Source organism: Zosterops lateralis (assembly GCF_965231275.1).
Source record: "Zosterops lateralis genome assembly, chromosome: 29".
NCBI classification, from domain to species: domain Eukaryota; kingdom Metazoa; phylum Chordata; class Aves; order Passeriformes; family Zosteropidae; genus Zosterops; species Zosterops lateralis.
Window position 1 is genome coordinate 2,016,843 of NC_139789.1, and position 110,125 is coordinate 2,126,967.

A 110,125-nucleotide genomic window follows, 5' to 3' on the forward strand; every position below is an offset into this window, starting at 1 on the left:
CTCTGTGCAGGAGTGTCTTTGCCACAGGATCACAGGACCAGCTGGGCTGGAAAAGCCCTCTGAGGTCACTGAGGCCAAGCTGAGACCCACCCCCACCTTGTCCCCAGCCCAGAGTGGCCCATCCAGGCCTTCCTTGGGCACCTCCAGGGATGGGGACTCCAAACCTTCCTGGGCAGCCCCTGCCAAGGCCTGACCACCCTTTCCATGGAGAAATTCCTGCTGATGTCCTCCAAACGCCTCCTGGAGCAGCTGGAGGCCATTTCCTCCATCCTGTCTCTGCTTCCTGGAAGCAGAGCCCCAATCCCCCCTGGCTGCCCCTCCTGTCAGAGCCGTTGTCATCCTGGGCTGGGCCCCTTGGAAGTCACAGAAAAAACTGAATTTCTTTGTATTTTCCACATCCAAACCAGGAGCTACTGAGAAAGGCCCTCTGTTGAGGGTTGTTTGGGAGCTGTGGTTTGTGACAGGCCCGAGCAGCTCAGGAGCCCAAGAGGCCTCCCGTGGCCTGGTTCTCCTCCCTGGTTCTGATCAGTCATCAGCTCTTTGTGGTGCCAGAGTGGCCAGAATGAGCTGGGGACATTCCATCTCCAGTGCCACCATTGTCAGCTGAGCTGGGGACATTCAATCTCCAGTGACACCATTGTCATCTTAACTGGGGACCTTCCATCTCCAGTGCCACCACTATCTGCTGGGCTGGGCACCATCCAGCTCCAGCCCCATCCAAAGGGTGTTTATGTTTTGCAGGATTTCCAGCTGCTCCTCAGGGCCAGGTCTCCCTTTCCAGGAGGAAAAATCTCCAGGTTTCATCCCCAGCTCTCTGCCACCAACTCTGGAATTGCTGGGTACAGGGACAAGGGCCAGCCTTGGAGAAAAGCTGTGGCACCACAGAATCATGGAATGCTTTGGGTTGGAGAGGAACCTGAAAGCCCATCCTGTTCCAGGCCCCTGCCATGGGCAGGGACTCCTCCCTCTGGATCAGGATGCTCCAAGCCTCATCCATGACTGATTCCTGCTGACTGCAAAGAGCTGTCCCAAGGAGATGGACGAGAAATCCCAAAGTTTCTCACTTTTGCTGGCAGAAAATTGTGCTGCAGAAGTCAAGAGTAAGGCCCTGATTAAGCATGATGAGCTTAATGATGTTCAGGACTGATTGGAATTAAAAAATTTGGGAATAGGTTGGATTGGCAGAGTACAAGGTATCCCTGAGCATCCCTCAGCCCCATGGAATGTGGAATTCCCCCCGGAGCCCTTTGTTCATGTTTTCACGTGGAGCTCTTCATGATGTTTACCCAGAAATCCACGACAAAGCTTTTTCCATGGACAAAGGGAGACCCTGAGGTGAAAATGCAGCACCCCAACAGCCCACCCTGCACTGCCCTCAGTAAAATCCACCTGAATATTTGTGCTTTGCCCCAAAATCTCCACAAAATTTCAATAATCACTTTCTTGATGGCTCTGCTCTCAAAGCCTGTGGCTCCTTCACGCAGGAGTTACACTTTTGGGAAACACCAAGCCTATTTTATTTAACACCTGGGACTAATTAAGCCCAGCTTTACTGTTGGGCAATTAGTTTACAAGTCTGTGCCCCGGTGGATAAACAAACCCGTTTGTTTCCAGCTTGTTTCACTCACAGGTTCTCAACCTGCAGCCTCTGGGCTCCAAACAAAGCCGAGCACTTTGTTTATTGCTGCAGTAGCTGAAGGGCTGAATGGAGCTTTGTTGTGTTGGGTGCTGAACAGCCATAAAAAGGGTGAGTCTGTGGCCAAGGAGCTTGTCCCAACATGGACTTGGGGCCAGGCTGTGATGTAGAGCCAGAGCTGGGAACTCTGCCCAGGCCCTGCAGTTCAGACATAGCAAGGCAGGGAGAATATTTCATTTTATGTACAAAATGCTTACACAAAATTACCCCGTCAGGCCTCAGCAGCGTTCCCTGTGTGTCCTAATGGCAGCCAGGACAGAGCCTACAGCCTTTTCGAGCCTTCAAATGAACCCTGGCCTTGGTGTGGTGCAGGTTGGACACGTTGGGCATCATCCAGCACCACCAGGAAGCACCAAATTGGCCTGGAAGTGTTGGTCCTTGTTCTTCCCTGGGGTTCAATGTTTCCAGCATCCCAGGGGCTTCCATCATCACAAGGGGGTTCAGTCCATCATCCCAAAGGGTTCCCATTATCCTGGCAGAGTTTGCAGCATCTCAGGGGTTTTCCAGCATCCTGGTGGAGTTTCCATCATCCCAAGGGAGTTTAGTCCATCATCCCAGTGGGGTTTCCATCATCCCAACAGTGTTTCCATCATCCCAAAGGGGGCTCAGTCCATCGTCCCGAGGGGTTTCCATCACCCGAGGGGTTTCCACGCTCCCATGGTGGTTCCCAGCGTCCCGGCAGGCCCCGGCAGCCACAGGAGGGTGCAGTGTCACCGAGCTGCTCCGGGAGCGCTCCTCTCCATCCCCCGGACAGCGAGGATTTCAAATATCTGCTGGAAATTCAGCCTTGTCTCCTCACCCTGGGGAGGGGAAGCAGTGGGTGATTTTTGGAGATGACATGTGGGGGTTGTTGGTTGCCCGTGGAACCATTTTTTCAGGCAGATTTTCAGGCTGTTTCTGATACCAAACTAATCTGGAAAATGAACTTTCCAGCAACTTCGTGGACTGTGAATTTCTATCCTTTATGCTATTTATCACCTCCTCCTCCTCTTTGCTGTGAGCCTCTGGTTGTTTTATCATCCCCTGTTCTCCAGGATTTGTGCAGGTGATGGAGGCCTTGGCTTGTGAGTGTTGTGCTGCTCCATCCCCTCCTCAGACACAGGCCAGGACTGAGTAAAGCCCATTTTTGGAGCTGGTCTGGTATAAATCTGAGGGTCCTCAGAGCAGTGCTGGGCTGGGGGAATTTCCTTTGTAAGTCAGGAGTCTCTGACTCTGTATTTACTGCCCAGGAGGGACTGGAAACCCTGCAAGTCAGGGGAAAAAACAAGTTTTCCAAAGGGTCTGGCAGAACAGAGCCACTCTCTGGGGAAGGAAATCTGCCCCTCTGTTTCTGCTCATTCCACACAGAGTGTGTGAGACAAGCCCCAGCAGACAGAACACCCCTGCAATGGCACCAGGCCACGCTTGCAGCAATTAGTTTTTCCTTGGCCACCAGCAGCACCATTCAATTAAACCCCAAATATTTTGTTCAGTTGCTCTTTTCTGGGTGTGCTCTGGGGGCTCAGACAATGGCCAGCGTGGCCTGGGGAGGAAGGAAACCACTCTGTCCACCCAGCCAGGGAACCGGCCCAAAATCCAGCCCAGCAATCAATCCCAGTCCCTTTGAACTCAGTTTTCCAGCACGGAGCCAGCCCTTTCCAGTCTGGACACAGAGAGTGGCTGGAGTGGAGCTGGGGGCTGTGATCTCCCACCCTCAGCCAGCTCCTCCTGGGAGCAGAGGATGTTTTCCCTGTTTTTTTCTGGGTTATTCAGATGAGCAAATCTTCCAGTCAGCACAAAATGCTGGGGGACTCAGGAGGTCCCTCCTGGGCATCTCCTGCTGCTGCTCCATCCCAGGAGGGGAGTTTTGGGTGCTCCAAAAAGGGTTTAAACAAATTAATGGCAGAATATAAATTACAGCTGGTACAGCTCCAGGTCAGGTCCATCCTGCTTTGCTGAGAGCAGAGGATTTAGAGGGATCCACCACAAAAGGCACCACAGCTTCTTGCTTTTCCTGTCCCCCCTTTCTTTTTTAGGCCAGGATCCATCAGGACACGGGGCCAGCCAGGCCTTTGAGGGTTTTTTTCCTCCCTCCATCCCTATGTCACGGTCTGGTGGCCGCGGGCTGGGGCCGGGGCAGCCTGGGTGGCACCGGGGAGCGGGGCCAGGAGCTGCGGGGCTTTGGCAGCGGCTGTGCCTGCAGGGGTCAGGGCAGGACACGGCTGTGCTCAGCCCTTGGCACCCACAGCAGCAGCCCAGGGACACAGATCTGTCCTGGTGTCCCTCCTGTAATCCCCTCCTGGTGTCCCAGGGTTGGGGACTTTGCTTTAATACATGTGTGTATATATATATATATATATAAAAATACATATAAATACATATAAATACATATATATAAAAATACATACATATATGAAATACATATACCTATATATGAATATATATATTTATACATATCTGTGTTAAATATATACATATCTATAATATATATATGAAATACATATATATACATATATATATGAAATACCTATACACATATATATGAATATATATAGACATCTATGTGAAATATATACATTAATATAATATATATACACATATGTATACATATATATATACATATGTATGAAATATATGTGTGAAACATATATTTTATATATGTTCTTTAAGAAACATATGTAACATATATAAATATTACATCCATATAACATTTATATAAATGCATATAAATGTTATATCCCTATGTTAAATCCATATGTATATGAAATATGTATGTGTGTGAAAGATATATTTTTATATGCTATATATGAAACATATTTTAAAATGTTTCATACATATGTTCATATATACAAAACATATGAATATGTATATATGAATATATGGAATATATTTATTATAATATATAAAATATATATGAAACATATATTTTTATATGTTACGTCTCCCCCTGGCAACTTTTCACCCCATAACTCTTCATTCAAACCCTCCTGGAAGAAAAGGCGCCTCCAGGGTGGTTTTGGGGGCTGCTCTGTCCCCACAGAGGGCTCAGGCTGGGGCTCCATCCTCCCCCTGCTGCTTCCACCCTTTCCCTGTGTCCTTCCCCAGGGCCCCTCTCTGTTCCCAGGGAAAAGCAGGGCAGCTGGGAAAGGCTCATTTTTCCAGCGTTTGCAGCCCTGCCAGGTAATTCTCTCTCCACAAATTCAGCTTTGAAATCCCAGAGCTGCCTTCAGCAGGACGGAGGAAATGAGCTCCTGCATTTTATTGTTGCTGATGGCTTGAGGTGTCCTGTGAGGGGGCTGTTTGGAAACAAGCAGCATTTGATTATTTCCAGTGTTTATTCTTTCCTTTGGAGGTGGATTGCCCTCGGTGGACACTCCACGGTGGCAGCAGGGCCGGAGAATGCCGGAATCACCGGAGCCAGCGGGGCTGAATGATGTAACTGCAGAGGGAAGGGACTTCTGAAAACACTGCTCAATTCTTGAGGGCTTTTTTCCGATCCACAGCCAGTCCCTGCCATTGCTGTGGAGCCTTTCAGGCCATTTCCTCACACACTCCCTGCGTTTTTAAAAGCATTTGGAAATCTCCGGTTAAAATGAAGGATGGGGGTGTTGTTTGTTATTGGGGGGGAGAAAACCCAAACCCAAACCAAAGCAGGCTTGTTTTATCTGCTTTGTGTGCCACTATCAGCAAGGCCTCTTTCCTTTCTGGCCTTTCCTGGGATGTTTTATCCACAGGGGAGCCCCGAGCTCCGTCCCTGCTCCTCCACAGAAAGGCTGATTAGTTTTATACTGTTTCAGCCAAGACCTGCCTTCTGCACTGATGTCAGCAGTCAGGGTGGGACTTTTCCAGCCTTGTGGGTTTGGAGATTTCTTTTTTTTTTTTTTTTTTTTTTTTTTTTTTTTTTTTTTTTTTTTCTTCTGGATAATCCTGGCAAAATTCCTGAGCAAAGTTGTTGGGCTTTTTTTTTTTTTTTCTCCTTCTTGCTTTTTTTTTTTTTTTTTTCTTCTTGAGCAGCCCCTATCCATGTGCTGCCTCCGAGCCGCTCTCTTATTACTGCTCACTTCCTGAAAGGAGACTTTTTAGCAAAGCCTCCAGCTCCAGCTCTGCCTGGGTCTGACAGAAGAAGGTTCTTAAGGAAGGCGACACAAACCCTCAGCCTGGAAACTTTCTGACACGCGCAGGGCTGAGGGGGAGAGAGGAGCTTTTGGCTGCTGCTGGGAAAAAGAAGAGGAAAAAAAAAAAAAAAAAAAGAGAAAAGCTGAAGGAATTAAAAGAAAAAAAAAAAAAAAAAAAGAAGAAAGAAGGGAAAGCACTCGAAAAGGTAAAACGCTCTTTAAAATAATTTTTCCAGAGCCGACTCTTTGAGGTTGGAGTGGGGTGGTCTGGGGTGGAGGGAACGCGAATGTTCTTTGAAATCAGAACCGTCTCCCTGGAGAAGGAATGAGCCCGGAGAGCTTTGAATGCTGGAAAAACATTTATGAGAATGAAAACCATGTTCACCCTTCTCCAACATTCAGAGTTTCCATAAAAACGCAGGCTTGTATTTCAAAGTGGCTGCAGGCAGCGGGAGCCGGGATCTCCTGCTCTGCCTCCCCCAGCCCCTCTCGGCCGCACTTTTTTAATTGTATTAACCCGGGGATCGAATGTTGGCCGCTCTAAAGCCCAAATCTCCTCTGCTGAGCCGCCCGGGGCGAAGCTCTCGATTACAGAGAGCCCTGCTGCAGAATGAACCGCTCCTCGCTGCCTTCATTCCTGAGAATAAACACAGCCCGCGCTCCCTCTCCCTCTTCCCCTGTCTCTCTCTCCATCTTCAGGAGCTGCCAATGCCTCTCTCCCTCCTGATGTGCTCAGAGGATTATACAGAGTCTGCCTTGAAAAAGTTGCAGTGTCACTGACTCCGTGTGCACCCCCAGGGGCTCGGCCCCACTGCTCTGCTCCTTCCTTTCTTTGCTTTGATTATGCTTTAAAGGTGGTTTGGGGTTTGGTTTTTTTTTTTTTTTTTTCAATTTAATTTTTAAAAATCAATCCCTCAGAAGATGTTATTTTAAACATCAAAGTAAATATTAGTGATGGTGAGGTGCCAGAAGATTATCTCATTAGAGCTGAAGGAGCTGGCCTATAAATAGAAAGCAGTTTATAAAATAACCTTGGCAAACACAGGGCAAGAACCAAGCAGGAGGGAAGTGTGGAGCTGTGCTGGGGGCAGGTACCCTCTGCAGCAAAACGTAAAATTTCACACTGAGGCCCATTTTTGGGGACTTGTTTGTGGTCAAGATGCGAATCTGAGGGGGCGTTTGTGTTCCTGCTGCAGTCCCGGTGCTGGAGGCGGCCCGGGCCCGGCACAGCTCTGGTTCCCATCCTGCTCCGTCTCATTCGCACCAGAGCTGCCAGGCCGGGATCCGGGCAGGGCTGGGCACGGCAGGGAGGGTTTGGGAGCCTTTGTTCCCCCCTGCTCTCCCCCGCCCTGCCCGGGGGATGCTCCCAGGGACACCCGGGGGATGCTCCCAGGGACAGGGGACGCTCACAGGGACACCCAGGGGATGCTCAGAGGGACAGGGGATGCTCACAGGGACAGGGGATGCTCCCAGGGACACCCAGGGGATGCTCACAGGGACAGGGGATGCTCCCAGGGACACCCAGGGGATGCTCAGAGGGACAGGGCATGCTCACAGGGACACCCAGGGGATGCTCACAGGGACAGGGGATGCTCCCAGGGACACCCAGGGGATGCTCACAGGGACAGGGCATGCTCACAGGGACACCCAGGGGATGCTCACAGGGACACCCAGGGGATTCCCTGAGCTGGGAACAGCCTGGCCCGGGCTGCTCCCAAATCCCTCCATCAGTGAGGCTTCCCGCACTCCTCGGGAGGTTGTTCCCAAAGTTTCTCCATATATGGAACGTGCTGAGTGCTCCGGTTGCTCCATCCTCAGCCTCCCGCTGCTCCTGCATCGCCCCAGGGCAGCACCCTGGGCTCCCCCTCCTCCTGCCGAGGTCCCAAAAACCTCCCGGCGCCTCTCGGGGCGGCTCCAGGCGCATTCCCCACGCGGCCGCTTCTGGGCTGGAAGGGGAAAGGTGCTGTCATCTCCTGCAAATCAGCCCGGCCCGGATAAGGCTGGGGGGGCCGAGCTGTTGCCTTTGGCACCGGGAGGCCCCGATAAGCCGGGCCTGAGAGGCTGAAGAGGAGCCCTGAGGGGAGGAAGGTGGTGCTGCTCAACATAAACAGTGTCTGTTCCTCCAACCTGAAACATGAGAGGCTCTCTTATCAAGCCATGGCTCCAGGCCACCCAGGGACTGCTGGGGAGGAGCCGCTGTTCTCACCATTCCATGAAATCCTGGTCCAGGGGCAGCCTGGGCTCGGCTTCCCAAGGAGCAGCTCCATGGAGGACACTCAGTGCAGGATGCACCCGGGGATGGGTCCATGCAGACCCTTATCTCCAGTTTATCTGCAACCCCCGGCTCCAAACCCCATTTTTCTTGCCAAGTTTCCAGCAATTAATTCCTTCTGAGCTGGGAGCACCGCAGGATGTGTTTGTCACGTCCTGTCCTGCCTTGGTCTTGGGTTAACACAGAATGAGCTTAAAACAAATAGAATTGGGACCAAACCCGTCACGTTTGCAGAAACACTGGCTGGGGGATGTCAGCTCAGATGTGCTAAAGACACACAAGGCAGAGAAGTCTTCTGAGCTTGATCCCACCAGTGTAGGAAATGTTTGCAGGGTGAGGAGTTACAAACATTTCCCGAGGATCTGTGAGCAGGTCAGATCTCTTGTGGTGAATGGAGAGAAAGACATGGAGAGCCACCAGCCTGGAGACAGCCTTGTTTTCCAGCACTGGGGGAGGTTCAAAGGGACACCATCCAAGGCAATTTTCCCATCTTGGTTACTGTGAGGGCCTTCAACAAAGCCTGCAGCCACCTGAAGAGTCTCCACTGGAAAACTGCTGGAGTATTTTAGCTCCATCTAACTCCAGTGGAGCAACATCCATGCATGTGTGAAGTGCAGGGTCTCCATCCAGGTGCTGCTCCTCTCTCACCTTCTGCATCCTCCCAGGCTGGGAAATGCTTGGAATATTCCATGTCCGACTACTCAGCATCTTTCATGGAATCATGGAATGGTTTGGGTGGGAAGGGACCTTAAAGCTCAGCCAGTCCAAGGGCACGGACACCTTCCACTAATTCAGGTTGCTCCAAGCCCCATCCAGCCTGGCCTTGGACACTTCCAGGGATGAGACATCCACAGCTTTACACTTCTGTTTATCACCAATGATCAATATTGTGTTTCCTACTCTCACATCGTAGCTTAATTTAAAAGGAAAAATGACTTTAAATGAATCTATTCCTGTGCAGTCCTGAAAATCTTTTTGAACTCAAACACTCCTAAATGTTGGTCCTGAATGAGCTAAACTAGCAGGTGAAGTTCTGGTCTCCTCCTGTAGGATTTGTGACCTCGGTGGGAAGTGGCTTTGACCAAAATGAAAGTGCAAAGGATGAGTTCAGTCCTGTCAGGGTTAGGGACTCTTCATTCCCTGGCTGTGGAGGAAGGAGCTGCATCTGGGCCACATTTCCCTGAGTAAAGAACCTACTTAGGGAAAAGGACCCAAAAACTCTGCCCAGCAGATCTCCCAGAGCTCCCAAGGAGCCAGAGCCTGGACAGGATCTGCAGGTCTGTAAGGGCTGGAGGGATTCCACAGCTGAACTGTTTTGCAAGGCCCCATCCCACAGGAGGCTGCCCTGTCCCTGCAAGGCTCCCCTGCCATGGGGTGACCTGTCCTGGGGGCTGTGGGTGCCTCTGCCATGGGCCCTGCACCAAAGGGACCCTGGGGATGATCCCATGGCCCTGCACCCCCTGTCACCTTGGCTGTCACCAAATCCCTGCCTGCTTTGTCCTGCTGTGGAAGGTACTGGAATGGTCTGCCTGGGCAGGTAGTGGACTCACCATCCCTGGAAATGTTTAAAAAAAGACTGGATGTAGTACTCAGTGCCAGGGTTTAGTTGAGGTGCTGTTACGGCTGGGTTGGACTCAGTGATCTTGAAGGTCTCCTCCAAGCTGATGATTCTGTGACATCTGTGAACACTTTCTCTGTGTCACCACGATGTCACTTCTCTGACTGGTTCTGGTTTCCTGGAGGACAGGGAGGTCCAAACTGGCTTTGCTGCTTTAGGGTCCCACTCCAGAGCTCCCTGCATTTCCTCTGAGCCACTCCTGTGACCCTTGGGGACAGGCTGGGCTGTGTGCTCCTGATCTAACATCAAAGGTAACCCAGTTCTGGTGTGGGATGGGGCCAGAGACCCCCTCGTGTCCCTTCCAACCTCACTTACCCTTTAATTCAGCCTGGCAGGAGCAGCTCAGCCCAGCTGAGCTGGAGCTGGGCCGTGCTGTGGATCCATCCCCCTGGCCAGGACTGGCCCATTGCTGTGGGATGGGGCTGTGCTGTGACAGTGACAGAAGGAGCTGCTGAGCCCTGGGCTCACTGCAGGTCTCTCAGTGTTTCTCACAGCTCTGCTGGGTAGCAGGAGTCACCTCAGAGGCTTTTCTTGGGCAGCTCAGTGGAGTTCTCCTGTCTCTGCAACCACAGCCTGAGACTGTGGGAGCACAGGGTGTGGCACCTGGTGACAGGGGCTGTAGGGGGACTGTGCCCTTGTCCCTATAGCACATCCAGCCTGATAACCACACACGTCTTTGTCGACTGTGAGGGTGGGCAGGCCCTGGCACAGGGTGCCCAGAGCAGCTGTCCCTGGATCCCTGGCAGTGTCCTAGGCCAGGCTGGACAGGGCTTGGAGCAGCCTGGGACAGTGGAAGGTGTCCCTGCCTGTGGCAGGGGAATGGAACTAAATGAGCTTTAAGGTCCCTTCTCACCCAAACCATTCTGTGACTGGGGTATGGCCCTGTCCTACAGCCTGGCTGACGAAAAGCCAAATTTTGGGTGCAACACTTGGTTGTGTGAGAGCTGTGACAGCTGCTTGTGAGCTGGAACGGCACAAACCACATAAACCACACTCCTGCCTCAGCTGGGACTCCCAGCACGGGGCAGCTCCCTCCTGGAGAGGGCCGGGGTGGTTACACAGGTGAGCTCAGCTCGGTGTTGGCACACGGAGCTGTTTGTCTTTATGCAAGCCCAGGGCTCGGTGCCCTGCGAGGCTGGGTTGTGTAAGCACCGGGACTGCTGGAGGGGAGCTGAGGGAGCCAGCCCTGCCGGGATGGAGAGAGGAGCCAGCCCTGCCGGGATGGAGATGTCTCGGTCTGAGTCTCTTGCTCCGAGGTGTGAGCCCTCCCGGCCTTTCCCAGAGCCCGGGGCGCTTTCCTGGCAGGGCCCTGGTGCTGCTCTGTGCTGGGAGGAGCAGCAGGCACACAGGGAGAGCTGCCCGTGCACAGGCCCGGGATTCTCTCCTGGCTGTGCTGACCCCCACAGAGGGAGCATTTCATGGAGGCCACGGAGAGGCTGGGTATAAAAATGGCATTTGTGCCTGGAATGTCTGTAGGGTGGCAGCACACAGGGGGTGTGGGCATCAGACCTGTCTGCAGGTAGTGTGTGCAGATAACGTGTTATCACCGTGCGGATAATGAGTTATCCGTGTGCAGATACCATCCATCCCCATGCAGATAACGTCTATCTCCATGTGGACAATGGGTATTCCCATTCTGATATCGTGTGTTCCCATTCTGATAATGTGTGTTCCCATTCTGATACTGGGTATTCCCATGCAGTTAAGGTGTATCCATGTGCAAATATCGTTTAATCCACATACAAACCCCCTGTATCCCCATCCCCAGGCACACAAGCAGCTGCAGCTGTGCCCTGGGTGCCTGTGGGTGACACGAGTGTCCCTTTGCTCATGGGACAGGTGTGTCACTGGCAGGGCCCTGTGTGGTGGGGGATGGACTCTGGTAATGACCGGCACCCCGTTAATGACCGGCGCTCCGTTAATGACTGATACTCCGTTAATGACCGGCACCCCGTTAATGACCGGCCGCTCTAATCCCGCTCTCCGTGCCTGGCTGGAGCCAGCGAGGAGAGCGATGGCAGAGCGCCAGCAAGTCTGGGTCACATGGAGAGGCTCCAAACTATTGCATAAGGCCCGTCTGAGAGTGGACCTGCTCGGTGGAGCCTCTCCCGAAGGCAGGAGGAGTGCGGGGATGGGAATCTCAGTGCCCACCTTGCTGCAATTGTGGCGCTGCCCTGGCAGCTCCAGGCGGGCTCAGCCCTGCCCCGGGCCCACCTCCCCATCCCGAGGAGGATCCCAGCTGGCACCTCCCTGCTGCTTTCCTGCTGAGGACCTCCGAGCATTTTACCACACTTGGAGAAGTGCAGTGACCCCGGCGTTCCAGATAGGGCTGGATCCTTATGTAACACCGGGATAGTATTTCCAGAGAGCCGAGCGGGCGGTGTCAGAGCGAGGTCGCTGCTCCCAGCTCTCCCCTGGCTGCCCTGGCTTTGGCACGGGCCTCTCTTGCCCCTCTGCTGGCAAAACGAAAGATTTTGGAGAGGAGCAAGCGGGGCGGGTTCAGCCCTCTCCTCACCAAGATTGCACTGAATAGATTTGACTGTAAAATAATTCTCGTGTTTTTGAAGAAAAAAAAAAAAAAAAAACCAGAAAAAAACCCCTCCTCCCTCCCACACAGTGCTGGAGGGAGCCCAAAGGCCCGTGAAGCTGCTGTACAAAGGGATGCAGGGTGTGCCCGGCCAGAGCTCAGCAGGGCCGGCTGTGGAGCACCGCCGAGAGCCTGCAGGGGGGAGCTGCTGCTCCAAAGGCAGGGAGGGTGTCCCCTGGCCCCCAGGCTGGCACCGGGGTGTGGGCAGGGGACAGAGACCCCGGATCAGACCCCTCAGCTCTCAGGGTCAGGCTGGCAGTGTCGCTCTGTGTTTCCCACATTGTCTTTGGATGGGGTTGGATCTGATTTTAACGGTGTGAAAACGGCATCTCCCCTCCCGGGAAGCTGAAATCGGTCACTGGGGTGTGCAAGGAACAGCTCTTGGGGGGAAGGTGAATCAGCAAGAGGGGCTGCACTGAGCATCCCGGGCCCCCTCCCAGCCCCGAGGGTGTCAGCAGGGAAGGGACAGGCAGAGCTGGCGTTCACCAGGAGGGATTGGTGGCAGGACGAGCAGAAGCGCTGCAGGGCAGCCGAAGGGTGGCTGTGCAGGCAGGAGCCACCCCAGGCTGGAGGCTGCAGTGTTTGGGAACAGGGATAACTCCATGTTTCTCATTCCTCACTCGCCGTGGCCCCAGAGAGGCCACGCTTGGAGCAGCAAAGCAGATTATGGCTCAAGTTCTTATTTTGTGTTCTGCAGACCTGTGACTTTAACCCCTTTCTCGCACTTTGCAGATGCTCCTGGCAGCAAAAAAAAAAAAAAAAAAAAAAAAAAAAAAAAAGCCGATTTCTGTGGGTTTAACCTCCAGCGCTGCCCTAGAGCTGAGAAATGACTTCCCAGTGGAAGTCCTGTCGTGCTGGCAGGATGACTGCGGGGAGACTTGTGCCATCTGCAGCTCAGCGTGTTTTCCACTTGGCAGCCCAGCCGAATATTTTGTGTCGGGGATATCAGGACGTTCTCCCGCTGGAAGCCGGGGAGGTCTCTCGGACAGCTCAGCATCCCCCGCGTGCTCAGCCCGTGCGGCGGGAGGAGCGGCCGGGAGGGGCAGCGGGGCTGTTTATTCCATCCCCGGGAACGTGCAGGGACCTGCCAGGAGCCGGGAGCGGGTGGTGGCTGAGCACGCACGGAACACCCACGGCCCCGGGGAGTGCAGCGGGCGAGACCCCCCCGAAAATACAGAAATGCAGCAGCAGCTGCGAGGGAGCTGCCCCTGCCAGGCCCTGGGGGTGCAGAGACAGGGGCGAGGAGGAGGAGGGATGGAGAGATGATGAGGAGGGTTTGAACATCACCGGCCGGGCCAGGGAGGGATTGTCCCTCTCTGCTCTGCCCTGGGGCAGCCTCACCTCCAGTGCTGGGGGCACTTGGGGCACCACAAGATCAGAAGGATCCAAAGCTGTTGGAGAGTGTCCAAAGGAGGGACACGGAGCTGGGGAAGGCTCTGAGGAGAGGCTGAGGGCACTTGGCTCGTTCAGCTGGAGCAGAGGAGACTGAGGGGAGGCTCCTCGGGGGCTGCAGCTCCTCCCGAGGGGAGGCGGAGGGGCAGGGGCTGAGCTCTGCTCTGGGACAGGGACAGGAGCCCAGGAAGGGCTGGAGCTGTGTCAGGGCTTGGGATGGAGCTCAGGGAAAGGTTCTTCCCCCCGAGGCTGCTGGGGCACTGCCCAGGCTCCCCAGGGAATGGTCCCAGCCCCAAGGCTGCCAGAGCTGCAGGAGCGTTTGGACAACGCTCTCAGGGATGCTCAGGGTGGGATTGTTGGGGTGTCTGTGCAGGGACAGGGGCTGAACTGATGATCCCTGTGGATCCCTTCCATCTCAGGATATTTCATGGTTCTATGCACAGATATTTGATTTGCTGATTCTCGAGCACCAGGAGAGGCTGAGGGAGCTGGGAAAGGGGCTCAGCCTGGAGAAAAGGAGGCTCAGGGGGGCCCTTCTGGCTCTGCACAGCCCCCTGACAGGAGGGGACAGCCGGGGGTGTTGGACTCTGCTCCCAGGGAACAACCAATGGGACACAGCCTCAAACTGCCCCAGGAGATGTTCAGATTGGATATGAGGAAAAATTTCTTCACTGGAAGGGTCAAAGTCAATTCCAGCTGAGGCTTTACTGCCAAAACCTGTGGCCCACCATGAAGCAGCAATGGCAGGTGACAAGGGGAATGTTTTTTGTGTGAGTTTGGGATCAGTATCCAGGAGCCACAGGCCCTAGGGGGCTGTTGAGTGTCCTGGAGGGCAGCTGTGACCCCAGCAGTAGAAAAGAGCCCCCCGTGGGCAGCAGGGGACCCATGTGGATGGTGGGAATGCCTGAAAAACCTGCTGCTGCTGCCAAGTGCCCTGGCTGCACTGGCACAGCCCCTGAGCCACAAATCCCTGTCCCCTGCAGTCCCTGCTGTGTTTAACTTGGATTCCATAGAAAATGAGGCCCGTGGAGCCAGCCCAGGGCTCACAGCTCTTCCCCCAGAGATAAACTTTGACCTGGTGGAGCAACTCCCAGGCTGGAGCAGCTGGAGGAGCAGAACCCCCTGCAGTGCTGTTTGTAGGGGCTGCCAGGGCTGCTGTGGGGCTGAGCAGCCCCTTGGGAAGGTCGGGGGCACCTGGGGCCAAAAAGGGACCAGGCTGTAGGATGTGGCACCACGATAACCCTGATAGCCCCATGAGCTTATGGGTGGTGTCAATTCCCTGTTTTACAGAAGAAAAGAACCTTGAGACTTTCATTCTTTAAAAAAAATATTACAGAAATGCTGTTGGGGTGGTGCAGCTGTGAGGTCCTGCTCACACTGTTTTCCCACTGATCCCACTGTTCCCAGTGCTCCCATGGGGTGCTGCTCTCACTTCTCCACTGCTCCCAGTGCTCCCAGTGCTCCCATGCCTGGAAGATGTCAGTGGAAGGCCTGGCAGGGGATGCACTAAAAGTATTTCCTCCTCCCGGGGCAAGCTGGAATCAGAAATCTGTGTTTGTGTTTATTTCTCTCTCAGAAAGAAAAAAAAAAATAAAAGGGAAAAGGACACCTGAGCTCATAATTTGCAAAAGTTGGATGAGAAACCTGGAAGCCGCCGGGCGCTGCATCTTTAAAAGCAGTTAAATTCCTCTTCCCTGCACTAGGAGGCACCTTGAACCTTCCTCTTGGCCCCGAGCAGCGCCCATCTGCTTCCTATTACCTTCCCCTGGCGCTGCCCCCGGGCCGAGCGGCGCTTCCAGGGAATTCTGTCTGCAGCCCGCGGCCGAAATTAGGAACAGTTGTCATCGGCCTCGCTCCTTCTCCTCCGCTCTCCTCGCTTCGTTCCGGTTGGAATTTCCCCCTCCCCTCCCAGCCCTTCCCTCCCCGGGGGTCGTTGGGGTGGCAGGAGGCGGCCCGGCCCGTGTCCCCGGTGCCGCTCGGTGCAGGCGGCCGGAGCCCCCCCTTGGCCCCGCAGCGGGAGCGTCAGCGCGGCCCGAGCCTGCCAAGGACGGCGGATTCCTCGGGAAGGAGCGAATCGGAAACGGCCCCAGCGAGCGAGGGAGGCACGGGAGCGGAGAGGTCACCCCGAGTGTCCCCGAGTGTCCCCGGGTGTCCCCGAGTGTCCCCGGGTGTCCCCGGGCTCCCCCAGCCCGCCGGGGCTCCTCGGGAAGCTGCAAAGTGAGGTGATGGAAAACTTGCTAGAGATGGGAACAGCAGCGGCTCTTTGCTCCTTCCCCCGGGCGCTGCCGCTGCTCCTCGGGCTGGGGATCGCAGCAGCGCCGGGAAGGGGCCGCGTTCTCCCCGCTGTCCGCAGGGAGGGATCGCGGCCGGGCTCTTTATCCCCCCCCGGCCCGGCCCGGCCCGGCCCGCAGGAATTCTGCAGCTGGAATTCCTGCCTCGGGCTGCTCCCAACGCGCCTCCTTCCCCCAAGGTCAAGGCTGCGGCTCCTGGCGCCGGCGGCTCCTTCCCGGCCGCTGTTCCGGGGGATGCGGGGCAGGGGGGACACGGGGGACAGGGGGGACAGGGGGGACAGGGGGAGGAAAAGGGTTCCACAGCTGGAAAACGGGAATTCAGTCGTGGGAAGCCCAGGAGAAAATCCACTTTAGCCGGGCTCCGCGGGCTTTGGAGCCGTGACAAGAGTTAAAAGCTGGAATCTCGAGCTTTGGGAGATGCTGATTTAAGCCTCCAACTTTTCCCTTTCCCAGCCCAATTCCTGCAGCTGGGAGCGGGCACAGAGCAGCCCCCAGGCCGTGCCCTGCCCTGCCCTGCCCTGGCCACAGCCTGGGGGTGGCACCACAGGTGATGCTGGGTCTCAGCATCCTCGGCACAATTCCTTCCCCAACCCTCTCCCCCCATCCCTGATTCCCATTACCTGTCCCAGGGAACAGGAGCAGCCCAAGGTGAGAGCTGCCCCCTCTCAGCAGTTTGTTCTCACAGGATGCACAATTTTGGTGGCCACCATCGTGTTGTGTCCAGGCTTTGCAGAGAAAATCCTGCTGTGGCCCCAGGTGGGACTGGGGAGTCCAGGCCGAGGCCCCAGTGGGGATCTTTGGCCATTCTTAACTGTAAATAAGCAGTGAAAAAAAACCCCTTAATCTTTAAATTACACAACTCTAAATTGTGTTTATAGCTGCTTGTTTCATCTCCTGCCGTTTCTGCCTAATAGGGGAAAAAGACATTGATTTAGGTTAATGGCTTTAAGCTGAAAGAGGGGAGATTTAGATGAAATTTTAGGAAAAAATCCTTCCCTGTGAGGCTGCCCAGAGCAGCTGTGGCTGCTCTTGGATCCCTGGCAGTGTCCAAGGCCAGGCTGGACAGGGCTTGGGGCAGCCTGGGACAGTGGAAGTTGTCCCTGACCCTGTGGAATGAGATGAGCTTTAAGGTCCTTCCCAACCCAAACCATTCAGTGACTTCCATGATAAATCTGGGGCAGGAACCACCTCCTGGATTCCCCCTTGTACCTTCCCCTGCACCATCTCTGGGCTGTGCTGGGTGTCCTTCCACACCCCTGCAGCACCAATCCCATTCATTCAGTAAAGATGGGAAACAGGAGTAGAAGTTCACTTTCTATGGGATTCAGGTTCCCATAAGGACATGTAGGGAGTGCAGCAGATCCCAGGAGGACCCAGCTCCTCTGCCCTGAGCTCAGCCTGGGTGTTTAAACCAGCCCAGAGCAGAGCAAGGCAGGGGTTAAGGGTTTCCTCACTGGGATGAGGACCACACACAGGCCCTGGCTGCCAATACCTCTGCAAAGAGCACCCTCCTCCCACCTCCAGCCTCTTCCCATGCTCGGGACCTCATCCTGCCTTTCCCAGGACCTCATCCTGCCTTTCCTGGGAGTTCATCCTGCCTTTCCCAGGAGATCATCCTGCCTTTCCTTGGGAGCTCATCCTGCCTTTCCTGGGAGCTCATCCTCCCTTTCCTGGGATTCATCCTGCCTTTCCTTGGGAGCTCATCCTGCCTTTCCTGGGAACTTATCCTGCCTTTCCTGGGAACTCATCCTGCCTTTCCTGGGAACTCATCCTGCCTTTCCTTGGGAGCTCATCCTGCCTTTCCCAGAGAGCTCATCCTCCCTTTCCCAGCCCTGCTCCACCACTGCTGCAGATCTTTATCTGCCACCTCTGCAGGGAGGTTTGGGTTTGACTGCTCTGCAGCATCACCGCCGGGATATTTGGGATTCTCTGGGAGAATATTTGAGATTCTCTGGGAGGTGAGGGATGTGCTGCACTCATCCCACACTCATGCAATGGGTGGGCAAGAATAAAACCCCACAGGCTTCGTGCAGGTCCCCGGCACGATTGGAGTTTGATGTAATCGCCTCAGAGTGAGTGGAAATTCTCGGCGAGCCAGGAATCTTTCACCGGAGCAATTAGCAGAGCATTTTAAAGAACAAATGCGATTGGAATCTCGGGATCCATTTGTGGATGGGGTTGAGGGTGAGTTCCCTGAATGGGCTCTTTGTTTTCCGTCACTGTTTTAGGTTCAGGCAGTACACTCTGAGAGCAAGTGCTCTTCCCTCAGTGCGGTGACAGTCCCTGAGGTGTGTTTGAAATCCAGGGGATCCCTAGAGAGGGTTTCTGGGTTCTGCTCCCCACCCCCGGCAGTGCTGTTATTTCCTGCTCTCTTTGAGGGATCGGGTGTCGCAGGGCACTCTCGGGGCTGCTCCCCCGAGGGTGTCGCCACAGGATGAAGGATTCCCATGGATCCTGAGCTCCTTCCCGCAGGTTCGGGATAAATCCCAGCGGGGAGTGCAGCGTGGAGCCGATGGGGTTAATTCATCCTCAAACACTTCCCATCCTTTTCTCCCCTTTCCCCTCCTTCCATCCCACCCCTGCCCTCTCCCAGCCCCTGTTTCCCCATCCCCTCGCTCGTGCCCGTGTCCCATCCCTCACTGCCCCGTGTCCCGCAGGGCGATGCCGGAGCTGGGGACGAGCCCGCGCTGACCCCGCTGTGCCGGCCCGGCCCTGCCCGTCCCCGCCGGCCTCGGCACAGCTCGGAGCGGCCCAGGATGCCTGCGGAGGGACCCGGGACTCCTCTCTGGACATAAGGGGTGCCCGAGGGAGAGACATGTGGGGACAGCGCCCTCCCAGGCGGCACAGATCTCCTCCCTGCTCCGACACGAGCGGCGCTGACCATGGCCACAGCCTGGAGCCTCCTCACCTGGACCCTCACCCTCGGCCTGGCCGGGGGCTCCTTCCCCGGGTACTCCTTCCAGTCACAAGGTACGGATGGATGGGAATGTGGGATGGAATGGGATCCATGGGAATATGGGATGGGATGAGACTATGGGATGGGGCAGGAATCATCTCCTGGATTTCCCCTTGTACCTTCCCCTGCACCATCTCTGGGCTGTGCTGGGTGTCATTCCACACCCCTGCAGCACCAATCCCATTCATGGCACAGTAAAGATGGGAAAACAGGAGTAGAAATTCACTTTCTATGGGATTCAGATTCCCATTAGGACAGGTAGGGAGCGTGGCAGATGCCAGGAGGACCCAGAGATGGGATGGGATGGGATGGGATGGGATGGGATGGGATGGGATGGGATGGGATGGGATGGGATGGGATGGGATGGGATGGGATGGGATGGGATGGGACAGGACGGGATGGGGAGCTGGATCCATCCGTGGAAAGGGGAGCTGGATTCACTTCTGGGAAGAGGAACTGGACCCACCCATGAGAAAGGGAACTGGACCCACCCTTGGGGAGAGGAACTGGATCCACCCTCACTGGATCCACCCCTAAGGAGAGGAGCTGGATCCACCCACAGGGAGAGGAGCAGGATTCACCTGTGGAGGGAGAGGATCCTTGCTGGATCCACCCCTGGGAAAGGGAGCTGGATCCACTGGCAGAACCCTGATGCTGGCCTGGGGAGGGACTGGGACAGCAGGTGGAGTCACCTCCAGCTCTGTTCCTGCCCAGCCCCTCCCACTCCCCTGGCCGGGGTTTTCCATCAGTCTCCAAGGAATGGAGGTGTTCTGCTCTCGGGTGTTGCACTCTGTGATTTTGGCAGAATTCAGAGCAGTTGGGTCAGTGCAAAGCCAGAGCTGTGACAGGTTTGGAAGGGAAGGAGCTGTGGTGGCAGCAGGGGGTGGTTCCCTTCCAGGGAGCAGCAGAGGCTTTGTCAGGAGGAGCTTTGTGTGTGCCTGGTGCTTGGTGTGCCCAGGGGTGGAGGGCAATGCTGGAGCACCCAAAGCCTCTGCCCAACTGAGTCTGGACAGGACTGTGCTGCTGGAGGAGCAGCTTTGGTTTGTACACACAGTTTTAAAGTGTATTTGTGCCCATCTGGTGTGTTGGTGTCTGAAGGACTTGTGTTTAAACAGGGTCACACTCAGGGACTCAGGGGAAGGGAAATGTGGATCTCTTGCCCATAGCTTTGTGTTCTGGTACCTGATTTAATTCCAGGTTAGGAGTGAAGGGACTGGAAGATGGGGTTGAGCCTTGAGCCCAGCCTGGGGTCCAAACAACACTCACAGACAACAAAGGGGAGTTAAATTGATTAATGCAATATTGTTAGGATTATTCCTTAAAAAGCAAGGTGAACACTGCCACCAGGCACCAGGGGTGAGAGGAGCGAGCTCTGGGGTGGGACATTTGCTGTGCAAAGTGTTCAAACCCTGGCAGTGTCACTGTCACAGCCAAAGTCCTGCAGCCCTGTGTGCCCAGCCCAGCCCTGGCAGGGTCACAGCCACTGACATTCCTGGGATGATGGGCAGGGCAGGCTGTGGTGACCAGGGCCCTGAGCTGGCTGGAGAAACAGAGCTGGGGAGAGGGACAAAAGCAGCCACAGCCCCTCAGTGTCCCTGGGCACAGCACAGGGAGCACCAGGAGAGCAGCTGGGCACATTCTGCAGACAGATCTGAGGGACTCCCAGCTCCTGGTGCTGTTCTTCACAGGCTCTGGCAGTGCCTGGGGACTGCTCTGGGCATCCATCAGTCCCCACCCTGCTCCATGTGCAGCCCCACTGGGACTGCTGTGGGATCAGCCCATCCCAGCTCAGGGCTGGGATCCCCCATGGGGTGACACAGCTCCATTAAACCCGGGGTTAACACACCTGTGCTCCCCCGGGGCAGGCCCTGAGCAGCTCTGGGGATGGCTCCCAGCCCGTGCTGGTGCTGGGATGTGGGACCATGGGATGGATGTGGGGCCATGGGAGCAGCCTGTCCCCTTCCCAATCCCTGGCCCTGGCCTGGTCCCTGTCCCCTTCCCAACCCCTGTCCCCTTCCCAATCCCTGTCCCCTTCCCAACCCCTGTCCCCTCCTCAGTCCCTGTCCCCTTCTCAATCCCTGTCCCTCCCTAGTCCCCGCCCAGTCTCCGCTGCCCCAGGGGCCCCTCTTGCTGTCAGGCCCCTGTTTTTGGTGTCACCCCACACCTCACCAGGCTGCTGAGACAGCTCCTAATCCCCACGACACCCTTTGGAGAGGGTGAGGCTCTGTTATCTCCTGGGAGCAGTTGCAGAGTGAAGGGCAGTGTTATCACAGCCCTGGGCCCAGGCACTGGCTGCAGGCAGCTCTGGGGCAGAATCCTCGTGCCCCACATGCACCACTCCAGATCAGGGTTTTTGGTTTATGCAGGAGAAAGATTAAGGTATCAGCCATGAGCTCTAATTTTAATCTTCATGGGGAGCAGCAGCCTGGCACTGAGGGCTCTCCAAGGCAGCAGAGAGGTTCAGATGTAGCCTGGACACTCAGGGTGCAGTTTGTGACAGCCCAGGGAACAGCTGGAATCATTGGAACAACTTTCCCAGAGCAGCTGGGGCTGCCCCTGGATCCCTGGAAGTGTCCAAGGCCAGGCTGGACGGGGCTTGGAGCAGCCTGGGACAGTGAGAGGTGTCCCTGCCATGGCAGGGGTGGCACTGGATGAACTTTAAGGTCCCTTCCAACCCAAACCATTCCATGATTCTATTCCGTGATGATTTTTCCACTTGAGGCATTCCCACTCTAAAGCATCACTTCCCAAACCCTTTTTGTGATGCAGGACACTGCTCCTGGCCTCTCCCCGTGCCTCAGTGTCCAGAGTGACATCCCTGAGGAGATGCAGTGTCCAGCCCCACAACACCACCAGGTTCTCGCACTCCACCTCACCCTCAGGCTCTGGATACGTTTTTCCTCCTGGAGGTGTCTCTCAGGTCAGGATCAGAGCCTCCAGCCTGGAGTCCCAGGTGCTTTGTAGCCACAGTGAGCACAAACCATCCTCTGATTCATTCTTTTCCAAGCCCACATGGGCTGCAAAGAGGCAAAAAGGAAAACAAAACATTTCCCACAGCAAATTTTTCCAAGCCTGAAGTCATTTCTAAGTGCAAAAAGTCACCCTTGTTTGCCCAGCCCCATCACAGGGAGGTGCTGGGATGCAGGAAAAGCTGGAGCATGGGAAGTTAAAAACCTAATCATGAATTCTGGCAAGGCAGAGGTACCAGCAGTGTTTATGGTTGGGAAAAATAGGAGCTCACCCCTAATTCCAGAGGGTGGAAGGGCTCTGCCATTCCTGGTGGCCAAGGAAACTCTGGAAAACAGAGGGAAATGAAACTTTCCAGTGCTGCTCTGTGGTGAGAGTGCAGTTTGGAGCTGGCCGAGTTTCTGATGGCTGGGAAGGCTCTGGAGGTGGTTCCTCTGTGGAGCCAGGCAAAATTCAGCCACCCTGGAACACCAGACTCCTCCTGTTTGCTTAGGAAACAACAACAAATAGGATGCAGAAAGCTCAGGAGAAGTTTTCCAGAGGGAACAGAGGGAAAATCCCCTCCCATGAGGGCACAGGAGCCTCAAGGCACAAGGGCTTCAGGAGGACACTCAGTGAGGAGGAGCTGTCCTGGTCCAGTAGCACACGGATATTTCCCATCTTCAGCCCAAGGCTCTGGGGCTGAGGGCTCAGACAGAGCCAGATCCCTGCTCAGATCCAATCTGGGACTCCCTGGGACATTTTCCTTTGGAAAGGAGGAGTTTCTGCTGCAATTGCAAGGTGCCCGTTTGTTTGGCAGCCTGCAGAGCTGTGTTGTGCCAGCACAGGGGCTAGGGACACTGTCCTGTCAGCACAGGGACTGGGGACAGTGTCCTGTCACAGCACAGCCTGGGTGGCACCACACAGGCTCAGCTCAAGGGCCCCAAGAGGAGCTGCTAAGCCAGGCTGAGGTGATAAAAGCCAGCCCAGGGAGCTGGGAAGGCAGGATGGGGTCACAGATAGAGACCTGGCTGGGGAGTTGGGAGGGATGTCTGACTTCTTCCCCTGCTCATTTTCAGCACCACTGGAGGAATTCTGGTTGCCCTCTTTTTTTTTTTTTTTTTTTTTTTTTAATATCAAGATTGACATCACAGGGAGACTTTTCTCCTGAGCCACTGTCACCCCAAGGCTCCCAGTGACTCCTTGGGAAGACACCTCATTGCTGGGTCTGTTCCTGGAAGGATCCAGGTTAAAATAACCCTCCAAAGCTCAGAGCTGGACTCTGCAAAACCTGGATTCCCTGTGGCCAGTGGAGATGAAAGGATTTGGGATGCTCCAGGTCCAGAGTCACAATCAGGGTGTCCTAAAGGGTCCTTTGGGCCAGGCTGTTCCTCTCCATCACCTGCAGAGGAAAAAGTTGCATTCCAGAAACTGCTATGCCAAGGCTCTGTAGGCTGCAGTGTTTGGGGAATTTCCTGCAGGGTCCTGCAGGCTGGGCAGAGCCTTGGGATTCCAATTTTTGGAATGTGGCAGTGATGCCTTGGACACCACCACCACTCTTGAACAGAGATTGGACAGAACTAGAGAATAAAGTAGATATTTATTGAAGGGCCTTTAAAGATACACCTTGGGCAGGGCAGGGCCTGACCAGGGCTACACCCAAGGTGGACCCAAAATGGTCACAAAATGGACAAATGGTCACAAGGTCTCACGTTTTTATAAGTTTTGGTCCATTTGCATATTGAGGTTTAATTGTCAAATTCCAGCTCCAGGCTGTGAGGTCCCATCCTTCTTGTTCCTCCCTCCAGCCCACCCTTGTTTGTGCTTTTGGGCTGAAAGTTGTCCTTGGCCAGGAAAAGGATTTGTTTTGTGTCCCTGCTGTGTGAAGAGCTGAGTGACACTGACTGTGAGCTCAGAGCTGCCCCCCTGGGCAGCACAGAACCTGAAATACATGAAAGCTCAAACTTAAGGCATCAGACACTGACTCTCCCCCTGCACTGGCTGTGGCTGCACTCAGGCTGGCAGTGCCAGGTGCTCAATTCCCTTTGCAGGGAGCTGCCATTTCCCTGTGCATCATTCCAGAGTGGAAAGGGATCTGGGGACACTGGTGACAGCAGCTGGACATGAGCCAGCAGTGTGCCCTGGTGGCCAAGAGGGCCAATGGCCCCTGGCCTGGATCAGGAATGGTGTGGCCAGCAGGAGCAGGGAGGTCATTCTGCCCCTGGACTCAGCACTGGTGAGGCCACACCTCGAGTGCTGTGTCCAGTTCTGGCCCCTCCATTTAGGATGGACATTGAGTGCTGTGTCCAGCTCTGGCCCCTCAGTTTAGGAAGGACATTGAGATGCTCAAACACATCCAGAGGAGGCCACGAGGCTGGTGAGGGGCTGGGAACACAAACCCTGTGAGGAACGACTGAGAGAGCTGGGGGTGTTTAGCCTGGAGAAAAGGAGACTCAGAGGTGACCTGATCACTCTCCACAACTCCCTGAGAGGTGGCTGTGCTCAGGGGGGTTGGTCTCTTTCTTCAGGCAGCACTGACAGAACGAGAGGACACAGCCTCAAGCTGTGCCAAGGGAAAAATATAGGTTGGATATTAGGAAAAGGTTTTTTACAGAAAGAGTGATAAAGTACTGGAAATGTCTCCCTGAGGAGGTGGTGGAGTCACCATCCCTGGATGTGTTTAAGGAAAGATTGGATGTGGCACTCGATGCCATGATTTAGTTGAGGGATTAGGGCTGGGTTGGACTTGATGATCTTGAAAGTCTCTTCCAACCCAATAATTCTGTGATTCTGTGATTCCCATGTGTGTCCTTGCCTCCCCAGAGGAATTCCTCTCCAGCTTGGATCACTATGAGATCGCCTTCCCCATCCAAGTGGACCAGAACGGGGATTTCCTCACCTTCGACATGCGCCGGCAGCTGAAGCCGCGGCCGCGGCGCTCCCTGCCCTACGAGCCCTCGGAGCAGCAGGTCTTCTACAAAGTCTCTGCCCACCACACCCAGTTCCTGCTCAACCTGACCCTGCACTCCAACCTGCTGGCCGAGCACTTCACCGTGGAGTACTGGAAGAGGGATGGCATGGACTGGCAGCACGACTTCCACGAGGACTGCCACTACGCCGGCCACCTGCAGGACCAGTACCTCAGCTCCAAGGTGGCCATCAGCAACTGCAACGGGCTGGTGAGTCTGGTTTGGCCAGCCAGGGGCAGTGCCAACAGCTTTGATCCTCCACTAAGTGGATCCATGTGGTGGGAGAAGCTTGGGGTTGGTGGCAGGCGGGAATATTCCACACTGGGGTGATGATGGGTGGAGGGTGCAGACATCCCTCATCACATCCACAGCGGTTCCTGATCTGTGTCTCACTTCCAGGCCAGTTTCTGGGCCTTTTCCCATTGGTTTTGATTGGAATGGGATAATCCTGGCTCTCTGGGGGTGCCCAGACCTGGCTCTCACCAAGTTCTTCCAACAGCAACAGCAAAGAATGTTTTGTGTGTGCTGGTGAGGAGGAAGTGCAGGAGGGCAGGGATTTCACAGCGCTGCTGGAATGTCACATCCAGATCCTTCCAACTGCAGATGCATTCCTAGGGATCCCAGTTGCTTCTGTTCATTTTTTAGGGGCTAAAAATTGTCGCTTCTGAGGGAAAAAACCCACAAAATAATCAAGTTTTCAATATAAAAAAGGGAACATCAAGAAGGGGCAAGGTGGCATTTCCTCAAAAGCAGCAAGGCTGCAGGAAGGAGGGTGGGAATGGTTGATTTTCCACTCCTGACAGCTCAAACTGAACATCCCAGTGTTAAATATCAGCAAGGAATCTTAGTGGTGGACATCAGTGTAAGAACAGCTGAGCTCTGGACTAGGTTGCTTGGAGAGAGCGAGATCTTGGGGGATCTTTAGGAGCAGGCCAGACAAAAGGCTTTCAAAAACCCTCCAGGTATGATTCATTAGCTCTCCCAGCCCTGGGAATAGACTGAGGGCTTCCATCCCTATTTTTCTGTGATTTTTCTGATATTTCTGGCTCACACAGCACATTTTCTGAGCTGCCAGATGGAGGGATGGAGCAAACATACCCCGTGAGTGAATCCCAGGGCTGATGGCTCCCTTGGAGGGGTAGAAAAAGGCTCCCTAGGCCAGGTTCATATTTCTGCTCCAGCCCCACCTCCCTGCAGCGTTCTGGCAGTGTGGAAGAGCTTCCAAATGGGAATGAATTCCCGTTTGATTTATTGCAGGGTCACCCTGCCAGAACAGTGCTGTGGGTTATTAACAGAAATGAGAATCTGACTCATTATATCACAGAGTCTAAAGTTTCCAGCTCACAGCCAACCATCCGAGCTGCACAAACTCCTGCTTGCCGAGCCCTTTGTTTGGACATGGGAACTCTGCTCCAGTCCCAGGGAATTTTGTGGTGCTCACAAAGGCTGAGCTGGGTGCTGCTGGCTCCAGAGGAATCTGGCATCCCCCTGCCCTTCCACTCCTCAGGGCAGCAAGGCCGGGGCAAGCAATGGCCCAGCAGCACTTGGAACTGGGAGAATTCCATCCCCAGGCTGTGTTTAGCTCTGGAGAGGCACCAAGGGCTGTCTGGAGGAAAATGCAGCCAGGCACAGAGAGGGACAGAGAGTCATCCAACAAGCTCTCCTCTGCCTGAACTCTGTCCTTCTGCCCTCAGAGTTACTGACACAGCAGGATGGGGGAGAAGGGTTTTGGGGTCAGTGAGGACAGTGGGGTTGGAGATTTGGGCAAGAGCAGTCTGGAATGTTTTTAGCTGGACAGAGGACTGGACTTGCCACAGGAGATGTTCTGCAGTGCCCTGAGTGACCAGGAACCACTGACCCACTTGTGCCATCCCTCATCCCCAGCAGGCTCCACTCCAGGAGGGCACCCCCCATCCTGGAAGGGACAGAAGAGGGTCCCCAGGGGCAGGTTCCTGCTGAGGGGGCACTGCCCTGCCCCACCTTGGCACAGGTGCTGCTGCACAGGCACTTGGGGGCTGTGGTGGTGACTGGGCACAAACTGAGCTGGTTCTGGAGTGAGCTGAGCACGAGGAGGAGGGAAGGGATATCCATGAACACAGTAATGAGCTCCAGGCACACTCCTGGCCCCAAACTCCCACATCCCTCAGGAATTCCCGTTCCTGCAAGGTTTGGTTTTGAGACACTTTGGTTTTGAACACTCCCAGCACAGCTCTCACCTTACAGCACGTCAGCTTTGGATGCCAATACCTGGACATGCTCCAGTGACTCCTCTTCCCAACCCCTGGACATTCTGGACATGCTCCCAGGGGCTGCTCTTCCCAGCCACAGGCACTGCCAGCCTGGCCTGAGGCCAGGCAGGGAGCAGAGCTCACCCCACACATCTGTGTGTTGGGCTGGTGCTGTTGTTTTGTGTTCTCAGCTCCCTGGGGCAGCTGCAGATCTCCTGGGGAAGCCACAGGGAGACTTTTCTCCTGAGCCACTGTCACCCCAAGGCTCCCAGTGACTCCTTGGGAAGACACCTCATTGCTGGGTCTGTTCCTGGAAGGATCCAGGTTAAAATAACCCTCCAAAGCTCAGAGCTGGACTCTGCAAAACCTGGATTCCCTGTGCCCAGTGGAGATGAAAGGATTTGGGATGCTCCAGGTCCAGAGTCACAGTTGGGGTGTCCTGAAGGGCCCTTTGGGCCAGGCTGTTCCTCTCCATCACCTGCAGAGGAAAAAGTTGCATTCCAGAAACTGCTATGCCAAGGCTCTGTAGGCTGCAGTGTTTGGGGAATTTCCTGCAGGAAACACATCAGCCCACCCTGCTGGGCTTCAGGCTCAGCCAGGGGAAAGTCACCCAGTTCCCAGAGTCACAGAATCCCAGAATATCCTGAGCTGGAAAGAGCCCACCAGGATATCAAAGCCCATCCTGGTCCTGCACAGGACAGCCCCAATCCCAGCCTTTGTTGGAGACAAAGGGTGACATGGTCCATCTTCAAAAATGTTCCACTTTTTGAGCTGCCAGAAGGGCCAAGCAGCAGGAAGGCTCCAGGGAGCAGCCCAGACAGCTTTGCCTCAGCTTGGGCAGGAGCTGGAATTCCTGCGTTTCATCCCTTGGGCTGAAAAAGATCCCAAGATCCATTATGTCCCACTATCAAAAAAATCACAGCCAGGAGAAGACAATGAGCAGAGAAGTGCCACTCTTTTCTGTCTTGTGTCAGAGGATGGGCTGAAAGGCCAGGTGTTCACCAGAGAATCCCAGAATGGTTTGGGTTGGGATGGACCTTGAAACTCACCTCATTCTACCCCAGGACATGGGCAGAGACACCTTCCACTGTCCCAGGCTGCTCCAAGCCCTGTCCAGCCTGGCCTTGGACACTGCCAGGGATCCAGGGGCAGCTTTCCTGGGGAGCCCCCTGAGCCCAGCGTGAACAGGAGTGCCTGGAGGGGCCCAGATGAGGAGGGATGGACCCCGGTGAGGGAGAATGAATCCAGATAAGGGGGAATGGACCCAGGTGAGGGGGGATGGACCCAGATGAGAAGGAATGGATCCAGATGAGGAGGATGGACCCAGGTGAGGGGGAATGGACCCAGGTAGCCCCACTGTCCCACGGCTCCTCCAGGAGCTGCCAGAGGCAGCCCCAAGCTGTGGCTGTGCCTTTCCCAGTGAGGTCGGAGCTGACAGTGCAAACCCTCCTTGCTCTGCAGTTGACCTGTGTGAATCACACACAGGATATCCAGCCCAGCTCCCCCACAAACCACAGAGCTCCCTCAGGACCTCTCACCGCCCCCTTTACCAGCCTCGTGTCACGTCCAGTGCCCGGCCCTCAGGGTCAGCAATGGGACAATTTTCAGGCTCCTGTGACATCCAAAGCCTGGCTGCTGGAAGGTGTGCAGTGAGAGGCTGCAGTGAGAACATCCCTTGTGCAGTGGGCTGGATTTTGGGGCAGGACATGCTTTGCTCTCCCCCCCAGGCCAGGGGTGACCTCCTCTCCTCTCCTCCTCCCCATCCATCCATCCCAGAGCCGGCAGCGTTTCCAGCTGGCTCTGCCCGCCCTGGGCTCCCCGCCGGAGCCCCGGGAACCTGACAGTGCCTTGTTTGTGTGGAACCGGGGGAGCCGAGCCAAGAGCAGCAGAGCCCGGGCAGGAGGAAATCCCCCAGCCCTGGGGCCCGCAGACACTGCCCGCATTGAGCTGGGGCAGGGGGGGACAGGGACAGCCCCGAGGGCTCTCCCCACCCGCACCCGGCAGGGAAAGCTCTTCCAGGTGCTGCTTGTGATGGTTGTGGCTTCTTTTCCTGCCAAGGTTTGGGTTAATACACGGGAGTTGCAGTTTTGTGTTCGGATTTGGTGTTTATTGACTCTTATCTATTTATGGCCTCAGGAGTTGGGAGCCTTAACTAGCAAGGTAGAAAATGGGGCACCTCTAACTCTTTCCAAGGTTATTTAAGGACTAATCACCCAATAATGAGATGACACCTGTATTATTTATATTTTTTGACCCAATAATGACCACCCAAGGCCTGCAATGCTGACCTCTTTCACCCAGTTACAGAAAACCACACAAACCCATGAAGAAGAAGGACTCAGACAACTCCCAAAATCCTCCATCTTACCCCATATATTACTATATACCCAAATCTGAGTTTTCCACTCTCTGAGATGACACAATCCTATTCAAACTCCACACCCACAACCGCAGTGCCATCACTCAATTTCAGAGCCTGTTCCATGGCCTCAAGTCAAATGCAGTGTCTGCCTGAGGGTCAGTGCCCTTTGGAACAGAAAGCCTGAAATTTTCGACCTCCAGTCTTCCAACAGGTGCTTCCATGGAGGGGCCTTGGGATGCTCCACAGGGACAGAATTCCCAGCTCCCCATCCTGGCAGAGCAGGGCTCCTGTCCCTCAGGCACAGAGGGAGCTGGAAAAGGACATCCAAAGGGTGCAGATTTCTGGGATCGTGTTTGAGCCATGTCAGGCACATTTCTGCAAATTTCTGCACCAACAGGGCTTTGACCCCCAAAAAGACCCACAAACATCTGCCCTGGCCTCTCCCCATGTGCCCTTCTGGCCCTTCCCACCAGTCTGTCCCAGAGTCCGGCTGGAGTCCCTGGCGCTTGGGAACATCTCTGGTGGCAGGGCAGGGCTGTGTCTGCACCCAGAGCTGTGTTTGCACACAGGGAGGGGTATGGCAGCCAGGAGTTTTGACTCCTGGGCTTTTGGGATTGTGTTGGAGCCATGTCAGGCACATTTCTGTGCCTCAGTCACTCGCTGGTGAAGTCCAGCTGATGGGACACCACATTCCTTGGAGAAACTCAGTGCCAGGCATGGGGATAGGGCTCGTGTTGGGCTCCCAGAAACTCCTGGCCTTGCTCAAACCTTTCAGGTAGAGGGAATGTTGTTGTGGGGGCACAGGGGAGGGAGCCTGCAGGTACCTGGTGAGGTTGGTGATCACCCACTGCCATCTGCTCCTCCTGGTGTCACTGTCCCACAGGTGGATTGGCTCAGACAGCAGAGCCTGGGCTCACAGCTGCCACTGAGTCAGTCAAAAATAAAAAACTAAAACAAATAAGGGAGCAAACCCGAGATGAGCTCACTGAAGTGGCCAATCCCAGGTGTACAAGGCTCCGGAGAAGGGGGTTGGCTCTGCTGGTGGCCTCTGCTTAATCAGCCTTTGTATTGGAAACGTTTGGGGTGTTTCCCAAAGCCTCTGGGTATTACAGCTCCCAGTTCCCAGCTGTTGGGGATGGTCCTGAGCTGCTTGGGAAGGTTTTTCGGGGAGGCTGAGCTCAGATCTGAGTGCTGCTGTGTTTGAAGGGATTTTTGGGCTCCCACAGGGATCCCACTGAGACCGAGTGGGTGGAATAGGAAACAACTCATTCATAACTCAGCAAGGCAAGGCTGTGATTTCCAGAGGACTTTAGTGAACACAGATGTCCCAAGGCATCTGGCTGGGTTTCCTCTGCTCTGTGGGTTCCTGTAGTTCAGTGCTTGGGCAGGATTCCTCCACAGCTTTTGTCAGTCCCCAGAAATCCGGGGTGAATCAGCAAAAACCTCCAGGGTGTCCCCCAGTTCTCTGAGCACCTCAGTTATTGCCCCCCCTCTGTTCCCTCCTGCAGCACGGGGTGATCGTGGCAGATGAGGAGGAATATTTCATCGAGCCCCTGAGCCCTGGAGCCAACGTCAGCACGGGGGGAGAGGGCAAGGGCAGCCCCCACGTCGTGTACAAGCGCTCGTCCCTGCAGTACCCTCACATGGATGCAGCCTGTGGAGTGATGGGTAGGTGCTCCCACCTCCTCCTTCCTCCTCCTCAATCCAGCCCCAAACAGGCTGGGAAAATCCTGACAGAACAGGTCCACTCTGCTCCACCTGGCGAAGAACCAAACTTATCTCCTGAATTCCAGATTTTTCTCTGTTTGCTTTTACCCATTTCTACCCATTTCCATCCTTTCCTCCTTGCAGCAGGGCTTTAAAATTTGTAAATGGAGCATGGAGTAGAAGGGAAAAAAAACCCTCTTGTTTTTCTTCAGAAGAATCCTCCCAGCTTTGGCCAATTTGCAGAGTGTTGGGAAATCACAGCTCACGTGTGCTCAGCACAGCCTTGGCTTTGGGGTTTGGCCGCTGCAGGTCGTGTCCATGTTGGGATAACTCTGCTGCTGGTGGGGACCAGGTGGAAAAGGCCCTTGGAGGGTGGGATGTGGGGATGTGGGGCCTGGCCCATCACAGGGGGCCCTGGGGGTGTTTAGGGAGAATGGTGACAGCACATCAACCCCATTCCTGCACCTACAGGGCTTTGACCTCCAAAAGGACCCCAAACACCTGCCCTGGCCTCTCCCTGTGTGCCCTTGCCCTTCCCACTATCTGTCCCAGAGCCTGGCTGGAGTCCCTGGCCCTGCGAACAGGCAGAGTTTCCCCATTGACCCAAAATGCTGCAGGCCCAGGGGATGCCCCTCCCTGAGGCTCCCTGAGGCTGAGGGGAGGTGCCATCCCTGCAGAGGGGCCCTGGCTGCTCCTCTTTGTGTGTCACTTCAGGGTGTCCATCCACTGCCCCAGCAGTGACAGTTGCCCAGATTGACACTTCACCTTCTGGAAGGCTCTGTCACCTTCTCTGGGTGTCCCCAGACCCACCAGAGTCCCTGCAGCCTCCCTGTGCCTCCCTGGCCTCCCCAATCCTAGCCCCCAAAGCCACACTGGGTGAAGCCCCAGCAGCCTCCCCTCCAGCTGACCCTTTGCCACATTCCCCAGCTTCCAGAAATAATTTACCCCGCTCCTAATTGCTTCTTGGAAAGCAGAGAAGTGCAGGGGGAGCCAAAGGCCAAAAGGAGTTTAGAACAACCACAGTGCAATGGCTCCAGCAAGGCCACCCCATCCCCTGGTCCTGTCCTGTCCTGCCCTGCCCTGTCCTGCCCACCACCCCTGGCCCCTGAACACCCGCAGGAGCTCCTCTGGATTGCTGGAGGAGCTGGAGCCGTGAGGTTTTGGGGCTGCCTGAGGCTCATGTTCCCAGCCTCACTGATGTGATGGTGCAGCCTCAGAGCAGGGGAAGGGATCCAGCTGGATGTGCTGGCAGGGCAGGAGCAGGGCTGGGGTCTCCCAGTCACCTCCCTTGTCCTGTGGTGGTCTCCAGGTGGGAGATTTGGGGTTGATGGCTCTGCTGGGGACATCCCCAGGCTTGGATCAGCAGCACTTGAAGCAAAGTCCCATAAAGCTGCTGCGGCTTCTGCTGAGGCTGCAGCCCTTCCTGGGGTGGAAAAACCAAGTCCTAAATCCAGGTCCTGGCAGGAAAAGGAAAGAGGAAAGGATCTGCAAGGGCTTCATTCTCCAGCTATGGCTGTGCAGCCTCTAAACCCACCCTGGGGCAGAGGAGAGGGCAGGGCTGGGCAGCCCAGAGGGGTTTGGGGCTGTGGTGGGCTGGGCACAGATCTGCTGGGCAGGAGGGGACAGGAGATGCCAGCAGGGCTGACACAACCCTGGACTGACTTTGGGACATTTTCTGGGTCCACACGTGGTGCACAAATCATGGAATCACAGAATGATCTAGGTTGGAAAAGACCTTTAAGACCATCTAGTCCAACCCATGAGCCAACACCTCCCCATCACCTAAACCACTGAGTGCCACGTCCAGGCATTCTTTAAACACTTCCAGGGATGGTTTAAACACCACCTCCCTGGGCAGACCATCCCAGTGCCAAATCACTCTTTCAGTGAAGAGGTTTTTCTGACCTCTAGCCTGAACTCCCCCTGGTGCAGCTTCAGAGCTCCTCCATGGCCTTTCCTCCCCTCCAACCCACCCCTCAGCCCTGGGAGCCGGGAGAGCATCAGAACCATCCCGTTCCCTCCTCCTGCAGACGAGAAGCCCTGGAAGGGGCGGCACTGGTGGCTGAGGACGCTGAAACCCTCCCCTCTGAAGCCCTCGGGCAACCACAGCCAGCGGGGACAGCTGCCCCTCAAGAGGTCGGTGAGCACCGAGCGCTACGTGGAGACCCTGGTGGTGGCCGACAAGATGATGGTGGGGTACCACGGCCGCAGGGACATCGAGCAGTACATCCTGGCCATCATGAATATTGTAAGTGTTATACCCGCACCAGGAGAACTGCCCATCGCCCCCAACGTCCCTGTTGGGAAGATATCACAGTCAGGGACACAAAAAGAACCACACTCACCTGTCAGGTAGAAGCAGGGAAAAGAAGGGAGGTTTATTATGATTTAGGGTTTATATAGCATTTGGGATTTGGTCAAGGATTGGTCATTGAGAGGAACACCTCTCTGACCCCAGTGGTCAATCCAGAAGTCCATCACCGAGAGGAATGAAAACAATATAGATTGTTTTGAGAGACTTTGCAGGAAGGTGTGTAAACTGTCATCAGAAGGCTTAGCATTATGGCAATAGGAAAAGGGGAGTTTTCTGCACGCAGGGGGGATATCGGGTCTGTCCCAGGCTGGCGGTGGGTTCTCCCCAGGCTCAGAGCGAGGCTTTGGGGTCAAAAATCCTGCCAGGCTGAGCCTGGAGAGGTAAACTCTGGCCTGTCTGACCCCGGGCTGTGAGAACAAAAGCCTTTCTTTGAGCGGCATCTCTCAGCTCAAATTAGCATTGCAAATGCGGCCGGGCAAGCTGAGAAACACATGGGAAAGCATAAGGACAGGGAGCTCTCACGCTTGGGGGCTGAGCAGAGAGAGGGGCGGCAGAAATCCCCCCCCGAGGAGCGGTTCTGCTCTGGGGCAGAGACCGGGCTGGAGGCATTGACAGCCTCAATCGGCCGCGCTGGATCCTCCTGCGAGGTGAGATGGGCTTGGAAGTTCTCCATCAAACCTCTGAAAGCCCCTGTGTGACGGCTCTTTGTCCCGTCCTCCGCAGGATCGCTTTTCACGCTTTGCATTTCTAAAGCCGACGCCAGATTTTCAAACAATCCCGGTTGGAAGCGTTTCATCTGCTCCGAAACAGCCCCAAACACCCGCCTGGGGCGGCGCATTCCTGGGGGATGCTGTGGCCTCCCGATCCCCGAGGGATGCTGTGCTCTCCCCTCTGCAAATCCCCATCTCCGGGGCTGCCCCACCTGGGCTCCGGGATTTTGGCTTCACTGCTCGGAGACAGCGAGCTCTGACCGTGGTTTGGGGGATTTTGCTGCTCAAGTGGTGGTGTGGAGTCCCATTCCCATCCCTGCCTCCCAAAAATGTGTTCAGACCCCAGCCCCGGTTCCCTGCAGTGCCCAGCCCTCCCCAGGCCACAGAGCTCATTTTTAAGACTCCTCTTTTCTTGTTTCTTGGAGGTCAGGTTGCCAAACTTTTCCAGGACTCGAGTCTGGGCAATATTGTCAATATCCTGGTGACCCGGCTGATCCTGCTCACGGAGGATCAGGTAAGCTGGGCCTTGCTGAGCCTGTCCTGTGTCTGCCCTTCCCTTCAGGAGCTCTGTGCCCCCCCTGGGTGTCACTCCCAGCAATTCCCCCCAGTGCTCCACATCCTCCCAATGCCCCCTGAGGACTGGGCTGAGGAGACCTCTGGGAATCTGATTTTTTCCATGATAAGGTGACTTTAGGGACGTTTAAGCAGTTTTAGTTCTGAAGTCCCACTTTTCTTGCTTTCCCATGGCCTCCATGAGGAATTGGGGGTGTCTGGAGTGGTGTCAGTGCCTTCCCACAGAGCTTTCCTGGGAACACACTCTCCTGCTGCTTCCATTGCAGCCCACCCTGGAGATCAACCACCACGCCGGGAAATCCCTGGACAGCTTCTGCAAGTGGCAGAAATCCATTGTGAACAGGAATGGCAACGGGAACGCCATCCCAGAGAACGGCATCGCCAACCACGACACCGCTGTGCTCATCACCAGGTGAGCTCTGCCCGGGGGGCACCTGTCCCCAGGTGTGTCCGAGGGCTCATCCCTGACTCAGTGGGTACAGATTGCTGCAGTTCAGATGGTTATCACCCTCCGGCTCAGTTTATCACCTCCACTCCAGTTTGTGATCAATCTCCACTTTGTGATCAATCTCCACTCCAGTTCATTATTACTCTCCACTCCAGTTCATTATCAATCTCCACTCCAGTTCATTATCAATCTCCACTCCAGTTCATTGTCACTCTCCACTCCAGTTCATTATCAATCTCCACTCCAGTTCATTGTCACTCTCCACTCCAGTTCATTATCACTCTCCACTCCAGTTCATTATCAATCTCCACTCCAGTTCATTGTCACTCTCCACTCCAGTTCACTATCAATCTCCACTCCAGTTTGTTGTCACCCTCCAGTTTTCCCTCACACCTTGCTGGGCTCTCATGGCTCAGTTTGCAGCCACGGGGCATTTCTGCAACACTGGGCACATGTGGGAGCCCACCCTGGAATGCTGGAGCTTCTTGCTGGGATGAAGAGCCCTGTCAGCCTCTGCTCTGAAAGGGGGAGAGGATTCCAGCAGGATCTCAGGACAGTGATTGGCTCCAGCCAGCTCAGGATGCGGCTCAGCTCATTTTTGATGCTTCCGTGTTGGGATGAGTTCTGTCCTTGGAACAGCCCTGCCCTTCCAGTGTCCCTGTGCTCCTGTCACAGCAGGGGGACCTGGATGTCCCTGTGCTCCTGTCACAGCAGGGGAGGTCAGCAGGGGGACCTGGATGCTGGACCAGACCCCGAGATCTGTGTGATGGCTCTGAGCTGGCACATGCAGGACAACAAAATAAAACATCAGAGCTGATGTGTGCTCGAGCTTGGGGCAGCAGAGGTGTGAGAGGGATGGATGGATGGATGGATGGATGGATGGATGGATGGATGGATGGATGGATGGAAGGATGGATGGAGCGATGGATGGATGGATGGATGGATGGATGGATGGATGGATGGATGGAGGGATGGATGGATGGATGGATGGATGGATGGATGGATGGATGGATGGATGGATGGAGGGATGGATGGAGCGATGGATGGATGGAGGGATGGATGGAGGGATGGAGGGATGGATGGATGGATGGATGGATGGATGGATGGATGGATGGATGGATGGATGGAAAGATGGAGGGATGGATGTGGGATGGATGGATGGAGGGATGGATGGATGGATGGATGGATGGATGGATGGATGGATGGATGGATGGATGATGGATGGATGGATGTGGGATGGATGGATGATGGATGGATGGATGGATGTGGGATGGATGGATGGACGGATGGATGGAAGGATGGATGGATGGTCAGAAGGAAGGACACAGGGAGGATGACAGGGACAGTGGAGGGAATGGCAGAGCAGCTGAAGGCCGCAGGCTGCAGGAGGGGTGGAGGGAGTGCTGAGCTCCCCAGGGCTGTGTCCAGGATTGTCCCTTCAGTGCCCACAAATCCCTGCTTGGGCAGAGGCCAAACACCCCAGGAGGGGCCAGAGGCAAACCCAACATCATTTTGTGCCTTTCCCCCCTCTCCTGCAGAGCAGAAGAAAGTCAGGAAATGAAAGTGCTGGAGAGGGGAGCCTCCAAGTGGGAGCCGCTCCCTTTATCCCTGCGCTGCTCTCCTGCTCCTGCTTCAGCACGAGAACATCCTGAACATCCCATGGATGAGACAAAAGGGCCCCTCAGCCCCAGATTTTCTCCCTCCCGAGGGGGCTGCAGCTTTTTCCTGCCCTCCCTCCCTCCCTCCCCGTGTGGGATGCAAAGGCCGGCTCCGAGCTTTCCGTCCTCCCTCCAGATGTTTGAGGCAGCCCGGAGCCGCTGGCGGAGCCTGGACAGCGCCCGGCGCATCCGGCCCCGGCCCCAATAAATTCCCGGTGTCCCGATAAGATCTTGCTGAGCTCGGGGCTTTTTTCTCCTGCAGGGACGTGTCAAAGCAGAGCCTCCGAAGGCTTTAAAGGCTTTCGCTCAAAACAAAGCAACAAATGTTTTGCTCTCGCTCGGTTTCCTGCCGAGAGGAGGGGAGAGGTTTGGGCACTTCCAGGGAGTGCCAGGGGCCAAAGGGACAGGAGCCATCCCCGCCAGTGTGTCACAATTAACCCCTCGTGTGCTGCCACTTCTCACCGCCCACCCTCATCCCCCAGTGGGGAGAGTGGGGCCGGAGGGTCCTGCCCGGTGTCCTCAAACCAGCTCTGGGGTCACAATCCTCAATCCTCACCCTCTGGGTGTCCCCAAAACCTCACTGGGGTCACAATCCTCAGTCCTCAGCCCATGGTGTCCCCAAATCCACATTGGGATCACAATCCCCACCCCATGGGTGTCCCCAAACCTGCTCTGGGGTCACAATCCCTAATCTTCACTCCGTGGGTGTCCCCAAACCCACACTGGGGTCACAATCCTCACTCCATGGGTGTCCCCAAACCTGCTCTGGGGTCACAATCCTCAGTGCAGCCCCAGCCTGGCTCTGGGGTGGCCCAGCCCAGCTGTCCCCAGTCCCCCAGCTGCCCCCACCATACCCAGCTCTCAGCCTGGCCCCTTTCAGCCCAGATTTGCAAACCCCAAATGTTTATCTTTGCAAGGAAATGAGAATATTCCCTCTCTAACCCAAACTGGTCTCATTTGGAGCTGCCACCTCTTCCCATTTTGAGGACGTTGCATTTTCATCTGGAGGAGGTTTTTGCTCTCCTTGTTTTGCCTTTCCTTGTACCAGCTAATGATGTGCAAACAGTGGATTCCTTCATGCAATGGCTGGAAGTCGAGGCCAGGAACAGAGGGGAGAGTCACCTTGAATCAACCCAGACTGGATTTGTTTGGAAAATTCTCAGTAAAGAACTGAACTGAAAAAAAAAATAGATTAAAAAGTCACTTGAGCATTTTCACAAAACCACAGTGGGGTTTGAAATGGAACACGTTTTCAAAGTGAAATGTTTTCCTTATTTTTATTTTGTTTTTAATCAGAATTTCATGTGCCCCATCCCTGGCAGTGTCCAAGGCCAGGCTGGACAGGGCTTGGAGCACCTTGGGATAGTGAGAGGTGTCCCTGCCCATGGCAGGGGGTGGAATGAGATGATTTTTAAAGTCTTTTCCAACCCAAGCCATGCTGGGATTCTGTGTTTCTCTGTTTGATTGATAACATTTCCTGCCAGAGACCTGAGCTAACAGAGCAGGGGTTGGCCCTGTCCCCTCCCCTGTGCCCGATGCCTCTGGGAGTGCTGGGGAGCAGAGCTGGACCCACCCAAACCCAAAGAGCTCCAGGGCTGGAATAACCTTGTCCCTGCTGATTTATGGATCATTAAGGCTGGAAAAGGCCTCCAAGATCATCAAGTCCAACCTTTGACTGAATCCCCTTGCTCACTAAACCACATCCTGAAGTGCCACATCTGCTCATGTTTTTAACTCCTCCAGGAGTGGCGACTGCACCACTGCCCTGGGCAGCCTGTTCCGATGCCTGATAATCCTTTCCATGAAGAAATTTTCCCTAAAATCCAATCTAAACCTCCCCTGGCCCAGCCTGAGGCCGTTCCCTCTCCTCCTGTCCCTGTTCCCTGGGAGCACAGCCTGACCCCCCCGGCTGTCCCCTCCTGTCAGGGAGTTGTGCAGAGCCACAAGGTCCCCCCTGAGCCTCCTTTTCTCCAGGCTGAGCCCCTTTCCCAGCTCCCTCAGCCTCTCCTGGGGCTCCAGACCCTTCCCCAGCTCAATTCCCTTCCCTGCTCATGCTCTACCACCACATTTCATCAAAACCAAACCTCTGGTCTGGCTCAGCTTTGCCCCAGAGATGTCATTAAAACCCTCAGTGAATCTCAGCCTGGGCAAAGTGAGTGTTGTTCTCTCTGTCACCATTGGCACTTTCCATCCCAGAGATGGTCCACGGGCTGCTTTGGAGTGGTTTGGATGTGAACACATCAGCAAAATGAAAAACCCCCAAAATCAGAAATGTCCTTAACGCTGCCTTCTCTCCTTCCAGGTACGACATTTGCATCTACAAGAACAAGCCCTGTGGCACCTTGGGTGAGTACAACTGACACAGCTTCAGCAGCCCCCAGCAGCACACAGAACTTTGGGAATGTGATGAGGGTGGGTTGTGCCATCCCTTCCCACCTGTGCCATTCCCTTTTCCCACCTGTGCCATTCCCTTTTCCCACCTGTGCCATCCTTTCCCAACTGTGCCATCCTTTCCCACCTGTGCCACCCCCTATCTCAGCTGTGCCATTCCATTTCCAGCTATGCCACCCCTTCCCACCTGTGCCATTCCCTTTCTACCTGTACCATTCCCTTTCCACCTGTGCCATCCTTTTCCAGCTGTTCCATTCCCCTTTTCACTTGTGCCAGCTCCTTTCCAACTATGCCATTCCCTTTCCACCCTGCCATCCTTTCCCACCTGTGCCATTCCCTTTCCAGCTGTGCCATCCCTTCCCACCTGTACCATCCTTTTCCCACCTGTGCCAGCCCCTTCCCAGTGAAGAAGAAGCTCCTGCCCCAGCACCAGCAGCAGGGCCAGGACCAGACCAGAGGTTTCTAATTCCTTCTGTGAAGGCTGAACCGGCAGCCCTGGGGCTGGCTGGGCCCTGGGACTCTCCTCTGCTCCATCCCTGGGCCAGCTCCAGCCTGATGATTAAGAACCACTCACAATCAGGGCTGGTCCGTGGCCTGCTGGAGCATTCCTGGCTGAGCAGGGAGAAATCTGACTGTTGTGTGATGGCTGTCAGGGGAGTTCTTTACTGACACAGTGAGGCACAGGCAGAGCCTGCAGCCCTCTCTGGCTCGTTTGTCTGGCCCGGGTGTAGCCTGAGCAGGGAGGGAGGGATTTCTGCCCTCAATCCCTGCAGTGCCAAGGGGAGAGCTCTGGATCAGGAGCAGCCTGGGAGGGAGGCTGAGGCTGGGGGCGCTGGAATGGCTCAAATCCTTCCAAGGGCACAGCCAGACCCTTCCCTGGCCCAGGGCACAGTTTGTGCTGGTGGGGGGTGGGCAGAGGGAATTTGCTGTCACAATTCAGGGGGAATTTCAGCACCATCCCGTTCTCCAAATGAGCCATGCTGAGTTCCTGCTGGGTGCCAGGCAGAGCCAAGGTTGGATCCTGGCTTGCTCAGCTCTCCCTGGCCAGGTTTGGATGCTCCAGAGCTGGTGCAGCCCATCTGAGATTCACCAGCTGGGCTATGCCAAGGTCTGCTCCCCTCTGCACCATTTGTGTACAAAATTCCAAGGATTTTGACCCTTTCTTAGCATTTCTGAGCCTGTCACTGTTGATTTACCATCAGTGCTGAGTGACCATGTCCCATGAGAGCCCTGAGTCCATCCCCAGGCCCAGGGCAATGGTGAGAAGGGACTGGTTGTGCTCAGTTACAGAGCAAAAAGCACATCAGGCAGTCCCCAAATGTTGGATCTAATCTCTAACAATGGGATGGGGTGACTGAGAGGTGTTCCACAAGTTTTTTATTTCATTACCAGTCTCAGTGAAGGTGGAGACATAAAAGAGGGTAAAACTCACACCATAAAAACAGAAGCCAAAGTTCTCTTTGTTTCAAGACCTTTAAGAAGATTTTTAGCCAATAGGCTGATGCTAAAAGCTTACAAGCATCTACTTAAGCCAATCAATAAACACTCCATGCACACCTTACAGCATACAATAGTTGCTTGTATTATATTTTTAAACACATAAATAAATAAATAAATAAATTTTAATATATAGATATATAATTTTTATATATATTTTTGCAGCTTTTTATATATTATATATAGTTTATGTTATATATAGTATATCTTTATAATATATATTTATATATTTATATACATATTTTTATATATTATATATATATAATGCTGTTTTACACCACAATGGCACAGACTCCAAGATTCAGAAGCCCGAAAATGACTCCTTTATTTTTGGGATGTGTTTCCCTTTTATATTATTTTACACAGAGCAATTTGATTGATGAAACAAAGGCAAAACCTCTTCACTCACATTGGTCAGAGCAGAGGGACGTCAAGAAGAAGTCCCTCCTAAGAAAAGGAATGAATAACAAAGTTACAGTTACAAAAACATTCCTCCTGTTTAGAGAAAATTCTCTGGGAAAAGAATTTCAGGGAACCAAAACACCTCAGGCATAGAACCAGGGCTACATTTATACATATTATATATTAAAAATATATATTCAATACATAATATATATAATATATATTATATTAATTCTTTTAATATATAATATAATTTTAATATTTTATATTTTATATTATATAATTTATATAATTATTGTATATTATATACTGTTTATATCTTTTTATATTAATTTTAAAATATATATATTTTATATATCTTATATATAGCTCAAAAACGTTCTATGCTCCAAATATTCCACACCCTAAAATACAACCCTGTTTCAAACCTCTATCAATGCCAGCTTATTGCACTGTTATGAAAACCCTCTGCTTTTCCAGTCCCCACACCCAGACACCCCCATGTCCCCCATCCACCCAGTGTGACAGCTCTGTCCCCTGCCCAGGCCTGGCCCCCGTGGGTGGGATGTGCGAGCGGGAGCGGAGCTGCAGCATCAACGAGGACATCGGCCTGGCCACCGCCTTCACCATCGCCCACGAGATCGGCCACACGTGAGTGCAGCTCCTGCTGCTCTGCTCCCACCACAGGACACCTTCCCCGGGCACCCCGGGGGTGGCAGGGCCCCGCTGACCCCCTCTCTCCGTGCCCTGCTGGCTCCAGGTTCGGCATGAACCACGACGGGGTGGGCAACAGCTGCGGCTCGCGGGGCCAGGAGACGGCCAAGCTGATGGCTGCTCACATCACCATGAAGACCAACCCCTTCGTGTGGTCCACCTGCAGCAGGGATTACATCACCAGCTTCCTGGAGTAAGGAACACACCCCTCCCTGCCCTTCCTCCAGCCTCCCCCAGCCCGGGGTAAAGACAAAGCAAAGCCCCCAAATCCCCCCAAAGCACCTCCTGTCTCATCTCCCAGCATCTCATCCTGTCCCCAGAGCCACATTCTTTCCTTCCTTTAGACTTCCCAGTGTTTTTCCTGCCTATTGGACACCTAAAGTCACTTATGTTGTGGCTGGGAGAGCTTTATTTGGGTTTCTCACGTCCAGAAACTTCACAAATAGATCAGTCCCTGCTGGAGGCATTTGGCTGGTTCTGAAGCCCAGGCAGGAACTGCAGGGAAGGGTTGGTGTGGTGGGGAAGGAGGGTCTGAGGACAGGATTGGGTCGGTGTGGTGCAGGCACTGAGGAGGAGTTTTCAGTGTCAATGAGCAAAGCAGGGCAAAGATTTTGGTTTTCTTTTTCTTACAAAGCACCTTTAGGATTCAGGAGAAGGGATAGGACAAGGAGGGATGGATGCAAACTAAAAGAGAGCAGTTTAGACTGGATATTAGGAGGAATTTCTTGGTGGTGAGGCCCTGGCACAGGGTGCCCAGAGCAGCTGTGGCTGCCCCTGGGTCCCTGGCAGGGTCCAAGACCAGGCTGGACAGAGCTTGGAGCACCCTGGGACAGTGGAAGGTGTCCCTGCCCATGACAGGGAGTGGAATGAGATGAGTTTTAAGGTCCCTCCCAACCCAGATCATGATTTAGGCTCCTAAATCCCAGAGTTTCAAGGCTGTCGCCATGCCTGAGTCAAAGCCTTGTGCAGGGTTCAGGCAGCCCCTGGGCTTCCACCCCAAAGCAATCCCAAAGGATCCATTTTGGGGAGGTTTTTTGCAGGACAATGGCACTTCCTAAAGGAAGGAGACAGGGCAGGGCTTGAGGGAGGACTGGAAGCAGCAGGAGTGCGGGGTCAGTGTGGAGGGAAGCCCCCAGGGAGTCTGAGCAGCAGAGCTCAGCTTCTGGAGCACAGCCAGAGGAGCAGGCAGGGCTCCTCCCCGAGGGGCTCCCTCTGTCCTGCAAGGCCTGGCCAAACCTCGTGGCTCGGCAGCAAATCCCACACATCCCACATGTGGCAGCTGCACTTGGCCGCAGGAAGGGCTGTCCCCCAGGCTGGTGACCTGCAGCAGGGAGGCACGTGGCACAGCCCGCCAGCCTTGTCCTCCACTGACCCCGAGCTCCTGGCAGGCCTGGGGGAGGATGGAGAGTTCATCCTGCTCCTCGTGCTCTGTGCTGGCCACCCCGGGCTCCAGGAGCCTCCAGTGGGACCTGGTGTGTGCAGGGTTTGGGGCTGGGGGTGATGACAGCGGCCTTGATTTAGGGGGAGCTCAGAGAGCAGCGAGGAAAGGGGAGGGAAAGGCATTTCTGGCTGGATTTGGATGTTCCTACAAAGCTCTGGCAAGCAGGAGGTCAGGCTTGGAGAGGGAGGCTCTGGTTGCTCTCAGCTGGGGCTTCACAGCTGGGGGGGGGAGAAGCCCCTCTGCCCACCCACTGCCCACCCGAGGGTGCTGGGCACACCTGCCTGGGCACACCTGCCTGCCCTCTGCCATGGGGACAACCAGGGGCTGGCAGCAGCCTGCAGAATGGCTGGAGCTGTGTCAGGGCTTGGGATGGAGCTCAGGGAAAGGTTCTTCCCCCCGAGGCTGCTGGGGCACTGCCCAGGCTCCCCAGGGAATGGTCCCAGCCCCAAGGCTGCCAGAGCTGCAGGAGCCTTTGGACAACGCTCTCAGGGATGCTCAGGGTGGGATTGTTGGGGTGTCTGTGCAGGGACAGGGGTTGGACTCATGATTCCTGTGGGATCCAGCTCAGGACATTCCATAATTCTATGAACCCTCAGATCAACACTTCCAGAGTTACCCTGGAACCAGGATGTGCTCCCAGCCCAGGGCACACAGCTGGAAGGATTTCAGAGCACTTTCTGTTGCCCAGAGCAGCCCCAGATCTGTCCCCTCGAGCAGCCGAGCTCAGCCCCAGTGGAGCTGGGCATGGCAGCAGCCGATCCCCACCCCAGGTGTTCTCTCTGCCCTCAGCCTTTCTGAGCTCTGATTGTCCCTGTCTGGTTTCAGCTCCGGGATGGGATTGTGCCTGAACAACGCTCCTCCCAGGCAGGATTTCATCTACCCCACGGTGGCCCCGGGCCAGGCCTACGATGCCGACGAGCAGTGCCGCTTCCAGTACGGAGTCAAATCCCGCCAGTGTAAATACGGGGTAGAGAGCCTTCCTGCTTTATATCCATGGGTCCCCAGGGCTGGAGGAGGGGAGGGGGGGAGGAGAGGTCCATGTCATGCCTTGGGAAGGCTGACCTGGAACAGAGACTGGACAGAGCTGGAGAATAAAGTAGGGATCTATTGAAAGGGCTTTAGGGCAGGGTCTGACCAGGGCTACACCCAAGGTGGGCCCAAAATGGTCACAAAAATGGACAAACTGTCTCGAGGTCTCACACTTTTATAAGTTTTGGTGTATTTGCATATTGGGGTTTAATTGTCCAATTGCAGCTTCAGGTTGTGAAGTCCCATCCTTGTTCCTCCCTTCAGCCCACCCTTGTTTGTGCTTTTGGGCCTGAAAGTTGTCCTTGGTGTGCAGCAGGAAAAGGATTTGTTTTGTGTCCCTGCTCTGTGCACAGCTGAGTGACACTGACTGTGAGCTCAGAACTGCACCCCTGGGCAGCACAGAACATGAAATACATGAAAGCTCAAACTTAAAGCATCACATGGGGTTGTCCCTGCTGCCCACATCCCTGTCCTGCTCAAACCAAGGGCACTGCCGATTTCCCAGTGAGCTCCATGCTGTGCTTCCCTGGGAGAGCACAGGAGGGGGTGTCCTGTCCATAAATGTTGGTCCCAGCTCAGTTTGGGTCAGATCAATCCCATGGCAAGAGATTTCTTTCCTCTTTTGTGGTTGCTGCTGATCCCCAAGGTCCCCCTCATCCAGGGTCCCCTCTCTTTGTACAAGGACATGTTTTCCATAATCCTTACCAGAAGTCATTATACTGCTCATATAAGCTCAGAAGAGAAAAGACTTTGTCCCAGGTGAGGTGAGGGATGTGCTGGAGGTTGCTGCCCACCTTACCCCCCTCCCTGCCACCTCTCTGCCATCGTCCTTGAACCCCGGAAAACACTGACAGGAAAGGCTGCTCCAGGAGAAAAGAGTTTTCCTGGATCTGAGCCTGGCTTTTTGCTGTTCTCAATGCCCCAAACATTGCCAAGGGTCTGCACTGAGTGGTGAGAGAACCTCTGCATGGAAGGGTTGCTTGAGCTCCTTAAAGCATTCACGTTCTTTTAGGGAAAACAGAGGAGCCAGCAGTGGGATGCACAGGCAGCAGGAGCACATTTCTCCATGGAAAGGGTGGTCAGGGATTGGCAGGGGCTGCCCAGGGAGGTCTGGAGTCCCCATTCCTGGAGGTGTCCAAGGAAGGCCTGGATGTGGCACTCTGGGCTGGTTGAAAATCCAGGGGTCATTCCAAAGTGGCACTGGGTGATCTCAGAGGTCTTTCCCAGCTCCAGTCCATGGAAAGCTGTGAAGGAGCAAACACATCAGCTCAGGGTTTAGTTTCTGTGTCTCTGTGCAAAGCCCAGCCCAGCTCTGCCCTGGGGATGCCCTGGTGTGAGCCAGGCTGTCACTGCGAGGGAGGGTCCAACCCAGCTCCTGGTGGAGCCACCACCTCATCCTGCTGAGAAAAGGGCAAAGTTGGTGCCTTGAACAGGGCCCAGCATCCCAGAGCCCGCTGGGCATGGGGCAGATGCAGCAGGAACAGTCTGACCCCAAAGAACGTGGTCGTGGTGTCCCATGTGTGGTGCCACCCACTGGGGCCCGTGCCAGAGGCAGGGAATGGGAACTTCCCCCATGTCCCAGTTAATTTTTAGCCCAGGCAGACACTTCCTGTATTTATCCAAGGGTCACAAAAGGTGTCCTTGGGTGGTTTGGGAGAAACAACCTGTAGTGGTTTGGGAGAAACCCAAGGGGCACCAGGGCTCGATTGTGTGCAGGAAAATCTGGGTGCTCAATGTGTGAGCTCACCCATGCTGTGCCCCTGGAAACAAACTGCAGAGGGACGGAGCCAGCAGGGCAGCATCCCTCCCTCCAGGCCAGGACGGAGGTGATTGATGGGTGCAGTGAGGATGGGGAGGAGTCCAGGCCAGGCTGGACCAGGCTTGGAGCAACCTCATCTAGTGAAGGTGTCCAAGAGTGGAACAAGGTGATCCTTAAGGTCCTTTCCAACCCAAACCAATCTGTGATTCTATGATTGGAGCTGGGAGGTCACCAGGAAGCCCTTGGTGACAGGGAGAAGGGGCCTCCTGCTTCCCTGTGGTCACTCTGGCTCTGCCAGAGCAGCACAGAGGGGTGGGTGCCTGAAGATGGGAAAAGCCATCTGCAGCTGGGCTTGGGCACAGGAGCTGGGAGCCAAATTCCCTTTGCCAGCTCTCCCTGGGGCACTGCTCTGCCAGCCTCGGGGCAAGCAGAGCAATCCCCAGGTCCTCCTGCTCCAGGGGCAGGAATGCAGGGCTGGAAGGCTGGATCCAGCTCAGGGGGTGAGGAATGGGCTGTCACCTCCCTGGGGACAGGCTGCCAGAGCTGCCTGCTGGGTCACTGCTCCCCCAGGGCAGGAGGAGGCTGATGGTCACTGTGCCAGAGTGTGCCCAGGTGGCCAGGAATGCCCAGGACATCCTGGCTCATGTCAGGAATGGTGTGGCCAGCAGGGCCATCAGGGCCATCAGGGCAGGAACTGTCCCCTGTGCTGGCACTGCTGAGGCATCTCAAATCCTGGGGGCAGCTCTGGGCCCCTCAGGACAAGAAGGACACTGAGGGGCTGGAGCGTGTCCAGGGAAGGGAACAGAGCTGGGGAAGGGGCTGGAGCCCCAGGAGAGGCTGAGGGACCTGGGAAAGGGGCTGAGCCTGGAGAAAAGGAGGCTCAGTGGGGACCCTGTGTCTCTGCACAACTCCCTGACAGGAGGGGACAGCTGGGGGTGGGGGGGGTCAGTTTTGTCCCAGGTGACAAGTGACAGGACAAGAGGAAATGGCTTTAAGGTGCTCCAGGGTGGGTTTAGATTGGTTATTAGGAATTTTTTTCACTGAAAGGGTGGGACAGGCATTGGGTGCCCAGGGTGGTGGTGAAGTCCCCATCCCTGGAACTGTCCGAAAATGTGTGCCTGTGGCATTTGGGGACAGGGCTTAGTAGTGGGCCTGGCAGTGAAGGGTTGATGGTTGGACTCGATGATCTTAGAGGGCTTTTCCAAGGTGAATTCCATGATTCCATGACATTGTGACATTGGCAGTGGCAGTTCAGGCCCTGCTCCCATCTCAGGACAGTTTCTGTCACTGACACTGGGAACCTGTTTAGCATTTCCTGGATAAGTTCAGGCATGGTGAGCTGCTCCTGAGAAGCAGCAAGTTTTCCTTAGGTTATTTCAGTAGGAATAGGAGGAGGATGGGGAGCAGGCAGGAAACTCAGGAAATGAGATTTTAGGAGTTGCTTTGCAGTTCTCAGGTGCTGAAATCCAGCCTGGGGGATTGAGTGCCACAGAGGCTGGAAAGGGCCTGGACTTTGTGATTTCACTTTTGGGTGGGTCCTGTGACAGCCAAGGGGAGATTTTTGTTTGCTGGGGCTCTAAGAGGTCAGGATGGGCTGAAGGTCAGGATCTGTGGCTCAGAAAACCTCCTGGAAAGAAGTCTGGAGTCACCCAGTGGACACAACTGCACCGAGCAGACACCAAGAGGTGCCCAGTTCTGAAGGGCTGGCTCAGGATCTGGCATTATTTTGGTCATTCAAAAACCAGCTCTAAAAATTCCAGAGGAATCTTTAGGATTCCAGGGCTGGCTGGAAGTGGCCAGCACCCCAATGGCCACACTGTGAGCAGGGACATCTCCAACTGTACTGTGGATGCTAAAGGGAGCCCTAGATTCCTGCAGAGGCAGTTCTGGATCCACCTGGCTTTGGGATGCTCATGGCAGGAGCCAGGAACAGCCTCCACTGGGAACATCCCTCAGCCCTGGGAAGAGGGGTGAGGACGAGGACAGTGGGATTAGCTCAGGTGTCACTGAGGAGAGGTGTCCCCTGTGGCATGGGCTGGCTCACCTGAGCCCAGGGACTCTCCACAACCAGAGAATCCCTCAAGGGCTCAGGCTGAGCCCGGAGCAGGGGGACAGCTGTCAGTGCCTTGGGGTGACTGATCAACCCTGGCAGGGTCTGATCTCATGTTGCCCTCACCGTGCTGAAGACACTCAGTGTCCCCCTGTCCCCTGTCCTCGTGTCCCCTGTCCCCTGTCCCTGTGCCCCCGGGCGTGATGCTGCCCCTGGCACAAACAAATCCTGATCTGCCTTTTGTTTCTTTGTCTCTCCCCTCCTCCCTGCCCCTGCCTGCCCCCCAATCTCCCTCTTTGCAGGAAGTGTGCAGCGAGCTGTGGTGTCTGAGCAAAAGCAACCGCTGCATCACCAACAGCATCCCCGCGGCCGAGGGCACCATCTGCCAGACCAACACCATCGACAAGGGGGTAAGGCAGCCCCGGGCACTGCAGGGACCTGGCAACGAGGCCTTGCATCCCTTTGCCAGCAAAAAATGGGATTATTGGTGGTGCTGGGGGCGAGGAGTTGGTTTAGGAGCACCCAGCAGCCTGTCCAGCCCTGACTCCCAGGGTCCAGAGCTGCCCTGGAGGGAGGCTGGGATGTGCTAAGGAGCCCAGAAATCACCCCAAAGTCCAGCTCAGAGCTCAGCCTGGGCAGGGCTGGAATGTGGATTGTGGAATATGGAATGTGGAATGGGGAATATGGAATATGGAATGTGGAATATGGAATGTGGATTGTGGAATACGGAATATGGAATGTGGAATATGGAATGTGAATTGTGGAATACGGAATATGGAATGTGGAATGTGGGATGTGGAATATGGAATATAGAATGTGGAACAGGGAATATGGAACATGGAATATGGAATATGGAATGTGGGATGTGGAATATGGAATATAGAATGTGGAATGTGCAATATGGAACATGGAATATGGAATACAGAATGTGGAATGTGCAATGTGGATTGTGGAATTTAGAATGGGTAATATGGAATATGGAACGTGGAATATGGAACGTGGAATGTGGAATGTGGAATGTGGATAATGGAATATGGAATGTGGGATGTGGAATGTGGAATATGGAATATGGAATGTGAAATATGGAATGTGGAATATGGAATATAGAATACAGAACGTGGAATGTGCAATGTGAATTGTAGAGTGGGTAATATGGAATGTGGATCGTGGAATGTGGAATGGGGAATATGGAATAGGGAATGTGGAATATGGAATGTGGATCGTGGAATGTGGAATGGGGAATATGGAATAGGGAATGTGGAATATGGAATGTGGAAGGTGGAATGTAGAATGTGGAATATGGAATATGGAATATGGAATATGGAATGGGAAATCCCTGCTCCAGCAAATTCCTTCTTGGCATCACCCGTGAGGCACAGCAAGGTGACCTCAAGTGATGCCGTATCCCTAAATGAATACCTTGTCCTCAGGTCTGCTGGGATCTCCTGGGATCCCCTGAGATCTCCTGGGATCTCCTGGGATCTCCTGAATGCTCTGAGAAAGGGAATTTTTTTTCCCCCTGCCTGTTTTCCCAGATTTTTGCTTTCAGAGAAACTTGGGAAAAACTGGCTATGATGAAATCTTGGTTTTTCATGCTCAGCTGGGAAGGGAGGGCAGGATTTTCTCTGACCATAAATTTTGCCTTGATTGCTTCACTCCCTGCTCCTCCCACACCATTTTCCCCCGGTACAAAGTGAATGCGGTGCTCAAACAAAGAGCCTTTGCACACTGGAGAATCAGGGCTGGGACATTCCCCATTCCACTAGAAGAAAAGTAATTCCCAAGAAACATTTCAGATCCTCGGGAAGCTGCAGCAGCTGGTGTGCAGGGGAGACCAGGGCTCTGACAAATCCACGATTCTTCGCCAAACACTCCTTTTAGTTCTGCTGGGAGCTGGGGCAGAGAGGAGCAGAGAGCTCCCGGGGCTACACATCCCTCCTGCTGCACCCTCACAGGGACTGGGGCATTTTTTCCCTCCTAGTCATGGCTTCTTCCCAGATTTTCCTACTTTTAAATATCTCTTTTCCCCCACTTTGTAACTGCTCTTTAACCAGGGTTCTTCAAAAGCCTCGAGGGAAGGGAAGTGAAGCAGTCACAGCCCCCAGGGTTTGTGGGAGCTGCTCCCAGTGGAGGATTCTGGCTCACTTTGAACCCCCAGTTACCTTCCACTGCTAATCCTTTTGGATCCATTCATTCTTTGGAAGTGATTTGATGGCCTTGGGTGGGAGAAAATGCACTTTTATGTTAAGTTTCTGCATTGTCCCCAGCTGGAGCTCCTGGGGTCAGCCCCAGAGCTCAGCCCTTGGCTGGAGCAGCTCTCCAAGGTCTTCCCTGGCTTCTCCCTTTGCCCTGGGGAGAGCAAACAGAAGGATCAGGGAATTTAAAGAATGAAATATTAAAGGAGAGAGAAAATTCCTGTGCTCTGCCAGCCAGTGTGGGGGAAGGCTGAGCCAGGCTCTGCTGTGCCCACATCCCAAACCTTTGGGGATTTCCTCCTCCCAGATCCTCCTTTTTTAAATTAATCAATCTCCTGTGATTGTTATGGCTTCACCTGTCTTAGCCCAAGAACCCACAGTGGCATCTTTTCCTCCTTTTCCCCAGCTTTTCCCACTTTTAATCACCCCTTATCCCCAACTTTGTAACTGCTTTTTAACCAGGGTTCTTCAGAAGCCTTGAGGGAAGGGAAGGGAAGGGAAGGGAAGGGAAGGGAAGGGAAGGGAAGGGAAGGGAAGGGAAGGGAAGGGAAGGGAAGGGAAGGGAAGGGAAGGGAAGGGAAGGGAAGGGAAGGGAAGGGAAGGGAAGGGAAGGGAAGGGAAGGGAAGGGAAGGGAAGGGAAGGGAAGGGAAGGGAAGGGAAGGGAAGGGAAGGGAAGGGAAGGGAAGGGAAGGGAAGGGAAGGGAAGGGGCCCCCAGGACTCATTGGAGCTATTCCCAGGCTGTGGGAATATTGTGGAGTATCCAGGCTGTGCCTGCAGAGCATCTCCTCCACAAGGGATCCCCCTTTGGAGAGGCTCTGGTGCTCCCAGGGATGGTGAGCTGGGATTCCTGGGAAGCCACTATGCATTTTTCCCGGCTGCCCATGCAGAGTTGGCTCAGGAGGAGCAGGGAGAGGCTGTGCCAGCAGCTCCAGGGTGGGTTCCCAGCCCCTGGAAGGAGCACACAGAGTTTTCTTCCTTCCTGGGATTATCTCAGCCCCCGGGGCTCCGTGTCCGGCACCGCGCCCGGAGAGCGGCAGCGGCTCTGGCACCGTCCCACCCCTGCCATGGCTGGGGACTCCAGGGGCTGTGGGACACAGGCCAGGCCTCAGTGAAATGTTTCATAGGCAAATTTCCATGAGCATCTGTCTCCCAGTAGGACAAGGACAGGCGGATTCTTTAAGGATCCTCAGCAGAACAATGACACAACGCCAGTATGAAAATTTAAACTTTATTTGAACCCGAGCCCTTCACTGATCAGGACATTTTGGGCACACAAACCACATCCTGAGCTCCCAGTACACACAAAACTCACTCTGTCCTGGCAGTGGTTGTGTCCATGTCCCCCAGGGGTCCTGGCCCTGCCTGGATCACCTGGGACTCTGCCAAGGGCTTTTATAAGATGTGAGGTGTGGGAGCCAGGACCTCCTTTAGAGGAGAATCCCAGACTGGTTTAGGTTGGGAGAGACCTTAAACCTCATCCAGTCCCACCCCGTCATGGGCAAGGACACATTCCATAGCCCAGGGTGTTCCTAGCCCCATCCAGCCTGGCCTTGGACACTTCCAGGGATCCAGGGGCAGCCACAGCTGCTCTGGGAAAGGTGTGGGATGTGAGCCCTTGCCACTGCCTGCCTGTCCCCCAGGACAGTGCCACAGGGGCTGGGGACACAGGTCCCACTGACCCCAACGAGAGGTGAGAACTCTTTTCCTTGGAGGATTTGTCTCCGAGGCCACTGCAGCTCCAAGCTCAGATTCCTCAGGACCAGGGCAGAAAATCCCAGCCTTGAGCCGGCTTCATGTCCCGTGGGGCTGTGGGAGAAGGAGCCCCCATGCCAGCAGTGTCACAAGCTCTGTGTCCCCGCAGTGGTGCTACAAGAGGGAGTGTGTCCCCTTCGGGACACGGCCGGAGGGCGTGGATGGAGCCTGGGGGTCCTGGTCCTCCTGGGGCGAGTGCAGCCGGACCTGCGGCGGCGGTGTGTCCTCGTCTGTGCGCCACTGCGACAGCCCCAGGTACGTGTGGGTGTCACCTGGCCCTGTCACCTGGCCCTGAGTGTCCCCAGCCGCTGGCCCTGTCACTGTGACCCTGCAGTGTCCCTGTCACCACGGCCCTGAGTGTCCCTGTCACTGTCACCCTGCAGTGTCCCCAGCCGCTGGCCCTGTCTCTGTGACCTTGGAGTGTCCCTGTCACCTGGCCCTGAGTGCCCCCAGCCACTGGCCCTGTCACTGTGGCCCTGAGTGTCCCCAGCCACTGGCCCTGTCACCACAGCCCTGTCACTGTGACCCTGCAGTGTCCCTGTCACCACAGCCCTGTAGTGTCCCCAGCTGCTGGCCCTGTCACCACAGCCCTGCAGTGTCCCTGTCACCACAGCCCTGAGTGTCCCCAGCTGCTGGCCCTCTCACTGTGGCCCCGCAGTGTCCCCAGGGATCAGGGTGGGAGAGGCACTGTCACAACCATGCACTGAGCCCTGATGCCCAACCCAGCTCCAGGCACCAGCTCAGCACCCCCTCAGCAGCTGAAGAGGCTGATCCTTGCAGCACTCGGGACAGGGAGGCAGAAGATCTGTTCCTTTCAGGAGACCCTGTCACTGTCACCCTGCAGTGCCCCTAGCCAGTGTCCCTGTCACTGTGGCCCTGCAGTGTCCCCAGCCACTGGCCCTGTCACCATCACCTTGCAGTGTCCCCAACCAGTGGCCCTGTCACTGTGACCCTGCAGTGTCCCCAGCTGACACTAAGATGTTTGGGCCTCTTCACTGAAGACCAGAAGTTGGGTAGTTGTAAAAGCAAAGTCCTTTATTGCATCATTAAATCAGTCCCATGAAGGCAAAATTATCAGAGTTTGTAGCAGTTTTCAGAAGCCTTGTAATATAAAGTCTCAAAGTCCCAAGCAGAAGCAGCAGCCACAGCACATATTCCATGTCCCCAGAGTATCTTATCAGTAGCAGTCACAGCAATAGCAGCAACAGCAGCATTGGTGTTTTCATGTTCTCAGAGTGGTGCATTTTTTTTTCTATTTTTAGCCAATTAGGTACTTACACAAATTCTTTATATTCTTGCTGGGCCAATCCTAAGTTAAGATTGATGTGTGAAGGCCAACACAAATTCTGTGTCTATAATTCTGTCTGTTCCATCTAGGAATTTTCAGCGAGGCTGCATTATTTTTGTTATGACTAGAATTTAACTAAATTTGCAAAAGGCAATGTCACTGAACTACAAACTAGGTATTAGGTCTCTTTTTTTACTAGCTACTTCAGTCTTTATTTAAAACTAAACTTGCATTTCTACCTCATGTCTGTACAGATTTATGTATTTTAGTTTCTCTGAAGGTTCTAATTCAATCCTCACATTTCTGGGCACTCCTGGGCCTGTGTGGATTTGGCCCAGGGGGATTCATACTCCAACACCCAGTTCCTTCAGATCCCCAGGATCTGAAGGATGGGGAAGGCATGTCCAGGTGCCTGTGCACTCCACGCTCTGCTCCTGTGGGGGAGGGATTTTATCAGCCTCTGGTTCCCTCCTCCCAGCCCTGCAAATGCCCGAGGCTTGGAAAGGAGGGAAACAGCAGAGAGTGGAGCATAAAGTTGGCACAGATGGCACTGCCCTGAGGAAACAGGAAATTTCCCAGTCGGAGAATTGGCTCACCCAACAATTTCTGCCTCTTCCATCTCTGCATCTTTGGGAGGGGGTGAGAGGAGGAAAGGGACTGAGAGAAGGAGAAGCAGCCTCAGGCCATTCTCAGTGGAGCAGGCACATTATCCTATTAAAGATCCTGACAATATTCCACTTCTGCAGTGCCACACCAGCCCTGTGCGTGTCCCTCCACATCACCTGGAGCATCAGTTCCAGCTGCATTTAATTCCATTGGCACAGAGCTGGGCCTGCTTCCATTCCAGTCATGACTCCTGCAAGGTTTGGCAGGTTTTGGATGCCTTTGTCCAGCTCTGTGCTCTGCATTGGTGTTGGGGCTGCAGCACAGCCCCAAACCCTCTGTGCAAAGCCCTCGGTGCACTCGGGGGGAGATTTTAGGGGCTGTGCTCCAGCTGTGCCCAGGCAGGTCCTTGTGACAGAACAGGATTGGGAAAAGCCACCTGAGGCAAGTTCCTCAGGGCAAAACCTGCCCCAGGCAGTGCCTGGAGCTGTTCAACATCTCCTTCCCTCTTTGGCAGGCCCACCATCGGAGGGAAGTACTGCCTGGGAGAGAGGAAGCGCTACCGCTCCTGCAACACCGATGTGAGTGGGGCCGGGCCGGCAGGGGAGGGGAGGGATGGGAGGGGTGGGGATGGGGGATCAGCCCTGTCCGGGTTGGGATCAGCCCTGTCCCAAGTAGGATCAGCCCTGTCTGGGGGGATCAGCCCTGTCCAGGTGGGATGGTCCCTGTCCAGGTGGGATGAGCCCTTCCCAGGTTGAATGAGCCCTGTCCCAGTGGGATGAGCCTTCTCCCAGTAGGATGAGCTCTTTCCAGATGGGATGAGCCCTCTCTGGGTTGAATGAGCCTTATCTGAATGGGATGAGCCCTCCCCAGCTGGGATAAGCCCTCTCAGGTCGGGATGAGCCCTCTCCGGGTGGGATGAGCCCTGTGCAGGTGGGATGAGCCCTCTCCACACAGGTGTGGGGTGCTCTGTGCAGCCCTGGGGGGAGGAGGAGGAGGAGGCAGGGCAGGTGTGTCGGCAGCGATCTCACAATGGGGAATTCCGGGCAGGACCGGGCAGGTGTTGGAGCCGGCTCCAGGGGCGGGTGGGCTGCAGGGAACTGCGGGCCTTGGAGATGCAGAGGGGCCCGAAGAGAAGGGGGGGAAGGGAGGGGAGACCGAGGATTCCAGTGCTGCCTCCCCCAGCCCACACCTGCACGGCTCCGGTGAGAGCAGCTCAGGAGAGGCTGGGTCAGACTCTGCTTCCCGGGGCTGAGGCTTAAACCTCAAAGATTTACAGGACTGTGCTGAGGGGATGCCCAGTAAAGCTTGGGACCTGGGGAATTGTAGCTTTAACACCCACGGGCTGCTGGTGAGGGAAACAGATGGGTCCTGTTGCTTCCCTGGGCTTTGCACTTGGCTTTGAGGGATTGCTCCCAAGGTCACTCAGAGCTCCTGGGGCCCCTCCTCCTGTTCTTGGTCTTCAAAACGTGCCCAGATTTGCAGGAGGGACTGTCCTGCCACCCTGTAGCAGTGTCAGGGCTGGTGTGCCTGTCCCCGAGGGGCTGGTGTAAGTGACCTGTTTCCAGGGCTGGTGTCCCTGTCCCCAAAGGCTGGTGACAGTGTCCAATTGCCATGACTGGTGTCTCTGTCCCTGAGGGTCTGATGGCAGTGCCCATTGCCAGGGCTGGTGTCCCTGTCCCCAAAGGCTGGTGTCCCTGTCCCTGAGGGGCTGGTGGCAGTGCCCTGTTTCCAGCGCTGGTGTCCCTGTCCCCGAGGGCTGATGTCCCTGTCCCCAAGGGGCTGGTGGCAGTGCCCTGTTTCCAGGGCTGGTGTCCCTGTCCCCAAGGGCTGGTGGCAGTGCCCTGTTTCCAGGGCTGGTGTCCCTGTCCCCGAGGGCTGGTGGCAGTGCCTGGAGCAGCCCCTGCCCTCGTGTCAGTGGCCCCACAGTGACAGTGGCTGTCCCCACAGGACTGCCCCCCGGGCTCGCAGGACTTCCGAGAGCTGCAGTGTGCCGAGTTCGACAACGTGCCCTTCCGAGGGAAGTACTACACCTGGAAAACCTACCGGGGAGGTGAGGCTGGGCCAGGCTTTGTCTTACTTTGGAAAGACAGTGGTGTCTGCCAGGGAAAAGCTGGAGCTTCCCATGGAATGGAGAATGTTAACCCTCTCTCTCTGAATTATTATAGTTTTGAAATTATGGGGCTTTCAGGCAGAGATATGGGAACAGGAATAACAGTTCTTTGCAAGGAATATTAAAAATGTAGTAGAACAAAAAAAACCCAAAGAAAGAAAGAAAGAAAAACACTGACAGAGTCAGACACCCTGTTGGTCAGGGTGCTGGTGTCAGACCAAGTAAGTTCTCCTGCAGTGAGAGATGAGGTTCTGTTGGAGCAATGATCCTATAGAGGACCTTTCCTCTGAATGTCCAGTGGTGGTGAGATGGATCCGGTGTTCCTCTGGGAATCCAGTGCAAACAGACTGTGCTGGTGTTCTGAGTCCCAGGTTTTATCCAGGTAGGAATGCTGGGCTCCTCCCCCTGGGTGGAGCATCTCCCAGTGGGATGATGTCATTTCATCAGCCCTGCAGTGAGCCTTGATGGCCCATGAACAGCAGAGATCCCCTGGAGGGAGGCTGGGTAGGGTTGTGGAGGAGATAAAGAACACTGTCCCACCTGGTTTTAACCTGGTCCCTCCACCCCGGGAGTTATGAGATAAAGAAAAACAAAAACACTTCTTCAATGTGTTCCAACAGATGGGAATAGAATACATCCTACATTGCAACCCAACACAGGTTTGCTCTCCCCCATGCTCTGCGGGGATGGGTCTCATGGTCCAAGGGGTCTGGGGACACCTGGTCAGGATTTCCACAGCTCTGGTTGCCCTCTCTGTGCTGCTGGGATGTGCTGCCTGCCCTCGGGTGACAGTGACAGTGGATCCCTTCAGAACCTGCTGTGCCCACATCCCGGGTCACCTCCCCCTGTGCAACCTGCACTGCTCTGCCACAACCAGTCCCAGCAGCTCTGGAGCTGTTCTCTCCTCCAGGCTGGTTCCTCAGCTGCTGGGGGAGCAGAGGAAGATGGACAAGAGAAGGGAGTGTCTGGTGCAGGATGAGGAGGAGACAGAGCAGGAAGGGAGAGTGTCCTGAGCAGGAGAAGGGATGGGATCCAGTGGATCCCCCAAAGAGCTGCACTTCCCTCTTCCCCAGGGTCAGCCCTGGGTCCTGCAGAAGGGTCTGGTGAGGAGAGGGGGCAGGAGGAGGCTCTGGGGCAGAAATCTCTTAATAATGAGGAGGAACAGCTCATCTCAGTGGAGTTAATGAACTGGACTGGGGAAATCCTTCCCAGCTGTGTAAACAAGCCCAGCTCCCAGCAGGGCTCCTGCAGCTGGAGCAGCTGTGCTGAGGCTGCAGGGGATGGATCAATAAAAATGTAATAAAATTGTGAGGCTGTAAAGTCACCTCAAGACCCCAGTGGATGCCAAGGTGGAGGACAACCCTGCAGGCTGGAGCTGCCCTGGCTCAGACCTCTCTCCTCCCCAGGCACTGCCCAGGGCTTGGCTGCCCAGCTGGACATCACCCCTGAGGTGTCCTCTGACCCTGATAGGGATTTTTGGCTTTTGTAAAGAGCCCCTTCCTCTCTCTCTCTCTCTCTCTCTCTCTCTCTCTGCTTCAGCTTCCTCTGCCATAAAATAAGTGTTGAAACCTCTCCCCTGGTGAGAGGCTGGGAGTGCTGACAGTGCCTGCTTTGAGGGATCTGGGAGCTTCATCTCCTCTCCCCACGTTGGCTGTGGGCAGTGGTCACATGGAGCACTTTCATTCTGTTTATTCAATGTCAAAGGGTGTCCCTGTTGTCCCCTGGGGTAGCCCAGGCAGGGACCATGGACTGGGGAAGGAAAGGAACTTCTTGCATAAGTCTGGGCTCTCTCTCAGAACTGGGGAGACCTGGTTTGTGTCCAAAGGGGGCTGGAAAAAAAAGACAGAGAATTTTAGCAAGGCCAGGAGTGCCAGGACCCAGGGAATGGCTTCCACTGCCAGAGGGCAGGGCTAGATGGGATTTTGGGAAGGAATTGTTGGCTGTGAGGGTGGGCAGGCCCTGGCACAGGGTGCCCAGAGCAGCTGTGGCTGCCTCTGGATCCCTGGCAGTGTCCAAGGCCAGGCTGGATGGGGTTTGGAGCAGCCTGAGACAGTGGAAGGTGTCCCTGCCATGGCTGGGGTGGCACTGGATGGGCTTTGAGGTCCCTTCCCACCCAACCCCCTCTGTGACTGGGTGATTTCAGCAGCACCAGGACCTTCATCCTCACATGCCTGGGGGGTTTTGTGATCCTCGGTGGCATTTGGGTGTCAGAGGCACATCCTGGGGGAGGTGGGGACGTCCCTTCCCCATGCCATAGATCCCACCCAGGGAACGGCCCCTCCTGTCCTGCCCTTGGTGCTGATGTTCTGTTCCCCATGTCCCCCCTGTGCCAGCAGACTCTGGGGTAGGATGAGGGCTGCTCCTCATCTCCTGAGCCCTCCAGCAGTGCCCAGAGGCCTCAGGCCTGCAGGGTGCCAGTCCCTCCCTCCCCCTGGCACCAGCAGCCCCCCAGGATCCCCTTTGCTGGCAGCCTCATCCCAGGGCACTCCTCCCTCCAGCTGGCAGGGAATCTGCTCCTCAGCTCCGTTTGGGGCACTTTGGGGGCCCCATCACCACCCTGAGCCCCTTCCCCTGCTCAGCCCATCCCCTGGGGCTTCCCAGGAGGGCGGGTGTTTTCGGGGGTGCCTCACTCCACATTCCTGTGGGGAATATCCTGCAGACCCCACAGGGAGAGCCCCACAAGTCTGGGGGAGGGGGGCACCAACCCTGCGGGGATTTGAAAGGGAAGAAGCTCCACAGCGGGCCCCTGAGCCTGGGCTGTGTGCGGGGCTGTTTTCCAGCGATCCCGGAGCCCAGAGCCCGCAGAGGAGCGCTGAGCTCAGCACTCCGCAGATACCTCCTGGAATGCGGCTTGAATTGTTTGTTTACTTTGCTTTGTTCGCTGCGCTCTTCATTTCGCTCTTTGGGCGATGCGGGAGTTCGGGGAGAGCGATGGGAGGAGCAGGAGCCTGCGGAAAACAGGAGATCGCTCGTCAGAAATTGTAATAAGGCTTAATTCCTCCTTGGGAGAGGGCAGGCAGGAGGAACAAAACATCCTCGGAGGCAGCAGCCAGCTGAAAATATTCTATTTTATTAGCTCTGTTAAACAGGCAAAGGAGCCACGGCAGGCCCCAAGTGAAGGGAGGGGGTCACAGTGTCCAGGATGGTCCTGGCTGGGGCTTTCACCCCTCTGGGACAGGAGCCCAGGAAGGGCTGGAGCTGTGTCAGGGCTTGGGATGGAGCTCAGGGAAAGGTTCTTCCCCCCGAGGCTGCTGGGGCACTGCCCAGGCTCCCCAGGGAATGGTCCCAGCCCCAAGGCTGCCAGAGCTGCAGGAGCCTTTGGACAACGCTCTCAGGGATGCTCAGGGTGGGATTGTTGGGGTGTCTGTGCAGGGACAGGGGCTGCACTGATGAGCCCTGTGGGTTCCTTCCTTCTGAGGATATTCTGGGATTCCATAATTATATTTATCAACATTCCCTGGGCCAGCTCAGAGGTCCCACTGGTTCCATGGAAGTCGCTCTCCTCCCATCTCCAGGAGTTCCTGGCACCTTGTGCTGGTTCAGAGGATCTTGCTGTGCTCAGTGCTGCTGTTGTGGGGACACAGCTGTCACTGGAGCCTCCTGAACAAGGACAAGGTCATGTTGCTGAGTGTCAGGGACACTGCAGTCCCAGCAGATGCTGGGCAGGGGTTCCAGTCCCTTTCCCCTGGAGGGTGGGATGGTGCCCTGGCTGCTGAGGGCAAATCCTGCCTGGAAGTTGTCCGCAGGAGGGTGTGGGGACTGTTCCAGAGCTCAGGTGGCCCAGCCAGCTCGTGGAGCAGTCAGGACAGGGGTACCAATGCAGGGTCACCTCTCTCTCCCTCCTTCACTCTTCCTCTCCCTGTTCCTCTTCCGTGGGAGTTTTAAGGGCAGGAATCCCATGTGAAGGCCTGTCCCAAGTGGGCAGTGAGGAGATCCAGCAGGGATTCATCCCTTATGCCTTTTGGAGCTGCCTAAAGACAGAGGCCGGGCAAAATTAAGAGAATAAAAAGCAGATTATTTATATTTATTGAAGGGCCTTCAGGTACATTTGGGGCAGATGAAGCCCCCAGGGCCTTCACCCAAAATGGACAATGGGTCTCAGGTTTTCACTCTTTTAAAAGTTTGGTCCATTTGCATATTGGGGGTTCATCTTCCAATTTCAGCTTCAGGTAATGAAGCCATTTACCCCTAATTTGCCACTCTCCCCTCCCCACCCAAACTCATTTTTTACATTTCTCAGGGCCTGAGGCAGTGAGGTGTCCTTGATTCCCAGGCCTGGAGGGGAATTGTTGTGTCTGACCAAAATGGGGAAGCAGCAGCTCGCACTGTGTGTGGAGTTTAGAGTTCTACACTAAAGAACTGCAGGATTACAAATAGATGAAAATATAAAAGTTAAAATCCTAAAGCACCATCCCACATGGAGCAGTGAGACCACAGGACCTGAGCCCTGGACCCCAGGGGCAGCCCCTGCTCTCAGTGGTGGCTGCTGAGCTCACTCTGCTCAGCAGCTGCTTCCCAGAGCTTCTCCAGGGGCTTGCCCAGGCATCCTGCTCCACAAAACACCCCCAAGCTGCTGAATTCCCCTCTCGTGTCTCCTCCTGTTCCTCCCTCTCCCAGCTTTGCTCTCTCTTCCCCCCAGCTGCACTCCCAGGCACAGCTGGGCCCCCCTCCCCTCCCCTCCCTCTGCCCCTTTGATGTTCCGGATTGAGTTTCAGCTTTGCACATTCCCATTCCTCCATCCAAGGTGCTCCCCAGCCCTGGCACAGGGATCAGGGCTGTGGGTGGTGCCTGCAGGAGGGAACTGCCACAGCTCAGGCACCTCTGCCAGGGTCCTGCTGCCTCTCCTGGGATGCTCAGTAAAGGCAGAAAACGCCACAAGCCACACCAGGATGTGATAAAACCAGTGGCAGGAGCCTGGAAATGCTCAGCTGGACCCACATCCTGCTCCCAGACACTTTATCTGGATATCCAGGTGCTGCTCCTGCTCCTTTGCTGCTTTGGCAAAGGTTGTTGGACAATATAGGAAATACAGAGACTTCAGCTGTAATTTGAAGATGCTTCTCCTTCATCCTCACACTGCCATTGTCACCTTTGCTGGGAAGGATTCAGTATCACCATGCTCAGACAGAAAGGAATGGTTTTTCTCTGGCCCAGTAACTTGGTTATTCTGCTCTGGCAGCTGAAAAAGGAAAGGAGCTCTTACCTTGGAAAGGTAACTCAGGAAAGGTAACTGCTGCCTCAGTTTCTCTGTAGGTAAAGTGGGCAGAAGGGTTTTACAACTTGTGAAGTGCCAGGAGTGACCCAGATAAGAGCAAATCCCTCTGTTTCCTTCCCTGTCACACCCAGCCCACGTCCGCAGGCTGTGCAGGAGGGACAGTGTTCCCCCGGGGGTCTGTGCCCAGCTCCAGGGCCTGGCTCCCTCCTCCAGGGACATCCTCCTGGTTTTCCACACCTTTTCTCTGCTTTGGCTCCTTCCCCAGGGGGTGTCAAGGCCTGTTCCCTCAACTGCCTGGCCGAGGGCTTCAACTTCTACACGGAGCGGGCGGCGGCCGTGGTGGACGGGACCCCCTGCAGGCAGGACAGCAACGACATCTGTGTCAACGGGGAGTGCAAGGTGGGACACCTCGGGGGGCAGGGACACACCTCGGGGGGCAGGGACACACCCCGGGCAGGGGGACAGGGGCAGACACCCAGGGGGGACAAGGGCAGACACCCAGGGGGGACAAGGGCAGACACCCAGGGGGGACAAGGAGAGACCCCCAGGGGGGACAAGGAGAGATCCCTGGGCAGGCCAGCGCTGCCCTCAAGCTGCTCACACAGACATGGGATGGGTGGAGGGTTAAGAGAGCTGGGGGTGTTCACCTGGAGAGGAGAAGGTTCCAGAGCCCCTTCCAGCCCTTAAAGGGGCTCCAGGAGAACTGGAGAGGGACTGGGGACAAGGAATGGAGGGACAGGACGCAGGGAATGGGTTCCAATGCCAGAGGGCAGGGCTGGATGCGAGTTTGGGGAGGAATTGTTCCATATGAGGGTGGGCAGGCCCTGGCACAGGGTGCCCAGAGCAGCTGTGGCTGCCCCTGGATCCCTGGCAGTGTCTGAGGCCAGGTTGGACATTGGGGCTTGGAGCAGCCTGGGACAGTGGAAGGTGTCCCTGCCCATGGCAGGAGGTGAAATGACAGGATCTTAAAGGTCCTTTTCAACCCAAACCATTCTGGTATCCTGTGATTTCTCTGCCTGGACACCCAGTGAGAGGAGGAACATTCCCACCCTGGGCTTGTGCCAATCCCCTCTCCAGGCACTCCCTGCCTGTGGATCTCTGCACTCTCAGCCTGTTCAGCCCAGGCCCCTTTGATGTTTCCCTTGCAGTGGGATCTGGGGGGAGCTGTAGAAGTTAATTATAAGAAAGCCCAGTGGGAATGGCCAGCAGGCAGGCAGGCAGACAGACAGACAGACAGAGTGTCTGTCTGTCTCCCTTCCTGTGTCTCTGGGATCTGTTTGTCTCCATGGGGCTGAAGACTCTGTGGAACAAAGGGGGATTGCACCCGAGGGGGGCACAGCTGTGCTGGTGACCCTTGTGCCACCCCACGGGCAGTGACAGAAGGACAGAGGCCACAAGGACACAAGTGAGCTGCAAGGACAGGGTTTCCCTTGGGCTCCACACAGGCATCTCAACCTGTGCTTTGTCCCAGGACTCTGCCTGCACCCTCCCAGCTTTGCAGAGACTCCCAGCAGAGGGGTGGCAGAGGTGACACTGCTGAGGTGTCCAGGGCAGTGAGGGGCCCTGGGCTCTGCAGGGCAGCTGTGGGGATGATCCCCAGGGCACTGAGGGGTCCTGGGCTCTGCAGGGCAGGTGAGGGGATGATCCCCAGGGCAGTGAGGGGCTCTGCAGGGCAGCTGTGGGGATGATCCCCAGGGCAGTGAGGGGTCCTGGGCTCTGCAGGGCAGGTGAGGGGATGATCCCCAGGGCAGTGAGGGGCTCTGCAGGGCAGCTGTGGGGATGGTCCCCAGGGCACTGAGGGGTCCTGGGCTCTGCAGGGCAGGTGAGGGGATGATCCCCAGGGCACTGAGGGGTCCTGGGCTCTGCAGGGCAGCTGTGGGGATGGTCCCCAGGGCACTGAGGGGCTCTGCAGGGCAGCTGTGGGGATGGTCCCCAGGGCAGTGAGGGGCCCTGTAGGGCAGCTGTGGGGAGGGCAGGGCCCCTCCAGGCTCCCTCATTCCTGTTGCTCCCTCCCTCAGCACGTGGGCTGTGACCGGGTGCTGGGCTCCGACTCCAAGGAGGACAAGTGCCGGGTGTGTGGGGGAGATGGCAGCTCCTGCGAGACCATCGAGGGCGTCTTCAACCACTCCCTGCCCGAGGGAGGTAGGGAACACACAGCCTGATCACCCTCAATCTCCCTCCTCCACCTCACCAGGCCCTGGGGATGGGCAGGGATTATCCCAGAGCAGCATCCCGAGGGGCAGGACCAGGCCAGGAGGCAGCAAATCCCTCCTGCCCACCAGCCAAGCTGTGCCCTGGCCTCCACTGGAGCCCAAATCTCTGACACTGAGCTCTGAGCTCCTCCCTGCTCCCCAGCCCACATTGCCACAGAGCCAGGGTTGGTCCCAGCTCCAGAGCACATTCCCAGTACAGCCAGTCCGTCACAGTGCACACTCACTCCATCTTGGTGCCCAAAATGCTTTTTCCATCATTTCCCCATGAATAAGGGGTTGGCTCTCACTCCATCCAGCCCAGGGCAGCCCTGGCTCTGGGATTGGAGGCTGAGCATTCCCCCCAGCAGCCCCTGGTTGTCCCACAGGGTACGAGGAGGTGATCCAGATCCCCAAGGGCTCCGTGCACATCGACATCCGGGAGCTGAACCTCTCCATCAACTACCTGGGTGAGACAGGGCTGGGGGTCTGAAATCCCAGCCAGGCCCTGCCATTCCCCTGGGATTCACAGGGGCTGGGAAAGGCCTGGCAAGGAGAACTTCCCACTGCAGCTGGGAATGGGGTGGGGGAATCCCAGGCTGGGATTTGGGGCAGGGGGAGGCAGCAGGGCAGTGTATCCCAGGCCAGCTGTGTGTCCCCAGTGTCCCTGTCCCGTGTTAGCACCACAACCCTGAGCAAACGCCACATCCCGCAGTTCCTGGCACTGCCTGTGGCTCCCTGGCATTCCCCCTCTGCCATCCTGGGGATAAAAAACGCTCCCTTTTCCCTTGGGCTTGGTTTTCCAGCCTTGCTCAGTGCCGCTTTCACAATGAGGATTTTCTTTCCTCTTTTTTCCTCCCTGTCCTCTGAGTGATGCAGGACAGGGTGCTCACCCTGGCTCACTGCCGGGTGCCTGCAGGAGCAGGACCAGCAGGATTCTGCTGGCAGCATCCCTCCCATCCAGCTCCCTTTGCTGGGCTCAGAGGTGCCCCCATCCCTCCCTGCCCACTGCCTGGGGACTCCTCGTGTCCGGATTTCTGCACTCTGAGGGTGCGCTGCCCCCAGGCTCTGCCACTCTGGGATCCCTCCTGTCATCTCAGACAGAGGGAGCATCCGTCCATCCATCCATCCATCCATCCATCCATCCATCCATCCATCCATCCATCCATCCATCCATCCATCCATCCATCCATCCATCCATCCATCCATCCATCCATCCATCCATCCATCCATCCATCCATCCCCAGCGCCGGGATCCTCCCTGTCCCGAGGGCGGCGGTGCCGGAGCCGCTCCCGCAGTGTCGGGGAGCGGAGGGGAAGGAGCGAGCGGTCCGATCCCCCCCTAGCGACTCTCCCGGGCAACCACAGCCCAGCTCCGGGCCCCGGGAGCTCCGGCAGCTCCAGGAGCTCCAGCAGCCCCGGCCCGGTTTGCACAGCTGGGTTTGAGCCTGGCTTCGTGGCCGCAGCTCGCCCCCAGCCCAGCTGAGCTCCCCGCGCCCACAGGGCACCGTGGGGACATCGGTCCCACCCTGCTGGCGGCTCTGTGTGACCCTGAGCCATCCCCCTCCCTGTGGGACGAGGTTGATACCAATTCCCTGAGCCACCCCTCTCCCTGTGGCCCAAGGCTGATGCCATTTCCCTGAGCCACCCCTCTCCCTGTGGCCCAAGGCTGATGCCATTTCCCTGAGCCACCCCTCTCCCTTTGGCCCAAGGCTGATGCCATTTCCCTGAGCCACCCCTCTCCCTGTGGCCCAAGGCTGATGCTATTTCCCTTCTGTCCTGGCGATGCTCTGAGCCGGGCAGGTGAGGAGCACCTGGCTGAAGTCGGCCCAGGTGTTTCCAGCCCCGGTGCTGAGCTCCCTGCCCTGCCCTGGCAGCGCTGCGAGGGGAGAGTGGTGAATATTTCATCAACGGGAGACTGTCCATCGATCCCCCCCGGCGCTTCGACATCGCCGGCACCACCTTCCACTACAGGAGGTCCCCGGAGGAGCCCGAGTCCCTGGAGGCTTTGGGACCCACCAACGTCACCCTCTTTGTCATGGTTGGTAACTTCACACCCCTCCCTGCGTGGTTCTAGTTGGGATAGAGGGACTTGCCGTGGCTGTGTGGGGATTGGAGGTGATCAGCCCCTGGTGTGGCTGCTGGGAGTAAAGGGACACAGACCAGAGGTGAATTGGGCTAAATTCACACAATCACAGAATGAATTAGGTGGGAAAAGCCCTTTGAAACCAATCTGAGTCCAACCTGTGCCCTGACATTGCCTTGTCAGCCAGACCATGGCACTGAGTGCCACACCCAGTCTTTGAGAGGGTCACTCCAGGAGGGACAGGGGCCCACAGTCCCTGCCTTAGGAGGCCAGTGCTTTATCCACCTTCCTATCAGACCTTCCTCCCTAATTCCCAGGTCTCCTGCCTTAATCTGTCAGGTTTTGGGATGATTCCATCCTTAAGTGCCTGAGAGCTCATTCTCTAATCCAGCACCACTGTCACCACTGGTGGCTCCCCTGCCAGTCCTGGGAGGGGCTGGGAAGGGGCCAGGGGAGGATTCCAGCTGCCCTGGATGTTAGAGGTGCTGTGGGATGTCACCTGGGTGGTCACTGTGGTGGCACTGATGTCCCAGAGGTGCCTTTCCTGCAGGTGCTTGTCAGATTATACATTTTTTTGACTCAGAGATGGGGCAACTGACAGATGTTTTAAAAAATTTTACTCTATTTTTAGTTTCATGTGAAGGGTGAGACAACACAGATGTTACAATTCACACTATTACAATTAGAAGTCAAACTATTCCCTAATTACAATCCATTATAAGCGTTTCTTGGCCTATTAGCTTTTGCCATGCAATGCTGTTAATGCCTTAAAGCAAATCATCTAAAATCACCTCTGGTGGGTGATTTTTGGCTCTCTACAAATCTGATTCCCGCAGGTGCTGGTGCGGACGGAGCCACAGGGGATCCGCTACAAGTTCAACGCTCCCGTGGGCAGGGATGGCTCCAGCCAGTACTCCTGGCACTACACCCCATGGACCAAGTGCTCCGTGCTGTGTGCAGGGGGTGAGCTTTGGGGCTGGGCTGGTTTGGGGGGACATGTGGGACTCCCCCTGTGCTGTGTCTGGGCCTCTGGTGGGCTCTGAGGAGCTCTGGGGTCTCCCCACGGCCCCACCCCGCTCTCAGCCATGTGAGAGTTGTGTCAGGCAGTGCCAGGGCAAAGAACCTGGGTGCCAACTTCAGCTGGGCCACAGGTGTGGGTGGGAGGGCCTTAAAGATCAGTTTTTTCTACTCCCTACCATAGACAGGGACACCTTCCACTATCCCAGGGTGTTCCAAGCCCCAATGTCCAGCCTGGCCTTGGACATTTCCAGGGATCCAGGGGCAGCCACAGCTGCTCTGGGCACCCTGTGCCAGGGCCTCCCCACCCTCATATGGAACAATTCCTGCCCAATATCCCATCCATCCTGGCCCTCTGGCAGTGGAAGCCATTCCCTGTGTCCTGTCCCTCTCCACCCCTTTTTAAACCCATTTACTCTTGCAGTGCATGCAATCATAAAATAGCTTTAGGTTGGGATGGACCTTAAACTCATTCAGTGCCACCCCCTGCCATGGGCAGAGACACCTTCCACTGTCTCAGGGTGTTCCAAGCCCTGTCCAGCCTGGCTTTGGACACTGCCAGGGATGGAGCAAGGACAGGTTGGCTGATCACAACAGCCCCTGTGGCCTCAGATCTACAGTCTGTGAACTGAAGCACTCCTGGTGCTGCCCTGAATCCTTGGGCTGGTTTCCATGGGGATTGACACACAGGTTTGGGCCATGTCTCAGGACTTTGGAGAGCCTGGCTGGGAGGGGCTGAGCTGGTGTTCAGAAGGGAATGGCCCAATAATTTTCCGTTTAAAGCTCAGGACTTGTCTTCCATGCCAGACATTGATCAGGTGTTGTCCTTCCTTGTTCCTGTTATTCCCCAAGTGCTGCCCAGAAAGGCCAGGGTTGGAACAGGTTCATTTGAGCATCAGATCCCCTGGCTAATGAGCTCTAGAATCCCACAATCCTTGAGGCTGGAAAACCCTCCAGGGCCATTGAGGCCAACCGGTGCCTGATCCCCACTTTGTCACCCAGAGTGCCACATCCAGGCATTGACACCACCATTCCACACCATCCATTTTTTCTGGAGATGTCAGAGAAGCCCTTGGTTATGAATGGAGGAATAAATTCAGGCTCCATGTGCAGGGACAAGTGGCTGCTGTGTCACATTGCCCTGTGGGAGCAGAGCTGTGGGGCTGGCACCCGCAGCCTGGCCCTGCTCCACCCTCAGCCTCCTCCTCCCTTTGCCCCTTCCCTCTTTTCCCTGGGCAGGCAGCCAGATCCAGTCTGTGGTGTGCAGGAAGCTCTCTGATGGCTCAACCGTCCCCAACCATTTCTGCAGCGCTGACACCAAAGTGCCCGAGCGGCAGAGGAGCTGCAACACCGAGCCCTGTCCCCCGGCGTGAGTACCTGGGCAGGGAGCCAGGGGGAAAACCAGGCTGGAGGAGAGTGAAATTCCTCCCTGGCTGCCATTCCTGAGTCACAGCCCACACTGGTGACTCTGCCTGGCTGGAGCAGCTGTTGGGGAATGGGGTTTCTCCTCTGTCCCAGATATTCAGTGAGTCCCTCAGGAACTGTCCCAGCTTCTCTCCTGGAGGGGAAGGGCAGATGTGTAGGAACTCTGTGGTTCAGCCACAACTGGGAGGCTGTGGCTGGAGAAGGACCAGGGCTGTGTGCAGGAGTGTGGGGACAAGCCAGCCCAGCGTGCCCCTCCAAGCTCTGCTGTTGACCCATCTCCAGCTGGGCCATTGGGAACTGGTCCGAGTGCAGCCGGAGCTGCAACGAGGGCGTCCGGACCCGCAGTGTCTTCTGCAAGAGGAAGATTTCTGCCAGCGAGGAGAAAACCCTGGATGATGCCTCCTGCTCCCAGCCACGGCCAAAGATGCTGGAGCCCTGCAACAACCAAACGTGTCCTCCGGAGTGGGTGGCCCTGGACTGGTCGGAGGTGAGTGCCAAAGGAGGGACACAGAGCTGGGGAAGGCTCTGAGGATCACCTGAGGGCACTTGGCTCGTTCAGCTGGAGCAGAGGAGACTGAGGGGAGGCTCCTCGGGGGCTGCAGCTCCTCCCGAGGGGAGGCGGAGGGGCAGGGGCTGAGCTCTGCTCTGGGACAGGGACAGGAGCCCAGGAAGGGCTGGAGCTGTGACACGGCTTGGGATGGAGCTCAGGGAAAGGTTCTTCCCCCCGAGGCTGCTGGGGCACTGCCCAGGCTCCCCAGGGAATGGTCCCAGCCCCAAGGCTGCCAGAGCTGCAGGAGCGTTTGGACAACGCTCTCAGGGATGCTCAGGGTGGGATTGTTGGGGTGTCTGTGCAAAGCCAGGGGTTGGATCAATGATCCCTGTGGGATTTAGCTCAGGATATTCTGATTCTGTGATCGACATCATCCCTCATGTCTCCGAGGGCGCTGTAGGAGGACAGTGCCAATCACCAGTGATGGCCATGGAGAGCAGTGTGGGAATGTTGTAGCTCAGGAGCCAGGAAAGGTGGGAGCAGCACGGGGGAGCCCGAGCTGTTGTGTCCCCTCCTTGCCCTGACCATGTCCCCATGTCCCCTGTCCCTGCAGTGCACCCCAAGCTGCGGGCCCGGCTTCCGCCACCGCATCGTCCTGTGCAAGAGCGGCGACCACAGCGTGACCCTGCCCACGTCCCAGTGCCACGAGGCCGCCAAGCCCCCCACCAGCATGAGGTGCAACCTGCGGCGCTGCCCCCCACCCCGCTGGGTCACCGGCGAGTGGGGAGAGGTAGGGACAGCCCCACCCACGGAGGGACTGCAGGACGAGCCTCCCCAGCCCTTCAAACCCTGCTGTGCAGGAGGCTTTTAGTGTGTGGCCACCACAACCATCCAGCAGGACCCCATGGCAGTGTTCTTTGCCCCCTTTTTGGCTCAGTTGTGATGCTGACCCAAGGGCAGACCTGACCTTGGGGGTGTCCCAGGCCCCCACAGAAGTCATTGAAGGGTTGCCATGATGGGGGTCAGCAGAGGTGGGCTGACCCTACTGCCAAGCAGGGCCACTGCTGATCCCCCCCAGAGCCCAGTGGGGTGGCCCTGACAATCCTCCCTGCCCTCCAACAGCCCTTGAGCTGCAGGGTGACATCAGAGTACAGGAGGCCTGGGAAAGACCAGTGATTTATTGGTGGGTGAGGGATCCTCCCTGAGCCCTGGAAAATCAAACCAAGCTTTTTTGGGATGCAGGGCCACAGCACTCAGTCATGCCAGGGAATCCTGGCTGGGGAGGGAAGGGACAACCACCTCCAGCACCCTTAGCACCCCTACCCCCACCTGTGCCCACTGCTGTGATGTTCCTAAAGCCATGGTGGCCACGGCAGCTCCCCCTGTGCTGTCCCCACAGTGCTCTGCCCAGTGTGGCCTCGGGCAGCAGAGAAGATCCGTCCAGTGCCTGGCTCACACCGGGCAGCCGTCCATGGACTGTGTGGAGGCCCTGCAGCCCCCGGGGATGCAGCAGTGCGAGACCAAGTGCGAGTCGGGGCCCACGGACAACCCTGAAGGTGAGGGGTCTCCAAAGAGGGGACACGTGTCCCGCTGGGGACAGGGACAGTGGAGCCAGCACAGCACCAGTTGAGCTCTGGGGTGGGGAAACCCCATCCATGGAAGTGTCCAAGGCCAGGTTGGACACTGGGGCTTGGAGCAACCAAAACAGTGGGAGGTGTCCCTGCCCATGGCAGGGGTGGCACTGGATGGGCTTTAATGTCCCTTCCCACCCAAATCACTCTGAAATGTGCTCATTCTATGGCGCTGGTCCCCTCTGGTCCCAACCTGGTGTGCCTTGACCCCGAGAAATGAAGGAACTACACCTTGAAAAATGCAGGAGCTGCACTTAGGCCAAGAGGGGTTTTAATTAGTGAGGTGCTCAGCAGCTTCTTCATCACAGCTGCATCTTTCAGCTTCCTGGCAAACCCCCCACAGGATCTCCTGAGCCCGGCCATGACCCTGCTCCCCTCTCTGTGTCCCCTGCAGAGTGCAAGGATGTGAACAAGGTGGCCTACTGCCCGCTCGTCCTCAAGTTCAAGTTCTGCAGCCGGACCTACTTCCGACAGATGTGCTGTAAAACCTGCCAGGGCCACTAGGACACAGCGGGACACAGCGGGACCCCCGTGGCAAAACTGGAAGGCCAAAACTCCGCCCGAGGGCCGCCGGGCCGGGCCCTCCCTGCCCGCCCTGGGAATCTCCCCCGGCTCCCACAGACTCCGGCCACGCTTCCAGCGGGAGCCAAACCATCCCCCAGACCCGTCCCCCACAGATCCCCCTGGCCCCTGAGCTTCACCATGGCAGGTTCCCAGTTAAACCACTGCAGCCCCAGCTGGATGAGCGCTGGGAGAGGGGGGAGCTGGGCAGAGCAGGGACTTTACTTGAAATTCTGATGTTGTTATTTATTAGTAGCGGAGCCAGGTCCCACAGGTGTCACCGAGGGAGGCGGCACCCCTGGCCCAGCTCCTGCCTCATCCTGCTCCGTGTCCCCAGGGCACCATCAGGGGGCTGCTGCCCTTCCCTCGGGATCCCAGGGGACACAGGGAGGAGGGTTCAGGTGCCTCGGGGGACCAGCGTGGCTTGTGGCTCCTGGGCAGTGGATGAAGAGGAGCCGCTGTGGGGACTGGGGCTGGAGCAGGGATTTTGTCTCCTTGGTTTGCACCCTGTCACCTGGGGACTGGCAGCAGTGGACAGGGAGCAGGTCACCCCGTGGGCAGAGGGTGACACCAGTTTAACTGGGAGAGGGGGTTCTCCAAACTCCTGTAGAGACCAACTTGGACTGGGGTGTTCCCCTATCAGTCCCTGACGCCCTTGTCACTTTTAGGACCAGTTTTTCTCCCTTAGAGCACGAGCTGAGGTGGGGGCAGAGATGTGCTCGAGGTTGCAGTCACTCCATGGGCATCGAGGCTGTGCCAGGCTCAGGGAGCAAAGCAGAGGAGGACACAGGACATGAACACTCCTGTCACAGTGTCCCTGCCCAGAGATCCCCTCAGCCTCTGCAGCAGCCTCACTTCCAAAGGTGCTTGACTTCCAAAGGTGCTTTGCCTCCAAAAGGTGCTTTGCCTCCAAAGGCAGCCTGGCCACGCGTGGCTGTGGCCTCGAGGTGCCAGTCCCAGTGCCACCCACTCCTCTGCCCACAGGAGGCCTCCAGTGATGGGAAAAGAGCAGGCTTGAAATTCCTCCTTTGGTCACCTCGTGGCCAAACCTGGGCTAATCTCTCCACGGGCAGCCTGTGGAGGAGACCTGACTTCAACTCTCCAAAGCATGTGCCTTTCGTTAGCATTGTAATTGTTGTTATTATGATTATTTTCAGGCCTTTCCACATCACAGCGATGGGAAACCTTTGTCCAAAGCCGTGTTTTGTTCCCTTGGGGCCATCCCCACGGTGCAGGGAGGGGACAGCCCCCTTCCCCCAGAGCAGAGCCCCCGTGTGTTCCTCTCCCAGCTGTGTTTTTGTGTCCACCTGCTCCTCAGCCGATCGCAGCTTCTCTGGTGCTCAGCAAACCTCGTTTCTCTTCCTTCCTGGTGCCATGCTCCGTTCTGACGTTTTTTGGGTGAGGGGAGGGGGTGTTTTCACCATTTTTATATCGATATATATCTACTGACCAATGTTTAACATACTAACTCTGAGGAGGAGCGACGTAACGGCATGAATTATAATAAAGGAGTAGCTACGATCCCGGGCACAGCTTCTGCTCCCACTTGTGTTCCTCGAGCCCGGGGTTGGGTTTGGGCACCCACAGCACCACAGCCCACCCCAAAGGAGGGGTTTGGAAGCAGGGGAAGGTTTTCCCTGGGGACCAGAGCAGGTTGGAGAGGTGGGGGATTGACCCAGAGCTGCTTTAGGACATGGAGGAACAATTTCCCCCATGGCACAGAGAGCTCCCCATGTTGGTGATGCTGGGCTGGGCCAGCAGGGGAGGGGGGATCCTGCCCCACTCAGGTGAGACCCCACCTGCAGAGCTGCCCCAGCCCTGGGGAACAACATCAGGAGGACGTGGAGCTGCTGGAGCCAGTCCAGAGGAGGCCACAGAGCTGCTCCAGGGGCTGCAGCCCCTCTGCTCTGGGGACAGGCTGGGAGAGCTGGGGGTGTTCACCTGGAGAAGAGAAGGCTCCAGGGAGAGCTCAGAGCCCCTTGCAGGGCCTAAAGGGGCTCCAGGAGAGCTGGAGGGGGACTGGGGACAAGGGATGGAGGGACAGACACAGGGAATGGCTTCCAGAGGGCAGGGCCAGATGGGATATTGGGAAGGAATTGTTGGCTGTGAGGATGGGGAGGCCCTGGCACAGGGTGCCCAGAGCAGCTGTGGCTGCCCCTGGATCCCTGGAAATGTCCAAAGCCAGGATGGGCTTGGAGCAGCCGGGGACACTGGAAGGAGTCCCTGGCTGTGGCAGGGGGTGGATTGAGAGGATCTTTAAGGTCCCTTCCAACCCAAATCACCCTGTAACTCTGCAGGGGACAGTGGGGACAGGGTGGCCAAGAACAGTCTCAGGCCTCATCTTCCTGCAGCAACCCCACTCTTCTCTGCACCTCAAGTGGAGCCTCTTTTATTTAAAAGACCCGGGGGGGGAAAAATAAAAAAGCAATAACCAAGAGCATCTTACTCCTGAAACCACATCCAAGCACTGTGTGACCACCTCTGCACAGGAAACATCCGACTGTCACCACAGGGTGAGGGGAAAGGTCACCAAGGCTCTGAGCATCCCTGCCAGGCTCTGTCCAGCATCCTCTCCCTCACCCAGCTCAGGGATACCCATCACCAGCAGAGGTGGGGACACCCTGGGCAGGGCCACCCCATGTCCCCGGGCAGCAAAGCCGCCATCCTCCCCACCCCCAAGAAGGGTGTAGATGAGGAAGTGGTGGGAGGGAAGAAACTGTCACAATTAGTTACTGCAGAGGCAAAACACGAGTGCTCAGGGATGGCCCCGGGCCACCGGTGACAAGAGCTCCGAGCGCCCCAGCCTGGGGAGGGACACAGGGACAGCATGGTGAGTGCCAGCAGGGCCCTCCTGGGGACCCACCCTGCTCCCCTCGGGCCACCCTGGGTGTCACCTCCTACTCCTGCCACCTCAGGGCCACCTCAGCCCTGCCCTCCTCTGCACCCAGCCTGGTCCCTTGTTACTTTGGGAGGTGCCAGGGGCCTGTCCCCCATCCCTCCTGCAGAGGGGACAGTGTTCCTCAGCTTGGGACAGGGCTGGCTGAGGCACTGGGATGGGTGTGGGGTGCTGGGGCTGGTGTCCCCCAGGACAGGGTGGGGCCAGGGGATGGGGATGGCTCTGTGCTGACACAGAGAGGTTTGGATTTTGCTGTGGCTGCTGTGGTACCCAGGGGACAAATTTGTGTTCCCACTGGTGCTGCTGGTCCCAGCACTAGTGGTGCTGGTGGGGCAGAGGGGTGGCAGCCACAAGGCCCAGGCCAGGAGGGACCCTCTGGGTGCTGGTGCCCATGGTCAGGCCTTGCAGGGGACAGGGCCTGCAGGGAGGGCTGCTGCCACTTTTGGAAGTTGCTCTGGAGGCAGAAGAGGAAGATGAAAGCTCTCAAAATTAGGAAGATGTTCAGACATGGAATGAAGAGCTGCCCCAGCTCTTAGCTCTGCTTCCTGTGTCCCTTGGGGTGATGCTGGCTGTCCCCAGCTATTTCCACCCAGACAGGAAGGGGACAGTGGGCCAGGGTGCAAATGTACCTCCTGACACCCACACTTGTGGCTGTCACCTCCAAGAGGCTGCTCAGATGCTGTCCCCGAAGACACTTACATTGTCCCCTCTTTGCCACATGAAGCTGTTCTGTGGCTGGAAGAGAAAAGGACTCTGCAGCCGTGCCCCTGACCCTGCCAGGCCCAGCTCCAGGGTCAGCTCTATTCCCAGCTCCTGCCTGTGACAGGGATGTGACAAACACGCTGCTCCACTCGAGGCTCCCGGTGGTTTTAAGGGGTTGGTGCCTCCAGGCTTGGCCTATCTCAACCCCAAAGGTGCCGCCTTGGGCTGCATCCACTCCTTGCTCGGAGCTGGTTGGTTTTTTTTGTGGTTTAGACCACAAAAGCTTTGAAGAAAACACGATATTTTGTAAGTGCTGGCATAGGCTGCTCCCCTTCCTGCCCAGAGATCCTGTTAGAGTGTCAGGAGCATGCACAGGGTGGGGACACTCCCTGTCCCACAGCTGGGAGTGCTGAGGGGCTCCTCAGGTGTCACTTGCCACCTTGGGAGCAAAGTCCCTCATGCACAGGGGCTGCAAAGGGCACCTGGGAGGTGGAGAGGGGACAAAAGCTTCTCCCTGCTTGGCATGAGGATGGAATGGCTTGGGCCCAGTGTCCTTCTCTGGGCAGCTTTGGCCTGGGACAGAGGAGGGGATTGGACACAGGGGACTGGACAGAGCAGGGAAAGGAGAGTCTACTACCCCAAACCTCTGGAAGCAAATTAACTTCTGTTTCCAGTCCCCACAGGGATGTCACCTGCAGCCCCATCCCATGGGAGCTCTCTGGGCACCGGGCTGGGGCAATACCAGGGCTTGAAGGAATCCTAATTCCTCTTCATCCTGCTTTTACTTTGATTTTACCTGAATTTTTAGTGAGCCCTGGTCCTGCAAACCCCCCGTGACACGCTCAGGGAAGCCAGGCAGGAACAGCCAGGGCTCTGCAGATCTCCAGGACAAAGCCTTCATTTAGCACCTGTGAGCTGGTGTTTTCCTTCAGCTGGGCTGCACCAGGTGCCCCAGCAGAGCCAGGAAAGCCCCTGAGCTGGCCCAGAGGAAGAGGTGAAGACACCCTCACCACTGACAGCTCTGAGCAATCATGTGACTGAAGGACAATCTCTGGGTGTCAATCACAAACTTAGAGCTCTCACCGCAGGAAATGCTCCTTTTGCCTTAATTTGGCCTCGATCAGCAGCCTGGGGTGCCTGTGCCAGCAGGTTTGGGGGGATGGGGACAGGGCACAGAGGAGTTTGGCTGCTGGTGGGCTTTTCCCACTGTTCTCCCCCTGAAGCCCAGGCTTTGGGGTGAAGCTGGGCAGCTCCTGGGGTCCCTGGCAGCTCCCTGAGTGACACCACAGTGACCTGGGGAGGATGGCTGAGCCTGCCTGTGCTTATCCAGCTGGAATTCCTAGGGGATATTAGGATGAAGGCAAGAAAAAGGCCCAGGAGGAAGAGGGGAAGCTCCCTGGGTGATTTCAGGCTGTGTGAGCAGCCCTGGGCTCCCTGAGCTGACTCAGCTCTGTGCAAAAAGGTGGTGGGACAACACAGCCAAAAACCCATTCAGCAGCTCCGTGGGCTTGACTTGCACTTGGGGTTTGGAGAGGGGGCACAGGGGATGTTTGGGGTTGCAGAGCTCAGTGAGGAGGAAGGTGAGCAGGGGAGCAGCAGATGATTGTGACAGACACCCCAGGGTGGCTGTGGGGGGCTGGGGACACCCAGAGAAAATCAGAGGCTGCCAGGAGCCTGTGAAGGTGTCAGGACACAGAGCCCTGAAATCTTGAGAACCTGCAGGAAAATCAAGCAAAAGGGGAAGAGAAGAAGAAAAGGGAAATGGAAAGAGGCCGAGGCTGATGGGGGAGAAGTGAAATCGGTGACAGGAGCACGGGGGGTGAAAGAGGAACCACGGGCATGGGGAAAGAGGGGCCACAGACCAGTCCCCTCCTGGGCACTGTGCCGGGGGCCACACGGCCCCCACAGCTGTGCCCAGCTTGTCTGTGGGGACATCGAGGGCAAGGGGAGCCTGTGGGTGGTTTCTACACCATGAAATCCCCCCCTCCCAGCCCAGGGCTGTGTTCACCCCACAAGGGCTGAAATCACAGCCCAGCTCTGCTGCTGCCCCACGGCCCCAAGGGACAGAGCTGGGGACAGCTGGGCAGAGGGTGCTGGCATCTCCTCCCTGGGCAGGAGGAAGGGAAACAGGGGCACGGTGATGCAAGGAGGATGTGGGGGTGCAGAGGATGCCACCACCACCCTTCCCCTGCCTTGTTCTGGCTCATTATCACTCTGTGCATCAACTGCTTCGTCAGTGCTTCATTAGCCTGGGTGAGGAGCAGCGGGGCTGGGGCAGGTCCTGTCTGCTCCTCTGCGGGTGCCCGGAGGGACCAGAGGGCTGGGACAAGCCCCAGAGCGCTGAATTCTGAGCTCTGCGGGTTCGCAGCTTGGCAAACCCCTCCCTTTGCACCTCGAGGTTTGCAGTGACAGCGGAGCCGGGGACCAGTCCCAGCTGCGGGCAGCCCAGGGGGGTCACAGCCGGCCCTGGTGGCAGGAGGTGGCCCCAGCACAGTGGCCATGTCCCTGTCCCCTCAGGGCAGCAAGGAGCGCTTCCACTGGCAGAGCCACAATGTCAAGCAGAGCGGCGTGGACGACATGGTGCTGCTGTCCAAGATCTCCGAGGAGGCCATCGTGGAGAATCTCAAGAAGCGTTTCATGGATGATTTCATCTTCGTATCCTTCCCCAGGCGGTGGGGACAGGCACGGGGAGCAGCAGGGATGGGCTGCAAGGCTTTGTCAGGGCGTGGGACAAACTGCAGCTGTCCCGGTGCTTGCAGCGTGTCCTGTGCCCTGCGGGGACAGGATTGGGATGGGAATGTCGCCGTTCCCGAGCTGAGCTGTGCCCAGCAGAGACACAATAACCAAACCCTCTGTCCTGCCGTGCTGAGGACCCACTGTAGCCACAAACCCCCGAGAAAAGCCTCTCATCCTCATCTCCCCCTGTTCCTGCACACCGGGGTGGCAGCACTGACCACTGTCCCCTGTTGCTGTCACCCATCCCCAGCGATGCCCACAGCACGTCCTGGCTGCTCTGAACCCCCCACAAATCCAAGCAAACCCTGGATAGAGCAAGAGCATCCCTGCAGGTACAGGGAGGAGGTGCCAGGCCTCGTCCCCGGCGGTGCAGGGACATTGGGGACACCATCCAGCACAGGGGACACGGAGCTGCTCCAGCTCCCTGCTGCCATCGCAGAGCTGGCACTGCTGAGCCCCACAGCCCTGGGGGAGGACAGGGACGTGTCCCCAACCCTTGGCCTGCTCACCCCACCCCTGCCTGCAGCTCGGTGCCCTGGCACCACCCCTGTTCCCCAGGGCTGGCCCTGCTGGGGACAAGGAGCAGAGCCCCGAGGGGCACAGCCGGGCACGGGGAGGGCACAGCCGGGCACGGGGAGGGCTCGCCGGGGCTGGGGCTGCTGCCCACGCCGCTCATTTCCCCTGGAGATGTGGCCCTGTCCTTACAAGGCGATGCTGTCCCGGCTGTGACTCAGCCACCTCCCCCCCCCAGCCCTGGGGCTTTACATGCGTTTGGGGCTTGTTTTGGGGTTGGCTTTTTTGGGTTTTTTGATTTGTTTGGGGTTTTCTCTGAGGGGAACAATGCCCCACGCAGCCTCTCTCTTCCTTTTTTCTGTACAGCTGCACGCAGGGCTCCAGTCCAGTCATGACTCAACATCCCAAGCTTCTGCATTTCCCAGAAAAGCTCCCTCTTCCTGCCCTTTGGCCACTCTTCCCCTGTGTCCCTGGCAGGTGGGACACAAATAGGACATCAAAGGCTTGGGATAGCCCCACCTGCAGGGTTCTGTCCTCAACCTCCATCTCCTCTCCCAGCTGGGGGCTCATCCCCATCCTATTGCCACACCATTTCCAGGTGCAATTCCCGGCTTTTCCATAGCCCTGCCTGCACTGAGTGACTCGGGGATGCTGCAGGAAAGGCAGCAGAGTGGCTGGTGGGCAGGGAAAGGCAGGAGCTGCGGTTCCTCTCCTCTTTGTGCCTCAGTTTCCCTGGATGTTAAATCAGGATGGGCTCCTGCAAAGCCGCAAATGGAGCGTGAGCGGAGGGTGGATTTCAGGGATGTTGGAGAAGCTTTTGGAGCCGATCCTCAGCCCAGGGAGCTGAGGGGATGCTCCTGCACCCCTCACACTGCAGGGGACACCCTGGGGCCGAGGAAGCTCCGGGAATGCCCCAGGTCAGGCAGCAGGGCAGAGCTGCCTGTGGCAGGCTGGGAACCCTCGTGGCAGGAACCCCATCACCACCTCCCTGCCCCCGGGGTGGGATTGGGCAGTGGGAAGGGGACACATGGGAAGGACACACCTTGACCCTCTGCCCAGACCTACATCGGGCCCGTGCTGATCTCCGTGAACCCCTTCAAGCAGATGCCGTATTTCACCGACCGCGAGATCGAGCTATATCAGGGAGCGGTGAGGCTGCCCCGGGGGCAATCGGGGCTTAATTAACCCCCCCAGGGGCGTCCCCTGAGGGTCCCCATCCTCCACAGCCCCTTGGCTGCTGCAGGGGTCAGTGCTCCCAACAAGAGACCCAGCAGCAAATCCACATTCCTGGGAAATTCAGCTCAGAAATGCACACTAAAGAAACCCAAACATGGTAAAATGCAGCCGGAGCTGTAGCGAGCTGCCCAAGGAGGAGGGGAGAGTTGGAAAACACCAGCTGATGATGAGCTGGTGTTTGTGGGAAGAGGCTGATTCCCACATGGGCAGAGTGAGGGGGATTTGGGGAGCTGGGGGTTGCTCTGTGCCCAGCACTGCTGTCCTTGTCCCCTGTTTGGGGTCAGTGTGAGGAGGCTGGTTCCCCTGTGGGCAGTTAAGGGGGTCTGGGGAGGGCAGCTGGGGGTTGCCCTGTGCTCAGTCCTGCTGTCCCTGTCCCCTGGCCAGGCCCAGTATGAAAATCCCCCCCATATCTACGCCCTGACTGACAACATGTACCGGAACATGCTGATCGACGGGGAGAACCAGTGTGTCATCATCAGGTACTGGGGGACACTGGGGCACAGCTGGGGTGTCACTGTCCCTGGGGACATCTGTCCCCACCACCCCTTCTCCCCAGCCCGGGCTTTCCCAGCTAAGAGGTGGCTGAAGAGTTGGCTCCTGGGCTCTGGGGTGTCTGAGGGACCCCCAGGGCCACAAGCACAGGCAAGGCTGTGAGCAGGGGTGTCCCAGGCAGGGACAGAGCCTTGTGCAATGCAGCTCTCCAGGGCAGTGTTGCAAAGGAAATGGTCAGGATGTGGAGCAAGGCCAGAGACTTCCCTCTGAGGCTCCCAAGTCCCCCTCCTCCACTTCTAAATCCAGTGATGAGAAATCCAACATCTCCTGGAGCAGCAGCTCCTCACTGAGCCACACATGGACACCCCTGGGCAGCCCAATCCAAGGGGATGGCCACAGTCCCCAAAACGTGCTGTCATCCCCTGGTCCTGCTCCAGGACCCACCCCAAAGCCCTCAGGGGTGGATGGCTCTGCTGGGGCCATTTCACATCTCCTCTGCTTTGCCATTTGCACAGCGGGGAAAGCGGAGCTGGGAAAACGGTGGCAGCAAAATACATCATGGGCTACATCTCCAAAGTGTCTGGGGGTGGGGAGAAAGTCCAGGTAGGTCTCTTGTCCCCCCTGCCACTCACCATTTCACCTCCCAACTGATCCTCACCACCCTGGCCCCCAATCCCCCTGGCTGATGGTGACACACAGAGCAGCCACTCCAGGCCTGGGGACATGCAAAGCCTCAGGTCTGTCTCCAGGCCTGGAGTGGGACAAGCTGTGCTGAGCCCTCCCCTCCTCTGTCCCCAGCACGTGAAGGACATCATCCTGCAGTCCAACCCGCTGCTGGAGGCCTTTGGAAATGCCAAAACTGTCCGGAACAACAATTCCAGCCGCTTCGTAAGTCGCAGGGCAGGTGCAGGGGGTCAGCACTGCAGCAGAACCATTGAACCAGCTGGGTCGGAGAGCTGAGCTTTAAGGTCAAGTCCAGCCATTCCCCAAACACTGCCAAGGCCACCACTAGACCGTGTTCCCAAGTGCCACATCCATACAGCTTTTAAATCCCTCCAGGGATTTAAAAGTTCCAGTGCCTGACCACTCTTTCAGTGAAGGAATTTTTCCTTATATCCATTCTAAATCTCCCTTGGGGCAAAGTGAGGCCATTTCCTCTCATTCTGTTACCTGGAAGAAGAGACCAACCCCACTTGGCTCCAACCTCCTTTTGGGCAGTTGAGGGAGGGATGAGGTCTCCACAGAACACATAAAGTCTTTGGCCAGGGGTTGCACATCCCAGCAAAGCTCCTGGTGTGGTGGGGAAGGGTTTGGGGAGAATGAGGAACCCCCTGAGGCAGGGCCAGGGCTCTGAGCAGGATCTGTGCTGGAGCAGGGAAAATACTTTGAGATCCAGTTCAGCCGGGGCGGAGAACCCGACGGGGGCAAGATCTCCAACTTCCTGCTGGAGAAGTCGCGCGTGGTGAGCCAGAACGAGTGCGAGCGGAATTTCCACATCTACTATCAGGTATGGGGTGGCCTGGAGCCACCAGGCTGCAGGAGGGGGACCAGGAGCTGGGTGACCACAGCCCCCTGTTTCCCTCCCAGCTCATCCAAGGGGCATCCCAAGAGCAGCGGCAGAATTTGGGCATCATGAGCCCGGATTATTACTTCTACCTGAACCAGACAGACACCTACCAGGTGGAGGGCACAGATGACCGCAGCGACTTCCACGAGACCATGGTGAGTGCCTGGGAGAGAGGGAGGGGAGCCCCCAAAAGCTCTGAGGCTGGGCAGGGGCTCAGGGGGTCCGTGCACCCCCAGAACGCCATGCAGGTCATCGGCATCCGCGGTGAGGACCAGCAGCTGGTGCTGCAGATCGTGGCCGGGATCCTGCACCTGGGCAACATCAGCTTCCGTGAGGAGGGCAACTACGCCCGGGTGGAGAACGCTGACTGTGAGTGGCCACATGGCTCCAGGGGACAAGTGGGGGTGGTCACAGGGACCCTTGGGAATGAGTGACAAACTGGCTGTGTCACAAATCCCCTGGCAGAGGAGGGAAGCAGCACCAGTGCCTTCCCTAGGTTAGACATTGGGAAACTGAGGCAGCAAGTAAATGGCTCAGCCAGAGCTTGATTAGCCAGAGGACAGATGTCAAGTGTCACTTTGGGAGAGGAAGGACCCATTCCATGTCCCCTGTCATTGTCCTATTGCTGTCCTTCATGCTTGGATGGGGCTGAGGGTTTTGACCATGGCCAGAGCCAGGTGGGGAGGCCACAGCCCTGACCAGCCCTGCTCTGCCCAGCCCTGGCCTTCCCTGCCTACCTGCTGGGGGTCGACCAGGAGCGCCTCAACGAGAAGGTCACCAGCAGGAAAATGGACAGCAAGTGGGGCGGGCGCTCCGAGTCCATCACCGTCACCCTCAACGTGGAGCAGGCAGCCTACACCCGGGACGCCTTGGCCAAGGGGCTCTACGCCCGTGTCTTCGACTTCCTTGTGGAGGTGTGTGGGGATCCTCAGAGGGGATGGTCCCTCCCTGCTCCAGGAGACAGCCAATCCCACCGCCCTGGACACACCTTGTCCCCTCTGTCCCCGCAGTCCATCAACCGGGCGATGCAGAAGCCGTACGAGGAGTACAGCGTGGGTGTGCTGGACATCTATGGCTTCGAGATATTCCAGGTGTGTGTGGCTGTGCTCTGGGAGCCTGGCTGGACTGCCCTGCTCCCACAGCAAGGACAGCAGCTGGATCAGCTGGCCCTGACAAGGGTCCCTGGAGTATAACCCAAGTACTGCTGGTTGGGGTCCCCCCCATGAGCCAGAGGAGCAGAAGACAACTCAGCACCATTTTCTTTTCCATCTTTCCTGCAGAGAAATGGCTTTGAGCAGTTCTGCATTAACTTTGTGAATGAGAAGCTGCAGCAGATCTTCATTGAGCTGACCCTGAAGGCAGAGCAGGTACAGGGGGCTGGGCTGGGGGCTATGGGGCTGTGCCAGCACCCCAATTCCTGCACCCCCCTCCTCCCCAGATCACAGCTGGAGCAGGGGGTCTGCAGCACATCCCAGGGCTCAGGGCCCACCCAGATCTCCCTGTGCTTCCCCAGGAGGAATATGTGCAGGAGGGGATCAAGTGGACGCAGATCCAGTACTTCAACAACAAGGTGGTGTGTGACCTGATAGAGAACAAGCTGGTGAGTGGGGTCCCCTCTGCTGGGGAGGCTTTTTTGGGGAGCAGAGGCACCCAGGGACAGGGGCTGGGTGGGTTGTTGAGGTGGCAAAAGCTGCCCAGCAGCAGAGAATCCCAGACTGGTTTGGGTTAGCAGGAACCTTAAAGACCATCTTTTCCCACTCACTGCCATGGGCAGGGACATTTCCACTATCCCAGGGTGCTCCAAGCCCCACCCAACCTGGCTTTGGACAATTCCAGCACCCATGGGAGGGCACCAGCTCTAAGCTGTGGCTCAGCATGAAGCAGCTGTGACGAGGTGCAGGATTGGGCCTTGCCTCACCCACGGCTTTCCCTTCTCTGTCCCAGAACCCTCCCGGGATCATGAGTGTCCTGGACGATGTGTGTGCCACCATGCACGCCACGGGCGAGGGCGCCGACCAGACCCTGCTGCAGAAGCTGCAGGCGGCCGTGGGCACCCATGAGCACTTCAACAGCTGGAACTCAGGCTTTGTCATCCACCACTATGCTGGCAAGGTGGGTAGGGCACCTCAAACCCCACACCCTGCCCCCCACAGCCCCACCCACTGCAGCTGAGGTCCCCTCCTGTCCCCAGGTGTCCTATGATGTGAACGGCTTCTGCGAGCGCAACCGGGACGTGCTCTTCACTGACCTGATAGAGCTCATGCAGAGCAGTGAATAGTGAGTCTGGCAGTGCTGGGCACCTGGGGCACCCCAAAAGGGCTGGGGGAACAGGCAGAGTCCTCAACATCCACATCTGAAAGGCTGGCCCTGCCTTTGTGGGCATCACAGCTTGGGGTGCTCAGTCTTGCATGGCCCTGGGGGCACTGGGGGCATCCCAGGATTGCAGGGCTGGGCAGAGTGGGATCATCCACCAGCTCTGCTCCTGCTCCTGCTCCTGCTCCTGCTCCTGCTCCTGCTCCTGCTCCTGGGGGTGGTCAGGGAGGAGAGACTCAGCCCCACCGTAGAGGATTTCCCAGCAGCAGAAGGCAGAGCTGGAGCTGGCCCCAGCCCAGGCCGTGCTGAGCCTGGGAGGCTGGCAGCTCTCACCTGGGGACTGTCACCTCCCTTGCAGCGGTTTCATCCGGATGCTTTTCCCAGAAAAACTTGATTCTGACAAAAAGGGACGACCGACCACTGCGGGCTCCAAAATCAAGGTGTGTCCCATGGGCTGCAGAGCAGCAGCTGCCTCTGGGGAGGTGGCAGGGGTGGTCCTCCCACCACCCCCTTTGATGCTACAGAGGTCAATCCTTGCACCAGAAACAGGCCAATGACCTGGTGAACACCCTCATGAAGTGCACCCCACACTACATCCGCTGCATCAAACCCAATGAGACCAAGAAACCCCGGGACTGGGAGGAGAGCAGGTAACAGGGAGCCCACAGAGCCCAGGGAACTGGACCTGGCCATGGAGATGTGGTCAGGACCAGCTTTCCTCCAAAACCTGCCACCCTGGGCTGGTCCCTCCGAGCTGTCCACAAACCTCGGGAAGTACAAGGAGCGTGTGGGGAGACATTGTCCTCTTTAGATGCACCTTTATGTCCCTGCTAAGCTGTCATCCCACATTGTCCCTCCCTGCTGCACAGGGTGAAGCACCAGGTGGAGTACCTGGGGCTGAAGGAGAACATTCGGGTGCGCCGGGCTGGGTTCGCCTACCGCCGCCTCTTCCACAAGTTCCTGCAACGGTGAGCGGCCACTGGTGTGGGGCTGGCAGACCCTACAGCACCTCAGCAGGAGGAGATTCCTCCCTGTGAGGGTGGGAAGGCCCTGGCACAGCTTCACAGGTGAAGAGAGCTGAGGGTGTTCACCTGGAGAAGAGATGGCTTCAGTGAGACCTTAGAGCCTCTTCCAGGGACTAAAGACAGCTAGACATGAACTTGGAACAAGGGATGGAGGGACAGGACACAAGAAATGGCTTCCCACTGCCAGGGGGCAGGGATAGATGGGATATGGGGGAGGAATTGTTGGCTGTGGGGGTGGGGACAGCTGTGGCTGCCCCTGGATCCCTGGCAGTGTCCAAGGCCAGGTTGGATGGGGTTTGGAGCAGCCTGGGACAGTGGAAGGTGTCCCTGCCATGGCAGGACTGGATGGGCTTTAAGGGCCCTTCCAAGCCCAACCATTGTGGGTTCTGTGACCCTGATCTCTCCCCACAGCTACGCCATCCTCACCCCCGAGACGTGGCCGTCGTGGCGCGGGGACGAGCGCCAAGGGGTGCAGCACCTGCTGCGCTCGGTCAACATGGACCCAGACCAGTACCAGATGGGCCAGAGCAAGGTGTTCATCAAGAACCCCGAGTCGGTGGGTGGCCCTGGCCCCTGGGGTGTAGCAGGTGCTTTTTAATGGTGGAGCTGCTGCCTATATCTCAATAAGCATCTCCTGGGGGGAATTCAGGCAAAGCAGCTAAGCTCACACATCACACACCACAGTGAGCTCAGCAAAGAGAGGCAAGAAGGGCCTTTGCATGATCAGTTCCAGCAAGGTTTATTCCTGCCACTGAAGGGAAATCAGGAACAAAGTCTTTGCCATGTGTTGTGCACAGCCCTAAATAGGGGTCAGGAAGCAATGGTCTGAGGGCACGGGGATGGTACAAGGGGCAGGGCAGAGGTCAGTGACCTATAGGGAAAATAGGGCCAGTCACCAGGGATGCCACCACCAATACGGAAACAGGGAAAGAGAAACCACAAGAACCAGGGGCACAGGGAGAGAAGAGATCGGGCAGACCACAGTGTACAAGGCACCATGTGGGAGGGCTTTCTTTCAGCCTAGGCAGGGAAGGCTCTGTGGTCCATCCTTCTAAGGCAAGACCCTGGGAATTCCCCTGAGGGATTCGAGGGACTCCACTGGGGGACACTGCCCGTGGCTGGGCATCGCTGGGGAGGGTTTGGGGTGTTCTGGCTCAGCACTGCCTGTCCCTCACAGCTCTTCCTGCTCGAGGAGATGCGGGAGAGGAAGTTTGACAGCTTTGCCCGGGTGATCCAGAAGGCGTGGCGCCGGCACATCGCCATCCGCAAATACGAGCAGATGAGAGAGGAGGGTAAGGCTGGGCAGGGACAGGGACAGTGCCACCCTGGCAGCCCTTTCACGGTGCCTTTCACTGGGACAGCCCAGCTGGCAGAGCAGCAGCCTGGCTCCTAATCATGGCATTAATGGTAATTAGGTGATAGAGGAATTGGTCATGAGTTGTTGGGAGTCTTTTCCCACTCTGAAAGGAGAGCACAGATTTCCTGCTCCTGTTTCCAGCCCTGGGGTCCTTGCGCTGTCTCACTCTGCATTTCACAGCCTGCACAAGGATGGGGGGGAGTAGCTGGGAGTCAATGTAGGCAGAAGGGTGGGACAAGCCACTGGTCCCTGCCTGACCCCATCAAGGGTTTCCCACCTCCCAAGCACGCAGGAAAAATCAAAGAGGAAAACCCAGAAAACAGCTGGGTCCATCCCTCCCCCCCACAGCACGAGGTTTATTGATGGGTTTCAAACCCAGCCAAGCTCAAGCAGCTGGGATCCCTCCCATGGCATGAAACAAGCCCCCCTTTTGCTGCCATGATCCGTGTGACAGCTCCCACAGCTGGTTTGAGGGGGCTCTGAGCCACCAGCACAGAGCCATGTCCAACCTGCCCCTCTCTGGTGTCCCTGCCAGCTGCCAGCATCCTCTACAACTTCAAGGAGCGGCGGAGGAACAGCATCAACAGGAATTTTGTGGGGGATTACCTGGGCATGGAGGAGCGGCCGGAGCTGCGCCAGTTCCTGGCCAAGCGGGAGCGCATCGACTTCGCCGACTCCATCACCAAATACGACCGCAGGTTCAAGGTACAGGACACACCTGGGGCTGGGGCTGCAGCTCCTGCTGGCTTCCCTTGGGTGGGACACGTGTGTGTGTGTGTGTGTGTGTGTGTGTGTGTGTGTGTGTGTGTGTGCGTGTGTGTGTGTGTGTGTGTGGCTTGTGCCCCAGGAAAACCCCCTCACCCCCTTCTCCTGCCCTTCCCCAGCCCATCAAGCGGGATTTCATCCTCACCCCCAAGTACTTCTACCTGATCGGGCGGGAGAAGGTGAAGAAGGGGCCTGAGAAGGGGCAGATCAAGGAGGTGCTCAAGAAGAAGGTGGAGCTGCAGGCAGTGAGCGGCGTCTCGCTGAGGTGTGTCCCTTACAGGGGCTTTGCATGGGGTGTCCCCATGGCTGGGCTTCTCCTCTCACCTCCAGCAGCCTCTCCAGGCCCTGGTGCTCCCCAGTCCCTCATCCATGGGGGCATCCAGCCCTGAGGAGGAGGCTCCCCACAGGTGCATTGCAGAAGCCAGGGAGTTTTCCAGTTAAATCTCTCTCCACATTTCCTTGGGGTGCGCCCAAGCCCAGTGGGGTCCCCAGATGCCCCCCAGCGCAGCTGGCACCAGCCGTGGTGGGGCTGACACCCGTGGTTGCTCCCCCAGCACCAGGCAGGACGACTTCTTCATCCTCCACGAGAATAATGCCGACAATTTCTTGGAGTCCATCTTCAAGACGGAGCTGATCAGCCTCCTGTGCAAACGCTTCGAGGAGCTCACCCGCTCCAAGCTGCCCCTCTCCTTCAAGGACACGTAAGAATGGAGGCCAGAGAGGTGACAAGGCAGGACAGGGTCCTGTCACCACAGCCTCATGGCTTCTCTTCCCCCCAGACTACAGTTTCGGGTGAAGAAGGAGGGCTGGGGCGGCGGTGGCACCCGCAACGTCACCTTCATCAGAGGACAGGGCGACGTGGCCGCCCTCAAAGCTGGAGGCAAAACCCTTACGGTCAGCATCGGGGATGGGCTCCCCAGGAATGCCAGTGAGTGCCAGGGCACTGGGGGGTGGCACAGGGGGGACACAGGAGTGCTGGGGTCACAGGGCACAGCTGGAGGCCTGGGAGCATTGGGGTGAGCTGGGTGTGCCCTGTGGGGTTTGTGTCTCCCCTGGGGAGGACCCATTTCTGCTCTTCTGATGGGGCAGCTTTGGGGAACAGGGTACAAATGGGGGGGGATAGCCCCTACAGCTGGCTATGAGGACTGTCACCTAACGGGGGGCTTGTGTCCCCCCAGAGCCCACAAGGAAGGGGGCAGCACAGGGCAGAGGTGGCAGCAGGCGTCCAGCACCTTCCCGAAGTGCCCCACAAGCACCCAAAGGTGAGGAGGGGGTTCCAGGGTGGGGGACACCCAGGGGTGCAGGCTGTGTGTGGCCCCCCTGTAATGCACCCTGCTGGGATGGGCTGTTCCAGGAGCCTGCAGGAACGGGGGCCCCCAGATCTCCCGTGGTGATGGCCGGGCCCAGAGAGACACCTACAAGATGCCCCAGAAGCAGACACGGGCCCCCCCAGCCACGGCTCTGCCCACCCGCAACGTCAGCTATCAGCACAAGGCACGGCCCCCATCCGAGCACAACATGGACTTCCTCAACGTGCCCGACCAGGGGGTGGCCGGGTAGGTCCTGTCCCACGTCCCTCTCTCTGCCCCATCCTCCTCTCCCACTGCCACCAGTGGTAGGAGATGCTTTTCCCTCTGAGGAAGGGACCGGATAGGGCAATCTGGCTTTGCTGGCAGGACACGTCTCCCAGGCTCTTGTGCATCCCAGTCCTACCAGTCCCTGCACTGGGAGCACCCACCTGCAGGCACAGAGCACCCCATGGGTATGGGACAGCAGGATGGGCAGCTCATCCTGCCCCAGTCCTCCCAGTCCCTGAACTGGGAGTACCCAGCTCCCAGTACCCAGTACACAGTACCCAGCTGTGCTGCAGGCACATGCAGAGCATGCCAGGGGTGAGGGACAGCAAGATGGGTACCTCATCCTACCCCAGTTCCCTCAGTCCCTGAACTGCAGGCATGGAACACCTCAGGACAGGCAGGAGGGTGCAGCACATCCTGCCCCAGTCCTCCCAGTCCCTGAACTGGGAGCACACAGCTGTGCTGCATGCATGGAGCATCCCATGGGTGTGGGACAGTAGGATGGGCAGCTCCTCCTGCCCCAGTTCCACCACTCCCTGAACTGGGAGCACAGAGGATCTGCAGGCATAGAGCATCCTGTGGATGGGGAACAGCAGGATGGGCAGGAGGGAGCAGCCCAGCCAGGCCCTCCTGCCCTCCCCACAGCACATCCCTCCCGCCCTCAGGATGCAGCGGCGGCGCAGTGTGAGCCAGCGGCCGCCCCCGGCGCGGCGCCCCAAGCCCCAGCCCAAGGCGGAGGGGCCGCGGTGCCGGGCGCTCTACCAGTACGTGGGGCAGGACGTGGACGAGCTCAGCTTCAACGTGGGGGACGTCATCGACATCCTGATGGAAGGTACCAGGCTCCTGTCCTGCCCAGCTCCTCTCCCTGCCGTGCTGGCACCACACCTGACTGTTTGTCCTACACCTGACTCTTTGTCCCCTTCCCAGACGCCTCAGGCTGGTGGAAAGGCCGGCTGCACGGCAAGGAAGGGCTCTTCCCTGGCAATTACGTGCAGAAGATCTGAGCTGGAGGGAAGGAGGAGGTCACCATCCTGCCAGCCCACCTCCAGAGGCAGTGGAGCCCTGGGGTGGCTCCATTAAGTTTTTCCAGCAGTGCTGGCACAGAGTGAGCGTTTCCTCACGAGCCTCCCGGACTGTGCCGGTGCCGAGTGCTGGATCCCACAGCCCCTTTAGCTGGGGCACCCCTGCTGCAAGGACAGTTAGTGGCTACTTGTTCGTAAGCTGGAACTGAAAAGGCTCCACAGTGTGAATAGAATCATTTACATAATTATGGTAAATAATCAGATTCAGCAAACTCAGCTCAGATTTTGAGTTTGGGGGTTGTATTTCACCCTGGTGCCACTTCCCACCGGGGCTGTGACAAAAGCTGTGACGTGGGCTGGCACAGATCACAGACAGCCCCGTTCCTCCCACAATGAACCCTGCAGAAAATGCTGAATACACAAACCAGCTCTTGCAGGGATCCAGCTCTTGCCGGGATCCAGCTCTTGCCGGGATCCAGCTCTTGCAGGGATCCAGCTCTTGCCGGGATCCAGCTCTTGCCGGGATCCAGCTCAGGCCTCTCCACGTCCCGGTGACTCCGGATGGCTCAGCCCACCCGCTGGGGGCCGCCGGGGCAGCTGTCACCGTGCCCTGCTTTCTCACAGGACAAACTCCGAGGATCTCTCAGAAAAGCCCACGGAGCTGTCACAGCTTTTCCTGGCGGTGCTCAGGGGCCTCACCCGTGTGGGGCCGGGATCGATGCTGGCGGTGTCAGCGGCCATCCCCGGCTGTGCTGGCCCCGGGGACACCCCAAAGGCCGGGCCGGGGCAGGGGGACATCTGGGGGGTTGGGTGAGGGCTGAGCCCCAGCCGGGGCTGCTCCAGGGGGTTTTCAGCGGGACAGGGATGAACAGGGCCCAAACGTCCCGCTCGTGTCCGGCTTCCCCGCCGGGCCCTGCGCCACAGGAAGTGACGAAACCTGAGCCCGCAGAGCCCGGCCTGAGGCGGCCCTCCTCTTCCTCCCTAATCCCACACAGCCCGGCCCTCCTCTTCCTCCCTCCCTGATCCCACAGAACCCGACCCTCCTTCTTCCTCCCTAATCCCACACCCCAGCCCTTCTCTTCCTCCTTCCCCGATCCTACAGAGCCCAGCCTCAGCCCAACATCCCAGCCCTCCTCTTCCTCTGTAATCCCACACCCCAGCCTTTCTCTTCCTCCCTGATCCCTCAGCCCAGCCCTCCTCTTCCTCCCTCCCTGATCTCAGAGAGCCCGCCCTGAGCCTCACAGCCCGGCCCTCCTCTTCCCCCCTAATCCCTCAACTCGGCCCTCCTCTTCTCCTCCCTCCCTGATCCCACACTCCAGCCCTCCTCTTCCTCCCTGATCCTACAGAGCCTCACACCCCAACCTTCTTCCTCCCTCCCTGATCCCACAGAACCCAGCCCTCCTTCCTCCTTCCCTGGTCCTACACAGCCCAGCCTGAGCCTCACAGCCCAGCCCTTCTCTTCCTCCCTAATCCCACACCCCAGCCTTCCTCTTCCTCCCTGATCCAACAGCCCAGCCCTCCTCTTCCTCCCTCCCTCCCTCCCAAGTCCCCACTGGAGCTGCTCCCATGACACACAGACCTCCCCACCTCAGATTTGGGGGTCCAGCGGAGTTCAGGGGACCCTGTGTCCTCCAGGTGGGATTAACAGAGGGCAGAACCCCACTGGGATGGGAAGTTCCCTGTGGAATTGGAAGTTTCTCACAGCTGGAAATTGTGGTTCCCCCCTCTCCCCCCCATGATGGGTTTCTTCAGCTCCTGCAGTCCTTGGGGTGATTTTTTCCTGTAAATCACAGCTTTTTAGGGGTCCTTGCACTGCAGACTGCAAGAAGGAAATGTCTGATTTTATTTTAATGAAAAATAGCAGCTTTGGAAACTCTGGGGATTCAGGAAACTCCTTCCTGCACCTTCCAGCCCTTCCTGGGGCCTGGGGGACTGGGACTGGGGGGCAGTGGATGCTGTCAGTGGGATGTTCCTGCTCAGCCCTGCAGGGAGGTGGGAGCTGGGCCAGCTCAGGCACTCCCTGGAGTGCTCCAGAGGGTTCCAGATGTTCCAAAGAGCTCCAGGGGCTTGGGGGTCTCTCAGGGGTTTCTGTTGCTGTGAGGATACTGGAGGGTCCAAGGGGCCTGGGCTGCTCCTCGGGAGCTGGAGGGGTGCTCCCAGGAGTTCAGGGTGCTCCCAGGAGTCCAGGGTGTTCCCAGTTCAGGGTGCTCCCTGGAGTTTGGGGTGCTCAGAGGGCCCTGGGATGCTCCAAGGGATCCAGGACTTCCCACAGGGCTCGGGGTCTGAGCACCCCAGGGTGCTCTGAAGCCCCCTGGACACTGCAAAAGCCATGGGATGCTCTGAGGATTCCAAGGTGCTCCAAAGCCTCCCAAAAGCTCCAAAAGCCTCAGGATGCTCCATGATCCCTGTCCCTGGAATGTTCCAAAGCCCCTGGGGTATTTGGCAGATTCCCTGGATGCTCCAAAGTCCCAGGATGTTATAAAAGCCCAGGGATGCTCCAAGGCTTCAGGATGCTCGCGCCCCTGGGATGTTCTGAGCCCCTGACATGATCCCAGACCCCAGGATGCTCCAAGGGCCCTGGGATGCTCTAAAAGCTTCAGGATATGCTGATGCCTTTCCCTCTCCGGGATGTTTCAAGACCCCCGGGATGCTCCAAAACCCTGGGATGCTCCAAAGCCCTTGGGATATTCCAAAACCCCCGGGATGCTCCAAGTTCCTGGGATTCTCCAAAGTCCCCAGGATGCTCCAAAATCCCCTGGATCTTCCAAAACCCCGGGATGCTCCAAAAACCTCGGGATGCTCCAAAACCCCCGGGATGCTCCCAAACCCCCGGGATGCTCCAAAACCCCCGAGATGCTCCCAAACCCCCGGGATGCTCCAAACCCCCGGGATGCTCCAAACCCCGGGATGCTCCAAACCCCCGGGATGCTCCAAACCCCCGGGATGCTCCAAACCCCCGGGATGCTCCAAACCCCGGGATGCTCCCAAACCCCCGGGATGCTCCAAAACCCCCGGGATGCTCCAAACCCCGGGATGCTCCCAAACCCCCGGGATGCTCCAAAACCCCCGGGATGCTCGAGCTGCCAGCACCGCTGGGATGCGGGGAGCGGAGACTGTCCCGGGAAAAGCAGCCGGGGGAGGAGGGGGGGATGGAACGGGGCGGGGCCGCGTCCTCCCCGCGAGGCCCCCGCCCGCCCTTCCGCACGTTCCTTCCTCCCCCCCGTCCTCCTCCTCCTCCTCCTCCTCCTCCCCCCGCTCTCGCGACAGCTCCGCACAGAAAATGGCCCCGCGGCCGCCCCGCCGCTGATGCGCGACCCGGGCGGCGCCGGCCCCGCCGCAGCCCCGGTACGGCCCGGGGGGAGCGGGGGGGACGGGCGGGCACCGGGGCAGGACCGGGACCGGGGAACGGACCGGCACCGGGGATGGACTGGCACAGAGGGGTGCGCGGACTGCGGGGGCTTTACCGGCACCGGGGATGCACCGACACCGGGGATGTACCGGCACCGGGGGTGTGCTGGCACCGGGAAGGGAGCACTGGCACCGGGGGATGTACCAGGCCAGGGGTGTACAGGCACGGAGCTGGATCAGTACCGGGGATGAACCAGCACCGGGGCTGTGCCGTGTCGCGGCTGTGCCGGTATCCGGGATGGACCGGCACCGGGGGTGGAATGGGACCGGGAGTTGTCCTGATGCCTGGGGCTGGACCAGCACCGGGCTGGAGCTGTCCTGGGACAGCAGCGGTACCGAGTGGGGCCCGGGGTACCGGGGCTGTGCGGGAGCCGGGACCTGCCCCAGCCCTGGGGCTGCTGCCCGCGGGGGCTCCGGGTCACCGGGCACTGCCCGTGGGGTGGGCGGCCGTGGGGCACCCCCGGGGCTGTCACTGCCCCCTGGACTTGTAGCCACGGGTGTATGGCCCGTGGGGGGCTACCAGCCCCAGGAACCAGAAGCCATGGGGGCTTCCCGTGGGGTTACCACTTGTGGGGCTGACAGGAGCCGCGGGAACCGCCAGCCCTGGGTTTTGACAGGTGTGTGGCCTGTGGGAACACCAGGAGTCCCCTCACGTCCCGGGATGCACCTGCCGGGATCTCCCCGTGCTCCCCCCGTCCTCCCACACCTGTGAGTGCTGTCACAGCCGGGGGCTCCCGGCCTTGGCCGCGCTGTGAACTCGCCTGGTGCTGCCGCTCGGGCTCAGCTTTGTCCAGGCTCAGGGGGGAACCTCCAACATCCCCAGCTGGCTCCTGAAGGGAAAGTGGGGGGGGTTCCCAGCTGCAGAGCTGATGTAGCGGGGTGGATGGGCCATCCACGGGCAGGCAGGTAAAGGTGGGCACCAGGGGGGTGTGGGAATGTGGGGAAATGGCAACAGGGCTTGGAGCAGTCTGGGGGATAGTGGGGACCCCCAGGCTTCCCCCCCTCAAGGGAAGAGGGGCCCAGGCTGAGCTGTCCCTGTGGCCACCACGGGGATGTGACACCGAGGCCGGGCACAAGGCTCAGCTCTGGCCCCTCTGGATGCCCACCCTGTCACTGGCTTCGGGGTGGGCTTCTCAGGCAGGTTCTGAGTTGGAAGGCAGGGAACACACCCCGGGAGGGGCAGCACCCGGGGGAGCAGCTCTGCTCCAGCCCATGCCGGGACTGGGACATCCACCTTGCCTTGGACGCCTGGAGCATCCTCCCCCCAGCCCCCCCCCCCCACTCTGTGAGGGCTCCCCGCGATTTCTGACGGCTCCAGGCGAATCCCCAGGCTGTGTTTTGGTTGGGGCTGTGGATGTGAGCGCGGGGCTGGGGCACTGGCAGGAGCCGAGCCGCTGGCACCGCCGGCACTGCCTCCCCCGGCGCTCGCCGGCTGCGCCATCACATTGAGCTGAGCCCCTTGTTCCCAGCCTTTGTCTCATCTCCTGCGCCGAGGAGCCGCGTTCGGGGGGAGCCTCCTCATCCTCGGGCCTCGAGCACGCACAGAGATGCTCAAATCGGATTATTTGTCCCATTTATCCTCCCGGGGTGGGTTGAGAAAAGTCTCGGGATGTGGATAAAGCCCCCGGATGGTTTGAGGGGGATGAGCTCTGTTAATTATTCACTGAATCAGCAGCAGAGCCTGCTCGGGGCAGCTGCAAACATCCTGCCCACCCTCATGGCTGGCAGCCCCCTGGAAGGGTTTTTGGGGTCCCTGTTCACCCCACTGGGGTTGGGATGAGGGAGTTTGGTGTCAGCAGCTTTTTGGGGAGGCTGAAGCTGTGACAGGAAAACCCTGGGGATAATGACAGTGACAGTGGTGGCCCCGGGACTGGGGGTTCCAGGGCAGGTTTGCACTGCTGGTCACATCCTGGGGGGACTCATATTCCAGGGGGGGGTCCTGTCTCTGAGGGAATCGTGTCACCAGGGGGGGTCACATTTCTGGGGCAGTCACATCTCTGGTGACCACGGGAGGTCACTGGGGTTGGGGACAGTGTCAGGTCAGCAGCACCTGGGCTGGGGTGTCACACTCAGGGCTGCAGAACAGACAGTCCTGGAGGAGGAGAGTTAGCCACCACCCCATGGGAGGTGACAAATGACAGCAAGATGATCCAGGTGCCACCTGCTCTCCAAAAACCAGTCCTGGGCTGGGCACAGGGTGATGCCACAGTGCTGCCATCGTGTCCTCTGCCATGTCACCCATGGGGAACACTGGGCCCACAAGCCATGTGTCCATCCCTCCTGCCCTCATGGGAGCTGCTCAAGAGGCATTTTACCAGCTGTTCCAGAGGAAAAAAATCAGCTTACAAGGCATCACTGGGATGGAGAGCAGCATCTGTGATCCCAGAGGGGCAGGATGGAGGTTCCAACCTCCAAAGGCACTGCTGGGTTTGACCCTGCAGCTCCAGGAGCTCCCAGTCCCTGCTGCAGTGCTGCTGGGGAGGAATTTCTTGATTGCTTGGGAAAACTCCTCTGTGCTGCCCCTGAGCTCCCAGTGCTCCCTCAGGCTCACCTGGAAGCTGTCAATCCCAGGGCTCTGCCAGGGGTGCTGAGCCCAGGCTGTGCCACCCAGCCTTGATCCAGAGAGGCATTTCCAGCAGGAATTTTGGTTTCCTGCACTCTCAGTGGTTCCAGGAGGTCCTACACTTCAGGGTTGGGCACCAAAATGTGGCAGTGCCACAGGGACACTGCCCAGGGGCTGGGCAGGCAGACACAGCCCTGCCTCGACCTTTTCAGCATTGTCTCCCCTAAAAAGAAGATTCACAAAACCTTTTTTCCCACTAAACCCCTCATTTCTACCCAATAAACAAAGCTCCATCAAAGCTGCTGGGAACTTTCTGTGTTTCCCCGATGTCCTGCAGGGATGGAGGATGGAGATGGAGCACCCCCTCCATCCAGGGCTGAATTTCCCCCTGGGCCATGACCAGCCCCAACCCTGCCCCAAATTCCCTGCTCCATGGCCAACCCCCCTCCATGGTTGGCCGAGTCCATCCCAAGGCCACTGAGCTGAGAAAACAACAACAAAAAAAGCCCCAGAAGCTCCAGACAAAGCCAGGAGCCCGGGGGCAGCCACAGGAATAATCCCACATGGATTTTTCCCCCCTCCCTGATTTATTTCCCACTGGGCTGTGATCCCAGTGCTGCAGGAACAGCTGCTGAGCCCGGCTTGGCCAGGCTGAGCCCCTCTGGGCAAGACCCCCCAGAGCCAAAAGCTGGGAAAATGCCTCTGGAGCAGATGTTAATGGGAATGATGGGGTGCCCCAGCCAGCAGAGCTGGTCTCCAGGGAGATTTCCCAAGGAGTTATTGAGCTCTTGGGGAAACATTGCTCAGTGCCCACTTCGCAGCTCCAACACTGATATTATTGTTGTTATTGTCATCATTATCAAGATCATAATTATCAGCATTATTATAAACATTTGTACCCTTATATCCTTTTTATTTTATAATTTTGTCTTTATTTTCATCATTGCTTATTATTTATTAGCATTATTATTGCCATTATTATCATCATCTTCTCTCACATTCCAACATTAAGACACTACAGAGAAATCTCCCAAGCTGAGGGGATTTTCCAGATGATTTTATGGGAATTAAAGTTTGGCTTATCCATGTGGGAGCCTCGTGCCAAGGCGTGGTGAGGCCAAGCCAATGTAAATTTGGGCAGGAACTGTCCCCACGTGTCCATCATCAGCTCCCAGTCACTCAGTGGGACCTGCTGCTCCTCCTGGCTGGAAACCCTTTGGAATTTTGAGGGGAGCACCCAGTGAGCCCCCCAGCCCTGGCAGCAGGAGGCTGGAGCAGCTCCAGCAGTCCCTGCTTTGGCCATGCCTTGGAGGGGATCCTGCAGTTTTGGGGGGAATTTTTAGCTACAGTTGCTGTGGGCTGGACACGAGCAGGATGCTGGTGATGCCTGGGGGGATGTCTGGGGGCTTTGGGGACACCCTGGGGCGGGAGAGGCGGGAAGGGACAGTGACAGCTCTGGAAGCCGCGATCTCCTGCGGGCCCCGGGTGGGAGTGTCGGACCCACGACCACGGGGCACCGAGGAGGAGGAGGAAAAAGAGGAAGAGGAGGAGGAGGGAGGCACTATGTCCCCGGGCTGGGATGTGACCTCCCTCCCCTGTTCCCGGTGCAGCACCGCCGGGAGGAGCCGCCGTGTCCCTGTGCCCAGCCTCGGCCAGGCCATGATGAAGACGGAGAAGGACGAGGCCGTGGCCGCCTTCTCCCTGCGGGGGAAACTCGGCACGGAGGGGGCAGGTGAGTGCCCTCGGGGGGGAACCTTTGGTCCTGTAGCTGGGAGGTCCCTTTGGCCGAATCCTCCCCTGGGGACGTGCCCAGGTGTGCCCAGGTGTGCCCAGGTGTGCCCAGGTGTGCCCAGGTGTGCAGGTGGCATCACCCAGCGTGTTGCAGGCACTGTCAGGCTTCACCTCCCCACCTCGGCTTTGCCCAGAGCCAAGCCCTCGGCTGCTCTCACATCCTGGAGGGCTCCAGCCTCCCCGGCCCCTCCAGCCAGACCCCCCAGGCCCCATTTCCCTGTTTTGAAGGGATGGGGAGGGCAGAGGGGGGTTCGGCAGGGCCGAGCCTCACGACCTCTCCCCGCAGGCTGCAGTGACCCGGCCCTGCCCAGTGCCCCGATGGCGGCGGCGGGGAGCGGAGGGACCCCGGCCCCGGAGCTGCGGCCGCTGAAGCGCAGACCTGTCCCAGGTGAGCCCAGCCCCGCCCCGGGGAGGGGACAGCCACAGCCGGGGCAGGGACGAGGCCGACGGATCTGTGTCCTTACAGGGAAACACTACCAGTGCTCGAGCTACGGCTGCAAACTGGCCTTCCCCAGCATGCAGGAGCTGATGGACCACCTGAAGGTCCACTACAGACCCACGCAGTCCCTCGAGGGTAAGGCCGGGACACCCCCGTGCCCTTTTTCTGGCTGGGAGGGGGCAGAGCAGCGCTGGCGGTGGGAGATGGGCGTGGGGGCAGCGCGGGAGGTGCTGCAGACCCAGCCGAGGGGCTGGTGCTGAATCTCTCTCTGAATTCCTCTGCCCAGGCAAAACCTTCCACTGCCCCACGCTGGGCTGCTCCGAGACCTTCCCCAGCATGCAGGACCTCATGGTCCACATGAAGGTGCACTACAAACCAAACCGCTACTTCAAGTGAGTCCCGCTGCTCCGTGTCCCCACCCCGTCCTCTCTGGGGACACCTGGCAGCTCCCCGAGCCCCCGGGGCAGCCTCGGGGCCGTGCCCGGGGCAGCATCGCCCCTGACGGCGCTTTCCTTCCCCCCGCTCAGGTGTGAGAACTGCCTGCTGCGCTTCCGCACGCACCGCTCCCTCTTCAAGCACCTGCACGTCTGTTCCGACAGCGCCAGCGGCCCCGCGCCGCCCCCCAGGCCCGACAAGCCCGTCCTGCCTCCCGCTACCTCTGGCCCGGAGAAGGAGCCCCCGGCCAAGCCGCCCGAGGGGCCGCCCAAGCTGCCGAGCGCCCTGCGGGCCCCGGAGAAGGAGGCGCCGGCGGCGGGCGCGGACACTGCCCCGGCGGCGCTGCCCGAGCTGCCCGGCCCGCTGGAGCAGCTGCCGCTGGTGTCGCCGGCCCCCCACCCCTTCCCGCTGCTGGAGCCCGGCCTGTTCGGGCCCTCGTCCTTGACTCGGTTCTCGGGGCCGGCCCCGTCCTCGGTGCCCGGGCCCTTCCTGCCCTACGTGCCCCCCTCGCCCTACGGGCTGGCGCAGCCCCCGGCTCAGCACCGCCTGCGGCCCTTCCTGCCGGGCCACGGCCCCCCCAGCGTCTCCAACGCCGTCTGGAAGAAAAGCCAAGGTGAGCGCGCCGAGCCGTTCGGGACAAACGTTCTTCTGCTCCCGCCTTGACCAGCAGCAGCTCCCGAGGAGGACCCGCCGCCGCCCAGCCCAGGACCCGGGCCCGTCCTCCCCCTCCGGCCCGGCCGGCCCCCCAAAGCCCCGTCCCGCCCGTGCCATTCCCTCTGTGATGATCGATTGGGCAAAGCACCGGCGACCGCTAAAAAAAGCCACCAAATTCTCCCGGCCCCGCTGCTCCCCGGCGTGCTGGGGGTGCGAGGCGGGGGGGCCGGGCCAGGCCTGCCCTCCCACGTGTGTCCCCCCAGGGAGGGGAGGACCTAATGCTTGTCTTGCCCCTCGATTCCCTCCGCAGGTGTGAGTGTCAGCCCACTCCTCCCATGCTTTGGCTCAGGAGTGACTCCAGGTTAGTTTGGCACCTACTGGGTGGGGGCTGCTTTCTGTGGCTGGGGGGTTTGGGGGGCGGCGGGGGGGCCCACAGGGGATGGGAGAGGCCCCAGGGGCACGGCAGTGCTCCCCGGAGAGCTGAGCGGGAGGGCGGGCTCCTCCTTGTCGGGAGCCACGCGGAGAGAGAGGGGAGGCGGCCCAGGTGGGCTCCGAGGCGGGGGGCTGCCGGCTGCACCCCCCAAAACCCCCCAGCCTGACCCCGAGGGCAGAAGCAGCAGCAGGAGCAGCAGCAGCTGCCTGGGCTCCAGTGCCCGCAGTGCCCGCAGTGCCCGCAGTGCCTGCAGTGCCGAGTCCAGGCTGGACCCGCTGTGCCCAGGGCGGGGGGCACAGCCCGCCTCCCACGTTCGGGCTTCTTCCCTTGGGGCTCGGAGCAGGGCGCTCCAGCCCCCAGAGCCCCGCGGCACCACCCGGCTCGGGGCGATCCCGGGGCCGATCCCGGGGGCGATCCCGGGGCGATCCCTGTGCTTCCCTGCCCGCCCGTCCTTGCAGGGCACTCCTCCAACAGCCGCATCGTCTGGGAGCACACGCGAGGCCGCTACAGCTGCACGCAGTGCCCCTTCTCCGCCGCCTCCCGCGAGGAGATGACTCTGCACATCGAGGACCACCGCAAGAACCCCCCGCCCCCGCGCCTGGAGGCCGAGATGGGTACGGGAGGGACCCCCCGGCGATGGGCTCCTGCTCCCTGTGTCCTGGCACAGCCTGGCCAGCTTCCAGTCCCTTCTTCCCCAGCTGCAGCAGTGCCCTGGAGGGGTTTGTGTGCCCTCCCTGTGCCCCCGGGCCCTGCAGTGCCCCTGGGGTCTGTGAACCCTTCCAGTGCCCTCTCCGTGTCCCCCAACCCCTGCTGTGCCCTGGAGGGGTCCATGTGCTTGCCCCCTCTGTACTCCCAGCCTCTGCCATGGCTTTGTGGGGTTCAGGTCCCCTCCCAGTGCCCTTCCTGTGCCCCCCAGCCCCTGTGATGACCCTGAAGGTCCTTGTGCCCTCCCAGTGGTCTCCCTGTGGCCCCAGCCCCTGCAATGCCCCTGGGGGTCCGTGTGCCCCCCAGCCCGAGGTACTGACAGTTCTCTTCCCTCTCCCTCCAGATTTCGGGGTGGGCCTGGCCCCGTTCCACACCAAGCTGCCACCGGAGATGGAGAACTCCCTGTACTCCCAGCTTTGATGCCCTCGGCTCCCACGGGACTGTCCAGCGCCTCCCCTGAGCCGGGCAGGGAGCACAGCACAGCCCCTGTCCCTGTGCTGGGACAGGCACCCCTCCCTGGGGACAGGAGCGCCCCCAGCCCAGCCCGGGCTGCCACAGGGGCAGACGTTTCCCCTGGAATTTCTCCCCTTTTTATTTTCGGGAACTCTCCAGCACCCGGAGCCCGTGTATCTCCCTCCCCTAAAGGTTTTGTTGCTTCAGCCCCGGGGGCTCTGCGGGGAGCCCGGTAGGTTCTCAGGAGTTAGTGGACTTCTCTGGAATGAGATCTCGGAATAATAAATGGGAATTGTACAGGAGTGGCGGCCGGGAGAGGCTCTGTGGGGCCGGGGGGAGCGGGGCTGGCACTGAGGAGCCCCCCAAAACCAAAGGAGGGGGGACATGGGAGTGACTCTGTGCTCCCGGGCTGGCGTGGGGAAGGAGAAAGGGAAGTGTTTGGGAAAGGGGAAGGTCTGAGGAAGGGGAAGGGACGCTCCGTGCTCCCCCTGCCAGCACATCCCGGAGCACGCAGGACTCCAGGGCAGCAGGGCTGGAGCCTCTGCCAGCTGTGCCCCAGCAACCAGACCAGGGTGAGACCCCCACCCCCGGCCAGCCCTGGTGCCTGTCCCAGCCCTGCCGCGGGCAGAGGTGCCAGGAGGAGGGCACGGAATGGCACAGAAGAGCCATTGGGAGGGGCAGGGGCCCAGGTGCCCAGCCCGGGGGGGCTGCACCCCCTGCACCCCCCGTGGGAGCACCCTGGGGCTCCCCCAGTCCTGCTCTGCCGGTCCCAGCCCAGCGGGGTGAAAAGTTTGCTGCAAACTGGTTTGAGGGGAGGCATGCTGGGACCTGCTGGTGCCCACGCCAGCTCTGGCTGGGAGCGAGGGATGGGAGCCATGGGAGAGCCGGCAGCCCCTGCCCTGCTGCTGCCAGCCCCGGGAGGGGCACAAACACCGGGGTGGGGCTCAGAAAGGCCTGATGGCCACCTGGGCGGGGTGGGCATCCCTTCTTCCTCCTGCTGCTGCCTTCCCTTCCTCCTCCTGCCATCCCTTCCTTCTTCTGCCATCCCTTCCTTCTTCTGTCATCCCTTCCTGTTGCTGCCATCCCTTTCCTCCTGCTGCTGTCTTCCCTTCCTCCTATTGCTATCCCTTCCTTCTGTCATCTCTTCCTCCTGCTGCCATCCCTTCTGTCCTGCCATCCCTGCACAGGGTGAGCAGCACCCCGGGATGCTCCAGCTCCCTCCTGCAGCCTCCCTGAGCTGGGTCTGAGCCCTGCCCAGTCCCCTCGGGCCCTGAGCAGGGGGATGGACACCCTGAAGTGTCCCTGAGCTGCTGAGACCTGTCAGTGACAGCTCATCACAGAGCCAGCACAGGGTCACAGAGCCCCCCAAGGGGAGGCACCCTGAGGTCCCAGGGAGGGGAGGGGGCTCAGCTCAGCCCCCCCATGTCCAGCTGGCACAGGAAGCTGCCCTGGCCCCCTGAACACTCGGGCAGGTGCCCACCCTAAAAGGAAGGAGGGAGACCCTTCCCAAACTCTCCCTGACCCTGGATCCGGCTCTGGGCCCCTCCAAGGGCAGCACTGGCCCCTGGGGGTCCTGCAGATCCCATCGTGCTGGGACCCCACCCCAGAGCAGAGCCCCTGCACTGTCCCTACCAGCCCAGGAGGGCCAAACCCAGCCTGCTGGGGACAGGGGACAGTCCCTGCTCCCAGGAGAACCCCAAACCTGCCCCAAAGCCCCACTCCAAGCATTCCTGGCTGTTCCCAAGGCAGAGGCAGCCAAGACAAGCTCCATTGCAATGGATTTTTAAAAACTGAAGTCTTTATTAAAGTTTTATCCAAATTTTGTAACAAAAGATACAAAAGGGCTGGAGATCCTTATTTCTGGGACTAGTCTGACCAATCAAAACCTGACAGTTACTAGGCTAATATAAAATCCATACAATCTGCTAAAAATGCAGGGAAAAAATTAGAAGTAACTGCTGCTCTGACTTTTTTTTTTCTTTTCTTTTTTAAAATTCCTTAAACATTTATAAGTTACTCAGTTTGCATTTTACAGGATTAGTTCTTCTCCGAATGGTCACAGCGACTGTACAATGCAAGAGACACCAGCGAGAAGGAAGCGACAGGAGCGGGGCTGTGCCGCAGAGCACACCCCACCCACCCCACACCCCGCTGGGAGGGCAGGGCTGGAGCCTCGGCCCCGGGGGCGCCCCGAGCGCCCGGAGCACGCAGCGGGAATGCCACAAAGTGCCAGTGCTTGTCTGCGCCCCTGGGCAGCAGCACAGCGCTGTCCCCACCCCTCCCTTCTCCCCGGGCCCTTCTCCCAAGGGATGCGCTGGCTGGACACCTCTGGGATGAGAGGGAAGGTGGGAATGGGGTTGGGAATGATGCACCGGGCTGGGTTCCCCAAATCCTCCCTCCAGACACCTCGGGGTGGCACCCCCAGAGCGGGGACACGAACGGGGAGCTGGAGTTGTGTTCCATGCTGGGAACACAGGAGGAGGAGGAGGAGGATGCCCAGGCCAGGCTGGCACCAGGGGCCTGTGCAGAGGTGGCACTGGCTGGCAGAAGGACCCTGAGAATTTACAGGCTAACACGGTCTGCAGGAGCATCACAGTGATGGTGGCTGCACAGGGCGTTCAGTGTGAAATGGAGCGGATGGAGGAGCAGTATCCCCTCACCTGCCTTCCCTACCCCTTCCCAAAGGTGCTGCAGGGCCCTGGGAGCCTCCCCACAGCACAGACACGGCCACAAAACCCCTCACCTGGGACAGCCCAAGGAAGGGTTCATAGCTGGCCAATGGGAAAAATGTTCCAGTTTATAAAAAAAAATAGGAAAGCAAGTGCAGGGCTACTGCAAGGTGCATCAGCAGAGGTACCAGGTCATGCAAGCAGCCCCTCCCTCTCCCCAAAACCCCAGGCACTCCCCCTCCCCAGCACTAAAGCATCTTCAAGCATGTCCAGAGATCACATCACCATGATTTCAGATCTGAGACACCCTCAGGGGTGGTTTCGAGTCCACGGAGATGAACCAGATTTTGCACCCGAGGCGGCTCAAAAAGCATCTTCAGAGCCCTGGGCTGAGGGCACGAGGGTGGCAAAGGCCTTCTGTGCTGGCAGGGTGTGAGCTGGAGCTCTGGGTCCAGTGTGGCACAGCTGATTTGGGACACACAGATACCCTAAGGAGGAGATTTTTTTTTTTCTCTTTTTTTTTTGTGATTTTTTTCATGATTTTTTTTTTTTTTTTTTTTTTGCAAGCTGCTGCACAAACCACCGAACGGAGAAAAGCCTTTGGTCATGAGATACTTGTGAGAAAAAAGTGAGCCTTGTATGGAAGATTCCCCTGAATGCCTACAGTATTCTAAATCTTAAAAAAATATATTGTGGACGCTGCAGCCATACAAAGGGGGAGGAGGAGGAGTGGGAGACAGGGATTTACAGTCTCACACAGACACAACGGGGAGGTTAAGACAAGCACAGTCAGAGTCTGTAAAACTGATTGGCTCGCTGGGATCAGTCATCCTCATCATCCTCTTCGTCCTCTGCATCTTCCTCTCCTTCATCCTCTAGACTTCGTTTTCTCTTCTCTCCACACGGATGGTCTGCAAAGAGAGGGGGGGATTCACTTTTCCAGCCCAGCCCAGCCCAGGGAACAGCAGCTGAGTGAGCACGGGACAGGCTGGCACCAATTTGGGAGCAGATCCAGCCTGCCCTGCCCCTCGTGGAAAAGCCTGGGCTGACATGAGACACCAACAAGTTTCTCTGCCCTCCAAGCACCCTGTGTGACAGCTGAAAAAGGGACTGCTTTTGTTGAGCACCCTCAAAAACACAGCATCTGCAGAATTCAGGCACTCCTGACCAAGCTCATGGCTCCCGGTGCTGGCACTGCTGAGGTGTCAAATCCTGGGTCAGTTCTGGGCCCCTCAGGACAAGAAGGACACTGAGGGGCTGGAATGTGTCCAGAGAAGGGAATGGAGCTGGGGAAGGGGCTGGAGCACCAGGAGAGGCTGAGGGAACTGGGAAAAGGGCTGAGCCTGGAGAAAAGGAGGCTCAGGGGGGTCCCTGTGGCTCTGCACAACTCCCTGACAGGAGGGGACAGTCGGGGGGGCTCAGCCTTGTCCCAGGGCCAAGAAGAAATGGCCTCAAGTTGCACCAGGTGAGGCTTAGATGGGACAGTGGGAAAAATTCCTTCAAGGAGAAGGTGGTCAGGCATTGGCACAGGCTGCCAGGGCAGCGGTGGAATCACCATCCCTGGAACTGTTCAAAAAAGCGTGGATGTGGCATTTGGGGACAGGGTGAACATGATGGCATTAGACTCAGTACTAGAGTGATTTCCCAGCCTTAACAATTCCATGATTCATCCAAGATTGTTGGAATTCACACCAGCCACAATATTCTGTCAACTTTCATCTGGGTGTTTGTGTTTGTTACAACCAGGAGTCTGGCCCCAAGCTCAGGTCTAAGCTGGTGAGAGGGGAATGTGCCCCCAAGAGATCCCCTCACACTCTCCTGTGACAGGAGCCCTGCCCCTGCACGGCCCATCCATTCCCAGAACTGCTTTTCTAAGCAACTGACCTCTCACATTTCCCAGAATTACCCAGCATGCCTGGAATGTGGAGATCCTGAAAGCCCTGTCCCTCCCTGTGTGACCCCTGCTGATGACACTGCTCAGTACCAGCTTGGGCAGAAAAGCTGCAGCAACAACAGCCCTGCAACTGAGGCTGAGGAAGCTCCAAAAACATCAAATATTTGACTGCTGAGGGAGGTCTACAAGAAATTGGATTGTTAGAACTCAACTCACCCTCCTCAGCTTCATCTTCTTCATCCTCCTCACCATCCTCCTCCTCATCTTCCTCCTGGAGTGAAGACAAGAGGTTTTGTTGCACGAACCACAATCCCATGAGCAGTAACCCCAGATCTCCTTCCCCTCTCCCACCCCACTGAAGGCTCAGGGTGGCAGGAGAAGCTGCTGGTGCTCCAAGAGCTGCTCACACCCTCAGGGATGGGGCTGCATGGATCCATCACTCAGAGCCATGGGAAGTGCCAGACCAAGACTGAACTGGAAAATTCTTTGGAGTTCTTGACTCTCAGGAGTCCAGAGTGCAGGGCAAGAGTCAGAGTGGATGGCAAACTCCTCAGATCTGCCCCAGAGAGGCTCCTGTGACATCTGGGTCACCAGACAGGGGACAAACATGTGACCCTGGTGCTGAACCAGTGGCAGCCTCACCTCATCATCTACTCCATCCTCCTCCTCTTCACCTTCCAGGTCATCGTCTTCATCTTCCTCATCATCAATGACTTCTTCATCCAAATCGTCTTCCTCCTCATCATCCTCCTCTTCCTCACCTTCTACCAAAAGGGGAATTGAGGGAAGTGCCCTGGTTCCCAAATGCAGACACCCCTCACCCCTCAGGGCTGTGTGAGCAGCAGGGAGGGCTCACAGACGATGAGGAGGGACTGTCACCTCCCAGCAAGTCCCACTCCCTCCCAGCCCTGTGGACAAGGGGGTGTGGGTACCCCCACAGCCCCACTCCAGTGCCAACCCACGTTTGTGGGGCCCACCCTAAAGTGGAAAACGGGTCATTTACCAGCAGCAAAACCAGGAGGAGAAAAAAATCCTCACCTTCCCCATTCTCATAGTCATCTTCCAGTGCATCCCCATCTGCCTCGGGGTCGGAGTCGGGGGCCTCCTGCTCGTCGGCATCAAAGCCGTCCAGGTACGTGAGCTGGGGCAGCAGCGCGAACACGCTCTCCCGGTAGTTGATGAGCATCGTCACCTCGCAGTTGAACAGGTCCAGACTGTGGAGGTTTGGCAACTTTTTCTGCAAAAAGCAATTTGTTATGGTTATTTACAGCACTGTCTGAGGATCAGGCAGCTGAGGCAGGGTGGCTGGGGCGCTGCCCAAGCGCAGCACAGAAGTGGTTCTGCCCCACGAGCTCCTCGGATGCAGAGGAGTCGCTGCTCCTGCTCACTGTGGGCACAGAAAATTTCTGTCCAGCTCCTGTCCTGGCTTCTCTTTCTGGAAAAAACTCTCTGTGTACTTGCAAATCTTTCTTTCTTCTGAACAGGCCCAGAAAGCTCAGGAGTAGCTGAGCTGGACTCATCCTGCTCAAAGTATCAGGCAGAACAGCAGGGCAGAGCTCAGGGAGAGCTGCAGCCTGGGTGCCCTTGGCACAGCCCAGCTCAGGCCATCACATCGGGCACCACGCCAAGGAAAAGAGCAAAACAATCGCAAATTCCTTCTGGAGGGAATGGCTGGACAAAACAGCCAATGAGACAAATGCCCTGTGTCAGACCTTTCAGGTGTCCCCACAGCAAGAGCACTCCTGGGGCAGTTCAGATGGAGCCTCAGAGGCCTTTTCCAGCCTCACTGATCACTGTGGGAATGGGAAAGGGAGCCCTGCAGGGCTGTGACAGCAGAACCTTCAGGCTGATGTGACAGATGCCCTCACTGGTGTCCAGTTACCTCATTCCATGACACCCCAGGTGCCACCTACCTCCAACTGCCTCCGACCCTTTCCCGGTCCCTTCTCAGATGGGCACTGAGCATCCACAGTTTTACTCATCCAGCCCCATTTCATGCTTCTTTTAGCAACTGGCTGCTGCTTTTCCAGACTGAGGAGCCATTAACTACTGGCCCAGCCTCAAACTGGGATCAAATCTGTTCCCATCAGAACCACGAAGTGCTGTTGGAACAGTTACCAAGACGTTGGATTCCTGCTGCACAGACCCATTCCCCAAAGGAAACGCCATCCCTGGGATTCCAGCACAGCCTCCACTCACCAAGGGCTCCAGGGTATTGATGTCTTTGATCTTGTTGCCGCTTAGGTTCAAGTGTGTTAGGTTGGGAGTTTTCTCTGCTAGAACTTCAAGGCCACCAGAAATCCTATTATCACTCAGCTCCAGCTGAAGGGAGGGAATATCACATGGTCACCAAGTGTTTCAGCTCGTGATACAGGGAAGGAAATTGCCCAGAGAACTGGGCTACAGTGAGCACCCAAATTTCAGCTCAGAGAGCAGCAGGTCAAGTTTGCCCTTAAAACCCCCTTCCCACAGGGACACAGCACTGCCAGCCACCCCCATGCTAGTAAATGCCCCAAACCCCAAAATATTTATGGCGTCATGAAGCTTCTGACAGCAGCACAAGAGCAAAAAAGCAAGAGAGGAAGGGCACTAAACACCTGAAGAGCTCAGAAGGGTTTTGTTGCACATTAAAACCGACCCCTCTCACTGGCTCAGAGTGAGCAAAGAGCAAAATTCAGGGGCCTTTTTCTGGCAAACACAGGAGAACCGAGTGCCACCAGGGGCAGCACAAGGCCCAAGGCTGCTGGAGATGGGACCAGAGTCCTGACTCACCTTCCGCAGCTTGTTGAGTTTGGGGAGGTTGGACACAGACAGCAGGTTGATGTTGATCATGCTGAGGAACTCGAGGTTCTCAAAGTCTGAGGAGAGACCGACCACCTTGCCATCCTCTGAGCGGCAGTTATCCAGGACCAGCTCCTTCACCTGCACAGGGACACCCACAGCTGTCACCACACCTGCCACAGCCCCCCGGGCCCCTCAAGGTGCCATCACCAACACACCCAGAGCACGGCTGTGCCTCCAGTTCCTCCTCACTCAAATTAAAGACCTTAAAGCCAAATAACTTCTGGTGACAGCCCCTCACTGTGGTTTCATCCTCTAAGCACAAGCCACCAACACCCTCCTGCTGTCCCCAGCAAGGTCCCCATCCTGCAGGAAGCAGCACGCAGGGGTTTGGAACCACGAGGTCACATCCCAGTGCTCTGTGCACACAAGGCATCAATAAAGCTTTCAGAGTCACGCTTCAGGCTCTGCTAACGAGGGGCCAAACGAGGTCAGCTGGGGTTGTCCCCTCCCACTCTGTCCCCCACACCACTGGGGTGCCAGAAAAACCTGTCCCCAGAGGACTGACCTCCCTGTGACAGTGTCCAGTGAGGTGACACAGGCGCCTGAGCAGGGCTCAGCACATGAGCTCAACCCCAGGCTGGTGACACAGGACCACTGATGGCATCACACACTGTGCCCAGCATGGATTCCACACCCAGGAACCTTCAGGACTGGCCAGGAGTTCAGCACAGGAAGGGATCAACCCCCTGGACCCCCCCAGGACCACCAAACAGCAGCACAGAACTGCTGCCCCCCAACACCTGGGGGGAAACACCCCTGTCCCCCCAGGCACAGCCCCAGCTCTCCCAAACCACTTCCAAAACCTGCTTTTACCCCACACATTCTTGACAGCAAGATGCAAAAATGAGCCTTGGCCAGGAGGCTCGTGGTGCTCTCCAAATTCCTCCTTCGCAGCACTCCCATTTTACCTCTCCTGCTCACATCAGCCAACTATTAGGGAGTCATTTTAAAACCACTCTGCCTTCCCAAAGGGAGACTCTGGGGGCTGCTGTGCCATCTTTGCCACCTTCACAGCACAAGCTCAGAATGAATTATTGCTTCAAACTCCTCAAGAGGCATCACTGATGGGGGTTTGAGTTGAGGCTCTGCCAGAAGTTTTGGAGCCGAGTGTGTTTTGCTCCCAACACACCAGAAAAGGCTCCAACCAAACTGAGACCATGACTGTGGTGGATGTGAAGGTGTCAGAGGCCAGACCTGGGTGGGTGCTGTGTTGTGTGGGCACAGAGGTGAGCTTGAACTCCACCAGGTTATCACGGAATCCTGGAATGGTTTGGGTGGGAAGGGCCCTTAAAGCTCATCCCATCCCACCCCCTGCCATGGGCAGGGACACCTTCCACTGTCCCAGGCTGCTCCAAATCCTGTCCAGCCTGGCCTTGGGCACTGCCAGGGATCCAGGAGCAGCCACAGCTGCTCTGGGCACCCCGTGCCTGACCCAGCCCAGCCCAGCTTAACCCCAGAGCGGCCCTTTCTGCCGGCCCCGGACACGCTGCGGTTCCAGCCGGTCCCGGGACAGGCAGGGACAGCCAGCCCTGACCCCGCTGGCTCTGCAATTCCTGGCGTCACTCCACGGGGACCAGGCGCCCGCAGCTCCTCCTGCCCGGCCGCTCTGGGGCTGCAAATCCCCTCGCCGTGCACGGAGCCGCTTTAATCCCCCCCAAAGGGCCGCTCACCGCCCGCTGCCCGGGCCCGGGGCCCGCAGGTGCCACGACACCGAGTGTGGGCCGGGAGGGCCCGGCCACGGCCCCGCGGGGACGGGAGACGCGGGGAGAGGGGACGGGGAGACCCAGGGAAAGCGCAGCGGAGAGATCCGGGGAAAGGGAACAACCAGGAAGGGGCGGCCGGAGGAAGGGAAGGGCAGAGCCCGGGCTGAGGCGGCCCCCGAGCGGGCACCGAGCACCGAGCGCCGGGCCCGGCCCCGCGGCCGCCAGCGGAGGGCCCGTGCGGCCCCGGCGGCCCCGAAAGGCTCGGGCCCGCAGCCCCGGGGCCGTTCCCCGGGCCGAGGAAGCCGCGGGAGCCGCTCCGGGCGGGCCGGGTTCGCTAACATGGCCGGGCCGCCATGGCCGCGCGGGGCCGCCCCGGGCCGGGCCCGCTGACTCGGCGCGGAGGGGCCCGGCCCGCCCTGCCCGCTGCTCCCCGGGCTATCCCCGCGCCCCTCCGCGGGCCGGGCCGGACCGGGCGGGCCCCGGCGGCGCCCCCAGCGCGGCCCCGGAGCGGGCGGGCCCCGCCGCGCACGTGCGCGCCGCCATGCCGGGCCCGGGCGGGAGCGCTCCCGCCGCCGCCGCCGCGCCCGCCGCATCCCCGCCCGCCAAACCCGCCCGGTGCCCGCCGTGCGGGACCCCCCGCGGGCCGCTCTCCCGCCGCCACCCCGCGATTTCCACCCCCCCGCAGCACGTGCCGCCCGCTGCCCCCGCCGCACCTCGCTCGGCTTCTTGTTGCGCAGCTCCAGCGTCAGGCGCCTCTCCATCTCCATGCTCCCGCCGCTGCCGCTGCCGCCGGGCCCGAGCCGCGCTGCGCTCCCGGTGCCGCTCCCGGTGCCGCTCCCTCCCCCGGTGCCGGTGCCGCTCCCGCCCCCGCCCGCGCGCGCCGCCGCCCGGCGCAGGAAGAGGCGCCAACGGCAACAAAGGCGCGCGCGCCGCGCCCCCCGCCCGCCGCACAGCGCCCCCTGCCGGCACCGCCCCCGTCCCCACCACGGCGACCCGGGTTCGAGTCCCGGCACCGCCAGCAGCGACCCCCGGGCAGTGCGCGCACCGGCACCGCCTTCTGAGACACCTTTCTGTCCCCTGGCACCGTGTTCCCGGCTGCAGTGCCACATTCCGATCCTCAGATGCTGTGTTCCAGTCTTCAGTACCCTGTTCCAATCTCCAGAGCCACATTCCCAGCCCCCGGCACTGTGTTCCAATCTCCAGAACCGTGTTCCCATCCTCAAGAATCATGATTTCTTCTCCAGAGACACTTTTCCATCTCC

General features: G+C 57.6%; 4 protein-coding genes across 5 annotated transcripts; 3 read left to right on the top strand and 1 right to left on the bottom strand.

Annotated features, from left to right (window-relative positions):
* Nucleotides 1-18,727: 18,727 nt before the first annotated feature.
* ADAMTS10 (ADAM metallopeptidase with thrombospondin type 1 motif 10) lies at nucleotides 18,728-72,198 on the top strand. Its single transcript, XM_083880037.1, has 24 exons — nucleotides 18,728-18,920; nucleotides 24,676-25,031; nucleotides 30,920-31,079; nucleotides 33,149-33,366; nucleotides 34,573-34,656; nucleotides 34,982-35,127; nucleotides 39,124-39,167; nucleotides 41,657-41,762; nucleotides 41,872-42,018; nucleotides 44,092-44,233; nucleotides 48,407-48,514; nucleotides 52,163-52,308; nucleotides 54,462-54,525; nucleotides 55,895-55,997; nucleotides 61,538-61,671; nucleotides 63,291-63,414; nucleotides 63,851-63,931; nucleotides 65,339-65,502; nucleotides 66,384-66,510; nucleotides 67,804-67,933; nucleotides 68,272-68,476; nucleotides 69,093-69,269; nucleotides 69,879-70,035; nucleotides 70,505-72,198. The coding sequence occupies exons 1-24, from the start codon at nucleotides 18,833-18,835 to the stop codon at nucleotides 70,612-70,614; spliced, it is 3,321 nt and encodes a 1,106-aa protein (XP_083736163.1). The 5' UTR covers nucleotides 18,728-18,832; the 3' UTR covers nucleotides 70,615-72,198.
* A 1,188-nt stretch (nucleotides 72,199-73,386) lies between these two features.
* MYO1F (myosin IF) lies at nucleotides 73,387-89,786 on the top strand. Its single transcript, XM_083879983.1, has 28 exons — nucleotides 73,387-73,501; nucleotides 76,787-76,924; nucleotides 78,578-78,667; nucleotides 79,139-79,233; nucleotides 79,762-79,849; nucleotides 80,045-80,134; nucleotides 80,622-80,753; nucleotides 80,834-80,968; nucleotides 81,050-81,182; nucleotides 81,531-81,727; nucleotides 81,824-81,904; nucleotides 82,094-82,180; nucleotides 82,327-82,413; nucleotides 82,758-82,925; nucleotides 83,005-83,090; nucleotides 83,485-83,566; nucleotides 83,670-83,776; nucleotides 83,996-84,094; nucleotides 84,563-84,707; nucleotides 85,329-85,443; nucleotides 86,044-86,213; nucleotides 86,393-86,538; nucleotides 86,828-86,974; nucleotides 87,053-87,201; nucleotides 87,452-87,535; nucleotides 87,628-87,829; nucleotides 88,516-88,682; nucleotides 88,778-89,786. The coding sequence occupies exons 1-28, from the start codon at nucleotides 73,499-73,501 to the stop codon at nucleotides 88,852-88,854; spliced, it is 3,300 nt and encodes a 1,099-aa protein (XP_083736109.1). The 5' UTR covers nucleotides 73,387-73,498; the 3' UTR covers nucleotides 88,855-89,786.
* Nucleotides 89,787-96,484: 6,698 nt separating this feature from the next.
* On the top strand, nucleotides 96,485-100,108 carry ZNF414 (zinc finger protein 414). The gene is made up of 8 exons (XM_083880115.1): nucleotides 96,485-96,575; nucleotides 96,921-97,022; nucleotides 97,101-97,208; nucleotides 97,360-97,465; nucleotides 97,601-98,121; nucleotides 98,473-98,523; nucleotides 99,054-99,209; nucleotides 99,644-100,108. The coding sequence occupies exons 1-8, from the start codon at nucleotides 96,503-96,505 to the stop codon at nucleotides 99,718-99,720; spliced, it is 1,194 nt and encodes a 397-aa protein (XP_083736241.1). The 5' UTR covers nucleotides 96,485-96,502; the 3' UTR covers nucleotides 99,721-100,108.
* A 1,421-nt stretch (nucleotides 100,109-101,529) lies between these two features.
* Nucleotides 101,530-109,727, bottom strand: LOC310920151 (acidic leucine-rich nuclear phosphoprotein 32 family member B-like). 2 transcript variants are annotated; one of them, XM_083879935.1, is made up of 7 exons: nucleotides 109,577-109,727; nucleotides 107,089-107,238; nucleotides 106,516-106,638; nucleotides 105,355-105,553; nucleotides 104,959-105,077; nucleotides 104,533-104,587; nucleotides 101,530-103,333 (listed from the first exon to the last, which is right to left on the bottom strand). In XM_083879935.1, exons 1-7 carry the CDS (start codon nucleotides 109,628-109,630, stop codon nucleotides 103,245-103,247), a joined length of 789 nt encoding a protein of 262 aa, XP_083736061.1. In that variant the 5' UTR covers nucleotides 109,631-109,727; the 3' UTR covers nucleotides 101,530-103,244. The 2 variants fall into 2 exon arrangements, with proteins under 2 accessions (XP_083736061.1, XP_083736060.1); XM_083879934.1 differs by having other exon boundaries at nucleotides 104,959-105,080.
* Between the last annotated feature and the right edge of the window lie 398 nt (nucleotides 109,728-110,125).

Excerpts from the sequence above, each read along its gene's own strand:
- ADAMTS10 (XM_083880037.1), top strand. The coding sequence starts at position 18,833 with ATGGCCACAGCCTGGAGCCTCCTCACCTGGACCCTCACCCTCGGCCTG. Across the intron at positions 44,234-48,406 it reads CCCGCCAGTGTAAATACGGG|GAAGTGTGCAGCGAGCTGTG; the intron begins GTAGAGAGCCTT and ends CCCTCTTTGCAG. Across the intron at positions 48,515-52,162 it reads CCAACACCATCGACAAGGGG|TGGTGCTACAAGAGGGAGTG; the intron begins GTAAGGCAGCCC and ends GTGTCCCCGCAG.
- MYO1F (XM_083879983.1), top strand. Across the intron at positions 81,728-81,823 it reads TCTTCGACTTCCTTGTGGAG|TCCATCAACCGGGCGATGCA; the intron begins GTGTGTGGGGAT and ends CTGTCCCCGCAG. Across the intron at positions 82,414-82,757 it reads ACCTGATAGAGAACAAGCTG|AACCCTCCCGGGATCATGAG; the intron begins GTGAGTGGGGTC and ends TCTCTGTCCCAG.
- ZNF414 (XM_083880115.1), top strand. The coding sequence starts at position 96,503 with ATGATGAAGACGGAGAAGGACGAGGCCGTGGCCGCCTTCTCCCTGCGG. Across the intron at positions 97,466-97,600 it reads AAACCAAACCGCTACTTCAA|GTGTGAGAACTGCCTGCTGC; the intron begins GTGAGTCCCGCT and ends CCCCCCGCTCAG. Across the intron at positions 98,524-99,053 it reads TGGCTCAGGAGTGACTCCAG|GGCACTCCTCCAACAGCCGC; the intron begins GTTAGTTTGGCA and ends CCGTCCTTGCAG.
- LOC310920151 (XM_083879934.1), bottom strand. The coding sequence starts at position 109,630 with ATGGAGATGGAGAGGCGCCTGACGCTGGAGCTGCGCAACAAGAAGCCG. Across the intron at positions 106,639-107,088 it reads AACTCAACAAGCTGCGGAAG|CTGGAGCTGAGTGATAATAG; the intron begins GTGAGTCAGGAC and ends CCCTCCCTTCAG. Across the intron at positions 103,334-104,532 it reads AGAAGATGAAGCTGAGGAGG|ACCATCCGTGTGGAGAGAAG; the intron begins GTGAGTTGAGTT and ends CTCTCTTTGCAG.